This window comes from Mustela erminea, chromosome 4 (assembly GCF_009829155.1).
Source record: "Mustela erminea isolate mMusErm1 chromosome 4, mMusErm1.Pri, whole genome shotgun sequence".
NCBI classification, from domain to species: domain Eukaryota; kingdom Metazoa; phylum Chordata; class Mammalia; order Carnivora; family Mustelidae; genus Mustela; species Mustela erminea.
In genome coordinates this window covers 148,738,247-148,881,102 of record NC_045617.1, presented here as the reverse complement: position 1 = coordinate 148,881,102, position 142,856 = coordinate 148,738,247, and the positions used below count along the sequence as shown (strand labels likewise).

The following is a 142,856-nucleotide window of genomic DNA, read 5'->3' as shown; positions in this document are numbered from 1 at the left end:
AATTTGGTTTTGGAACTTGTGAAGCATGGGAAAGCCCCACAAAATACAAGTGGACAAAGAACACATCTGTCCGGTGTCAAGACAAGACAGAAGAGCATCCTCGGCCTCCCAGTACCCCCAACTCCATCCCCTTCCAACCACAGCTGTCGTCCCTGCCCCAGGGAACCGCCATCCCGCTAATACCGGAGACTGGTTTCACCTGTGCTGGATCTCTGCCCACACGACAGGCTTGTGCGACCAGCTTTTTAGACTCAGACTGTGTGTGCTTGGCTCGTCCACGCCGTCACAAGGAGCCGTGACTGTCGCACAATTTATCCGTTCTACTACGGGTGTACCAACTGGATCATTTCCTCTTCGAGGCAGCTGGGACTAACACCACCGTGGGCAGCCCTGCCGTCTCGTGTCACCTTGCACCCGCCTGCGTCGCGTACACGGGATGAAGTTAGGGTGTCGGGTACGCGGGGAAGACACGCGCTAGACTTCACTGCCGCTCCCCGACCACCACCACCCGGACTGGAGGCTTTCCCCGGCTCCCTGTCTTTGCCAACATTTTCGTGGGTTTTTACTTCACTCTCAGGGCCGAGGGCTGCTTCAGGACCTCGGACACGCAGGACAGAGATCGCGTGTGTGCAGGACGTGCAAGCCCGGGGGAGGCGGCCGGGGAGTCCACCCTGCGGCTTTACAGCCCACTGAGGCACCCAAGGGTGTGGCTGTGGCCGGGTGACAGATGAGGAAGAGTTACAAGGACTGAGCTCTCAAAGTGCCACTGGCAGAAATCAGAGGAGGGGATCCCCGCGAGAGGCAGGCGGCCTGGGAGGCGGGAACATGAGCGGTTGAAGAACGAGAAGACGACAGACGCGGACTCCTGGGAGACCGCACCGCGTGAAGGCTGAGCCCTGCCCTTCAGATCTGGCAGGGACAAGACCAGGGTCACCCTGAAGAGCAGCCCTGGGGGACTGCGGACCGGAAACCTGACGGGAGGGCGTAAATGTGAGAATAGAAGGAAACAAGAGCAGGAGGCAAGTTTGGGCACTTGGGTCTCGCTAGAATGAGAAAAAATTGGGGTAGTTGCTACAAGAGGATGATGAGTGGATGACTTTTTTTTTTTTTTAGATTTTATTTATTTGGCAGAGACAGACACAGCAGGAGAGGGAGAAGCATGAGCAGGGAGCCTGACGTGGGGCGCTATCCCAGGACCCCGAGATCCGACCCGAGCCACAGGCAGCCGCCTCCCTGTCGGAGCGAGCTGCTGACTCCAGCAGGAGACCGGCCCGCGAGCTCGAGCGCGCTCAAGCCTGGCCGCGGAGAGGGAAGCACCGCCCGGCCAGAGAGCTGGGGAGACACCGGGACGTCTGGAGCGGAGGGGATGCAGGAGCTCCGGGCCCACGAGGGCGGGACAGGCGGTAGCGCGGGCTCACTGGGGAGGAAAGATGTGGAAGTTCCCCTTCCCTGCTGCTGTTTATCTGCGGAAACAAGTCGTGAGCGGAGGTGGAAGAGCGGGGGACGCACTGTCGGAGCTGCAGGAGAGGACACGGCGCGGAACAGGGACCTCTGTCAGAGCAGGAGAGTGACGATGGGAAGGCGACAGGCCCTTCGAGGAATCAGGTGGAGGATTTCCAAGGAGACCTGTCACTGTCTGTGCTTCCTCTGGGGATGTTCCGCTGCACCGGGGACGGGATAGGATAAGCTGAAAACTGGGTTTATCTGGGATTTTTCTAGGCGACCGTGGCCCAAGAGAGGTTGGAGAGAGCAAAGCTGCGCGGAAGCGACAGAGGACAGTGATGAGCTGTGGCATTTACGCGGGGAGTGGAGGAACGCAAACACATCCTCGGGTCTCGCTGTTTCCGGTTCTGCTGAGGTTGAAGACCAATCCCAGCACCCGAGGGAGGAAGTAGAAAAGGTGGAAGGTGGTCAGCAAGCAGGCGGCTCACAGCGGAGGGGGGGGAGGGGGGGGTGGGGGGGTGGGGGGGTGCGGAGGTGGAGGGGAGGACGTGGGGACCCAGGCTGGGCAGTTCGGGGACTGACTACTGGAGTATTAAAATCACCACGAACACTGGCCTAAGCAGCAAGGGAAGAGTGAGCTCTGATCTCCAGGGGGCAAGGCAGTGACTTGGTACCAGCAGACACTTCAAGAAGGGGTGGTGTGTCGTCTGGCTTGACGGCGGATGTCTTAGGGGGGCCGGGGGTTCCAAGGAGCCAGAAACAGTGCCCTATAAGTGGCAATGAGGAGCAGGGACACCCACCTCTCCTCCAAGGCCTGTTAAGTCCGAAATGCGCGAGGGAGGAAGAGCTGGAAGGCGGAGGGGATGTTGTAAAGGAAGTGTCAGAATGACCTGAAGACTGGTTGGCATTTTCCTCCGAATCCTCTCACTGTGACAAATGCACATAAGACAGTGACTGGTGATCTGGGAACACCTGAATCAAGACCAAGCAGGGACCACAGGAGGGAGGAAGGAGAAAGGCCCTGGGAGCGGGCACCCGCCCCGGGCCCACCACGTCAGAGGGGGTTACTCAGTTCCTGTCTGTAACTCGGGAACTGGTGGAAAGTCAAGTAGGGCAAATGCATTACAAGCGAGGAGAGGGGTCAGTATTCATCACAATGATCCTATTTTTGGAGGGAAAGTACCCATGGGCCAAGTCCCTAGGTCGGTCAGAGCCTCCAGGCTGGAGAGAACTGGAAGTGTAACTGGGACAGGCCCTAGGAAGGAAACAAAGGGACAAGGGGCCCCCGAAGGAAAGGCACGTAGAGATGTTGGGGAGACCTGGGAGGGCCGGAGGCTGATGGGACAGTGCGGGGTGATCGGTGTTCTCCAGGAGCCGCAGGTGACAGATCTGGGGTGCACTGGCCCATGTGCAGATGCCCCTACATTCTGGCCATGCCCGGCCCCACATTCTGGGGACCACAGCAACAGTTAGTACCGTCACTACCGTGGATTAGAAAGCAGCATTCCAGGCCACGTAACGTGCATTATCCCCTTTCTTTAAAAGGCCGAGACCCTAGTGTGTGTTGCTAAACCTGCCTTTACAGGTGATAAAACTGTACCTGAACTGGTAACTAACATTTCTGTCGATCGCACAGTGAGGGAATGAGCCTCGGAATTCTATCCCGGCTTGCTTCCAGGTCCTTCTCTCCCCACCTCCTCACGATGCCTGCCAGTAGTCACCAAAGGGAAGCCCTCCCGGAGTGCTGAGCCCAGCAGTTTCTTCCAGTGAGAGGCAGAGCCGTGCACCTCTTTCAGTCTCCACTGTAGTCTTATGGACTCAGCGTTCCAGCTCCGTGACATTCTCCCTGTCAAACGCTTCCCCAAACACAGGAGTCGTCTTTAAAAAATAAATAACAACCATAGCACCTAGGGGGCTCTGCTGGTGAAGTATCTGCCTTCAGCTAGATCATGACCCGGGGGTCCTGGGGTGGAGCCCTGCATCGGGTTTCCAGAGGGGGGCCTGCTTCTCAGCCCCTCTCCTGCTTGTACTCTAATAAATAAATAAATTCAATAAATAAAATATAAAAAAATTTTTTAAAAGCTTTGATGAAGCTCCTTATCAAAAGCTTTTGAAAATCTAAATCACAACATCATCAAGGCAAACTTCACTACCTTGATGTACCAGAGGACTGCCAGGCTACCCTCAATTAAAAAAAAAGATCAATACTTTTTAAATGAATGTCCATACTGTAGTGATCATGAAGCAATGGACAGAAAATACCGCTACCATTTAGCCCAGAAATTAAATATCATAACCAAACACAGAACTACAGGTTTTTAACCCGTCTACACATCAGAGAGCAACAGCATTATGAAGTGGGTACCATTTGGGTGCCTGAGTCACTTCTCACTACCCTTCACCAGAGCTTTCCTCCTGCGGAATCAGGCCAATTCATTCAAAATCAGTTTGTCATAAGTGAATTAGACAGAAATCAATGTGTGACCAATTTGGTGAAAAATCAATCTATTTTACAAAAAAAAATTATATAAAGTTGCAGTTGGATCAAGTGGGAAAAGAACTAGGCCATGATGAAAGTCAAAATGTTGGATACATGAGTTCTAGTATTTTTTAAGATTCCTGTAAAATTTTAGCTGGGCAATTCTCATTTTTCTAGCATACAAAAATGAAATGAAATGAAAAAAATCAGCTTGGAGAAATAAAGATTATAAAGTAGTCATATCTTCTAATTGGTTATGCAAGAAAAACTAGACTCCGAAACCCAAACCCTCAGCGAGGATTGGTAGTACTCTGACAGATGTCGATCACGGATTTTCGGAAGAGCCAGCGAGGGCTGGGCTTCTCAGACTTTAAAGTACAGGAATCACTGGGGAGCTTCTTACTCCTCCAGGAGGCCGGGGAAAGGTGTCTGAGTTTCCCAAGAGCTGCTGACCCATGCAGTCCATTCTAAGTTCTAAATTCTACGGTGCTCTCTTCAGTATGAAACAGCCACGCTCCTGCTATGAACTCGAAAAACAAACTGAGAGCTACTCTGCCATTTACAGCACGGAGGGACCAACGGCAACATTTTCTAGAGATCAACTTTCAAAAACACAGAAGAACTCAAAAGTAGCCCCTCAGATCCCATCACCCACAGACTGTTAAAATTTATCAATCTGGTTGCTACAAATATGAAATCCGAGGAAGGGAGTGACTGCTGCAAGTGACTGAGGGAGAGGGGTCCTTGTGGCTTCTGCTTGGCAAGCCCTATGTCGCCGATCAATCTTTCCCTGGTTGCAAACACTATTTTCCAAAAATGGCCATAGCAGTACTTCAGGTCCTACACATTCTTCCAGAAGGCCTCTCCTCCCAACTCAACCTCCCCACCTGGGTGGGACGGTCACTGCCTCCTTGAGCAGCATCAGCAGAAGTGACTTGGCTTCCAGCTCTAGGTCGTGAAAGGCGAGAAGACCCCTCACCGCCCAGCTTCTCCTTCCAACCCAGAAACTGCCTCTTCATCCCCACCCGATCCTTTGTAACACGCACTGCAAGCATGGACGTCCCCTTCCCCTTCCAGAATATGGAGGTTTGGAGAAGAGTTCTTTGACAAATTATACTGGATCTTCATTACTGTTTTCTCTCTACAATCCAAGCAACTGAGAAAGAGGATTGTCTAAACCCCAGACAGCAAGTGGAGCTCAGAATCCTCCCCTAATCAGCTCCTGACCCTCTGCCTCCCCATTGGATCATACACTCTCACCCTACTGAGCGTGAGCTCTGTCCTGGAAGGTTCTCGACCCTTCATGCAGAAACCACCAGCAATTAAGGGTCTTTTGTTTTTGATTACTGGCTTTGGGCAGCTTTCAAGCCCCCCCACCCCTGCCCCACTGTCTGCCCGGTGTTTGGCCCAGTCCTGGTTCTTCCTCCTTGGACGTCCTAGGTGGGCTCCATCCAGCCCACACAATCGCGGCTCACATGTGGGAATTCTCATCCCAGCCCCCCATCCACCATAAAACCCCACGCTAGGAACCCCTCCACACTGCTCTCTGACCACACGGGCAGCTCACTGGGCTCTCCCCAGAAAGTCTCACTTTCACACTGTCTTGGGGCCCGTGTGGGGTCATCAGTCTTGACCTCTGACCAACCGAGCCGCCACCTCTGCCTGCGTCCTTGCATGGACATAGCTCGGGTCTGAGCAGGCGAACTGCACGCCTCAGTGTTAGGAATCAAACCGCCTGCCTGCGAAAATTCCGGCTCTACAGCGAAGTCACGAAAACGAAGAGCATGCCTGTCTGCCGGGCGGGAACATGACAGCTGTCAAACCACGTGTGGCTCCTGTGCTCCCTGTGCTCCCATACGGCAGTCTGTCAGCTCTGAGAGCGCTGGCAGTTGCTGCAGGATGCAAAAATACGGCAGAACGAATCAGTGTTGAGGGAGAAAAAACCCCAACAGTCCATTACCCTTTCCCTCTGTGAACTGCCGTCATTCAATTTCAGGGGTGCTCAAGGGGAGGGCCGGGTTCCACTGTTTGCAGGGAGAGTCAAAGCGTCAATAAACATCTTTCAGGGGCGCCTGGGTGGCTCAGTGAGTTGGGCCTCTGCCTTCAGCTCAGGTCATGATGGCTCGGGTCATGATCTCAGGGTCCTCGGATGGAGCCCCACATCAGGCTCTTTGCTTGGCGGGGAGTCTGCTCCACCCCCCCCCCCCCCCCGCCTCTCTGCCTACTTGTGATCTATCTCTCTCTCTCTCTCTCTAATAAATAAATAAAAATCTTTTGAAAAAGCCAACCAAACAAAATAAAACATCTTTCAAGCTACTACAGGACCTCACTGCGGCAGCTGTCTGTCCCGGGGATCAGACAGGACAAAACAGGTGACAGCTTAGCACAGCACCTGCTTGGAGCACGGACGCCTGTGCCGTCTGACTTACCAGCTCAGACACCAGCCCGCGGCCTGTGGTTCTGCCTCCCATGGTGCCAGTTCCCAGGGGTCAACCCCTGTCCAGAGCAGATGGCCTTCCTTCAGGGGAACCAGCAGGTCAGTAGGAGCCTATGGCCACGTCACAATGCCTATGTCCTTCTCGTCACGTCCTCTCATCCAGGACAGTCCCTCATCCCTCACCACCACAAGAAGGGGGAGTGTGGCCCATTAAGATATTTGGAGAGAACTATCTTTTAGTTCCATACAACTGTTAAGTAAGGTAGTATCTGGTCTCCTCTAATGCTTGGGTCAGGCAGGCTTCACAGCAGCGTCTCCTGCTAAGCAGTGCAGTCTGAGTCAGATGGGGGCGGCTGCAGAGATCCAGAATGTGGGCCTTGTGACTTTTCATCCACCAGCTCTTGATCTCTGTCCTTGGTCCAACCCTAAGTCCTAGGAGGTAGACTTTTATCTTTGTACAGAAAGGGAGATTCCAAGAAACAGGTGGATAGTGGTTTTTTGTTTTTGCTTTTTTAAGAGAGCGTGCCTGGGACAGAGAGGGGAGGTTGGGGGGGGGGGCAGAAAGACAGTCTCAAGGAGCCAGATGGACGCCTGACCATCTGAGCCACCCAGGTGCCCCACGATGGTGATTTGTTTGCATGGGACTCCTAGGAGCTCCTGAATCAGATATTTGACCTTCTGGGGAGCACAGAGGAGGTGGAAAGGAATGCTTTGACCCACACAGGTCAGGAGTGGAGAGAAAGCTGGCAAAGCGGGCTCTCAGTCTGGGGTGTTTTCCTTACTGACCGGTACCAGGATCAGATACATATGGGGGAAAGATAACAGCAAATTCGAAGAGTAGGAAATGAAGATCAGAGGCAGAGGCGGGTTTAGGAAGCCCTTTGCAAAGCTATAGCTGAGGGCTTGTATGTGAACTGAGCCAGTGAGAGCAGCAAAAGTAGGATCAACAGGGCTGGGCTAAGTACAGGACAAGAGAAGAGCGGTAGATGTCACCATACTCTGAACCAAGATGCTGGGTTGGAAAGTGAGGTCATCACCCTAGTGGCCTTTGGAGGGGAACGCTTCCGCTGTGCCAGATTGCCGCAAGCGTCGTATGATGTTTCTCATCATGGACTCCTGCCCACTAAACTCAAGGAATACCCCCCAGTCACTGTGACCATGAAGGTGCCCTCTAACGGGCTGGGGACACCACTTGGCCCAGGAATCAGTCCAACAAGCAGGGTTGAAAATGAGGAGCTCCTATGCACACACATTGATCTTGGGCGCCAACACAAGAGTGGTCTGCAGACCCCTAGGAAACAGGCAGAAACGCAGGTCTTCCACTCGGGAGGAAGGCTGTGAGCTGAGATGCAGCCGCGACCTCCGAGTTAATGGTTTAAGCTGCACAGAAAGACGAGAGCCAGAGGAAAGATGCTGAAGACAGAACTTTGGAGAATGTGCAAAGTGAAGAAACAGAAGAGCCAGAGAAACAGAGAAAGCAAGTCCGAGTACTAGGAGGGGGACAAAGCTCTGACAAGTGAAATGAGGAAATTCCAGGGTAAGACTGTGTATGGCAATTAGGAGCTCATGAAATCCACAGAAAATGCAGGTTTTTGAGTAGCTAAAAATAGTCACATGGCTCAAAAATCACAAAGGTATTAAAAAAAAATACATTAAACTTGTCTGTCACTCCTACCTCTGCCCTGCACCTGTCCAGAAGTCCCCTTCAAGGAGCCACTTTAATTAATTTGTGTGCCCTTCCAGAATTGTGGTGCAGATAAAAGCAAATATAAATTCATATTCTTGTTTTAATTCTTTAACACCAGATATGTCACAGAAAATGTTATTCACCTGTTTTTTTTTTCACTCATAAATATATTCTGGAGCTCTTTCTACAACACAGTATCTTTGTTTTGTTTTTATAGGGGTATAGTGTGTCACTACAGAGAAACAGAACCTATACAGATGACATGCAGATTCTGATACAGAAAGATGGAAATTAATTATTAAAAATTGGCTCATGCAAACGTGGGAGCCAACAAGTCCCAAATTCCCAGGGCAAGCCAGCAGGCTGGACAGGGCAGGATCTCCGCATCACGATCTTGAGGAGGGATTCCTTCTGCTCTGGGCAACCTCAGTTTTTGTCTTAAGGCCTACAAGTGACTGAATGAGGCCCACCCACATTACAGAGGGTTCTCAACTTTACTCAATGGTCAACATCTACAAAATACCTTCACAAAAACATCTAGGGTTTTGACCAAACAACTCAGCACATAGCCCAGCCAAACTGACACACAAAATTAACCATCACAAGATGCACAGTATTTCACAGGATGGATGGGCAGAATTTATTCGACCAATTCTATGATGGAGGACATTTAGCTTATTAACAATTTTTTTGCTACTAAAACTAGTCAGTGAACTACCTCAGATATATGTCACCTTAAGTATGTGCAGATACGTGCGATCGTCACACACTGCCAAACTCCCCCTTCACGGGGTTGCTCCTCCTACCAGCGATGCAGGAGACTGACTCTTTTCCCACAGCCTTGACAACAACAATGCTGTCAAACCTGGGGATTTTTGCCAGTTTGACTGATGAAAATAACAGCCCCATGCAGTTCTAGTTCTCCATTCTCTGTGAGCAGACACAGCTGAGTTTCAAGGGGACTGGTCAAATGTCAGGGGCCAAGGAACACGTGGATGATGGTATGGTGTAGAACTGAAGAAGCAGGTAGTCTAAAGGGATAGAAATCTGGCAATTATTAGGAGAGAATTTGCTCGGTGGCTAGAGCAGCATGTGGGTTTAGTGAAGATATCTTCAAATAGAAGAGATCTATTAGACTTGTTTAAAGTGATAATGAGTCACCAGAACCAGAGAGACTGAAAATCGAGGAGTGTGAGAGCAAAGTCAGAAAGGAGACATAAAGACTGGATCGCCAACAAAGTTGGGATGGGTAGGAGCTAAGCGGTGGGTGTAGCAAGTGTGGAGGACAGAAGCTGGTGGGTGGGGAGCAGATGGCAGGCACCTTCTAAAGGCAGAGGAGGAGGAGAACTTTTGGAACAAGAATTAAAAAGGGAAGGATTGGATTCAGCGGTGGGAAAGGAAAAGCGTAAGGCGCAGATGCTACACAGGCCCCAGGCAAGGGGCTTCCTACCGCAAGACCCCAGGGTTCCAGACAGAAGGCAGAATGTTTGCTGGATGATTCATCCATGTGGACACGAACATTCAACAAATAATTACTGAACATTTACCCTGTGAGCCACACTGATGTCAGTCAGAATGAAATGCGACCAGGAAATCGAGCAGAAGTATGTAAGCCAGATGCCAAGGTCACGTATGTCTGAGACCGGGAGGAGAGAGAGTCAGGGAGCATGAAGCTAGAAGGCATGTTCTGGGATAAGCTGAGATTTACCTTAGCCTCAGAGGTACTGTGGAAAATCTACTAACAAGATGGGTCCTAGGAAAAGGAATCACTAGCATCACAGAGAGGACTGGAGGAGAAAATTCTTCATTTGGTCAGCGGTGAAAGGACGTTTTGAACATGAGGCAGGAAGGAATTAGTGGACCTCACTGTTCCACAAGGAATGCTGGTGCACATAAAAATCACTACAAAAAAGTTCAAATACACAGGATAGTATAGTGAACTCCAATGTATCCCTCACTCAGCTTCAATAATCAATATTTTGCCGGTCTTGTTTAGTGATCACCCCCTCATTCCCCACTTTTAGTTATTCCTGGAGTATTTATCAGTAAGACCCAGATATAGGAGTTGTATCTCTTAAACCATAAAGGACTTATTCTTTCATTTAAAACATAACCATAATGCCATTTTCACAACTAACAAGAGTAATAATTTTGTAAAGTTGTTTTGGTAGTAAGTGACCGAAGCATTTGCTAAGGGTGCAAAATAAACACAGTGGTGTTTAGAAAGCCTGGAAAGAAAAGCTGGTGCAGGGACAGGTCTTTGACAGTAGTATTAGAAGCTACAACGCAAAGCATTAACATGGGGAAGTTCAGGATGATGTATACACACTGTTACTGGTATAACCCGTTATGCGGAAACACAGATACCCGTCTCTCTCCATACTCAGCGTATGTAGGAGACTCAGAGTATGTACAGACAGACATGATCGGGGAGGAACGGAGGCTGAAAGCACAAGTACTAGCCTCTGCCCAAGGGGAGAAGCACCTTGGCTCTTCAGCCAGTGTGGCGGGGCTGGGGGGAAGGACTGCGGCCCCTGTGATGGGCTGAATGCACACCCGGGGGAGGGTCTCCTGCTCCATCCTAACCCCCACCCACCCCTTGGCCACACGTCAGAAACGCGGATCACAGCGAGCAGGCGTGGCAAGGACACGGTCAGCCAACCAGACAGAACAAATAAGCCTTCACTCGGCCTTATCACGTCTTAGAAAAGGCAGCGACAGACCCAGCGCCCGCCGCCCGCCCCAAACAGGACCCACCCGCACCCCCACAGCATCCCACCAGCAGCTACCCACCCCACGCCCCGCAGGCGCTTCAATGGGGAGTGACGTCACACAGGGCTCCCAGTGTGGGCGGGGCTTGTCCCCAAGAATTCTGGGAAATGGAGTCTGGGAGCTGGGACGGCTGGGGGCCTTCGGGGAAGTGTAGTTCTCCCGGGTGGGTTCGGAGCCGGGCGCGGAGGGTGCGGGGTTGCTCCGAGCACGGTGGCAGGGTCCAGAGGCCACCTCCACGGTGGGGGAGGAGCGCGAGGCTCCGCACACCCTTGCCGGCCATGAAAGGCGGTGAAGGCTGTGGAGAGCCGGGTGCCGCACAGGAAGGCAAGCCCTGGTACCCGAAGTTCCTGCGGGAGGCGGTCTGCACTCGGGCTCGGAGCGGCTGTCAGCCGGCCCACTGTCGGGGCAGCGGGGCAGGGACGGCGGGACTGGGCGGCTGAGCCCGCCGCGGGCCTGCGACTCTGGGAAAAACCAACCTGACCTACAGCTTTCCAGCCCGAGATCTTGGGAAGAAGAGCCGCGTTAAGGAGTAGATCCTAACTGCTGCTGGGGGTGGGGGGTGGGGTGTGTGTGTGTGTGTGTGTGTGTGTGTGTGTGTGTGTTGAAACCGCCAAATCCCCCGCTGGGTTGTTTCACAGCCTCAAAGGAGGACAGGGAGAACAGCAAGATGAGATTCAAGATTAGACAAAATCAATCTCCAAAGGGTGAAAAGGTGAGAAACACGTCTGGGAAGAGAACTCTGGAAAAGGCGCCTGGGGAGAGAACGTCTGTCCTCGGTGTGATGTCGCTTGTATCAGGTCCAGAAGACCACCTGTCTCCCTCCAGCACTGACGCCTCTGCCCCTAAGGTCTATGCCCTCCGGAAAACAAGTGCTTGCTTTGCCTCCCATAGTTCAGGGGAGGGAACAATGCAATTACCGAGTCCCCTGAGCCTGCTTTCCAGAAGCTACTTCCTTGTAGGGAGGCATGGTAGCATAGAATGTGCTCCCCAGCCCCAGACTCCCTAAGTTCAAACCCTGGCTCTGGGACCCCAATGAAATTACTACCCTGCCTCACCATCCTCATGTTTAAAACATGGATAACAACATGGATGTCTTTGTTAGGGATCAATAGATTCAATAAATTTCTGCAAAGCTTGACAACAGTGGCTCACAGATAAGCCCTCAACATCAGTCATCACTTTGTTACGAGTTATTAAAATAAGATCTGTGCATTTTGCTCTTTGCACTGCTATGTTTTAAATTTCTTAGTAGTTTTGTGGGATAAGTGGAAATGAGGAGGAAACACTGAATGGCTGCCTTATGTTCAGGGAGTAAGTAGCATCTTTGGGGCCAGAAGCCGAATCTAATGGACCATTCTTTCGATCACCACACCGTGATGTCCTCACATTCCTCCAGCTCGTAGCTATGAAGCTAACAAAGCCGCAGAGAGAGAGAGTCAAGTAACAGGTCGGGCGTTCGGGCAATCCTCAGTTTATACAGAGAAACTGACCTCTGGATGGCCTAGAAAGAAATTTCTCAGCCCTAAGATGATTTTTGCATGTTTCAAAACATCTTAGGAGAAAGCTCATCATTATGATTTGTTCTTATGTATACAGTATGAGATTAAAGACAGCGCTATGGAAAAGCGAACTGTTAGCAAATCAAATTGCTAGGCGGCACACCAGATGGAGCCTCATTCCAGATCCTGACTGATTTTAGAAGGCAGCCCTGACTACACGGACAAGAAAGTTCTGGTTTCCCATGCCCGGAACTCAGAATCCATTTTTCCCACATTGTTACAGTGGTTTGTGAGACAGGCACATCCCGGGTATTCATTGTGTAAGCTTTTAAGCTCGACCTAGCTCCCTAAACACCAAGCATTATTTCCTTGGAAAATGGTTTCTAAGTTGCTGGTCTTGGGGATTTGACTTGTAGGTAAGAGGGAAGTTCCTACAGTTTTTCATTTTGGTGTGGCTGTCACTAAGGCTTAGAGACATTCATTTATTTATTCGATCAGGTATTTCTTGAATATCTCCTGTGTGCTAAACACTGTTTCGTGCTTTGTGGGTACAAAGGTGGACAAAAAAAAATTATCTGCCTTCATGCTGGATTTGGTTAGGAAGACAGACTTTAACCAAATAATCCTATAAGCTAGAAATTGTGAAGGAGCTGTGAGAGTAAAATGACCTAGTCTGGGACTCTGGGAGTCCCCTGAAGTGACACACAAGTTGAGAGTTCGTGGGTAAGGAAGACTTAACAGGTTGTATTAACCATAACATTATTTTTTTTCCTTGGGATGCTCTGATATTTGGAACCTCACAAACCTGAGAGGGATTGTCCCTTCCCAGAATTAGCCTAGTCCTAGAGGGAGCCAACAATTTGCCTGTCCCCCAGCACATCTTTCATTTGCAAACTAACCAATCCAGGGGCCCACCACGCCCCTCCCCGCCTCCCCTTTGGCTCCTACTCTCCGCTATTCCCCTGTCCTAATCACCCCAAGTCTCTACACTCCCCACTGAAATAATTCAAGGTAGCCAGTTCTAAACCTGCCTACCCTCATTCCCGTCCTTCTCCATACAGAAACCATAGTAAAGGCTTCTGCCCACATTTTCCATCTCTTCAGCCTCCTGACCAACCCCGGTGCTCCCCCCTACGTGGCTCTGCTTGGTGTGGCATGCGTGTGCCTCAGGAACAGAGAGTGACAGGGTCTCTGGTCAGTGGCGATCATCTCCTGATGTCACCACACCTGAATAATAAATAAAACCTACATTTTAAAACCGAGGCAAAGAAAACAAGGTAGGGTTGTCAGGCAGAAGGCCTAAGACAGGTGAGCGCTTGGCATCTCTGAGAAGCCAGAAGAAGGCCAGAGTAGCAGGAGCACAGGGGTCTGAGAGGACAGGAAGAGGCTGAAGGGGTTCACAAGGCCTCAGCAGACCCGGTAGGCTGAGTTTGGAATGCCCGTCTTTGAGGCTCTTGGTTCCTGAAGCCCTAATGTCCCCCTCCCACCATAACCTGGAGGAGACTGGGGTAGAAGGGAATATAAATGATAGCCGGATCATAATGCCCCACCAAGAATCTCCCAATTATCTTGATGTTAATGCCTGACCTAAGGACGACATTGATCAAGCCATAAGGGCAAGGACTCCCCCCGGCACCTTGTAGGCCCTCCCTAGCATGTGAGAACTCTGTCGAAATCTCCCGTTCCTTCACCACCTCCCCCCAACCGTGGGGTATATAACATGCCCACCCTCACAACCCGGGGCAGCAGCTCTTCCTGCCCACGGGTCCTGTCCCCGTGCTCTAATAAACCACCATTTTGCACCAATGACGTCTTAAGAATTCTTTCTTTAGTCGTCGGCTCCGAACCTCCTCACCCCACCGAACCTGACTTAGGTTCTGGGACTTCATCACCAGGACTGGCTTCTGACTTCTCCAGAGCTGGCCATGACTTCCTCTTGGCTGACCTCCAGGCATCTTGTTAGAACCTAACTAACTCGCTCTAGTAAGCTGAACTGGCATCCAAATAAGATTATATATTATGACTTTTTTTTTTAAGATTTTATTTATTCATTCGACAGAGAGAAATCACAAGTAGGCATAGAAGCAGGCAGAGAGAGTGAGGTGGAATTAGGCTCCCTGCTGAGCAGAGAGGCCAGTGCGGGGCTCGATCCCAGGACCCTGAAATCATGACCTGAGCCAAAGGCAGAGGCTTAACCCACTGAGCCATCCAGGCACCCCAAGTCTCGAGACTTTTTAATCTATACTGTCTTCTTCTGTGTTTTTTTTTCTTGCAACTTTTTAGTGAATTAGGTTGCTTGTCATAGTGTTTCCCATCATTGTACTGAATTTTGCTGGTGTCATTTAACAGATTTCCTTTGTCCCTTGTGCTTCCTATAAATCAACAGACCCAAGAGGCTTAACCAGATATATCTATATTTTTATATTTACATATAACTTACAGATATATTTAATTATGTCTATTTATATATCTCTATTTCTTTTGACAGGAAATGATGAGGGAACAGAAGGCTGGCTGAGGACAAAGCAAAAGGCTCATACCTTGCACTCTCCCCCTCACCCCCACTCCTGGGTGGGACATATCTGACATTCTTTAAGAATCTCCCAATTATCTTAATGTTAATGGCTTGCTAAAAGGGAAAAACAACCTTGACACTGGCAAAACCTCCAGTATCCAGTATCTTGTAGGTCCTCTTTAGCATATGAAAGTTCTATTGAAACCTCCCTTGCCCTTACCTTCCCCAACCCCATGGTACCTAACTTGCCGCCCCTCACAACCCCGGAGCAGCAGCTCTTCCTGCCCACGGGTCCCCTCCCCATGCTTTAATAAATCACCTTTTTGCATCAGAGACGTCTTAAGAATTCTTTCTTAGCTATAGGCTCTGTACCTCACCTAGATTCTAGAACTTCATCAGAAGCACACCCCATGGGGGGTGGTTTTTACATACATCTATTAGAGGTGCATAATGGCAATAATGTCAGCCACTGGGGATCATTGCCTCAATTAATTATCTCTTCATTTATTTCTGATTTTAAATATTTTTCTCCCTTATTTCTCTTGATATATTATTTCTGTTTACTTGCTCTTCTGTTCCTTGTAGTCTTTATATCTGAAATTATTTTTCTTTTTTTTTTTATTCAATTCTTTCTTTTCCAAACCTCTATGTTTCTGGCTGTGGTATTATACTATGCTAAGAAATATATATCTGGTCTCGTCCCAGGTCCTGAGTTCCTAAAACCCTGGCATTTTCCTAAGTAACAAAAGCAACAGAAGCATCATCTGTTGTATTTGGTTTCTGTCCCCAGCTCTGGAAACAGCTCCAGAATGATAAAGACGAAAGAGCATCCTTTGTTATTCATAAAAGCCCCTTCCAACCACCCAGAGTTTATGTTAATGAGGCGGATTTTGGAAAGCCCCTAAGTATGGGGGTGCTGGTTACCAGGGGAACCAACTGCATTCATTCTGCATTGGAGAGTTGAAACTCCCGGCCCCACTCCCAGAAGGGGAGACGGGCTGGAAGGTGAGTGAATCACTAATGGCCAGTGATTTAACCCATCAGTCCCAATGTAATGGAGCCTCCATTAAAATCCCTAACCTTAGCGGTTCTGAGGGCTTCCAGGTCCGTGACTACATCGCAGTACCAGGAGAGGGCGTGGCAGCTCTGGGCCCCTTCCCCTATACCTTGCCCTCCACATCTCTTCCATTCACGAACTGCATCATTTTATCTAGTAAGTATACAGCAGGATGGCGTTACCTACTTCTAAGGCCTCCAAACCTCTTTCCTTAAAATAGCTCTGCTAAATCAATACTCCTGGGATTAAAAATATATCAAGTAATCTGTTCCGAAGTTACCCTCAGCTCTGCCCGAAGAGCTCACAAAGAGGAATAAATGTGTAAGGTAGTAATTATACTATTTAGGTGGTCTTTGGTGCCTAAGACTGTCCTAGGAAAGTTAAATGCACATAAAGTGGTCTTTGAGTAGCTACTACTATTTTATTTGAACAGTGGAGAGGTTTCTGATATATTTTAATTGTTTTGCAAAATGATAAATGTGGAGGCTGAGAAAAATCAAGGCCATCCCACCTCAGGTTTAGCCTTAGCTTAAGTACAGCCATTTCAGACCCCTGTGCCCAAGGGATGAAGTTTCCCCATCCTACTTTAGTTCTAGGAAGCCCCACCCTGCCTTGGTTCCAGAGACCCCCCCCACCCTGCTTTTGATGAAGTCCCAGAACCTAAGTCAGGTTCGGTGGGGTGAGGTTCGGAGCTGACAACTAAAGAAAGAATTCTTAAGACATCTTTGGTGCAAAATGGTGGTTTATTAGAGCACGGGGACAGGACCCGTGGGCAGGAAGAGCTGCTGCCCCGGGTTGTGAGGAGTGGCTGGTTATATACACAGGAGTTGGGTAGGTGAGGACAAAGGGGTGTTCAGAAGGGCTATTGGGGCAAAGAATACATCAGGATAGTGAAGGCCTGGTTACTATCAAGTAAAGACAATTGGGAGTCTCCTGGTGGAATGTTACATTCCTGCTATCAAGCATCCTTGTTAATGAGATTTAGGTTTAGAAGAAATTTAACTTTATTTACTTTTCCTTCTACCTCCGTCTCCTTCGGTTTTTTATGGAGGGGAGGGTGACATTAGGGCTTGAGGAACTGAGTTCTGTGTCTTTGGAAATTGGGCTATTGATAAGGTAACTTCTTTGTTGTAAATCTCAAGGACATTTGCAAACCAAGGGACACTCCTGCCTTGCAGGACTGTGATCTCTGCAAGTTAACTATTTATCGTTTTATGGCGGTCAGGGGTGCCTGAGGAATGCTACACATATGGAGGGGAGCGGATGAAGAGGGGGTGCAAGGCACCAGCTTTTGCTTTGTCCTCAGCCAGCCTCCTGCTCCCTCATCACTTTGGTAACAGGAACCCATAAATACCCCTGCCTTAACTAAGCTCGGTGTCCAAGTTCCTACTCCACTGTGTCGGGTATACTTGGGCCCAAGCTAAAGCTTGTCGAATAAGCCATCGTGTGATTGCATCAGTGCTTGGCTCCTTGGTGGTCTCTTGGACGTGAAAACTCGGGCACAACAATAAATATGACAGTTTTCTTTTCACATTAGTTTGCCCCCCTCCCCCCAGTTACATACTATCTTTTATTTATTTTGAAAAATTCTCGGATGTAATAACTCCAAAAAATTCTTTTGGTCCTTTTGATATGGGAAACAAAGACAGAAGAAAAATTATTAAATTTCCTTACTTCCTACACCCCACAGACAAGTCCTTGAAACAGGCAGAGTGACATTTCCCTAGGGACTCAACTGCCTTGATGTTGACACTTTGCAAAGGGCAAAAGCAATCCTAGCCTGACCCTAATAATGAGGGAATGGAAGGCATACTGAAGACAAAGCAGAAGCTGGCACCCTACACCTGCCCCCCACCCTTGTGACATCTGTGACATTCCTCAGGTACTCCTGGGTGCCCTAAAGGAAGAACAAACCTAACTTGTAGAGATCACAATCCTGCAGAACAGGAGTCACCCTGCATTTACAAATGTCCTAGTGATTTACAAGGAAGAGGTTATCTTACCAACAGCCTAACTTCCAGAGACCCATGACTCAGTTCCTGAAGCCCTAACACCATCTTCCCCTCCCTAAAATTGAGGAAGACTGAGGCAGAAGGCAATGTAAATAAGGTTAAATTTCTTCTAAACCTAAAGCTCACTGACAAGGACATGTGACAGCAGGACTGTGATGTTCCCCCAGGAAGCTCCCAACTGTCTGTTAATGCCTTACTGAAAGTAAAAACAACCTGAACTTGACAAAGAGCAAAGCCTCTGGTATCCTGTGTGTCTTCTTCAATACATGAAAGTTCTTTCGAAACATCCCTTTTCCTCACCTCCCCCAACCCCATAGTCTGTAATCACCACCCCCACAACCCTGGGGCAGCAACTTTTTCTGCCCACGCACCTGCCCCCTCGTTTCAATAGAGCACTATTTTGCACCAGAGGCTTCTGTCTTAGGAATTCTCTTCACCGTCCTCAGCTACAGACCCCACCCCCACCGACCCTCAGTTACATTCTAAAACATCATTCAGCGCCCGAACATGGGGCTTTGAGTCTTTACATCTGGACTCTGAGCTTCGGTGCAAAACTGGTCAGTACTTTTGATGAGGGAGCACGAGGCTGGCTGAAGACAAAACAAAAGCTGGCGCCTTGTACCCCCCTCCCCCATCCACTCCCCCTCAGTCCTATGTGTAGCATCCCTCAGGCAGCCCTGACTGCCATGAACAATAAGCAAATAGGTAACTTGCAGAGCTCACAATCCTGCTAGACAGGAGTCTCCCTTAGCTTAGAAATGTCCTAAATCTCACTAACAAAGATGATTGATAGCAGGATTGTGACATCCCACCAAAAAGTCTCCCAACTATCTTAATGTTAATGGCTGGTCTAAAGACAACATTGATCCAGCTGCAAAGGCAAGGCCTCCGGTAGGCCTGGGACATCCTGGCACCTTGTAGGCCCTCTTTAGCCTATGAAAACTCCATTGAAACCTCCCTTCCCCTCACCTTCCCCCAACCGCAGGGTACGTAACCTGCCATCCCTCACAACCCGGGGCAGCAGCTCTTCCTGCCCACAGATCCTGTCCCCATGTTTTAATAAACCACCATTTTGCACCAAAGATGTCTCAAGAATTCTTTCTTGGTCATCCGCTCTGGACCTCAGCCCACCGAACCTCACCTAGGTTCTAGAACTTCATCACTTTCTCTCCTCTTTCCTTACTCTCATTTCGGGGCCCTTCAAGGAGTGCGGTCTTATTGGAACACTTGCATGTTGATTGCTCAGATTGAAGTCCTCTAGCCCATGGCTGCTCTACAGGGAGGAGAGCGTCTGCCTTTTGGCTGGAAGTGTGTACCCGGCCAGAATGGCAATAAGACCCAGAAACTTGATGGCCTCTCTTTGTTCCTGTTCTTATATAAAGTTGTCTGTCTTGGGCACAGACAGCCACCTAAGCCACCAGGACAGCTGCCAGTCTTAAGACTCCCATGTGAGGTTTCCTCCTGATTGATCTAATGTGATCCCCTCCACATCCCTGGTCTAGCTGCTTCTGGCCATGGGACCTCCATTGGGAGCCGGCCGAAACCAGTACCCAACTGAATTAAAACCCAATCAGTGACTGTTTCCTAGGGAAGGTGGCTGTAGGGATTATGTGTGTTGGAATTCTGCTTAGACCGTGATGGATTGCAATCTTTATTGTTTCTTTTCCGTGTCCTCTACTAACCACTTAAAGCTATAAAACAGGGTAATTTCCCCGGGTGGCTCAGTGGGTTAAGCCGCTGCCTTCGGCTCATGTCATGATCTCAGGGTCCTGGGATCGAGTCCCGCATCGGGCTCTCTGCTCAGCAGGGAGCCTGCTTCCTCCTCTCTCTCTCTCTCTCTGCCTGCCTCTCTGCCTACTTGTGATCTCTCTCTGCCAAATAAATAAATAAAAAAAAAATCTTTAAAAAAAAAATAGAATAAAAACATTTAAAACAAACAAACAAACAAACAAAAAAAAACCTTTCTAGTATTTCCCATGGGATCAAAATGGCAGGGCAGTAACACGACTTCTAGGGTACAGGACAGCACAGTATCTTCGTCCTCCACCAGGCACCCATCGGTAGCCTAGGATGCGATGGGGAAGAGGAGGGACGCCGGCACCCCTCCAGGCCCTTTACAGCAGGGACGCCTTCCCAGGAAGGCGGGATTGTGCTCAGGAGCGAGCTCTTGTGTGAGGGACACCTCTGGTCGCTTTTGACACCTGGAACCTCTAACGTATCCTGCATGGGACACCACCCAGGAGTCAGGGGGGACTGTGATAATGGACCTTCTTGACTTTTCTAGGAACATGGGATCCTCTTCTTCTGTTCCCAAGGACTCTCCCTTGGGATGCCTTTTAACCCATTGGAATAAACTCAGACTGCAAGATTTAAGGAAGAAAAAAATGATCTGTAATGCTGAATGGCATCAGTACACCTTAGGAGATGAGGAGAAGCAGCCCGTAAGTGGAACATTAAATTTCAATTCAATCTATCAGACCTCTTTTGCAAGGAGAAAGGCAACTGGACTGAAGTCCCATACGTCCAAGCCTTTATGGCCCTAGATCGGGATCCAGACCTGCGGGCCTCTTGTAGAGTGAGTCTCACCCTCAGCCCGGCTAACAGAACACCCCCCCCCCCCCCCCCCCCCCGCCCCGCGCCCAAGACATACTGCATGGTGACTGTCTAAACAGGCCGATTGCTCTCAACAAACCCAGGATGTTGGAGGAATGGCCGGCCAGTCCAAAGAAAGAGGACACTGGCGCTGCCGCTCTCCCTCCTCCTCACAAACCCCAAGACCCCTCCGCTCCCAGCCCCACTGGAAAGACCAGGAGCGGGACTCCCTGTCTTCCCGGAGCTCTGGCTGAGGGTGGGCGCGTCCTCTTAGGGAAGTTGCTAATGGAGAAGCGCGCACAGTGAGGGCCCACATCCCTCTGGATTTATTGTGGGCTTTCAGGGAAGTATCTATAATGTCTGATTTGACCTGGCAGGATATATATACATCATTTTAAGTTGTCGTTGCACCCTGAAGAAAAGAAACAAATCTGGGAGGGAGCAAAAGAGTTTGCTGAAGAGCTTGCAATGAGAGATGGAATGTCCAGACAAGGCCTCTCCACGAGGGCCATGTCCTGCCTGTAAAGAAACAGGACACTGGAAGGGAGACTGTCATCATCTCTAGAGAGAGGGAGACAAGAACTCCCTTCCCCAGCGGAGAGTTGGAGCTGGAGAACTGGCTGGTCCGGCTCCCTCGGACATCAAGACAGCTGAGCCCCGGGTTACCCTGGATGCGGAAGGTGAGTTTATCAATTTTCTTATTGATACTGGAGCCCCTTACTCTGTTCTTACTCAGCACTCCAGCCCTACCTGTCTTTCTAACCTTGTAATTGTTGGCACAGAAGGGGAAACTGAAACATGCCGGCAGACAAGGCCCTTAGACTGTAAATACAGAAGTCAAATGGTCACTTGTGTTTTTCTAGTCCTCCCGTCTTGTCCCACCCCATTACTCGGACGAGACTAAGTGTCTAAATTGGGTGGCCGATCTACTCTTAGAAGTAACTAATTTTATTGCGAGAGATTATTCCTAGATTTGGCCTTCCTCTTTCTCTCAGAGTGACAACGATCCTTCTTTTACTGCTCAAATAACTCAACAAATAGCCCAAGCCTTAAAAATTAAATATTTCCCAAATTCAGCCCTGCATCCACAATCCTCCAGGAAAGTAGAAAAGGCTAATCATACTTTAAAACGCCATCTTGCTAAGCTTAGTCTAGAAACCCAGGAAAACTGGGTCACTCTCTTGCCAAGAGGACTTCTCAGGATAAGAACTGCTTCAAAACAACCTCTAGGACTCAGTCCGTTTTAGTTATTGCATCGGAAACCATTTCTTTCTGCAGATCTGTTATTAGATGAAGATTATAATGCTTTATTATATTATTTTCTGGAACCTGGTTTAATTCACAGATGCTAAATGAATACATTAATCATATACTCCCAAAACCTGATTTACCTATAACTGAAAACCCACCCCATGTAAGTCACGGAGACATGGTTTATTTAAAACATTGGAGGTCGGAAGTGCCTGGGTTAAACCTCTGCCCTCAGTTTAGGTCATGATCTCAGGGTCCTGGGATCGAGCCCCGCAATGAGCCCCACATGGGGGGGGGTCCTCTGCTCAGCAGGGAGCCTGCTTCCCCCGTCCCCCATCTGTGTCTCTGCCTGTCAAATAAATAAATAAATAAAATTTAAAAAAAAATTGGAAGTCGGATACAGCAGAGAACTTCAATCCAAAATGGAAAGGTCGATATTGGGTCATACTATGTACTCCCTCTGTGGTAAATCTAGAAGGACATTCTTCATGGGCTCGTATATCTAGAATAAAACCTGTACCTCCTTCACAGGAACCCAGTGAACAAACCAGTGTGCCTTCTTACTCCTGTGTACCCACAGGAGACCTCAAACTCCTCTTCAAACGAAAATGAAGGCTGTGTATTTTCTCTTTATGTTCCTTTCACCTCTCTTAACTGACAATTCCTTTCTACGGTGGGCACAGCATTATGCTGAACTACAAAATCAAACGGGTTGTTGGATATGGGGGATTCTGCCCATGTCAAGAACATCTGGTTTACCCTGGTGGGTCTCTCCTTTACAGGGCACTGACTGGTGCTCTCTACATGATAATATTTCAGAAATAATATGTGGAGATAGTAGGTATCAGGATAAATCTGTCACTAATCAAAATGTTTCTTCCTGCCCGTGATCAGTGATACATGGAACTCACCAGGACATGACCGAACTTTTTCATACCCTCAAACTATTAAAATCTTCTCTGACCTTACAAACCACAAATTAACACCTACCTACCAGGGCCTAAGTTACAAAACCCTACTTATTAACCGTGGTCCTGAGGAGGGCATGTATCAAATTTGGGATACATACTGGTGGCTCACACCCACCATCGGACAGCTCAGCCAAAAGGCAGTTTTATGCTGGGAGCAAAGACATCCATATGATACTTGGGCAAATAACACACACGTCTGGGATGGCTATCGTTAGAAACATGTTCCCAGGGGCGCCTGGGTGGCTCAGCGGGTTAAGCCTCTGCCTTCGGCTCAGGTCATGATCTTGGGGTCCTGGGATCAAGCCCCACATTGGGCTCTCTGCTCAGCGGGGAGCCTGCTCTCTGCCTGCTTGTGATCTCTGTCAAATAAATAAATAAAATCTTAAAAAAAAAAAGAAAAAAAGAAAGAAACATGTTCCCACATAATAGTACTCTGGGCAACCAACTGGTTTGCTACAGATTGGGGGAGGTGACTTGGCATCAGACAGCCAGCTCCAAATGGAACCCACTGGATCTGTGGAACTACCTGTGGCATCGGCTTTCTCTGGGGTGAGGATAGGTCGCTGCTCCTTAGGTTTTTCCAGGATTCACGGATGTATTACTACAACCAACACTACTGCAGCTAATCTCCCCAATTTAAAGCAAAGACGGACACGATCTGTTTTTAAATGATATGATCACTTCACATGCTTTTTGCTCCATCTGTAGGGCAAGAGGACGTCCTCTGGCAGATAGAAGCCCTTCATAACTACACAGTGAAAGCACTCAGTGACTCACTAAATAGCACCTCCTTACTCAATACTGAAGTCACACAGACGCACATGGTGGTCCCACAGAATGGGACAGGCTTCGCTGTCTTAACAGCGGCGCAGGGCAGGCAGGTGCAATTATCAAAACAGAATGTTGTGTGTGATGAGGGAGCAGGAGGCTGGCTGAAGACAAAGCAAAAGCTGGCGCCTTGCACCCCCTCTCCACCTGCTCCCCTCCGTATTATGTGTAGTATTCCTCAGGCACCCCTGACTGCCACAAAACGATAAATAGTTAACTTGCAGAGATCACAATCCTGCAGAACAGGAATCTCTCTTGCTCTACAGATGTCCTAGAGATCTAAACAGGGAGGTTACCTTATCAATAGCACAAATTTCCAGAGGCAAATAACTCAGAGTTCCTGAAGCCCTAATGTCTCCCTCCCCACCATAAACTGGAGGCGGCTGAGGTAGAAGGGAATGTAAATGATAGCCGGATCATAACACCCCACCAAGAATCTCCCAACTATCTTGATGTTAATGCCTGACCTAAAGATGACATTGATCAAGCCATAAGGGCAAGGCCTCCTCCAGGCACCTTGTAGGCCCTCTTTAACATAGGAAAACTCCGTGAAACCTCCCTTCCCCTCACCTTCCCCCAAACGCAGGGTACATAACCTGCCATCCCTCACAACCCGGGGCAGCAGCTCTTCTTGCCAATGGGTCCTGTCCCCGTGCTTTTAATAAACCACCATTTTGCACCAAAGAGGTCTCAAGAATTCTTTCTTGGTCATCGGCTCCAGACCTCAGCCCACCGAACCTCACCTAGGTTCTAGAACTTCATCACTTACATGTTGCCCTGGAAACCAGAAGTCTCTACTGTATGCTATGGAGTTTCAGTGCTATGAGAACAGAACTTCTCCTGAGTTTTCCCTCAGAAATCTCTGATGCTGTGAAAGACGTGTGCTGAGTGAAGATACTTCCACATGTGACATCTTGATACGACTTCTAATACTTATTCTTTGATGGGAAGAGACGAAACAAAACCAAAAAGATTTCCTCCGCTGACTACTGTTTTTAACCTGCATGTGAGAGTGAGATACTGAGAGAGAAGTTATGCTTTATTGGGGAGCAAGAATCCCCTGTCCCCTTCACGATCCTTCTAACTGGACTAAGAATCAAACTGACATGAGAAAGATTAACAGGAGAAAATCAAATTTAACAGCATATGTGGGGAAATCCACGCAGACATGGAAACTGCACAGTCGAGCAAAATTAAGTACAAATGTCCTCCTAAACTAAGGAGAAGAGGGTAGAGGCCTGGGACTCAAAGGGAAGGAATGCAGTTCTCAGCAAGAATGAGAGAGAGTAACTATTTGGTAAACAAATGTTTCCTGGGCCACCCGGAAACAACAGGACACAGAGAAGACTTCGCTCAAACCAGCCTTGCTAGGTTCTTCCCTGTCCACTGTCCCCAGTCATACTTTAACATAGTTACCCCAGGTGACAACTCCTTTCCTGGAGCAGGACCTGCATCTAAATTCTTTTTAGGCAGTTGTGGGGGAGGTACAGAGCTTCTCCAGTGTCTACTGGGTCTGGTTTTTAATTCAAAATGGTCTTCATGCCAAAGTGGCCTATCTTGGGGCCCTAGAACTTAAAGGTCTCCTCCTCTTTACAATAGTTGTGTGGTTTTTTCCCAATGTCAAAGGTTGACGTTTGATAAAGTGTGCAGAACTGAAGACCTTCCCATAGTTATTTTATTTGTTCAGCTTTTCTCCAGCAAGAACTATATTATAGGCTGAATAAGCTGTACAAATTGGTTTGAAAGAGTTCACCTATTCACTCCTGTTAGACAAGATGTGAACTGAGACTAAAAGTGTTCTTATATTTACTGAATTTATATGGTTTCTCCCCAGTAGTTCCGATAAAGTAAGGGAGTGTCACTCTCGCCAGCGAGAACAACCAGGAGACACGGAGTGACAAGCTTGCGAATCTTTATTGTTCTCTCTCTACCAGGATGTTTACCCCTATTTATACCCCCTCTCCTCCAATCAGCAGGCTGTACACGTGAAAGGAAGCATGATCAACACTTAGCATGATAAAAGGCACGCAGTGTCCACGGGCTTCCTGTTCTGGGCATAGCCAATCATCTTTCAGGTGGTGCGCAGGTCCTCTGCCTGGCCGCAGGCGCAAGCGCCATGTTGTCTGCTATGTACATAGCTGCCCCCGACAAGGGAGAAAGGAGGGAGAAGGAGAGATGGGCAGAGAGAGGGGCAGGGCAAGGCGGAGATGCTGAGGGACAGAGAAAGGCAGAGAAGATCCCTGTCAAAAACTGTACCCATATCCCCTGAATATAACTGAATTCTACCTTGCACAGGAAGGGAAGTACTTCAAGGAAATGCCTTTTCCCATTCAGTGCATTTTTTTTTTCTCCATACAGAGCATTTTTAAGACCTCATCCCATGGGCATTATTTGACATTGGCTCAAGACAGCATGCAGAGTAAAGGATTTGCCACATTCAATACATGTATGAGACCTGTGTTCTTTCGGCTTCTCTGATAACTAGGGGTTACAAATTCTTTAATTTTTCTTGAATAAGATTGGAATGATGACGCAAGTCTTTCCCAGAATTGTTACAACTGTACATTTTCTCTCTAGTAAAAATAATCTGATGTTTTACTGGCTTTGAATTCCATGTGAAGCTCTTCTCATATATACTATAATTTATGAGTTGTTATCAGTTGAATTGATGAGAGTTACTCTCTGCTGTTCAGTGACTACTGTCTTAGCTTTTGCTGAACCTATTACATTCATGATTTGGCTGCACAGTGGGGTTTTTTGGTAAGTAGTATTTTTCATGAAGCCCCTTTCTTCAGAAAGACATTTCTAGTGAGTATTCCTATGCAATTTCTCCTAAGCTTTGCTACTCTCACCCACACAAGATTCTTCATACAAAGGGTGCTGAGGAAGGTTTTCAAAGTGTCCCTCTGCTTGGATGGGGTCTGGTACTGCTCATTCTGTAATGCTCTGCTCTGAAATCATGGACTTTGTCTAAGTCCTCATCCCTGAATCTAAAGTAAACAAAAAGACAAAAATCAGCTTTTCTCTATGTTCATGCTTCTAGTGCTTACTCTTTCCAATAATGAGAATAGAGCGGTAAATAAAAGAAACATCCCCCCTCTCACGAAGCTTGCATTCTACTGACAGGATGGATGATAAAAACGTAAAAAAGTAAAGTAGCATGTATATGCCATAGGTAAAAATAAAACAGGACGGGAGGTAGAGAATGCATTTTAAATAGGGTGACAAGAAACAACTTCATCGAGAAGATGGCACAGGAGGTGAGAAAGGGGGCCACGTGGATCCGGGCAGAAGAAAGAGCACATGTGAAAGGCCTGTGGCCAGAGAGGCCTGGAGGGTTTATGTACAACTAGAAGGCCAGAGTGAACAAAAGAACAAGCATGACAAGGAGAGAAACAGGAGGCTAGAGTTAAGAGGTCAGAAAGAGCCAGATGAGAAGCCACCAAACAGTTCTAAGCAGGGGTGACAGGGTTTAACAAATATTGGAAAAGGATCCCTCTTCGTTCTGTGTTGAAGACAGACAGGGAAATAGTTTGACTCCAGAACCATTCTGAAGTAGGGCCAACAGGATTTGCTGTTGGGTTGGATATAAGCTGTGTTTTTAAGTTTGGTTGCCAGATTTTCATTGCTAAGAGTCCTTTAAGACTATCAAGTTATAAGATGGAAGATGCCTATCGGAGAAGACGGAAAGTGAGGAAAAATATTAGACGATGGTTCTCAAGGACTTAAGTCTTTAGCTCCCCAGACATCAGTTTTGTTTTTTAAGATTTTATTTATTTGAGAGAACAGGGCGAGGAGCAGAGGGAGAGGGGAGAGCAGACTCTGATCCCAGGACCCTGAGATCCCAGGACGCCTAGAGCTGAACCAAGAGCCTGCCGCCCAACTGACTGAGCCACCCAGGCACCCAGAGGCGCAAAATGTTCTGAGAAAATGAACAGGCTCGGTTACAGCAGTTCCACTCTAGGGTCTTGGAGTTAGGATAAAAGGTGAGCATCACAAGGAAGAAATGTTCCGTCTCAACCCTTAAACTTAGCATGGATCCACATCCAGAGCCAGGCTACCGCAGTTCCTCTGTACTTGCCAAAACAGAATATGTAGCTCAGGTTTATTTCATCTACAAAATGAAGGGTATCCTAGGAATTACTCTTAGTTTTGTTAGGTCTGATAGTAGCATTGTGGTAACACAGGAAATGGCCCCTGGTTTTTAGAAATGCATAAAGAAACAGAGAGGGATGAAATTACATGATGTTTCAATTTCATTTAAAATATCTCAGCAAAATACAACTTAACACACCAAAAACAAATAATTTATCCAATTAAAAAATGGGCAGAAGAAATAAACAGACATTTCTCCAAAGAAGACAACCAGATGGCTGACAGACATGAAAAGATGCTCAACATTACTCATCACCAGGGAAATGAAAATCAAATTTACAGTGAGATTACCTCACACCTGTCAGAATGGCTAAAATTAACAACTCAGGGGGCACGTAGGTGGCTCAGTGAGTGAAGCATCTGCCTTTGGCTCAGGTCATGATTTCAGAGTCTTGGAATCAAACCCCACATCAGGCTCCCTCCTCAGTGGAGAGCCTGCTTCTCCCTCTCCCTCTGCGGATCGCCTCCTTGTGAGCTCGTGCTCTCTAATAAATAAATAAATAAATAAATAAACAAACAAAAAAAAACCTTGGGCGCCTGGGTGGCTCAGTGAGCTAAGCCTCTGCCTTAGGCTCAGGTCATGGTCTCAGGGTCCTGGCATCGAAGCCCGAGTCAGGGTCTTGCTCAGCAAGGAGCCTGCTTCCCCCTCTCTCTCTGCCTGCCTCTCTGCCTACTTGTGACCTCTGTCAAATAGATAAATAAAATCCTTTTTTTTTTTAAGATTTTATTTGTTTATTTGACAGACACAGATCACAGTAGACAGAGAGGCAGGCAGAGAGAGAGAGAGGAGGAAGCAGGCTCCCTGCTGAGCAGAAAGCCCGATGCGGGACTCGATCCCAGCACCCTGAGATCATGACCCAAGCCGAAGGCTGCGGCTTAACCCACTGAGCCACCCAGGCGCCCCGATAAATAAAATCTTAAAAAAAAAAAACCAAACTCAGCTACAATAGATGTTGGCAAGGATGGGGAGAAAGGGGAATGTCCTTCCACTGTTGGTGGAAATGCAAGCTGATGCAGCCATTCTGGAAAACAGTATGGAGGCTCCTCAAAAAGTATAGAAGGGTGCCTGGGTGGCTCAGTAAGTTAAACACCTGTCTTCAGCTCTAGTCACAATCCTGGAGTCCCAGGATCTAGCTCCCTATCAGGCTCCCCCCTCAGTGGGGTGTCTGCTTCTCCCTATCCCTCCCCCACTCGTGCTCTCTCTCAATTAATAAAATCTTTAAAAAAAAAAAAAGTTAAGTATAGAACTACTCTATGATCCAGTAACCACAGTACTATTTACCCCAAATATTCACTAATTTAAGGGGATAAAGGTACCCTTATGTTTATAGCAGCATTATCTACAATAACCAAATTACAGAAGCAGCCCAAGTGTCCACGGACAGATGAATGGATAAAGCTGCGCTGTGTATATACACAATGGGATGTTACTCAGCCATTAAAGAGAATGAGATCTTGCCATTTGCCACAACATGGATGGAACTGGCGGGTATTATGCTAAGTGAAATAAATTAGAGAAAGACAAATACCATAGTATTTCATTCACATGGGGAATTTAAGAAAAAAAAAAAAACGAGCAAAGGGGGATAAAGAGAGACAAATGAAGAAACAGATTCTTAACTCTAGAGAATACACTGATGGTTACCAGAGGGGAGGTGGGGAGGTGGGGGGGAAACAGGTGATGGGGATTAAGAAGGGCACTTATCATGAGCACCAGGTGTAGTATGAAACTGCGGAATCACTGTACTGCACACCTGAAACGAATACAACAATTTAACTGTGGGTTAAATATACTGGAATTTAAATTAAGAAAATTTTTGAAGTCAGCAAAATAAAATAAAGATGGACAAATAAACCAAAATTGTGGCAAAATTTCAGTACTTTTTTTAGAAGTGAATATTATGTTTTACCAGGTTAATTATTTCCTAGAGAACAAGTTTAAAGTGGATTTGACTGGTTTTATGAACTTTGAGATAAAAATTCAAAGCAATCATAGAAGGTACAGATTTGGAGTCTTGATTCCCCTCTAAGCCCTTTTCCTAAATCTCTCTCGAGGACTGCCTTCCTTTCCACCTCCTTCATTTCCTTTCATAGCCACACATGAAAAGCATCAGGTGTTGGGAGAGAAAAGGCAAAAGGTGATATGACGAGAAAAACATGGCTTTGATGAGATGTGAAAGTTAAACTGATCAGCAGCTGTGGCCTCCATGTCCCAAAACTCTGCACAAGGAGCCCTCAACTAGGAATTAGGGCAAAGACTATTCCTCCGCAACTTCAAAGTCCGTCCCTTTTTCTCTGTTTAAAAAGATGAAAATGCAAAACCTTCTGATTAGTTTGCAAGAACAAGTTAACACATACGAGGAAAGCCAGAAAACCACCAGCACCATTTCAACACAGAACTGCGCATAAGAACGGGACCGAAAATCAGGTATATTAATTCAACAACCATGGTCAACAATGCACTTTCTTCGTAAAAACTCTGTATCAAAATAGAATGTAGAGTCAGATCCCGCATCCCTGTAGCAAAAAGCATTAGAATAACGTAGACAACAATGAACGTCGAGGTCAAGTGTTTTGTGCCCCTCGGCCGGTGCCTCATGGGACGCCGCGCCCTCCCGCCACTCTGGCCGGCCGGGCTCCGCCGCGCCCACCTGACGCGGGTGCGTGGGCTTTAGGGCAGCGGCGGCGTCGCGCCTATGTCGGCGCACAGTCGCGCGCCTCGGCCGCCGCCTGCCTACGGGGGCCGGGAAGGGCCGGGGCGCGTCGGCCCTCAGAGCGCGCATGCTCCCACCCTCGCGCCCCGCCCGGGCCAGCGAGCGACCGCACCGGAAGGACGCGAGGCCCCCGCCGCACGTGCACGTGCGCGTCCGGACGTAAGGCGCACTGCGCCAGACACGTGTGTCCGCGGCCGCCGAGCGCAGCGATGTGCGAGGAGGCCCCCCGCTCGCGCGCGCAGAAAGGCGGACGTCTCCCCATCACGCACCCCTCTGGCTCGACTTTCCCAGGGGAAATCCAAACGCTTCTGGGGCCACAGTGACTGAGAAGACGCAAGATAATCTTATCAGTGGACATTTGTGTTACCCCCTGAGTGCATGTCCGAAGCTCCTCCCTGATGGTGCAGGTCACTCACAGGAGAATTAACCACAGCAATTAAGGAATGTAGCCTCTGGCCCTCCCCTCCCTTGCCCGAATCTGGGCACCACTTCTTCATCCACCCGCGGCTCTTCGATTCCCAATACCCCCATCCTAAGACCAGCTTCTCACCTGGCTTCTGCCTACTCTCTCTCTCTCTCGTCTCCAAGCCGTCCTGACTCCTCTCCCAGATTACTCTCTCTCCCTGAAACCACACTTAATCACCATCATCAGTCACCTCCTGTGACTCCCTTGTTAACCCCAAACACGATCTCGGACTGGAGGTGGCCATCCCCAAGTTAACCCAATTCCGAGTCCGCCTTCTCATTCTTGACTTCACTGAACTCCCTGCCACAGTCCAGTTCATGTACTGGAACAAACAGGGCTTTTCCCCTCCTCTCCACCTTTACTCACGGTCTTTCTTTTCCAGACCTTGCCACAGTCCACCGTAAGAGGTCCAGTACTGGGTGCCTGGAGAGCTCAGTTAGTTAAGCAGCTGCCTTCACCTCAGGTCATGATCCTGGAACCCTGGGATCAAGTCCCACAGCAGGCTTCCTGCTCAATGGGGAGTCTGCTTCTCCCTCTGACCCTCCCCATTCTTGTACTCCCTTTCTCAAATAAATAAAATCTTAAGAGGTCCAATACTGGTCAGCAGAACTGGGGTCAAATGTGATTTTTTAAAGTTATTTCACATCCAAAACACCAGCTTTTTCATCCCATGAGATAGAAATTAAATGACTCAAGTGAGTGAAAAGAGCTTTTCTTAGAGCACCCAGTTATCACGCAGTTATCTACTCTATGCCCTGCTCCTTCAGACCCCACTCCACGCCAAGAACAATCTTCACCCCTTCCTTTCTGAGCTGTCCACTATGAACTAAATATTTGTTCACTGGAGAACCTACATATGCTAGGTGTTGTGGAGAATACATTATTCTTTAATTTTTGCTATCAAATGCATTGTAAAATTACATGCAGACAAATGAAAAAATTCATCATTCATCTTAAATCTAAGTATTAGGAAAGCTTTTGGACAAGATCTATGAAGAGGCTGGCTGTGCAGGGAGAGAAAGGGCTCCCAGCAGTTAGCCAGCAGACGGGGAGGACTAAGGCTCTCTCGGAAGAAAAATGAGGTGGGGGCAGGGAGCAGAGACTTGGTCCCACGGAAGCAGCATGGGCCAGGCAGGCCAGCAGCACTGAGTAGCCATGAATGGGTTTTAAGCTGGGTGTAGTGTGGTCATTAGAATGTTAGAGGATCCGTCTGGCCTCAGTGCCTTCCCAGGGCTGAGCCAACTTGGGAAGAAAAGAACTCCTTGCTTTATCATGCAACACAGCAAGGATGAATTCTTGCCCTGCTGCAGCTTTGGGGAGGTCAGGGGAGACTGGCGAGGGGGACGGGTGCCACACCCATTATGCAGATGTTCGCAGACTGCGATAAGATCCTGGCTGTGATGGCTGAACTGGATAGAGAACGCCAGCTCTGTCTGTACCACTTAGGGCTTCCCAGGAGAGGGGTCCCAGCCTGCAGACCAGTAGGAACCCCCACCAGGGAGACATGCCAGGAGGCAGGGCTGGGGCTGAAGGGGTTTCAGAGAAACACAGAGACGGAACAGCATCTGCAAAGGCCCAGTCAGGAAAGAGCACAGTGTGCCTGGGATACCCCTGACTCAGAACCTGAGTAGAAAGAACTTGACGTCCACCTGCCCATCTATCACTGTCCCTCTCTGGGGCGGCTAAGGTGCCAGTGAGGAGCAGAGAGAGGCCCTGGGTTTGGGTGTACAGGGTGGTTGCAGGAGGTGGCTGGTGGAGAAGGGGCAGGGAAGGCCACATCAAAGGTCAGGCTGTCATGTGGGGCTGGGGAGTGGGGGGATTAGTTGGGGGACGGAGCTGAGAGGTTGAAAATGGAGAATGAACCCTGTGCTTATCTCTGCTTCCTCTGGACACTTCGTCACAATGATGGCAAAGAATTAAAAAAGGCATAAACAAGAGAAGAGATGACCACACTTGAGTATTTAAAAAAAAGGAAAGAAAGCTTTCCTTGAAGAATGGGCATTTTTTTTTCTTTCCAAATACAAAGTAACCAAATGACCATCCCCCTTCGGTTACCAGAATGCTCAGTTTATACCTCTATCTGGGTAACTACAGCATACCATACTTGTCCTCATGTTGGTCTTCTGGTCCATCCCCTTTCTCTAATGCTGACTTTTTAAAAAGATTTTATTGATTTATTTATCTGAGAGAGAGAGAGAGAGAGAGCACACAAGCAGGGGAAGGGCAGAGGGAGAGGGAGCAGACTCCCCACTGAGCAGGGAGCCTGACTCGGGGCTCGATCCCAGGACCCTGAGATCATGACCTGAGTAGAAGGCAGATGCTTCACCAACCAAGCCACCCAGGCGCCACCAAATGCTGATTCTTATGTGTTTTGGTTTTCCATTTTATCCTATCTTGTAAGCTATCTTGAGTCCCTTTGACACATGATACGTGCCAGACATACAGATGGATGGCTATCGCCTGTTGCCACAGTTAGCATAAACATCTTCTAACCTAATGGATGGTAACCCTAGTTTTCCACTGCTGGTAATGGACTTACAGACCCTGCAGGGGAGGAAATGAAAGGCTGTGGGCTGATGTGCAGCAGAATCATTACAATGAGCATTTACTGAGCACTCACTGTTTTCATCACTTTACACGAATAAACGCACTTATTCCTTACAACGGTCTCATGAAATGGAAAGCCAAGAGGCCAGCATCCCAGGAGCTCTAATGGAGAATTAGTCCCAAGAGTGAATTTACATAATATTTATGAGGCTCTTCCTCCATTCAAAAGACTAAGAGATTACAAGATTCAATTAAACCCTCCCTGTTTAGATTAAAACTAGAGTCTAGACCTGCATTATACCACGCCTTAGATGGGGCTTCTGAGAGATTTAAGGTAATGTCTAACTTCAAAAGCTTATGGGAAAAAGCACCTGAGCTAATCAGAAAACAGAACAGGAACATTTGTAATGCAGGAAAATCAAGGCAAACCACCACTGCACAGGACTTCTAAGGTGGGAGACCCCAGGTGTCAGAGGAGGCAGGACCTGACAAGGCCTTTCATAACGTGCGGATGAGATTTCTGGAGACACAGGGGGAATGCCGGACATGTAAAAGGGGGCCACACACAGTGTGGAAAGAAGCCAAGTGTGAGAAGAGGGTATAACAGACACCAAGGACAGGCCTCGCTGCAGGTACTGGAGAGTAATGGAAAATAAGTAAATAGACCTAAGTGTGGAAGGCCCTGGAGTGAGAGAGTTTGATCTTTGTCCTGGGAACCGTGAACTCTTTGGACAAGATGGTCGTTTAGTCAGGCTGCTAAAGGCAGGGAGACAAGGGAAGCCCTGCTGACTCTCATAATCTGAGCCCCGACTACCGAGCACCAAGCAGCAGCATTAGGAATAGGGCAAGAAATCAACTTGTAAACCATTTCAGATGAAATCTAGCAGGCCAGTTACCTGGGATAAAGTAGGCAGTAATTACAGGGCATTTAGTGACCATTCTGCACTTTGCATGTTTCACAGGGATCTAAAAGAACTTGTCTTCAGGAAGTTTACAATCTAATTGAGCGACCTCAAGTATTACAGCCCAATAAAATGAGATCACTCCAGTTTAACTCTTGCCCAAAGTTATACAGCTGATCACTGTTAATCAGAGAGTGCCATGAGGTAGGAAAAGTATGGATCAGCACAGAATTGGGGATGCCAGAAGAAGCTCAAGTTTTAAGGCATAAGAGTGGCCAAAAGAGTCAATTCTGCAAATGTCAAGTGGGGAAAAAAGACTAAGAAACAGTCACGGAATTTGTCCTTGAGAGATGAGCTTTATAGGAATGGTGAGAGTTAGGGCCAGAGGGTGTAAGTTTCATGAACCCTCCAACAGAAGAAAATTAAAAACTAGGGAAGCAATTTTTTTTTAATCATAGAAGAACTCAATATAAGTTTTAGGTCATTCTTGATGAGGATAATATAAAAAAATACTAGGATTAGTTAGGCACATGGTTTATACTTTGAAGAAAACACGCTACAACAAAAAGGTTTAACAGAAAAATCTGTTCGTATAAAATCAGAAACTGGATTTGCCTCAACACCATTATCAGCAAACTGGTGGGAAGATTTTTGTCCTGTTCTGAAGCCAGCTCCTTGTCTTCTGGTACTGGAGCCAGCGTCACACTCACACACACTCACACTCTGTCACTCAGGACTTCCTCTCGAAGTAAAGGGGCTTCTGTGGTCGGGGAACATGGTCCACTGACTGCACAGGGATCGGAGCCCCAGGGAACAGACAGGTGAGCAGATACAAGATGTCAGGTCTACACTCTAAGGGGAGTCCTTCGGGGAGGAGAGGGAGTATGTTCGGTTCCTAGACTCACCCCCTTGTACTGATCACTCACTGCAGCATCTAGTTTACAAAACGGAAGGAAGGCTACCTTGACACTGGCTTACAGCTAGCTAGTAGAGAAGAAAACTCCACAGACGAATCTGTTTCTCCTTGCAGCAACAGGATGCGAGTGCTGTGTGCTCTTACGTGCACATTAAGGAAAAAGCTCGACTGTTACTCTTTAGCGTGAAGTCGCTGGTGTCGGATGAGGGTTGAACTCTGGCTGAAGGCTTTCCCACAGTCATTACACTTGTACGGCTTCTCTCCGGTGTGAGTTCTCTGGTGAATGATAAGCGATGAGCTCCGCCCGAAGCCCTTCCCACATTCTCCGCACTCGTGGGGCTTCTCCCCGGTGTGGCTCCTCTGATGCTCAGCGAGGGAAGAGCTGCGACTGAACACTTTCCCACAGTCGCCGCATTCGTAGGGCTTCTCGCCCGTGTGTGTTCTCTGGTGCTCGATGAGAGAGGAGACCCAGCTGAAAGCCTTCCTGCATTCACTGCACTCATAGGGATTCTCGCCGGTGTGTATTCGTTGATGCTGAATTATGGTCGAGCGGTCGCTGAAGGCTTTCCCACACTCGGTACACTTGTAAGGTTTCTCCTGAGTGTGAGTTCGCTGGTGCTGGCTGAGGTTCGTGCTCCGGCTGAAGGCTTTCCCGCACTCACCACACTCATAGGGCTTCTCTCCTGTGTGGACCCTCTGGTGAAGGCTCAGGTGAGTGCTCCGGCTAAAAGCTTTTCCACACTCGCTGCATTCGTACGGCTTCTCTCCAGTGTGAGTTCTCTGATGCTCAATAAGATGTGTACTTCGGCTAAAAGTCTTTCCACATTCATTGCATTCAAAAGGCTTTTCTCCACCATGAGTTCTCCTGTGGACAATAAGGTCTGATTGGTAACTGAAGGCTTTCCCACATTCATTGCATTTACAAGGTTTCTTTTGTGGGAAGATTTTTTGGTGTTTAATGAAGTCCAAATTATCTTTGGAGTTCTTCCTAGATATGGGGTATCTAGCTCCCTTTGGAATGTTCTGCTGTGTATTAACTTTAGAGCTTAGACTAAATTCACTAGATTCAGGAACTCTCTCCCTAGTAAAAATTTCCTTAAGGGTCATGGACACGTTCCTGATCGATGTTTTCTCAAAAGATGTCTTCCGGGCAGGACATTTTGTCTGCCTTGATAACCGGCCCTCACCTTTACAGGCCTCTTCATTCGTAGGACCTTGGGCAGTACTCCCTCTGAGACTTTCCATGGCTGACCCTGAAAACTCTGGTTCTTCAGAAATAGCCTGATTGGTGTTGCTGCTTTGGCTCAGTTCACAGCTCCCTATCTGAAAGAGATTTAAAGTGCAAATGTCACCTGCATCTAGTATAGAGAGAAAGAAAAATAAACCAGTAGGAAAAAAAAAAAGAAAAGAAAAGCAAATTTGCTATTCACGCACACTAGCAACTTTATATGGGAAAAAAACAAAAAGGGACAGTCGAAGGCAAGGGAATGGGAGCAGAAGAGACAACAGACAGAGTTTTTATAACAGGCATGGGGAGCACAGAGACATCAAGAACTCTGGGAAGGGTGACGGGACTCAGCCAAAAAAATGGAATGAGCAGATATACCAGCCAATGAACAGAGAGTAGGGGAGTAGAAAGTAAAGTGAGCTCTTAGTTACTAGAGCCAGTGAGCAGTGGTAAGAGGGAGGAAGGAAAGGGATGAGAAGAGCAGACTCTTAAGTGTAGAAAAGACACCCTCTAAAAATAGCAAACACTAAGGGTGATTCTGTCAAGCTTGGATACAGTCATTTTCTTGGGATTCAGAAAGAACAGAATTTCAGAAATGCTGTCTACAACACTGCAACTGGACATGCTCCCCGACCCTCCTTCCAACTAATCTAGGTGTTCTAAACAAGTCTACTCTCGGAGTCACCGAGGCCCGCTCACTTACTTGACAAATAGCAAGCAGACTAACTTAAGTCGTCCGCTGAATTCCAAGAGCTTAGACTGGAACTTGTGTCTCCTAAATAGCGAATTGCTGGTCTTTTCATGATATCACTCACCCAGACAGGTATTTTCCGCTCACTTCCCTCTTCAGGGCCTGAAGATCCAGCGTCCTCAGCTGTCCTCCCTCCGACCGAATGACAATGTCCAAGTCACATGCTGGGATTCCAGCTGATGGGAAAGGATTTAACACAAGGCTTGGGTGGTGGAGACACAGGGCTATTCAGAGCTCAATCTTAAAGCCTTCATCTATAGAAAAGATGGTGTGAACTTTCAGAAGCTGTGGGAGGATGGCCTGGCGAAAATGGCTTTCTGAAAGGGGTCAAAATTGGGTTCCAGAAGGTTATACACATTCACATCAGAATCCCCCATGGGACTTATTAGTTGAGATACCTGAGCCTTGCTTCAGACCCAGCAGGTATGACACGGGCCCAGGCATTTGTATCTAATAACTTCATATAACCTGACGAGTAGAACTGTCCACAAAGAACCCTAGAAACATACTCTAGATCGCCTGAAAAACCTTCCTCGGAGCAGGAAGGTCTCAAATACACACTCAGCTTCCCCTAGCCCGGCGGCTTCTCCCTTCTGCCAACACTTCCAAGGCTCCCAAGATTCCCAGGAAGTAGGCAGCCAACTTCCTCAGACATGCCCACTACACAGCCAGCACCCCACACTCAGGCTGCCTGGCCCCAAGTGGTCCATTTAGCTCCCCACTGACGGGCTTGTTCTTACACTTGCCCTTGAGGAGGAGCAGCAGGCCATCTCCTGGAAAATTGACCAGCACAGCGTCCCTCTACAGCGGCCTTTCTGCTTGGGAGAATGGGAGGATATGGGAATCTGTGCCTTTCCTCGCCCATCTCTGGACTCTAACTTTCCCCACGAAAGCTTTTTTCTTTAAGCCATCTCTTAAGGCTTCATCTGAGCCCCTGTGCTTGACAGTCAGCTACAAACTATATACCACTTTCCCTAATGCTTCTGCTCACAGCCCAATTTGGGATCCACTGGGTTAGGACATGATCTGGTTTCAGAGGTATTTCCTTTCTTGTAGACCAGTACCCTCCCACATGTACAGGTGCGCCGTGGAGGACATCCACCAAGAAGTCATGCATGGAGAAGACCCTCAAAGGCAATGGGATGATGATGTCTGTATCCAGCTTTGCCAAAAATATGCCTTCCGACTGGAAACAGGGAACACATAAGACCTACCACTAGACTAAGAGTCTGATTTATTTAGAACGTCTCTGTACAATCCGGTTGTATACTTCACGGCGCCCTCATCCCTTAGCGGGAATTTGCCATATTGCTGGACTGGCTGGCCTGCATTCTTGCAGCACAGACCCTGCCAACTACACCATCATGATTTTGTTGACAGCTCACTGTTATTTCTTTTGTGATAGTACTTCTCAAGGCAGCAGTACTACCTCCCAGGGAGAGGTCTGGGAAATGGTAAGGGGTTTTTCTGGACTGTAATGTTGATTAGATGGTGCTACTGGAATTTAGTGTGGATCAGGAATAATGGGCATTCCTGCAAAACAAAAAAATGTTCCTGATCTTGCGTGACTTTTTTTTTTTTTTAAGATTTTATTAATTTATTTGACAGACAGAGATCACAAGTAGGCAGAGAGGCAGTCAGAGACAGAGAGGAGGAAGCAGGCTCCCCACTGAGCAGAGAGCCCGATGCGGGGCTCGATCCCAGGACCCTGAGATCATGACCTGAGCCGAAGGCAGAGGCTTTAACCCATGTGCCCCCTGTGTGACTTTCAAAAAGTTGTTAATAAATGTAGTGAACCGAAGGGGCACCCCAAATGTAACAATAGCCAAACTATGGGAAAAGCCTGGATGTCCATCAACAAATGAATGGATAAAGAAGATATGGTATATATACAATGGAATACTATGAAGCCATCAAGAGAAATGAAATCTTGCCATCTGCAACGATGTGGACTGAACTACAGGGCATTACACTGAGCAAAGTAAGTCAACAGAGAAAGACAATTATCACATGATCTCTCTGACATGAGGAATTTGAGAGGCAGGGCGGGGAGTCGTAGGGGGTGGGAGGGAAAAAATGAAACAAGATGGGACCAGGGAGGGAGAAAAACCATAAGAGACTCTTAATCTCACAAAACAAACTGAGGGTTGCTGGTGGGTTCTGGGCAAGGGAAAGGGTAGCTGGATCATGGACATTGGGGAGGGTACGGGCTATAGTGAATGCTGTGAATTGTGTAAGCCTGATGATTCACAGACCTGTACCCCTGGGGCAAATAATATATAATATGTTAATTTTTTTAAAAAAGGCTGTTAAAGTTTTTTAAAAAGGTTGTTAATGTGGCAATAGTTGCAGCTGGGTGGCTTAGTTGGCTGAAGCGTCCAACTCTTGATTTCGGCTCAGGTCGTGATCTCAGAGTCCTGGGATCGAGCCCTGCACTGGGCTCCATGCTGGGCATGGAACCTGCTTGAGATTCTCTCCCTCTCTCCTCTCTCTGCCCCTCCCCCCACTCTAAAAAAAAAAAGTTAATAGTTGCCTAAGGCTAGAACCTAACACTACTTTACATAGAGATTCAAAATATTTTGCACAGCTTTGATATATACTGGAAAATTAGGGAAATAAACTTCTCTTTCTTTGGATGCTATTAGGACTTGCTCACCATTTCAGGAAAATCAAACCACTTACAGTACTAGATTCACAAACATGACATTCATCTATCAGGCCATATTTCTAACTGTTGCATTCACAGTGATTCTGTGAACAGGTGCAGATATCCATTTCATCCAAACTGTACACACTGAACTATACACACTATTCTAATATAAATTACTTTCCTTTATATCAGAGTTAGGTAAGACATTGATATTTTGGAAATTGTATGTACAAGTAATTAATACTATCTGTCAGTTTTACTACAGGATGGTAAGTTGGACTTTGGTTCCCAGTAGAATGTTACTACATTATTTCACATTATATCCCATCCTGGGGAAGAGATATTGTTACGAGGATGTTTAAGTTTATGGGGTTTAGGTTTTCCCCTTAACCAGAAAGATCCGAAATTTGAAGATCTTTGTAAATTGTCTTCTTAGATCCATGAAAACTTAGGCTCCCTAAAAGTATGCAGAATATCCTGAACAGAGAAAGAACGAGAACAGATTCAAAGACAGACGGACAGTTTGAGGTGGAGGGTCCTCCTCATGCTCATTAATATCCTGGGAATTGGTAATCTAAGCCAATGTGATATCAGTTGATCTACAGAATTCAATTCGTGTATATACTGTGTAGTACAAGTGTCCTAAAATGTAGTTATTTTGTCATTACAGAGAAGTTCATTACATGTATAACTGTATCATGCATTTTCTGTTTGTATATGTGACACATGATAGAGACATAGAAACCCCACTGGGGAGAGCTTCTACATTAAAACAAAGGAAGCTAACTTGGGAGATTCTTTAGGTCTTTTGCATCTGTCTTTTATAAGCGTTTCATGAGTATTGAGTCCTTTATGCCTCACAACAGTGAGAGGGGTACTACTGTTATCCCCTCGATACAAATGAAGAACTTGAGGTACAGAAAGGTGAAGTAATTTGGCCCCAAGCCAAGCAATAAATCCTGGACTCAGACTCACTAGGGAATAAAACCTGAGTTGCACTTTCCACTCCTGTGGCCCTAAATGGCCAAGAAAATAACCCCACTGATCCCAGGATACCAGCATGACCTTAACGGCAGAGTGCCATGGAGCTTTAGAGAGTGCCTGCCTCTGAAAGGTGACCGTCCTGAGAGGCTGTGCTAAGTCCCGCTCATGCGACAGCCCGATCTATGCCAGCTGAATGTGGAATGTTCCAGACACCCCAGCGCGGCTGGTGTCCTCAGCACAAATCAGTGGACATCACATAGAGGCCCTGTGATGTAAGCATTTACCAGATAATCTGGATTTTTAAAAGCTTTATTTATTGGGCACCTGGGTGGCTCAGTCGTTAAGCATCTGCCTTCGGATCAGGTCATGATCCCAAGGTCCTAGGATCGAGCTCCGCATCGGGCTCCCTGCTGGATGGGAAGCCTGCTTCTCCCTCTTCTACTCCCCCTGCTTGTGTTCCCTCTCTTGCTGTGTCTCTGTCAAATAAATAAATAAAATATTTTTTAAAAAGATTTATTTATTTGTTTGACAGGGGAGGGGCGGGAGGAGAGGTAGGGATTCTCAAGCAGACTCTACTCTGAGAGAGGAGCCCCACATGGGGCTCTATCTCGAGACCTGAGATCATCACCTGAGCCGAAACCAAGAGTCAGATGCTCCACTGACTGTACCACCCATGCACCCCAGTAATCTGGATTTTGATTATAGTGATATAATGATACAATGATAACTATATAAAACCCAGGGGAAAATAACCAATTTCGTTTTTATGTCTCCTCATCTGTCAAATGAAGATTTTGGACTTGATTGGTACAAAGCTCTCTGATTCAGGGAGTTTAAGTCCCAAACGCTAAGGCACGTACCTGTCTGCCTACACTAAGGGCATTAGACTAATATGATCCTAGTCTTTTTCAAATCATCAGAGACATGTGAAAGCCTAAGGTCCATGTTTCAGATGAAGCCATTCAGGCCAGTAAGATGTTCTTCAATCACCAAATGATGAAATAGAGAAAGGAGTGTTGAGGAAGACATTACGAGCAATCGGCAGCCAAGCAACGAATAGTCCCATCCTGGGCAAAATTTGGCAGACTCGCCTAAGGGAAGTTCTGTGAGAAGAAAAATAAATGTATGCCCTGTTTGGTGCTATGACCCATTCAGAAAAAGAGGAAGAATCCTTAACTTTCATGGGACATACTCTTCTAGTGAGATAGCCAGTTGCCCTTCCCTCGTCTACCTCCTCTTAGCTTTCTTTTTGGTCAAAGGCAAAGCTGGCAAAGATCTTATTCTAGGCAGCCAGGATCACTGGTCTGGTAATGTCACATCTGAATGCACATCTGAATGCAATGTTACGTTGAATGCACCCTTAAAGGTCGAGGTAAAACAAATGCCTAAAAGCAATCCTACCTCTTCCCAGATGCAGAGAAAAGGACAACAGACACTGATGTCTCTCCTGAAGTCCCTAGTTCCTTAGTGATAAACGGTACAAGGGATGGATCTGGGCCATGTCTAGACCCTCCCTGAACTCTCTAGGTGATCTGAGGCATAAAATCCAGGCTCTTGGTCAATTTTCCCACATGGGACAGGAGTTCAAATGGACTTTGACAGCAGTCTCTTCATTCCTCCTGACGATCCAAACAGAAGGCTGCCAAAGCAGCTCTGGCACCATAGGGCGGTGCAACCCTGGGCCAGTCACTCACCTCTCTGAGAGTTTGGTCCCACACTGTAAAATGGCACAGCTAGGACTTGCGTGTCTTTTCTCACAAAGCTTCTGTCAGAGCTACAAGTGAAAAAAACAGCAAAGCGTTTACAATAAAGAATAGTCACATACAACGTAAACAGATACAATTGCTGGGCGTACCTCAAATGAATTCAGTTTAACAGTGTGAGGGTGTACCTGTAAAGCAGATGCTCCGAGACTGTGAGGCTGCCTTCAGCAGCTGCTGCTTCAGAGCGGGGACAGAGGAGCTCTTATTCCTGGTCTTGAAGGACGCGCTGGAAGGCAAACCCTCCAACAGATTTCAGAGAGGCTGCGAGCCATTCCCTTGCTCAGGCTCCCACGGAGGACTCCTGCACCATGGTGCGGCAAGTCCTTTCCTCTCTTCCTCCTTCCTACCTCATGCTTCAGCTACTTGGAGCACTTTACTGCTACAACCATACTGCATCCTACCCAGTCATTGTTCTCCCAAGTCCAGTGGTCATAAGGGCTGCAGCCCCCCAAACCTATCTGCTTTTATGGGACCAACTTCCCAGCGACACGCACCTCCTGTGACCCTAACCATCTGAAATTTTTTGGACCATGTCACCGCCTCTTCCAGCAAGAATTCAGGAAGAATTCTCCTGTCTTTCTACCGCCTTAAGCATTAAGAATTTATCTCGGTCAGAAGGAAGCAGGTTCGGAAGGGTCTGGAATAGCTCTTCTCCGGGTGCTTGCTTTCAGGCCCGGGTTGGCCCGCTGGAGCCTCTGCTGGTGGACAAAGCAATCAGCACGAGGGCTCGGCAGCCCCAGTTCGACCCCAGAGCAGAGACGACCAAGTCCCGAGACGTCCTGAAAGGTGGTCTTCAGGCAACAGTGTGGGCAGGAACTGGCTCAGAATAACACAGAAAACTGATCCGCAGAACTGGCCGGCGGCTCCACCAACAGGTAAACACGTACTGTCCATGCCAGTCCCGAGCGTCCTCCTCGGAGGCAGAAGCGAGCGGCTGCTACTCACGAGCTGTGTAACTCCCGGGAAGGCGCTTCATCTCCGCGCGCCTCAGTGTCCTCGCCGGCGACATGGGGAGGGTAACGCGCATGTCACGGGGAGCCTGCGAGGGTAAGAGGGGTCAGTCCGGGTACAGAGTCGTGGAGCGGCGACGCGCACAGCCGGCTCCAGAAGCCCTCCCGCGCCTGGCTGCAGGTCGGCCACGCACCCCCGGGGACCACCGCCCGCCCCCCGCGCAGCCCCGGGACCCGGCGGAGCCGCCCACAGGCGCAGCCGGCGACCCCGCCGCCCCGCCCGGGGTCGCGGCGCTACGCCGCATGACCTGTCCCCGAGCCCGCAGGCCCACCCGCCCAGGCCCGGCCCTGCGCGCTGCGCGCTCCACTCACCGGCCGCCTCAGCGGCGCACCCGGGTACACCTGGGGCCGGGCCCGCGCTGCGACGGAACGCGAGTGCACGGCGCTCGAGGCAGCCGGAAGGATTAGCTGGGAGCCCCGGCGACCCCCGCGGTTCGCAGACGCGCGGTAGGAGCACCGAGCGGCGCTGACGGGGGGTGAGGGCGAGGGCGGTGGCGCGGCTCTGCGCCTGCGCCCGAGAGCTGGGGCTCCGCGGCGCTCGTTCTGAGGAGCCCCTGCCGCGGTGGGTGCCGGGGAGTCGGCGACGGAGAGCCGCGGTCCACGGAGGACCGCGCCGACCCGTGTGGTTGTGGATAGCGTCCCAGGAAAACTGGGTAAAACAGAGTCTCGGGGTCGCCGCCCTGGTCTGAGGAGGGTCGCGGGAACGCGGCGCTGCCGACCGGGATCCCGGGGCAGGCTGTCCCCGACCTCACTGCGGGGCTTCACGCAGTCAGCCGCGGGAGCTGGGGGCTCAGTCGGGAAGCACCTGCCTTTGGCGGGCTGGGGTCCTGCGATCGCGCCCCGCATCGGGCTCCTGCTTCTCGCTCTGCTCCGCCCCCTGCCTGTGTGCTCTCTCTCTCTCAAATTAATTAATTAAGAACAAAACAAAACATCCATCAAGAGCTGTAGAGATGTATAAAATCAGTATCGATTTGGTGGGGAGGGCGCTTTTCTACACAATTTTAACAGGATTGTGTCATCGCACCGAAATCCGTAAGTTTGTTCTGGAGCTCGGAAGGGAGAGCCTGCGGGATGAGGGCCGTGAGCCCGGTTTGGCTCTTAGGAGATACCACGGAGAGCACAGCAGAGGGCAACGCCGGGAAGAACCGACGAGCCCGACGACCGGACCGCGTGTGTAAAGCGGCGGCCTGGGCGTGTGACTGGGCGTGTGACGGCTGCGCGCGGGCCTGGCGTAATCCAGGAGAATCGGGAGCCAAACCGTGAAGCTGCAAGGGACCGGGAGACCGTCTAGGTTCATCCCTTTCATTATATTTTTAATTGAAATTCAAATCGTACTAAAATATGCAGACCACAGAGTTCCCATTTTAACTACTTGAAAGTGCACGAGAAAGTTTTTAGTGTTTTCGTAATGTTGTGCGAACACCACCACCGTCTGATTTCAGAGCATTTCCTCACCCCAAAAGAAACCTTGAACACACTGAGCAGCCACTCACTCCTCATCACCCCCCTCCCCAGTCCCTAGGAACTTCCATTCCACTTCCTGTCTCTATGAATTTACGCAATCTAGACGACACGTATAAGTCAAATCCTACATTTATCTTTTAGCGTATATATATATATATTTTAAATTAGCGTGATGTTTTCAAGGCCAATCCACGGTATAGCATGTATCGGGTTCATCCTGTCCCGGGTTCACCCATATTATAGCACCATCCATTCATCTCTTCTTCAACACTTGGGGTGTTTGCGAATAGTGTGAATGCTGTGACTTTTGACCGTTGTGAAGAGTGCTGCTATGAACATAGATTATAAGCACCTGAATCCCTAACTTCAGCTCCTGTTTTAATTCCTGTTGGGATTTTGATTGGGGTTGTATTAAATAAATGTATCCCTCTGGAAAGAGTTGCTATCTAGACAATATTCAGTCTTCACTTTATGAACATGATATATTTCTCAATTTATTTACATTTTCTTTACTTTTCTGAGCAATCTATTTACTTCTCAGTTTAAAGATCATATATGTGTTTTGTTAAATTAACCCTAAATACTTTATGGTTTTTATACCATTAGAAATGGAATTATTTGGGAGCACCTGGGTGATTTAGTCCATTAAGTGTCTGTTTTTGGCTCAGGTCATGATCCCAGGGTCCTGGGAGCAAGTCTGTATGGGGCTCCCTGCTCCATGAGGATCCTGCTTCTCCCTCTCCCTCTCCCCCTGCTCATGCTCTCTCTCAAATAAATAAATATATATTTTTAAAAAAGAAATGGACTTATTTGCCTTTTATTTTCTGGTTGTTTGTTACTAACATTTAGAGAGATGATGATTTTTTTAAGGATTTTATTTATTATTTTAGAAAGAGAGAGAGAGAGCACATGCTCAAGTAGGGGAGGGGCAGAGGGAAGAAGAAGGAATCTTGCTCGACTGCACTGAGCATGGAGCCTGATGCAAAGGCTCCATCTCATGACCCTGAGGTCATGACCTCAGCTGAACTCAAGAGTTGGGACACTTAACTGACTGAGCTACCTGGGTGCCCCAGCAATTGATTTTTTTATACTGATGTTAAACTCTTGGGGCACCTGGGTGGCTCAGTGGGTTAAAAACTCTGCCTTCGGCTCAGGTCATGATCTCAGGGTCCTGGGATCAAGCCCCACATCGGGCTCTGCTCAGCAAGGAGACTGCTTCCCCTTATCTCTCTGCCTGCCTCTCTGCCTACTTGTGATCTCTGTCAAATAAATAAATAAAATCTTAAAAAAAAAAATAAATAAACTCTGTCACCCTGTTATGTTTACTTATTTCAGTGATTGTTTTGTAGGTTTCTTGGGATTTTTCCATGTAAATAATAATGCTGACTGTGAATAGCATTAATCTTTAGGCCTTCTATTTTTTTAATTACTTTTATTATATCTTCTATTATTTATTTTCTGTTTATTCCTCATATGTGTTTATTACTTTTATTTCACCAGCTAGGACCTCCAGTACAATGCTGAAGAGACCTGATGACAGCAGATGTCTTTGTTCTGTTTCCAGTCTTGTAAGTAGAAACTAATATTTCCTCATTAAATATATTAGTTGTATCAGATTGTAGAATTTTGTTTCTATTCATAGTTTGCTAAAAGTTCTTTTTCTAAAAGGGTATTGAATTTTGCCACACTTTTTTTTGCATCTATTTAAAAGATCATGTAAGATCATTTATCATTTATTTTGTTAATGTGGTGAATTACATTGATTATTCAAATGTTTTGTATACCTTATATTTCAGGCATAAACCTCACTTGATTCTGACATATTATTTTGTTTAAATATGGATGGATTCTTGATCTTGGAGCTGTGAGATCAAGCCCCATGTCAGGCTCTGCACTCAGCATGGAATCTGCTTGAGGGTCTCTCTCTCTCTGCCCTTCTCCCCCCACTCTTTCTTTCTAAAATAAAAATAAATAAAATTAAAAAAAAATAAAAAACAGTTTGATAATACACTTTTTTAAAAAAGATATTTATTTATTTATTTGACAGATCACAAGTAGGCAGAGAGGCAGGCTAGGGTTGGGGGGGAGAGCAGGCTCCCTGCTGAGCAGAGAGCCTGATTTGGGGCTTGATCCCAGGACCCTAAGATCATGACCTGAGCTGAAGGCAGAGGCTTAACCCACTGAGTCACCCAGGCGCCCCTGATAATATACATTTAAGAATTGTCGCATCTATGTTCATGAAGGATATTGATCTATAATTTTATCGTAATAACTTTGTCAACCTGGGAACCGTTCCCTTCCTTTACATTATCTGAAAGATTTAGGGGAAGTATAGTATTATTTCTTCATTATGTGTTTAATGGAATTTACCGTATAGGCCTAGAAGGTTTTTTTTTTTGTTGTTGTTGTTGTTTTGTTTTGTAGAATTCAATTTAATAATGCATTCAATTTCTTTAACAAGCACAGGGCTATTTATTCATATTTTCTACTTCTCCTTGTGCTAGTTTTATTGCATTCTTCATAGAATTTGTCCATTTCTGGGTTTAGTGGCAGGAATCTGCTCATACTATACCCTAATTATTTTTGATGTCTGTGGAATCTGTGATATCTCCTGTCCATTCCTCATATTGATAAGTTGTGTACTCCCTTTTTTTCTTGATTAGTTTTTCTAGGAAGTACCAATTTTACCAATATTTTTAAAGAACCTTTTTCTGTTGATTTTCTCAAACCTTGTTTTCTACTTCATTTTCTTCTAGTCTTTAACAGCCATTTGCTTATGTGGGGTTTAATATGTTCTTTTTCTGGCTTCTCAAGCCAGACACTTAGATAACATTTTAAACCTTCTTTTATAGTATAAACATTTAAAGGAACAAACTTCCCTCTAACAGACTGTTCAGCTAGATCTCACACATTTTGCTAAATTACACTTTTGAGATTGTTTAATTTGAAATATTTTCTGATTTCCCTGGTGATTTTTCCTGTGACTCACTAGTCACATAGAAACGTGTGTTTTTAATTTCTAAATGTCTTGGGCTTTTCTGGATACTATACTGTTACTGATTACCAATTTAGTTTTGCTGGTCAGAATATTTTCTGTGTAAGATTTCAATTCTTTGATATTTATTGCAACTTAGGCATATAGTGGGTCTTCTTTGAAAGGTAAAATCAGGGGCATCTGGGTGGCACAGTCAGTTAATTGTCCGACTCTTGCTTTCAGCTCAGGATGTGATCTCAAGATCCTGAGTTCAAGCCCGATGCTGGGCTGCATGGTTTGCGTGGAGTCTGTTTGAGATTTTTTCTCTCTCTCTTCCCTCTCCCTCTGTTCCTCCTGATCATCCTCTCTGTCTAAAATAACTAAGTAAATCTTTTTTTTTAAAAAAAGGTAAAGTCAGCTAAGTAACTGGCTGATATATAATCAACCATCAGATAGACAAAGCTGTCAGAAAAAATATGAGTTAAGGAAAGGCAAGGAAGACATCCAGATGGCCAAGAGACACATGGAAAAATGTTCAACATCACTTGGCATCAGGGAAATACAAATCAAAACCACAATGAGATACCACCTCATGGCAGTCAGAATGGCTAACATTAAGTCAGGAAATGACAGATGCTGGCGAGGATGCGGAGAAAGGGGAACCCTCCTACACTCTTGGTAGGAATGCAAGCTGGTGCAGCCACTCTGGAAAACAGCATGGAGGTTCCTCACAACGTTGAAACTAGAGCTACCCTATAACCCAGCAATCGCACTCCTGGGTATGTACCGCAAAGATACAAATGTAGTGATCTGAAGGGGCACTTGCACCCCAATGTTTATAGCAGCCATGTCCACAGTAGCCACACTATGGAAGAAGCTGAGATGTCCATCAACAGATGAACAGATAAAGAAGATGTGGTATGTATCTACAATGGAATACTATGCAGCCATCAAAAATTTGAAATCTTGCCATCTGCAGGATGGAACTATAGGGTTATTATGCTAAGTGAAATAGGTCAGTCAGAGAGAGACAACTACCATATGATTTCAATGATATGTGGAATTTAAGGAAAAAACAGAGGATCAAAGGGGAAGAGAGGAAAAAATAAAACAAGGCAAAGTCAGAGAAGGACAAGCTATAAGAGACTCTTAATCACAGGAAACAACAGAGGGTTGTTGGAGGGGAGGTGGGTGGAGGGATGGGGTGATGGGGGGATGGGCATAAAGGAGGGCGTGTGATGTGATGAGCACGGGGTTTTATATAAGGTGGATGAATCACTGACCTCGACCTGTGAAACCAATCGTACATTATGTTAATTAACTGAATTTAAATAAAAAATAAATAAGCTTAAGAAAATAATGGAAAGGCAATCATCCATTCATTTATGTGTTTAGTATGTGCTCCTGTTTACTAGGTCCTATTCAGTGTACACAGTTGAACAGAAATGTGTGTTCCCGTGGACTACGCAACAGAAGGGAAAAGAGAAGAGTCAGCAAAATAAGTAGACAACATATTAAGAGCCAGTTCTGCCACCAGACTGATGGGATTCTCAGTCCTTCTTGAAGCTTCTGTTTGTTTGTTTTTCCTCCCAAACAGAGCCCTCAAGGTCACCCCTCAGACCCCGAGATGCCTTGCACTATCCAGTTCTCACCTCCTGGATAAATTAGAAGTTTTTTCTCACTTTACTCTCACTTTAAAGGCCTCTTACTTCTTTTTTTTAAAAAAAGATTTTACTTACTTATTTGAGAGAAAGAGAACACATCAGGGGGAGGGACAGAAGGAGCAGACTCACCACTGAGCAAGGTGCCTGATTTGGGGATGTGGGACTCGATTCCAGGACCCTGGGATCATGACCTGTGGCGAAGGCAGATGCTTAACCAACTGAGCCACCCAGGCACCCCAGCCAGAGTTCCAATATTGCCAAACATGAGAAAAAATACTGGATAGAGACCCTATGAATGTAGCTTGTGTGGGAAAGCCTTCAGCCAGAGTTGACACCCTATGACACATCAGACAACCTATACCAGAGAAAAACCATACCAAAGTGGTGAATGTGGCAAAATCTTAACCTAGAGCACAAGTCTGACCAAAAATCAGAAGATCGCCCACTGCAGAAAGACCTTACAGACATAATCAGTCTTTAAAAGCTAGCATACAATCCTTTTTTAAATAAAGACTTATTTATTTTAGAAAGAGAGAGAAGGAACAACAGAGAGAGAGAGAGAGACTCTCAAGCAGACTTCACGCTGGGCACAGAGCCAGATGTGGCCTGATCCTTGGACCCTGACATCATGAGCTGAAACCAAGAGTGACCACACGACCCCGGCACGCTGTAGTGAGTACGAACCTTTAATAAATAAAGTGTAATAAATAAATGAATAAATAAATAATATATAGTAAGTGCAAACCCCTACTAAATGAAAAACAGGAACAAATTGCAAACTAACCACATAGCAAGTAAGCCTAGACCATATGCGTGTAGTGATAAGATTAGCGCGGAGTAAAAAGTTGTAAATATTTTTAACTTATGCGAAATATCGTAGACCAAAACATGTTTTCAACATGTGTGTGTTTGTAGTGTGTAAGCATGAGAAAAATAAGTGATGTAATGTGCTTATGAAGGAGACTTAGCACAGTATATAAAGAGGCATCAGGTTGGACTGAGGCGAAGCGAGTTCCCTGTCGCGAGAACATCATCGCCGGTGCTACCGACGCCCCGACAGTTTCGTTGCCGACCACTCGCTGGTTCTCAGTCTCAACTTCTGCGGTGACCTCTCTGTCTAGATTGTGAGGTGACATCTCCTTCTCCGTGACAACATCAGTGGACCGTGACCCGACCACGATAGTGGTGCGGACCTCGTCCCAATAAAGATCAAGTGAGTTACATCATATCCATCTCTCTATCTCTTCTTTACACGTTGCGACCTCCTGGCGGGACGCAGGGGTTTTGCTCGCGTCACACCCCCAGAGTAGAATCCTTTTCAGCATTGGATAACTCACACTCCCTAGAAATTCTGTGAATGTGATAAATGTATTGACTTCAGGTAAACATCAGTCATCCCCTGAGATCAAAGGCTTCACTCGAATACAAGGAAAGTTTAAGACTTGACATGACACTTGACATGAAAAGCCAGCAAGCTAATGCTGTGCGCAAGACACTACCAAGTAAGTTTTGTAAGATACATGAGGACAGATATTGTGTGGTTCTGATATTTCAACTTTTTGTCAGTGTTTCTTACAGATACTTCATGTAATGCTTCTATCTTTCATTAACACATTTTTGGTCAGTCTTTTTATGTCCTCATCTTCAGAAGCTTCCTGAAACCTTAAAAAACAGGAATTCCCCTATAAAACCAGTAAGTCATGGAGATAAAAAGTCCAACACAGGGAATATAGTAAAAAATACTGTACTAATGTCGTATGGTGACAGCTGGCAACCTCTCTTAAGGTAGTGAGCACTGTGTGATATATAGAATTATTGAATTACTATGTTGTATCCCTGAGACTAATAAAACCTTGAATGTCAGCTATACTTTAATAATGAAAATTTAAAAAAGAATAGTGCCTCAAATGGAAATAGAACCTCCCAAATAAGGATGGAGAAAATGTTTTCATTGGAAGACCACCCCAAATTCTATATCCACAAGTTCTACACAGAGAAGCTAAGAATCCAAGTATCTATCACGTAAGCCCTCTCGGCGGTGACAGAGAGGATTCCAGAGGACCGATAGAAGCAAAGGGACACCTTTGAAATAACTGAACCCTTCAACAGAGCTGTTCACTTCCTCACTAGGCTTCTCTTCACTTCCTCATCCCCAACAGCACAAGACTTTTTCCAAGGGGGAAAGACAGATGGGAGGAGAACGATTTTCAAGAATGTGTTTCATAAGAATACATTTCTACAGGATATAGACATGTACTTTTTGAAGTTTATTTTCTCGCCTCTGAACATACCAATGAAGAAGTAGAGGATCCGGAAAGACATGCAGATACTATACCTCTGAGCCTATTCCTTATTACTTGGCACTTGGTTTTAAAAGCACCATGCTGGAGCACATGGGTGGCTCAGTCGGCTGGGCATCTGCCTTCGAAGTGGATGGTGATTTCGGGGTCCTGGGATCGAGCCCCACATCAGGCTCCCTGCCCACTGGGAAGTCTGTTTTTCCCACTCCAGCTGACCCTCGCCCCCACAACTTGTGCACATGCATCCTCTCTCTATTAAATAAATACAATCTTTTTAAAAGAGCACTATGTTATCATGCTTCATGAGTGAACCTAATTATCCATATTAAATGAGGTCACCTCACTTTAGTAGATTGGGCTTAGGTCAGAAAATAAGATGATAGTAAATCCAAGTTCCCTTGAGAAATCCCACAGCAGAGGAGGAAGAAACCAGAAATGACCAAAACGCGATGAAACTGTGAAACTTGATTCCTCTCCCCGCAAATTCACTTTTATCTAGTTTGAGTTGGCTGTTAATCAGTGTAAGTTCAAATACAATTTAAAATATACTCTAAATTGTATGGCAACAGTTACAATACAACCGAACATCGAGATCAGAAATAGTGGCAGTGTACAGAAGTTACTTGTCTAAATCTTTAAGTCAGTATTTAGTAAGATTATATGGAAAACACAGGTTTAAACTTCCATTAACTTCCATTTAATCTGTCCATTGATGGGTTAATGAAATGAGGGTGATCTTGGTACTATGCTAACTACTGGCCCCTGGGGCAGGTTGAGTACCTAAAAGTCAATAAGGCTATTTTTTGTTTGCAAAATCAAGCAAAGTAAGTTAACCAATGCCAAGAGACATAACTTCAAACAAAGTAGTATGTAAATTTTTATTATAGAATTAACGATTCAAATATGTTTTTAATAAAAAAATTTCTGGTTTCATCTACTTAATGGGAAATAATTAAAATGTTGTACACAGGGATACTGCCTGCAAGGGAGCACAGGGGAACTTTCTGCGGGGGGCAGACATGTTCTGTATCATGACTGGGGCTGTGGTTACTCAAGTGTCTACAGTTGTCAGTCATTCACCTGTATACTTAAAATACTTTCAAAAAATATTTGAAAAAATGTTATGCAAATAGACCATTAATTTCTATTATTTCTCTTTAAGGTCATATATTTTTTCTTTACAGTATGTATACATTCCTGAGAAGTTTGTAATCCTAGCTCTCTATTTAGATTTGCGAATCTACAGGATCCACATTCAAGCTCAGACGCATCTATTTCTCTCTGCAAACTCATCATACACCCCATATATGTATATATTTCCCTGTCTTGCTGCATCATTGAAGATCATGGACTTTAATCTTTCCCAGCTTATTTTGACAATGATTTTCTAGTTTTTAATTTTTCCAGATAGAATTGCCTGTCTTTTTCCAATTTTACTTTATTTGAATCTTTGTGGCAGTTTTTCATTGAGGAGCATTAATGTTCTACATGTTTAATTCTGAGTTCTGTTTGACTTGCTCGTAACTGTTCCCAATTTCTTTGAGAGGCTCCCTGTGTCATTTGCCAGGCTGGGTTCTTAGCAGCATCACATCAATAACACATTTCATCTTCCTAACAACCTATGGAAGGAACCACAGAGGAATCATCTCGGAAATGCACCAAAGGAGAATGCCGAGTTCTGCCCATTGGTAACCAAAGGGTTGTGAGAGGCTTGCTTAGATATAAGGATAGAAGTCTCAGGAAGTGTGGAGAGACAATCAGACAAATCCACTGATGTTGCTTCTCAGGTTGTCTATTTAGGAAGGAACAAGAGCCGAGGACATTGTCGGAGATGTAGACCATAAGCACTCAATTCAGCACCAGGCACTGCACTTTTCTGCTCAGTACTGACTTCTTCCAACTACCAATGTGCTTCTCAGAGCTAGGCCCCTTCCCTCACATTTGTCACTGTCAGAATGAACAACTAGCATCAAGGCCATACCTTACCAAGGGATGCAATCTGACAGTTTCCATCTGAAATATGACTGTATTTGGAACTCAGAGATATTGTCATTGGTAAATAACTGAAGCTATAAAAGGTCAGGTAGATGAGCTAGAATCTACATCTCTCTCTCTCTCTCTCTCTCTCACACACACACACACACACACAGACACATACACACATACATACATACACAAATACCACAGTAGGTAGCGTAGGAAAATAACTGGACTGGGATTAGACACAGACTCTAATCCTAGTTTTGCCATTTGCTAGTTGTGAAACTTGAAGCGTGCCCTATCTTGGGCAAGTAGTAGGGCCCATAGCACAACAATGGAGCCACCCAGGAGCCCCAGCAGGTCTGAATTAAAAAGTAGTCTCAGGGTCCTGATCTGTCTTTGAAATCTCAAGGTTACTATAAATGGGACACGTTGTGTGTGAAAATGCTGTACATGAAGCTCTACAACTAGCTGGGAAGAGAGATTGTTTCCGTTGAAGATGGCTCTGATCCTCCCAAGAGTGGGACATTTACTTATCCTCACAATGATGTCAGACAGTTTCTGACAGTCTCTGATTTTAGCAAAGATTTCTCTTTAAAAAAAAATTTTTTTTTGTAAGTGGGAGTAGCAAGGCAAAGATAGCATTGATAAGAAAGCAGTAATTATTCAAAGAGGATGCTGGTTAAACTTTACAGCTGCAGTATGATTTTGGGAGAACGATTTGCTGTTAACTTTGCAGCAGGCTCTATCTGTGTCATATGAGTCTGGTCTATGGCCCAACCGAGTTTTGCTTTTGCAAATGGAATAATACATGGAAGGTGCTTAGCAGAGGTGCCTAGCACCCTCTACGTGTTTAACAGTCACTGTCTTTCGCTCTCCGGAAATAAAGGAGTTTGATTTTCCTGTGGCTCTCCGATCTTTCATTAGTGTTTGAACTTATGACGAGAAAAGATGGCAGGAACCTGCCTTTCTCCTTTGCTGGCTAGAGAAGTCAGTGCTGCAACACCAAGGCCCTTCCGCAGACGCTGCGGCGGCGTCCTAGAGCCCAAGACCAACCAAGCCCCGAAGCCCCGCCCAGCTGGAGTCACGTGGACCACCCTAGCCCCGCCCCTCCCCTAGTCGGCCTTGCCGCAGAAGTTGCTGGAAATGTCCCCGCGGAAGCCGGTCCCACCCGGCCAAGAGCCTCCGGGATTGGGATCGGGACCGGGTAGTTAGTGACCCAGCGCAGGGCCGGTGGGTCAGGCCTCGCAGGTCCCGAAGTTTCGCAGGGCCTTACTCTGTCGGAAGGGGCGAAGGGTCACATTCTCAGGGGCGGCTGCTATTGTCCTCGAGCAGTGCGGGGGTCGGGGTGCGGACGCCCCTGCAGGCCGCGGGTCTGCGGTGCGTCTCGGAGGATGCTCGGCCTCGGAGCCCGGCGCTCGGCGTTTCCCGGAGCGTGACGGGGTCCGGCCTGGGGTCCAGAGGCCGCATGGAGGCGGGTGTCCGCAGGGAAGGCCACTAGGGGAGCCGACAGCGGTGGCGCCGCTGCGGAGCCCGCGGGATGGCCCGGCAGCCGCAGCACCCCGCGGTGGCGGCGACGACTTTGCAGGGAGAGAGAGGTGAGACAGTGACCCGGTGGGACGCGGGGGTGTTCTGCACACAGATGGGAGCACTAGAAAGCAGTGAAGGAGGGTAAGACAGTTACATCGGATCGGGTCCTCGCACGTGCAGCTGCATCGGCCAGGGAAGCCCGGTGGACACGGCCGGCCTGCGGTCCTGACTGAGGCCTGGACGAAGCGTCCCTCCCTCGGCGGAGACTTCGACTCACCGTCACCATAGGGGCCACATTCACAGGGTGAGTGACGGGGTCTGAAGTGAAACATTTGTTCGCCGACGTGCAGTTTGCAGCGAGCTGCCTTTCCAGGTTCTCATGTTTCTGAGTCATCAAGGAGCCCGGCTGTGTGTCTGCCCCCACTCCTGGATGCCGCCCTGCAGGGCCGGCCTCCCTGGAGCAGGAGGGGACGCGAGCCAAGATTTGTAGCTCTTGGTGTTCGGAGCAGAAGGGCCAGTTCCGACCTGGAGGCCAGATCATGTAACTCCCAAGGTTATTCACACAGCCCGAATCTCACAAACCGCATTCTTGAGCCTTCCTGTGTACCTGCAAGTCCAGGAGGTCGGTTCTATGAGACAAACCACAAAAACATTTCTGTGTACAGAACAGGGGCCGAGGTGCAGCCGGGCTGTGAGGACGCGCAGCTTTCCCTTCCCTCCAGAGCGCGCAGGGAGGGACATTTGTAGGAGCAGGTGGGAGGAAGGCCCCCTGGCCTGTGGGTCTGTAGGGAGCACAGACGGAACTGGGAACTGGGAGGAGAGCCGCTCCTGTGTCACTCACTGTGACCCCTTCTCCCACGCCAGCCTTTTATCCATCGTGGCTTAATGAAAAGGGCCTGGTCTGTTTAGTTTCAAAGGTGTCAGACAGTAAAACTGGTAGGAGAGGGGTGTACAGTTCTAAACTGTAGAGAATAGGCAACCACCGCCACAACCAGGAGGCAGAGCTGTTTCGTTGACTCCAGAAACCGGCCTCCTGCTCTTCTATTATTATATTCACACCTTTCTCCCACTCTTAACCGCGGACAGCCACGGACTGGTTCCATCTCTCTAGTTTGTCTTTTCCGGGTTGTCATATACACGGAAATTTACACGTATAACATTTTGGGACTGGCAACTGTCGCTCAGCACCATGCCTTGGAGATTGCTTTGTTTTGTGTGAGTTCCTTATTGCTCAGTAACATTCCCCTAAACAGATATGCCACTCTTGGTGTTGTTTTAATCTGTTCACCCATTAAAGAACATTTGGATCGTTTTTCCAGTTTGGGGTCATTATGAGTTGTTCTGCTCCAAATGCTCATGTATAGGTTTTCCCGTGAACGTAAGTTTTCATTCAGCCGGGTTTTGAAAAGCAAACTGGTTTGAACTTAAGTGCTGGTTTGAGATTTATTCTGTGATGAGCTCAGACCAGTTAGTTATTTAAAAAAAAAAAAAAAAAAGGTTTTATGTATTGGGTACTGCAGAGGGAGAGAGACACACAGGGAGCCCAACCCAGGACTCGATCCCAGAATCCTAGGATCGTGACCCGAGCTGAAGGCAGACCTTAACCAACTGAGCCACCCAGGTGCACATTTTATTTTCATTTTTGAGAGGTATTTCCTCTCTATAAAATTCTGAGGTGACATTTTTTTTCTTTCTATAAGTGCTTTAAAGAGGTTGCTCCAGTCTTCTAGATTGCTTGGTTTCTGATGTGTTGTCTGTGTTCTTCTATTTGTAATGGGTCATTTTCCTCTTTGGCGGATTTTAAGATTTTGCCACTAGTTCAGACTGATTTGATTATTACATACATTGATTCCGTTTTCTCCAGGTTTCTGTGCTTAGAATTTTTTGGGCTTCTTGGGTTTGTAGGTCTAGAGTTTTCATCAAACTTTTAGTTTTTAAGTACTATTTCTTCAAGTGTTTTTTCCCTGCTCCATTCCCCCAATCTGTATATTTCAACTGCACAAATATTTGCGCCCAACTCACTGATAACTCATTCTTTTGAAAAGATTAGATTTTTGTTTTTGTTTTGGTTTTCAAGTTCACCAATCTTTACTTTGCAATGTCTGATTTGCCATTAACCCACTATGAAGGTCCGTGATCAAAGGAATGAGACTGATATAAAGCAAAAATCAAACAACTTTATTTCACGCCAAGCATCAAATTTCACTGACCGGTCGGTCACAGCTGTCTCTTACGAAAAATGACGGTGACCCTGACAAAGCCACTCCCATGGCACCCGCTCCTGACGAGGCTGCTCTGTAGAGGAGGCCACTCCCCCTGGTCCAAGTTGCTCCCAAGAGGCCACTCCAGAGGAAGCTGCTCCCAGAAGGAGGCCGCTCGCCGACAGCGCCGCTCCCCGGAATCACACCGCTACAACGAGGCCCCTCACAGGGAGGGGGCGGCACAGTTCTGGGTGGCGAGACCGCTCAGAGCGGGGCCAAGGCTCAGGCCAGCTAGGCCCCTCGAAGCACTGGCGGCGGGGCCGCTCCTCTGTGGTGGCGAGGCTGCTGGCGGCTAGGCCGTTCCCCACAGCGCTGCTGCCCAGGGCCCGGTTCCCGGCATCAGGGCCGTCAGCGGTTCTTAAAGCTCTGAGAAGAGCAACAGCAGCTCTTACGAGAGCTCTAACAGTTCAGCTTCCGCAGACTCTCCTCCTCCTGCTTCCTCTTCTGCTCCCGCCGACTCTCCTTCTTCCTCCTTCTTCCTCTGACAGCTCTCCTTCTGCCCCCGACAGCCTCGCAGACCAACCTTTATGGGGGTGGTTGAGCCTCACCCACACACAGGTGGCCAATTGAATTTCAATTCACCCTAGTGGCTATACGCGCGCCCCACTGATTGGATGTCTTCATCTGGCCTACCCCGCCCCTACATCCGGGGTTTACAAGTAAGTTCCTCTGGGAGGGGCAGGCCCTTACACCCACCAGTGCCTTTTCCATCTTGATCATTTTAGTCTTTATCTCTGAGTTCATTTTGAGCCTTTTTTAAAAATTTTGCCCGCTATTCTCTACTTATTTTGGACATGTGGAATGTAACTCTATCGATTATAATTCTCACGTGCTTTTTCAGATTGGTTCTTATTGACTGATTCTTTTTCAGTCTTTTTTTCTTTTTTTCCCCCCAGTAATCTTTGGATGCCAGACAGCACGAATTTTATCTTTTTGGGTGCTAGGTATTTTTGTGTTCCTAAAAATATTTATGAGCTTTTATCTGGGATGCAATTAAGTTTCTTGGAAACACTTGCTTTTAAGATTTGTTAAGTGGGGGACGCCTGGGTGGCTCAATTGGTTAAGCGGCTGCCTTCGGCTCAGGTCATGATCCTGGGATCGTCCTGGGATGAGTCCCACATCAGGCTCCCTGCTGAGCAAGGAGCCTGCTTCTCCCTCTGCCTCTAGCCTGCCACTCTGTCTGCCTGTGCTTGTGCGCTCTCTCTCTCTCTAACAAATAAATAAAATCTTAAAAAAAAAATTTGTTAAGTGGGACCAAAGCAGTTCTCAGCCAGGAGCTATTTATCCCTTCATATAACATGACTGTTCTGTGATTTCTACCCAGTGTTTCATGTAACATGCAGTTTTCTAGTATGACTGTCAGAATGGGCCGTGTTTGAGCTCTAAGCACTGTTACCACTAATATACTGGTAAGTAGTTCTTTTCCTGGCCTTGAGTAGTTTCCTCATAGGCATGTGGTGATCTGTGTCTTGCTAACAAGGGGAACCCTCTGCAGATCTCCAGAGTTCTCTCTACATGTGTCTCCTTTCTTAGTACTCTGTTCTGCAAACTCCAGCCACATGATCCCCATCCGATCAGTTCTTATGTACGGATTCCCTAACTCTGTGCCACTGCCTGGAAACTCTCAAGGCAGTCTGTTGGATGTTGGATGTCTTAGTTATCCATTGCTATGTAATGAATCGCCCCGAAAACTTAGCAGGCTTAAAACAACACGAATTTATTACCCCAGGGCCAGGAATCTGAACACGGCTTAACTGGATCCTCTATCTCAGGGTCTTTTGCAAAAGGCTGTGCAGTCAAGGTATCAGCCGGGTCTGTGATCATATCTGAAGGCTCAAGCAGGGGAGGATTCACTTCCAAACTTCCTTCTGTGGTTGTTTCTGGATTCGGTTTGTTGAGTTATTGGACCGCGGGACTTAGCTCGGACACTGATTCCTATCTTTTTAAATTTACTGAAAATTGTTTTGGCCTAACATCTGGTCTGTCCTGGGGACTGTGCCATGTGGACATAGAGAATTGTGAATCCAGCAGTTGGATGTCGTATACTAAGTATCAGACAGGTCAAGGTGTTCGAGAGTGTAATTCGGATCTTCTGTTTTTACTGTTTTTTTTTTTTTAACTGCCATTGGTCAATTGCTGAGAGATGGCTGTTGAAAATTAAAAAATGTCCTTCTTCAGCTCTGATAATATTCTGTCTTGAAATCTACAGTGTACATGGTAAACCTGTCTCTAACCATTTACCCTTGTCCCGTGTCTTCATATATGAAATATGTCTCTTGTGAAAGCATAGAGTTTGTCTTATCTATTCTAATGATCTCTGCCTTTTAATCAGGGGCTTAGATGAGGATTGGACTGTTTTTTCTTTAAGAGCCAAATGGGAAATATTTCAGACTTCACGGGCCATTTAGTTTGTAAAGAGTTGTAAAAAGAGTAACGAGAGGGAAAGCAGCAGTCGACAGTACATAAATGAACGGGTGCAGCTATGATCCAGTAAGACCTTATTTTCTAAAACAGGCATTGGGCCAGATTGACCCTGGGCGCCATAAATTGTTGGCCACTGGTTTAGACTGAATTACATTAGTAATTACTGATATGTTTGGATTTGTCTCACCGTTTTATTATTTGCTTTGTGTTTGTCGCCTTGTTTTCCACTGATTTTCTTTTCCTTCTGTTTCACAGACTACTTAAATACTTTTAAATATTTGTTTTAAATTTTCCTATTAGCTTTTAGCTGTGCTCCTTTCCATTATTATTTTTAGTAGTTCCTGTAGGGATTACAGTATCTTCACAGGCTTCTGTGATGTCCCTTCACATTAAAGTATGAAACCTTAGGGGCACCTGGGGGGCTCAGTTAGTCGAGCGTTCAACTCTTGGTTTGGGCTCAGGTCATGATCTTAGAGTCATGAGCCTAAGTGCTGCATGGGGTTCTGGGCTCTGCTTGAGATTCTCCCTCTCTCTCTGCCCCTCCCACTTGCGCTCTCTCTCTCTAAAATACATAAATAAATCTTTTTTTTAAAATTTTTATTTTTTTAAGATTATTTATTTATTTATTTGCCAGTGATAGAGGGAGAGAGAGCGAGCAAGCACAGGCAGACAGAGAGGCAGGCAGAGGCAGAGGGAGAAGCAGGCTCCCTGCTGAGCAAGGAGCCCGATGTGGGACTCTATCCCAGGACCCTAGGATCATGACCTGAGCCGAAGGCAGCCGCCCAACCAACTGAGCCACCCAGGCGTCCCAATACATAAATAAATCTTAAATAAATAAATACAAATTTGAAAACTTACAACCATATAGTTTCCATTACCACACCCCATTCTTTTTTTCTAGTTGTTTCCTGTATTACTTGTACATATGTTTTTAATTGTACAAGGCAATTGGGTTATGATTTTTCCTTTAAATGGTCACATATATGATAAATTAAATTAAAAAAATAAAAACAAACTCCTAAAAATACATTTTAATTTACCCAGATATTTACTGTTTCTAAGACTCTTAAGTTCTTTTGGGGGACCAGAATTTCCATCCAGTATCATTTCCCTTCATCCTGGAGAATTTAATCACATAAAAAAACCCAGAGAGGGGCGCCTGGGTGGCTCAGTGGGTTAAAGCCTCTGCCTTTGGCTCAAGTCATGATCCTAGGGTCCTGGGATCGAGCCCCACATAGGGCTCTCTGCTCAGTGGGGAGCCTGCTTCCCCCTCTCTCTCTCTGCTTGCCTCTCTGCCTACTTGTGATTTCTGTCTGTCAAATAAATAAAATCTTTAAAAAAACAAAAAACAAGCATGTTTAGGATATCTCTGTTTTAAGTAAATGACTGAATGACTGAATTAATGAACTTTTATTCTTTCTACATATATTGACTGAACACTGTGCTAAACACTGACAATACAGTGCTGAGCAGCAGTACTGGCCAACTCAGTCCTGTTTGTGATGAGTGTTGCAGCCCAGGAAAAGATTTTTTCCTGTGATACAAACTGGTAATGGCAGTCTCTTCGGACAGTAGAGACACATAGGATGTAGGTCCAACTTCATTTAACAAACACACTCCTGGTTTTCTCCCAACTCTCACACGACCCACCCACGACAGTTCTGACACAAATGTGGGGGATTTTTTTACCTACACCAAGCACTTTTCTTTGATGCCAACTGAGCATTTTAAAATTCACTTCAGTTTTGACACTAATCGGAGTTATCAAAGACTCTGCAGGGTAAGTGCTCAGTCTCCACAAGACGGCCCCTAGCCCAGATGCCAATCACAAGTATGTGATCGCCCACAACCTCTATCTGATTTGGCAACAAATTGGAGGGTCCTATGACCTCCCCCCTTGGATTCCATCATTTGCTAGAACAGCTCTCAGGACCCAGGGAAACACATATGTTGGCAGGTTTAGTGTAATTTCAAGGATGTGATAAAGATTACAGATGAACAGACAGATGAAGACATACGTAGGACAATGTTCACAAGTGTCTGTTCTTAAACTTTTTTTCTTTTCAGTCTTTATGCTCTTTGCTTTTCAGTTTCCGAAAGTTCTAGTGATGTATCCTCTTGGAGAGGAGACTGTGTCCCATCTACTAATGAGTTCATCAGAGGCATTCTTCATTCCTGTTACAGTTTTTTTTAAATCTCTAGGGGGCGCCTGGGTGGCCCATTTGGTTGAGCGTCTGACTCTTGATTTCGGCTCTTGGTTTTCAGTCTTGAGATCAAGCCTCGCATCCAACTCCCCGCTGAATGCCAAGTCTGCTTGAGAGTCTCTCCCTCTGCTCCTCCCCTTGCTCATGCTCTGTCTCTCAAATAAATAAATAAACCTTAAAAATAAATCTCTAGCTTTTTTTTTTTTTGATTCTCCTTACGTTGGCCACCTATTCTTGCATGTTGTCTACTTCATCCGTGAGCGTGCTTGCCACAGTGATCGTAGGAGCTGTAAATCCCCAGTGTCCTAAATCCAGCATCCCTGCCCTATCTGTGCTCTATAATTTGTGTTTGTCTCTCACTACTGTACTGTAAATATGCTTATAAAGGACATTACTCCTTTCCTTCAAGAAGAATCTGATGGCCTTTCCTTAACCCCCTTTTATCTTCTCAGAAAAAATCGATAGAATTCGCTGTCCTTCATGAAGCCATCTTCTCAGGCTGTGCGTGACAGTGCGAAGCTCTGATTCAGCTAATTTTCTGACTACTCCACGGGTTCCTTTCATGGTTTCCTGTCGCTCTCGCCAGCAAGAACGACCCGCAAACGTGATGAGGAGCAAACTTTTTTATTAGGGTTTTTATTAGCGTCTCTACTACTACTACTACTACTACTTCTACTTCTACTTTTACTTTTACTACTCTCTCAAGCAAGTTCTGGCAATATATACATGTAGGCGGTCCAGCCCAACTATCCAATCATTGCCCCGTGCACGCAGTCTCCTCGTGAACCCTTATGTAACCACAGAGGGCTCTATTGTTCTCAAGCAGTAATCATGCATTTCTCTCTTGGCTCCTGGTGCTGTTCATGCATCAGCCACGAGCGCACCCATACCCTACCTAGCCAATCATTCTCACTTCCTCAATCTTTAGGCATTTTCGTCTACGTGACTCCTTGCATCTGCTGGATGGCTCTCCACAGCTCCCCCTTTTTTATTTGTTTACATGGCAGGGATCGTGTCTGTCTTAGGTTGCCAATCCTCAGCACACATGCTTACCCATCATCGGGTACTCTCCCGGGTCGAAGAGCCCCTGTCTTAGGTTGCTATGGTGTGGGATCAGTCTTACCCGTCTTTGACTACCGATCCAGCATACTAAGCCATATTTGGGGGGAGGTCCCGACCTCCAGAGCCATCATGGCTTAGACCAAAGCCCGTTGCTATAGCTGCTGTTGTCGCGCAATTCTACAGATGCATTTTAGAAGGAGTACTTGAGCCAGAATCATCAACATGATTAGGGCTCTTATGCCTGCCCAGGTTTTGAGGAATGAGACTGATTGTTATGACATACTAACCCAATTGCTGACGGAGCCAAGAGATACTTGAGTGGCATTCAAGGTGGTACTTTGAGCCTATTGCGAGTGATTAACTGGTGGTTACGTACAATAGCTTTTACCTTATAAACTTCTGCGAGTATATTTTTAAGTGCACAAGGTAAGAGGTACATGAAAAGAACAATTACCACTAGTACCCCTACAATTGTTACTACAACATACCATGCGTGCGTCAGGGAAGTGAGAGAATAAAGAGCTCACAAAGCTTTAAGCGTCAGTAACAAACATGAGTTAGGGTGAGAAGATTGCACTCTATGCTGAGCCATTTGAAGAAGGGCTTGAAGCTGGGCAGTCTCTTGTTCTCGACCACAGTTGAACCGGCTCCGCCTTCATGGGAACAGGCTGCAGGACATTCATCGTTGCTATCATTACCATCACCAGCACCCTCCATAGGTTCCACTCCAGCACCCAGAGTGGAGCAGGCGCATCCTGTGGGAAAACACAAAGGGAACCTCGGTGCCATCTAAGCATCGGGTCGGGTTTGGATAATTGGCCTTGCAAGTCTCCTGCTTCTCTCAGAGTCTTCCAAGCCCTGAGGGTCGCCGTGGCTATTTGTTGATACACCGCAGGGGGGTATGTACTCTGCATTTGGGCCCCGAGGTATGGCCTCGTGCCCGTCAGCATTTCCAAATTCCATTGCGGGTTACCTGCGGCTGTATTTCTCCGTGCCGTGTCCAGACAATTGTCCTGATTTTGGATTTTTTATTTTAGATATTGTCCTTCACTTAATATCGCCCTGGTCAAGTTGGCTCAATCCTCGGGAGCGAGGTAGAGTGCTCCCAGCGACTCCACAAGGGAGACCGTAAAGGCTGCCTGGGGCCCATAGCCGCTAACTGTCTCCTTCAGCTGCTTCACCAACTTAAAATCTAGTGGCTGGTGGTACCTCTGATGATTCTGATCTTCTAACATTGGAAAAAAACCTTTTCCCGGGCCAAGGACCTCTCTTTAATTCTCCGCGGCGCAGCCCGAACAATAGTACGTCTTGGTGCAGCTGGGCTTATAAGGCGGGGGCCACTCATGGGGTGGCGCTGTGGAGCTAAAATGCGGAAGCGGCGTAACTTTCGTTTTTAATTTCGATTGCGCCACAACTGCGGCTTCCGCCCCTGCTCTCAGCTGCGCCATTACTTCTCCCTGCACTCTTAACTCTCCTAATACCTTTTGCAATTTCGCCTCTTTATCCTCAAGTCGTTGCCTCATGGCTTCCAAGTCTGTCTGGAGACCGGGAGATTCCTCCTTCTTGTTGTTTGCCTCTATCTTTCCTAGCTCCTGCAATTCGCTTTCTGACATCCCTTTTGAGCTTTCGCTTTTGGAGTCAGAGTCTCGGGAGGAGCCCTTATGGGATTCTTCTTTTACTTGCAAAAAAACTTCCCCTCCCTGTAGTACTGCTCGCTGCAGGGGCTCTCGGGGGGATTGCAAACATACTTTCACCAGGGACCACACGGCGAGAGTCCCCGGGGATGTAGAGGGGCAGCGTTTTAAATCCTCGCTCAGGTGTTTCCATTGTGGCAAATTTAGGAGCCCTTCTTCTATAAACCAGGGGGCAATCTCTGCTACTTCTTTTAAAAAGGCTCGGGCCGTTTTTGCCTTTAAGGGGGTACCGTTCATCTTGAGAACGTCTTTTAGGGGATCTTCCATTCTACGTCTACTAAGATCGTTCCCCATCCCGAGGAAACTTTTATTTGTATCGTCCCTGCCGAGGGAACTTTTACTTGTATCGTCCCTGCCGAGGGAACTTTAATTTGTATCGTCCCTGCCGAGGGAACTTTCACTTGTATCGTCCTAATCCTAGGAACTTTCCCTGTCACTCACTAGACAGAAATAGGTGCACTCCTTACCTTATCGTTGCTCTATCTCAATCTCCGTTTTGCGATGCGGACAGTTTCCCGGGTTTCGGCACCAGTTGTCGCTCTCGCCAGCAAGAACGACCCGCAAACGTGATGAGGAGCAAACTTCTTTATTAGGGTTTCTATTAGCGTCTCTACTACTACTACTACTACTACTTCTACTTCTACTTCTACTTCTACTACTCTCTCAAGCAAGTTCTGGCAATATATACATGTAGGCGGTCCAGCCCAACTATCCAATCATTGCCCCGTGCACGCAGTCTCCTCGTGAACCCTTATGTAACCACAGAGGGCTCTATTGTTCTCAAGCAGTAATCATGCATTTCTCTCTTGGCTCCTGGTGCTGTTCATGCATCAGCCACGAGCGCACCCATACCCTACCTAGCCAATCATTCTCACTTCCTCAATCTTTAGGCATTTTCGTCTACGTGACTCCTTGCATCTGCTGGATGGCTCTCCACAGTTTCCGTTTGTGCCTCTTAGTAATAGGTATCTGTGAAGAATTGTCTCCTCAGGGGTTGTTTTGGTTTACAGGTTGAATATCCCTCTTAGCTTTTATGCCTGTAATTATTTGAAAAGTAGATACTATCACTTACTGTTCTAAATATTAGAGTGGTGGCTTTATCTCACCTTTTTTCTTTAAGCAATTTCCAGGGTTTAGTTGAAAAAAAAAAAACTGGGGTGCCTGGGTGGCTCAGTGGGTCAAGCCTCTGCCTTCGGCTCAGGTCATGATCTCACGGTCCTGGGATTGAGCCCCACATTGGGCTCTCTGCTTGGCAGGGAGCCTGCTTCCCCATCTCTCTCTGCCTGCCTCTCTGCCTACTTGTGATCTCTCTCTGTCAAATAAACAAATAAACTCTTAAAAAAAAAAAAAAAAAAACACTGGCCAGACTAATCTTCAAAAACTCCTGTCAGGGCACCTGGGTGGCTCAGTCAGTTGGGCATTGGACTCTTGGTTTCAGCTCAGGTTGTGATCTCTTGGGTCATGGGATTGAGCCCTATGTTGGGCTCTGTACTCAGTGGGGAACCTGCGTGAAGATTCTCTCCCTCTGCCCCTCCCTCTACTCTCTCTCTTTTTCTCTCTCTAAAATAAATGAATAAATCTTTAAAAAAAATTTTTAAAAAACCCCTGCTGTCATTGTGGCATTCTCATAAGAAAACCACCAGCATCTGTCCACTCACCAGACATTCATCAGGCATATTCTGTGCGTGAGATACTGTGCCAGGAGTTGAGGGCTCAGAGGTTAAAGACTTTAGTCTCTAATTTCCAGAAGGTCAGAGGTTAGTAAAGACACTGGTGAGTGCTGTGATGGGTAAATGCAGACACAGCATGGGAGCAGTGGTGAAGAGGGGCTCTGAGGCTGGGTTTAATCCTGGCTCTGTCACATACTGGCTCTGCAGCCTTGCACGAATGTCTTAATCTCTTGAAGCCAGCACTGACCAGTAGAAATAAAATCCAACCCTCATGTGTAATTTTAAATTTTCTGGTAGTCAAGCTTAAGAAAACTAATGAAAAAGAGGTACAATTAATTTTAAGAATATCTTTGATTGACTCTCAGATGCCTAAAACATTTTAATGATTAATCAATATAAAACCTATTACTGATATATTTGCCCTTTCTTTCTTGACTCTTCAAAATCTGGTGTGTATTTTACACTCGCAGCACACCTCAGTTTGGTGTAGGCATATTTCTAGTGCGCAGCAGCCGCATGGGGCTGGAGGTTACCGCATGGGACTGTACAATTTTATGTCCCTCTTCCTCACTCATAAAATGAAGATAATAATAGCTTCTACCTGCTGGAGTTCCAGTAGGGATTAGTGATTAAATATGTGTAAAGTACTTAGAACAGTGATGATTCTAAGCATGACAAGCATTTATTTAATATTAGCTGTTATTATTTATAGGAACAATTATTTTATTATTATAGAGGTGATGAGAATATAGATAAGGAGCTTAAAGTGGGTGATGTTCGAACTGAATCCTGAAGAGTGAGCAGGAATTAGCTCAGCTATCAGCAGGTGGTAGACGGGGAGTTCTAGATAAAAGGTCAGCATGTGCCGGGAGACATGAGAAGTGTGATAAATGACTAGGAAGTAAACCCGGTGTGGTGGGATGTAAGGCACGTGTAAGTGACAAACGGTGAGGCTGGGTAGGCATGGATCAAAACGTTAAGGACCTGTATCGGGAAAGTATGAGAACAAAATAAGTATTTGGGGGGGAAAATCGCGCTATAAGTGGTATTGAGGATTGGAAAGAGGCCAAATGGGGGGCTTCCCCTCATGTCACACAGATGGTCAGTCGAAGGCTGGTGATTAAAACTCGGGATTTTCTGTGTCTTTAATTGTTATCATCTGACCTTATTTTTCCCGGGCCAGTGGAGCTGAAGCCTGGACTCTGGAACTCCAGCTTGTAACTTGAGGCATGTGACTTCAACACCCTGAACCTCTCCCGAAATGAAGATTCTGTTTCCACCTCTGGGCTGTTAGGAGGATTAACCATGCCAATACGGTGAGTTGGCTTGGCATAAACTCACTAAGTATTAACCCCACACCCACATGAGTCATTCACGTTTCCTTCCTCCAAGACATGGAATGCCAACTCTGGAGACACACATAGGCACACATGACATAATGGGTAAACAGTGTAAGGCACTGCTTTTAAAGACTAGAATTAGAAGTTAAAACAGTACAGTAAATACTATGGGAGACCAGGAAAATGAGAGTTAGGAATGTCATGGGACTAGTGTAATTTTAGTGGGACTCTGAGATACGGTCAAGAATTAGAAGGGCATGGGGCACCTGGGTGGCTCAATGGTTTAAGCCTCTGCCTTCAGCTCAGGTCATGATCTCAGGGTCCTGGGATCGAGCCCCACGTCGGGCTCCCTGCTCAGTGGGGAGCCTGCTTCCCCCTCTCTCTCTGCCTGCCTCTCTGCCTACTTGTGATCTCTCTCTATCAAATAAATAAATAAAAATCTTTAAAAAAAAAGAATTAGAAGGGCAGAATAAGGAAGGCAAGAAAGGCTTTGGGGGCAGGAGAAGCAATAATAAACTAGTGAATGAGAAATGAATGTCGAATGTTAAAATTATTAATTCCTCGTGCTTAATGCTTGCTTATTTCATGCTATGATCTAGGGTTTGCACTGAAAACAAGTTTAAGCAAAAATTTGCTTCCTGAGGCACCCGGGGGGGCTCAGTCGATGAAGAGGCCGATTCTTGGTTTTGGCTCAGGTCATGATCTCAGGGTCATGAGATCGAGCCCCACATCAGGCTCTATGCGCAGCGTGGAGTCTGCTTGAGATCCTCTCTCCCTCTGGCCCTCCTCCTGCAGTGCTCACTCTAAATAAATAAATAAGTAAAATCTTTCAAAAAAATCTACTCATCCAGTTCTTCTTTTCAGTTAACTCGGAAGATGGGCAGTCAGGCTTCCACATCCCCACCCCCTCCTCCCTAAGTACAAGGTCTGAATATTTCATTTTGGGGAGACTAATCGGCCCCAAATAAAATGCTGTAGGTGCCAACATTTCAGGGTCATCTATTAAAACAGCCAGGTCCCTGCCCAGCAATCCTGCAGTGAAACCCATTGTGTATCATGTCCTTCCACCCGAACACTTAACTTTCAATCAGCATGTGAGTGACTCACTCTTAAGTATGAACCCATAGGGATGCCTACGTGGCTCAGTTGGTTGGGCGGCAGCCTTCGGCTCAGGTCATGATCCCAGCATCCTGGGATCGAGTCCCACATCTTGCTTGGCAGGGAGCCTGCTTCTCCCCCTGCCTCTGCCTGCCATTCTGTCTGCCTGTGGTCGCTCTCTCTCTCTCTCTCTTTGTCTGACAAGTAATAAGTAAATAAAAATCTTAAAAAAAAAAAAAAGTATGAACCCATAGTTAAAGACAACTTCCAGGTATGCTGATACATAAAAAGAAGGGTCATCTCTCCTTTGCCTGCCCTCTATGCTTAATGTTTCTTATCTTTTCTGTCCATGACTGAAAGTAAAAAAGAAACGTCATTGGAAAGCCATTAGAATTATTTTTCATTTAAAAAAAGTAATATTTTCCCTTTTCAACCTTTTCTTTTTTTTAGACCTAGTTTCTGCACTTCTTACATTAACTATAAAGCAACAAAATCAGCAGCAGTTATTCAACAAAGAGGAAGTTGGTAAACGTATTGCTTTGTGTAAGTCAAGAAACCAAATTTAAAAGAAAAGTTTGGGTCTCTTAAGATTTTATTTTTATATAATCTCTATGCCCAGTGTGGGGCTTGAATCACAACCCTGAGATCAAGAGTTGTACATTCCACTGACTGAGCTAGCCAGATACCCCCAAAAGAAAAGATTTTTTAAAGCTTTAGGATAATAGTTTAAATGTTGATGAAGTAAGTTTTCTCACAGAAGACTTCATGAAAGCCATTTCTCTTTGATAAAGGTTTTCCTTTCTAAATACCTGCTCATCTTCATGTTTTTCTCTTTTCTAATCTCTACAGTTAAGCCTTTTCCCAAATCACCTTCTCACCTGACAGTGTTTGTTCCATTCTCTTTGATTACTTTGTTTTAAATCAGACAGACCCTTTCACACCACGGGCATTTCCAGCTAACCCCTCCTTAGATTACTAGGTTACATTTATATCCCCAGTGTTGTATGTTCTCAGTATTTACAATTTCATTACCCCATTCCTCATAGAATGGTTTCTTTTCTTTCAGCATTGAACACATAGCAGATTTGTATTTTTATGTCTTTTAGATGGCACATCTGGACCTAAAGCCAAGAAATCAAAAGTAGAGCAGCAGGACATTTTCAAAGATGGCCCATCCCAAGGAGTAAACACAGAAGAACTTCTCTACTGGGAGATACCTGGAAGTCTAGACAACAGTGTAAGAATCAACACTTAAACCAGGAGAAGTATCTGGGACAAAATAAAAGTCACCTGTATGGAACCTGCCAAAGAAAGAGATACAGCATCTAATGAATTTGGAAGCATTTTCACTATACAGTCAGTAGTTTCAGAGCAGAGTGATCCTATAGAAGAGTGTTTTCATGAACCTAGTACACATGGAAAAATCTTCAAACAAAACTCAGACTTAATTATACAAAGGAAGTGTGATGGAAAGAAACCTTGCGGATGTGGTAGATGTGGGAAAACCTTCAGAGACCACACTGCTCTTGTTCAACATGAAAGAACTCACACTGGAGAGTGACCCTATAAATGTAATGTGTGTGGAAAGGGATTTAACCAGAGGTCCCACCTAACAAACCATCAGAAGACTCATACAGGAGAAAGGCCCTACGAGTGCAATGAATGTGGGAAGGCCTTCAGTTACTGCTCCATACTTGTTCAACATCAGAGGATTCACAGTGGGGACAGACTGTATGAATGTCCTGAATGTGACAACACATTCAGTCGTAGCACATACCTAACTCAGCACCAAAGAATTCACACTGGTGAGAAGCCTTATAAGTGTTTGGAATATGGAAAGGCTTTTAGCCAGAGCACCCGTCTTACTCTGCATCAGAGAATTCATACTGGAGAGAAGCCTTATGAATGCAGTGACTGTGGTAAAACCTTCAGTCAGAGTGCACATCATACCCAACATCAGAGAATTCATACAGGAGAAAAGCCCTATGAATGTAATGACTGTGGGAAAGCTTTCAGTTACTGCTCAGACCTCATTCAACATCAGAGAATGCATACTGGAGAGAAACGATACAAATGTGGTGAATGCGGGAAAGCCTTCAGTGATCAGTCAGCCCTTATTCAGCATCAGAGAACTCACATTGGAGAGAAGCCCTATGAGTGTAGTGAATGTGGAAAAGCCTTTAGAAATTATTCAGCTCGTATTCGACATCAGAGAACTCATACTGGAGAGACGCCCTATGAACGTAAGGATTGTGGAGAAGCCTTTAGTAGAGATGCATACCTTACTCAACATCAGAGAAGGCTTACAGGTGATGAACCATATAAATGTAAGGAATGTGAGAAAATTTTCACCCAGAGTTCATTCCTTACATGACACATGAGGATTCATACCAGAGAAAAACCCTACAAATGTAATGAATGTGAGAAAATGTTCAGGGGTCGCTCAGGGCATATTCAGCGCCAGAGAACTCACACGGGAGAGAAGCTGTATGACTGCAGTGATTGTGGGAAAGCTTTCGGTTTCTGTTTGTCTCTTATTCAAAATAAAAGAATTCATACAGGAGAGAAGCCCTATAAATGCAAGGACTGTGGAAAAGCCTTTAGTGATAGGTCAACACTTATTCAGCATCAGAGAACGCACACTGGAGAGAAGCCCTATGAATGTAACATGTGGAAAAGGCTTCAGAGTAGAAACCTTACAAATCACCAGAAAACTCATTCCAGTGAAAAATCCTACACATGCAGTGAATGTGGAAAAGCCTTTAGTTACTGCTTAGGCCTTATTTGACATCAAATCATTCATACTGGAGAGAAACCTTATGAGTGCAGTAAATGTGGGAGAGCCTTCAGCCAGAGGACAGACCTTAAAAAACATCAGAAAACGCATACCGAAGAGAAACTCCACAAACGTAATGAATGTGGAAAACCCTTCAGCCAGAGCATGTATCTTACAAAACACCAGAAAGTTCATAGTGGAGAGAAAGCAAATATACATACTGAGTGTAGGAAAACCTTTAGACAAAACTCCTCTATTCAACATGAAAAATCTTGCATCTTTCACCCTCTGAATGCCTTGAGGATCTGGTGACTGTGGAGACCCTCCCCAGGGAAACAGAAGGAGGATCATGAAAATTGTTCACTAGAGTGGCCACTTGATTTAGTGGGAAGAGCACATGTCTGGGGTTTAGAGGTCCTGGGTTCGAATCTCAGCTCTCTGACCAACCAGGTCTATTACTTGCTTTAGAGTAAGTCACTTTACCTCTTCTTGCCTTAATTCGCTCACCTGAAATATTGGGAGGCCTGATTCATTGATCGTTAAGATCCACCTTTATTTTATTTATTACCAGTGCAGGTTTTTATAGATGTGACTCTCAAATTGTGACTTAATTCTTCTACAACAGGTCTGATTTACAGTGTGAAGATGTAGTAGTCATTAGGAGTTCAGTAAAGATATAGACTACGTGCTATTTATTATCTTTGTATTGGTCCTCCAAGATTAAAGATACCATGAGTATTCAAGGAGATAAAGAGATAAAATAGTGTAAATTGTGCTAATTATTGCAGTAGGAAGGTTGGGGTCTTGATTAAGAATATGGTGTTTGATAAATCCTCAAAAAGAATGAATCAAACTGTTGGTAAAGGCTGGGTTACCTAGAAGGCACCCAAATTTAATGTTGCAGTGTACATCGTCTCTATTAAGTAGAACTGGTCTCTGTCATGTCTTGGGTGAAAAGGAACTAGAAAACAGTTGTAAAGTCTTGAGCCCCTTACCAAGAAAAGATGAAACTGGAAAATGGATTTGTTTCCATACCTTAAATGTGTAAAGACCATGTGAATGAGAGTAAATCTTGAGATTCCATACATCTAGAAAAGTCTCTTGGTCTCTTGTCTTTGTCCTGTGATTACAGAGATAATGGCCTGAAAATATGAAGATTTATCTCAGAAACCTGTGATTTTAAGTTGACCAGTTACTCTTTTCCAAATTTCCTGTGATGCCTCTGCATTGTTTTATAATCACTTACCCCTTTTCAAGCCAGTAGAAATGAAAAAACATCTCTTTCCCAGCAGGGGGGTACCTGGAAGTTTTGTGCATTATTTTACTCCCATCCCGTTAACCACAAATGGGTCATATGACCTCATGTGCTGGAGTTGGAAGCCTTTTTGAAAAGCATTTGATAACTAAACAAATTGAATGGTTTTGGAAAAGGAACGTACTTTAGTGTATTATGCAATGGATTTAAAACCAGGAACCCAGGGCACCTGGGTGGCTCAGTGGGTTAAAGCTTCTGCCTTCAGCTCAGGTCATGATCTCAGGGGCTCTCTGCTCAGCAGGGAACTTGCTTCCCTCTCTCTCTCTGCCTGTCTCTCTGCCTACTTGTGATCTCTGTCTGTCAAATAAATAAATAAAATCTTTTTAAAAAATGTTAAAATAAGGGCGCCTGGGTGGCTCAGTGGGTTAAGCCGCTGCCTTCGGCTCAGGTCATGATCTCAGGGTCCTGGGATCGAGGCCCGCATCGATCAGTGCTCAGTGGGGAGCCTGCTTCCCTCTCTCTCTCTGCCTGCCTCTCTGTCTACTTGTGAACTCTCTCTGTCAAATAAATAAATAAAATCTTAAAAAAAAAATGTTAAAAAAAAAAAACCTGGATCCCAAGTGTAAGAGCCTGTCATTGAGCTGCTACCTTATGACTTTGCTCGTGTTGCTTTCTCAGCCTGTTCACATGGACAGCAGACACCACGTGCCCTTTGAGATACATTTCAGCCAGCCGGTCGGTTCCCACGTTCTCGCCCGCTTCCCAACACTTTAACCATATGCTGACTCCAATCGGAATACCTTCCTACTTTCCTTCCTAATTCCTGCCTCTCAGACTCCATGTTCTGGTTTGGCACACACATAGCCTTGGCTGGTGGTGACGATTCGCCTTCATCAGCTGCTTTCAGCACTCATCTCTTTTTTCTTTGAATTTCTGTAGCATTTATTCACATGGAATTTTGTACTTAGTGGTTCCTTGATGTTCAATAATCACCTTAAAGGTAAGCTTCACCCTTGGACTTTTCTCACTTCGTGGAAGCTAAGCAGAAGGAGAAACAGAGTTCTTGCTCAGTAAACCTTCACTGACCAGGGAAGCGTGCTGTAGTAACAAGACCACGACGAACACAGGTGCTTTATCTTTGCAAGGTGACTCTTCCAACTCTCTGTTTTGTTCCAGCCATGGGTATATAACTTCCTTTTTAGAATGTATGTATTTAAAATGAATTTAAAATGTATAGTGATTATAGTGATACTGTATAGCAGTCCTATTTTTCTTCTTCATATAGCTATTTTCAAACAGGATATGGTTCCCCACAATAATTTCTAATGTCTGTACCGAACACCACTATCCTGGGAGTTTTTTAACTTGACATCCTCAATCTTCTCCAGCAACTAGACGCTGGATTTCAGTTTTGGATGCCGGACTTTCACACATAGTTATTCTGGCATTTTCTTCCTTAGCTTGCTTTGGAGATAACTGCTAACTTATTGAATCACTCATTCACTTCGGTCTCTGCTGAATATCAGTTTCCTGTCTCTGTTTACAACAGAAGCCCTGTTAGTTTTTATAAATGTAAGATCACTGCTACAGTTTTCTCTTTACCTGAGAGTTTTAACATACTGAGGTTAATTGTTATACATGATTGATTTTCTTTATGGACCTCTTTGCAGTCAGGTTCGACTCTGTATTCAAAGAGGTTGCTTCCATGACGATTATGAGTATCTCTTACAACAGGCCCAGATCAGTGGTTATCCAGACTGTGGACAGGAGCAGCCCAGGGTTACCTGGGCATGGGAACGCCAAGATGTCAGGCTCTCAATCATGTCACACAGGCTCTCAATCATGTCACTGCACAATCCTCGAAGCACGTTTCTGTCTGACATCCAGGCATCTTATCCCTTTTCAAGACAGCAGAAAGGAAAAGACAACTCTTTCCCAGTAGGGTTGTAACTTGGAAGTTTTGGGTATTATTTTATTCTTATCCCACTTACCATAAATGGGTCATATGATCTCATGTCCTGGAGACGGAAAAGGAGCAGTCGAACGTAGTTTGAAAGGGGAGAATGATAATGAACAGCCAGCAGATGTCACGTGATGGTGTCCGCCATCAGTTACATTGGCTTCATAAGCTCCTGGGCCATGAATCTGGTCTGGAAGGTGGGCTGGCAGGTTAGATGCCCCAGTAGGGTAGCACAATAACGGGAAGTAGAAAGCTGAGAGTGTAGGCCAGGAACACTCTCCAAAGGTGCGGGCCACGGTCAGCAAGTGTGAGCTTGCTCCCCTACCAAAATGGGGGAATTGAGCTTATTTCTTAATTCATTACCTTCAAGTAGGCCTTTCCTTCAAGTGATGTGCCCAGATCAGGGACATCCCCAAAGCAAACACATTACAAAGGAAATCTAAGTCTGGTTTCAAGCCAGGCGAAGGTTCGTTGCTGTCATGTGCTCATGTGTTCTCCACTCAAAGCTGTCCACGAAACTGGAACGTTGGTTTTAGTCCAGCTTACCTGGAAGCCAACACAACGATCCCCGTGGAAAAAGAACTGAGAGGTAGCCTAACTCCCTCCTCCACAAGGGATAAATAGGCCATCACAGATGAGAAGGAGAGGCATAGACGCAGTCTCACCAAAACCCCAGCTCTGGGGAGCAGACACACACAGAAGGAAGCTCACAGGCCTGGAGTTTCTCCGAGGAGAGAGGGGTTCGTGTCCCACCTCGGGACCCGCACTAGAGCATGGAGGCCCCCAAACATCTGGCTTTGGAAGCTAAAGGGGCTCTGTCCAGGGCCCCCAGGCTGACTCACTCCTCCTAGAGTTGGCAGGATTCTCTGTGATGGAGATTCATTTGCTAATCTTAAAGTGTCTGCTGGAGGATGGGAGCCCGCCGAATTCCTTCGGAGGTGGAGGTGAAGGCGAGTGCCATCTTTGCACGCTCCTCTGCCTGGCTAGTGTGGACGGAGGCACAGCCGACCCCGTCGCACCAAGGCCCGGTCCCCAGCCCTCTTCATCCCTGAGGCCCCGCCAGCCCCTCGCTCAAAGCTTCCTGGCAGCTTCACTACCGCAGGGGACCCAGCACATTCCACACAGGTCAAGTTAACTAAGTAGTCAGAGAAACACTGTGTGATTTCACTTCTCTGTGGCATCCAAAAAAAAGCAAATGAACAAACAAAACAAAACTCAGACACAGAGAACAGATTGGCAGTTGAGAGAGGGGAGGGGGTTGGAGGACGGGCGAAGGGTGTCAGTTGTGTCATGAGGCAAGATAACTAGACTTAGGATTGTGATAACTTGGTATGGTGCACAGATAATCAAATTATTATGCAGTGCACCTGAAACTAATGTTTTCTAAACTACTGTTTTCTAAAATCTAAGCAATTTTACCTCAAAACAAACAAACCAAAAAACAAACCACACTTCATTTAAAACCTTATCTGCTCAGGGGCACCTGGGTGGCTCAGTGGGTTAAGCCTCTGCCTTCAGCTCAGATCATGATCTCAGGGTCCTGGGATCAAGCCCCGCATTGGGCTCTCTGCTCGGCAGGGAGTCTGCTTCCCTCTCTCTCTGCCTGCCTCTCTGCCTACTTGTGATTTCTCTATCAAATAAATAAATAAAATTAAAAAAAAAACCTTAACTGCTCAGATAGTGCAGTGTTTGTGCAAAGACAGACAAATGGCTCAATGGGACAAGAAGGAGCACATTCTGTGCGTAATAACAGGAGGTAGATAGATAAGAGAAGAGTATGGAAAGGCAGGACTTTCCAATAAATTGTGCCGGCATAATTACATATCTACATGGAAAAAAAAATACCATACATAAAAACTAATTCCTGGGGGCGCCTGGGTGGCTCAGTGGGTTAAAGCCTCTGCTTTCGGCTCAGGTCATGATCCTAGGGTCCTGGGATCGAGCCCGAATCAGGCTCTCTACTCAGCAGGGAGCCTGCTTCTCCCTCTCTGCCTACTTGTGATCTCTCTCTCTGTTAAATAAATAAAGAAAATCTTAAAAAAAAAAAAAAAAGCACTATGAAAGGATGAATCTAAGTCACAAAATGGCAGAAGATATTTGCCACATACATAACCGACAGGACTAGCATGAGAATACGGAACATGGAATACAGAAAGAGCTTCTATGACTGTGATGTCTGTGAGGGAGGACAGGAGCCTGGCGGAGAACGGTTAGCCTGCGATGTCACCAGTGTCTCTTCTGTTCGCTCTGCTCTTCAGAAGCTGGTCACTGTGACCCTCAGGCAAGGAGAGGGTATTCGGACCACCTTCTGATGACAGGAGTGCCACAGAGTTTGTGGACCTATTTTATTATTTTTTGAAGATTTATTTATTTATTTGAGAGAGAGGGAGTGAGGATGAGCATGTGCTCCTGCGTGTGAGCTGGGGGAGGGGCACGGGGAGAGAATCTTCGGGCAGACTCCCTGTGGAGCGGGCATCCCATGAAATCATGACCTGAGTCAAAACCAACACCCAGGCGCCCCTGTGGACCTACTAGAAAACAACGACCTTGTCAGCAAGCAACCTTGTCAGAAATCAGGAAAACGCAAACTGATCCTATAATTAGATGCTATGGATCTTCCACCACAATTGCTGAAATTAAATAGACAAGTACTAATTTTTGGCAAGGATGTGAAGTGATGACTTTGATCACTATTCTTGAGAGTCTAAAGTGACACAGAGACTGTGGAAAACAACTGGGCTTTAGTAAGCCGAAGATGTGCATACCCTATTGTCCTAGATCTTTCCCCAAGAGAAATAAGTGCACGTGTACGGCAGGAAACTCGTAGGAGAATTTTCACGTAGTGTTTGTTGTCCATAGAGCCAACAACTGGGAACAACCGGAGTGAACATTTGTACTCACTCGGATAAACAGTGTCCAGTGCTATTCAGCAGCTGACAACAGGTCTGAGCTGCAGAAAATAATACGGATGAGCCTTACAAAGAGATTTTTGTGAAAGACACAAAGGAAGCATTTAAGATGATGATACTTATGTACGTTTCAAAAACCAGACAAAATTAGGTTATATTGTTGAGGGATATATGTGCACATGGTGAAATGTATTAAGAATGTAAAAAGTCAGGACTGAGTTTTTTCTGGGGGCATTGGGAGCACATGGAGGACAGAGGTTATAGGGAAGAGACACACACAACTTCTCGGTGTCAGCACACACCGATCACCATCGCAAGTGACAGTCAGATGTTCCTGGTTAAGCACAGATGTTGATTTTATTTACCTGTTATATTTCACACTAAAAATATAAAACAGCATGAAGAGAGACAAGGAAACTTCCTCTGAATGAACACGTAAAGATTTCCAACCTGTATTGTGAAGTACCAAAGGCAAGGCCCAGAACAAGTGAACAAAGTTACACGAATGTGGGTAAACTCCAGAAGGAGAGGTTGGAAGTGAAGAACAGCAGAACCTGTGGGGGCTGGGGGACAAAGTAGGAACAGGTAGGTAGGTAGGTGACACGGGAAACGTCACTGTGTAATCATTTTTTTTAAAATTTTTTTTTTTAAAGATTTTATTTATTTTTCAGAGACAGAGGGAGAGAGCGCGAGCGAGCACAGGGAGACAGAGAGGCAGGCAGAGGCAGAGGGAGAAGCAGGCTCCCTGCCGAGCAAGGAGCCCGATGCGGGACTCTATCCCAGGACCCTGGGATCATGACCTGAGCCGAAGGCAGCTGCTCAACCAACTGAGCCACCCAGGCGTTTTTAACTCTGGGAGTCCATTACTCTTCCCAAATACTAAACAACCAAATGAGTAAAATCTCTAAACGCAGCATTCGGAAGCCTCACAGGACATGTCGTCTTTCGAACAGTTTGCCACGCCTTGGGGCCTCATGCCTTATACCCTTACCCTTGGACACCAGGGGCTCAGAAGTCAGGGTTTATGCAGGCCCAGTCTGAAGGTTTGGGAAGGGGGTGAACTAATGAGTTAATGAGCCTGCAGCTCTGCAGATGGGACTAGGGATGTCAGGTGCTCAACCCTGCACGAGCGAGCGTTAACCCCTGCATGGGCACTGGCTAGCACATCGGACCCCGCGATTAGACAGAAGACCCACCGTTAGCCACCCAGGTTTATACACCAACCAGGAGCCCTATAAACAGAATCTGGAACGCTTTACCTATGAAAAGCCCATTTCTGTCCCCGTTCGGGGTTAAGCTCCTGAAATTTGCTTACACACTCTCCTGCAGAAGCCTCACTGGTCAAGTGTTTCCTATGTAAGTGACCGGCCATTCATTCAACCTTCACTCAACAAACTGTTAGCGAGTAGCTACATGTGTGCCTCTAGACACCAGAACGATAGCTGGGAACAAAATGGGCAAAAATCTCTGTCTTTGTGGAGTTTGCGTTCTTATCAGAAATTCAGACCAATGAATGAAAAATATATACGTCCTCATTAAAAATAAAGCAGGAAGATAATAGGGATGACTCCTTAAAAAGTGTTTTTAAATGTGTTGAGCAGGTTAAGATTTCCCTGAGAAGGTGATATTTGAGCAGAACTCTAAAACAGGAGGAAATGAGTAAGGCATATATTGGGAGGAGGGGTGGGGAGAGTTTCCAGGCAGGAGCACTCGTGGAGCACAGGCGAGTAGGAGCGGGAGGCTGTGCGGCAGGGGAAGGGGAGGAGAGGGCGGGCATGGCTGCCCAGGTCGCTGGAAGCACTTCAGCTTCCATCCTGGAATCGGAGCAGAGCCCTTGGAGAGTTTTCCATTCATTCTATGTTTAGAACAGACAGGAAAGGGGCAAGGGGAAATAGGAAGCCGGAGAGCAGCGGAGTCCATTGCCAAAATCTAGGCAAGAGGTGATGGTAGATTTCTCGTGTGATGGCAACAGGAGGAGGAAGCAAAGGTGGGGAAGTGGATACATCTTGAGGGTGGAGCTGGGAGCTGGACTCTAGGATCGGAGCCAAAGAGCGTCTTCAGCTGGAGAGGCTGCCTCTTGAGATGGGGCAGGTGGGGAAGGCCAGGAGTTCGGGTTTTGACAAGGTCAGGTATAAATTCCCAAGAAGAAGGCAGGTGCATAAGTGAATGTGGAGCTTGAGGGAGCAGCCCACGATGGAAAGAGACATTTGCTTCTACGTGGTGCTGAAGGACTGAGCCCTGAGCATGCTAACAGTCAGGGAGGGAACATACAAGAGTGATAATACGACACGCGATAAGTGCTATTCATCAAACTGAGACAATCTCAGGAATCCTGGGATATTCCAGGAGCTTCAAAAGCTGGTCTTGAGGAGGCAGCAAAAGCTTCTAGAAGGAGGTCATGGGTAACGTGGGAACTGAGATCCAAAGAACAAGTAGGGACTGGCAAACAGGAAAGGAGGCAGGAATTCGAGGGCAGCCAGCCCTGCCAACTGGGAAAGCAGGAGAGGACATGTGACAACAGGAATCTCACTGTCCCTGTGCGCTCCAGCTTCTCTGTCACACTCTCCATCAGAGGATTGGGGAAATGCACTGGAGAGATTTCAAATCCGGATTTGGTGGGCAGTATTTTACAGCCTCCAGTCAGGTGTGTGCATAGTGCTGCTCTCACGGGGCATGGGGCCATGCAATTCCTGGACCATTCTGGGGCCATATGGGCTTCAGGAAGCGGGTTCGGGATCTGCATCCTGGGTGGATCGGGAAGGCATGAACTTGGAGGAGCTGCTGGAACCACCTGCTTTTCAAGGGGACTGGGTTTCAAGAGGCTGAGGAAAGGGAGGAGGAATGATCGAGGAAGGACGAAGGAAAAAGACTCAGGGAAAGGAATGAAACCACTTTCACACTAGAAACACTAATCATGATACTGGAATCGCATGTTAGCGAGGATATACCTGCCTTGGGGTCTAGAGATCAACAAGTCAAAGCCGTCCTTGACCGTCAGTTTTATAAGCAACTTCTGCTGAACTCTATCCAAACAGTTTAACTAAATCTACTTCTAGATCTTTCCTATTTAATTAAACGGTGACAGAAAATTCACCTTCTGAGAATCAGTCTGCCAGGGAAGTACAGCTCTAAATCCCACATTCTCACTTTTCTCAGAAAAATCTCACCCTTCTGGTAAATTAAGACATTTCTGTAAACGAAGATTCATCTGACTGTGGCACATTGGCCTGGATTTGTGGAAACGCTGTCCTTGTGGATTTCCAATGTGGGAACAATTGGAAATCCTGAGTCAGACGCCTCCTTCAGCTGAGGTGGCCTCTTACGGAATTTCATTGTGGGGGCCGTAACTGGGGGAAAACAAATTCTACATTCACATCCACTACATCTTCCAGGAAAGAGGGTCTTCAAATTATCTATTACTTTGCACTACAGGTAGATGCAAATACAACCCAGTCCATAAGAAGTATTCTTTAAAGATTTGATGTATTTATTTGACAGAGATCACAAGTAGGCAGAGAGGCAGGCAGGGAGAGAGGAGGAAGCGGGCTCCCTGGCGAGGGGCTCAATCCCAAGACTCTGGCGATCATGACCTGAGCCAAAGGCAAAGGCTTTAACCCACTGAGCCACTCAGGTGCCACCATAAGAAGTATTCTTAACATAGATTTGGGGTCACAGGAAATAACGTCAGATTTCAATGTTTATACTTATATTGGATACCTAAAAGTATGGTAGGAATATCGAGAAAGACTAAATACAAAATGACGGTATTGAGATAAAAAAAATCTATGAGAGACACAGAATGGAAATACAAATTCAAGGAGATAAAGGATCAATGCAAAATCTTCCACAGAAGATTAAAGAAGGGGTCTCCCTCTCTGTCTCTATCTCCCTCCCTCTCTCTCAGTGGCTATTGCTAAGTATTAAATTACTGAGCTTTTTAGATTCCTTTGATACAAGTCACAATACCCTTCAGAAGAATTTGAACATGTGAAGAAAAGCACTACGTGTCCAGGGAAAATTGTAAGAGGGAATATTAAGTTGTAAAAATTCTCTTAGGGGTTCAGAACATCAGTGAAATGTGCAACATTGGGCCATTCATGGTCACCAGACATCTCCCTTCCTTTTTAATGTCTTGCTTTTTTCTTGCACCAAGAAAAAAATTGGTAGATGTTACCAAATTTGGCAGATTCTTACCATTGTTCTCCATTGGTTGCTTTCCATGTTTCTTCTCTTGTTTTTTATTATTCATTTATATTTTTGTTGTTTCTTTGTTCCTCTGTGTTTCCTTTTTGGTGTTTCTTGGTGCCCAGTAAATGAGAGCTGACAGATTTCACTATGTATTCCATAAATATTTATTGGGAGCCATCTGTTGGTTTCTTCTGTTTATTTTCCCTTTCTACAAGTACCCAAATAAGGGTTTTCTTTTTTTTTTTTTTTAATTTTATTTATTTATTTGACAGAGAGATCACAAGTAGACAGAGAGAGGGGGAAGAAGTCTCCCCGCTGAGCAGAGAGCCCGATGTGAGGCTTGATTCCAGGACCCTGAGATCATGACCTGAGCTGAAGGCAGAGACTCAACCCACTGAGCCACCCAGGTGCCCCAAGGATTGTTTTCTTGATGCCATTTACATTCCTTCTCTACCTACCTACAGAAAACATAAACAAGGGCTGGGTGCATTGACTATAGAGGTTAAACACCTGCTCAGGTGCCTTTCCTGAATGCAAGGATGAATCTGCCACACTATTAAGCTCGATCCTATTTATGTGCCTGGAAGAGAAACCCTTTCTGGAGCCTGGGTAGCTCAGTTGGCAGAGCATCAGACTTTTAATCTGAGGGTCCAGGGTTCAAGTCCCTGTCCAGGCACTGTGGTCCTTGCCTTCCCTGGATCAGAGGATTGTTAAGTTTTATCTTTCAAAAAAAGAAATTTGGGTTCCACTTTGACAACTTTTATCTGTTTAAAGTAAGAAAACACCAAAAAGCCAGTCACCTGCAACCTTAAGCCAAAGTAGCTGAGATCTGCTATGCTCTTCCAAGCAGAAAAGGACTTCAGTGCCTCTTGATAGAGATTTCCCCAGGAGCACAGTACAAAAGCTTACAGTCCAAGGAGTATAAGAAAGCTATCCCTCTAGATATCCCTCCAGGGTGTTTCTGAAAAGGATCTGGAAACGATATTTATTGAGTGAAGTGTTCACTGTGTCAAAACCTGGGACCTTTAGCTTTTCAGTCCTTCACACTCACAACTGAGCTTCTTGGCAGATGGGGAGATCTGTCTGCCAAGTCCTGGTGATGTCACATTCTAATATAAGACAAAGGGTACTGCGTTACTTGACAGACACTGTAGTAAGGTCTTAGGTGAAATACTCAGCATCCCCAGAAACACAGGGTCACGTTTCCGCAGTCTGGGCCAATTGTGAGTTGGTGGTGCAGACTGCTCAGTGGATTGTATTTTTCTCTAGAAACATACATTTGCCCTCCCTCTCCGGCTAAGGATTGTACTTCCCATTCCCTTTGAAGACGGTATGATGGTTTACATAGAAAATCCCAAGGAACCAAAAACAAACAAAATCCTCTTAGAACAATTATGTGTGTTCAGCAAAGTCACAGAACACAAGATCAAAATACAAAAATCAATTGTATTTCTGGACACCAGCAATAAACACGTGGGCACCAGAACTAAAATACAATTCCACAGACATCGCTTAAAAAAATAACTTAGAAGCAAATCTACTGGAACATGGACGTGCTGAAAAATACAAAACTACAAAAGGCTGATGAAAGAAATTGAGGACCTAAATAAATAGATATTCTGTGTCCACTGATTGAAGACTCAGATAGGTCAAGTCTTCTCAAAGTTAGATACAGGTTTAACAAAATTCCTATCAAAATCCAGGTGAGTTATTTTTGTAGATATGAACCTCACTATTCTAAAATCTATATGGAAAGGTAAATGAGTTAGAATAACTAAGACAAATTTTGAGAAAAAGAGAAAGTGGAAGAAATCACTCTTGTTATTTCAAGATGTTTGACAGACAGTAATAAAGACTGTACAATATTGACAGAAGGATAGACATACAGGTCAGTGAGACAGTACAGAGAACCCCAAAATCACCGAATACATTACAGCCAAGCTATTTCTGACAAAAGTACAAAAGTAATTTAGTAGAGGGAGGAAATCTTAGTCTTTTCAAAAAAATGGTGGTGGAGAAATTTTATATCCCTAGACAAAAAAGAAAAAAAGGCATTAATTTCAACTTAAACCTCACACTCTATTAAAAATTAACTGGAAATGATAGATTGAAAGTAAAACATAAATGTATACAACTTCTAGGGAAAAAATGAGAAAATTTGGAGGACCTCAGCTCGGAGAATTGTAGGCATGACACCAAAAACACACCCATAAAAGACAAATTTGACCAACTGAATCTCATTAAAATCAACAACTTTTGCTCTGCAAAGGACCCTCTTAAGAGGGTAAAAAGGTAAGTTACAGATGGGAGAAAATGTTTGTAAACCACACATCTGGCAAAAGACTCACAGTAGAATATACAATGAACTCTCAAAACTCAACATTAAAACAACAGTTGGAAAATGGACAAAAGACACGAAGAGACATTTCACCAAAGAGGATATACAAACAGCACATGAACAGATATGCAATAATACTACTCAGGTAGGAAATGCGAATTAAGACCATAATGAGGTATCACTGCACATCTGTTCGAAGAGGTAAAAGATCAATTTAAAAAAAATATTTTATTTATTATTTGACGGAGAGATAGAGAGCACAAGTAGACAGAGCAAGCAGGCAAAGGGAGAAGCAGACTCCCCACTGAGCAGGGAGCCCCAATATGGGGCTCAATCCTAGGACCCTAGGATCATGACCCAAGCTGAAGGCAGATGCTTAACCAACTGAGCCACCAGGCATCCAAATGAATAAGCCTTGTTTGACACTGCCTATGGCTGGATACGACAGAGTGACTCTGCATCTGTCGCCCATGGCTGATGGGAATGGGAGATGGTGCAACCACTCGGGAAAGCAGTTTGGCAGTTTCTTAAAGAAACTACACACAACACTCACTCTACGATCCAGCAATTCCACTGCCTGGCATCCATCCCAGAACAATGAAAACTTAGGCCACAGAAAAACCAGGCACTATTCTTCAGAGATACCTTATTTGTAATAGCCCAAACTCGAAACAACCAACAGGTCCCTCAGCGGGTGACTGCTTACACCAACTGTGGTATCTAGTCCATGAAATACAGCTCAGCAGTAAAAACCAGGAGTGAACCAGTGATATACACAACCATTTAGATGGATCTCAAGGGCCCTGTGCTAGACGAAAAAAGCCAATCTTAAAAGGTCACATACTTTTTGAGATTCGTGTATATATTTCAGTCTCAAAATGACATTCCAGAGAGGAAAAACAGATGGGTGGTGACCAGAAGGGAAGGATGGTAGGGAGCAGCGGGTGGGTGTCAGTATGGAGAGAGCATGAGAGAGATTATTTGTGGTAACACAGTGGTTTCGTATCTTGGTTGCAGTGGTGGTTACACAAATTTACGCTTACAACAAAGAGACAGAGTGATAGAATGACACATACACACAGAGTAATCAAAGATGAGAAGTACTCATCCTAGGGAAAGTGTGAGGGAAATTAATACACAAGCATCTTTAAGGTATTCACAGAAAATGGAGGGTGGGTGGCATCTATCCAAAGCCTTTGGGTTTATTGATCCCGCCATTTGCACAAAAGCTTGAAGAAGGCATGGAGGGGGTAAATCCTATAGATATATGAAGTAAGAATTCTCTAAGTAGAGGGAACCATGGATGCAAAAATCCTTCAGGAGATGAAGGGGAAAAGAAAGCACCGCACAAACGTAGGACAGAGGTGGAAAAAGCTAAACCAGAGAGGACTTCTTTAGAATGTGCAATATTCCTTCACCCACTGAGGAATAAACACACAGAGAGGCACACAGGGTATAGACTCTCAGAGAGTTAACACGGTTACTGTGTTATACCAAAAAGAAAAGCTGGTGGAAACCAAACTTTTCTTTAATTCTTTGACTGCTGGTCCCGCCCTCAGGAAAAGGTCACTGTCTTCCACTCCATTATCCCACCCCAGAGGGACAAGGCATTTCTGATACCATTATAAAGGCGACAGTGTTTTTCAGTCCTCAGAAGTGAATGAGTGTAAAGTCAATATTTTGGAAAAAGGTCAAGGCTGGTATTTTAATAAATGAAATAGAATACAATAGGAACAGGAAATATCAGAATGGACCCCATGTAGTAAAATGTTGCGTGGTGAAGTTTGGTTTCTCTCTCTAGATGGATGCAGTTAAATATACTCTCTATAGAGACACATACTTGTTTTCATACGGTATTAAGCTGTGATTTAAAATATATTTCTGACTCCGGGTTGCAGTCAGAAATATTGTAATAACTGCTTTTTGCGAGAATACAGCATCTTTTGAAGACGGCGGCATCTCCACGGGATGAGGTAGATCTTGGAGGGTAAAGGCCCGAGAGGAGGAATCACGTTTTGTCTTGGATCCCGAGTATCCCTGGGGGCTTAAGGGGAACAGGTTGCCCGCGGTCTGATTCCTGCCTCTGGGCTCCCTCCTTCTTCACGTGCAGTCTGGGGAAACAAACCTGAATTTCACATCACCCTCGTCCCCGTCTTGGCCTGAGGAAATCTGCGCCAACGGAAGCTCCGTCCCACCCGGACCGCGGTAAGAAGGCCCAAACGAGGGCCTCCCTGGAAGCCTGAAATGGGCCGATGTGACGAGCGATGTTTCTCCGTCTGTCTCCGCAAGGGGACGCTGGAGTCTGGGAGCTGCCCGGCTCCGGAGGCCGCGGCCGGAGTAGCAGGAGCGGGGCGCGCAAGAGAGCGGTGCGCGCCCCGGCTCTGCCCCGGGAACTGCGGTGCGCAACCTCCCCAGCCGACCCGCGACCCCCTGGGTTGTGCTGTGCGCGCCCCGGCTCTGCCCGGGAAAGGGCCGCGTGCGCCCCAGATCTGCCTGTAGAAAGGCCGCGTGCGCCCAGCTCCCTCCCGGGAAGGGCAGTGCGCACGTCCCCCACCCGCCTGCGCCCGCTGCGCTGTGCGGTGCGCGCCCCGGGAAAGGGCAGCGTGCGCCCCAGCTCTGCGCGGGGAAGGGCTTTGCGCGCGGCGGAGAATCCGGGCCGGATCGTCGCCTGGGCCCGCCGCTGCGCTCGCCACTCTTTCCCCGAGTAAAACGCCGCAGAGGCCGCTCCCTCACTGTAACTGCGGACGGGGAAACGGAGCGAAGGCAGACACCAGCGTGCACGCCACCGCCTAGCCGTGCGGCTGAGCGAGCTCCCCGACGCGCCGCATCCGCGAGTTGGCCTTGGTGAAGAGAAGAGGTTCACAGCGGTGCAGACCGGCCCTAGCACCGAGCGTCCTCACAGACGCAGGGACAAACGGGGGCTGGTGTTCGGAGACGTCCCAACGAGTTCTGTTCTCCCATAAAAGCCACAAGAGATGGAAGCCCCTATCTTTATTAGTCTCTTATTTTTTCTCTCTCTCTCTGTGTCACAACGCCTGCAAACGAGGTCCAACTGACATTGCGGCCACCATGTAATCACTGTAAGCTGGGTTCATTCCCTTTATTCCGGGCGCATCGTCCTTGTGGAAGTCTGCGGCCTTGCAAGCAAATACAAAACTTTTTTTTAAAGATCCAAACAATTGTCCTTGAGACTTTTGGAGAGGAAGCAAGCGCTGCGGTCAACACGATTCCTCTCTCATTGATGGTGGTTCAGGGTCGTCTCCGGCTGCTCGGATTCCGTCCCAAAAGGCTCTACCGGGTTTTTCTCGGCTCGCTCATCCTCTGCTCTCTGAGCAAAGAGCCGCTCCAGAAAGCTAATAAAATTAAAAGAAAAAAAAAAAAAAAAAGTTCCCGAGCTTGGACACTCTTTTGGCAGGTTGGAAAAGCGCAGCCCCCCCCTCCCCGGGCGGACGGCCCTTGGCCACCTGGTCCTGAGGGAGCGGTTCTTCCGCACGGGGAGAGGAGAGTGACCAAACCTATGAGAAGGGAAAGAGTTAGGGCAAGAGGATCATTTTCCCAACGTGGAAAACGTCATCCTCATCATTAATAAACAAAACAGGAAGCCAGATGAGACAAGCAGAGTGGCGCAGCGGAAGCGTGCTGGGCCCATAACCCAGAGGTCGATGGATCGAAACCATCCTCTGCTAGAAAGCTTTTATGCCTGCTTTCCTCATGCCAAGTTTTATTCATTAGGCTATGACAAAAGCATAAGCGAGTTCCTAGATCTTTCATTTCATCTTTGGATTCTCTTTCCCAGGTTTCCTTGAAATTATGCCGTCTCCCGGAAGACAATTTTCAAAAGTTTCTACCAACCTGAAGTTCTGGGAACTGTAAAATTCTTTCTATCCAGGGTGTCCAATAAAGGAACCGTTGGAGTATTCCTCCAGCTGAGGTGGTCTTACAGAGAAGGAGGTGACAAACTCTATATTTACTTCTGTTACATCTTCCAGTAAAAGGGTTTTCAAATTTATTATCTACTTGTGATTATTTTTTTAAGATTTTGTTTATTTATTTTGACAGAGAGATCACAAATAGGCAGGCAGAGAGGGGGGAGGGGAGCAGGCGACCCCAGGCCCATATGATTTAAATGTTATATTCTGAGACCTCCGGGGCCTCTTGAGAAATGGTGTGTTTTGCATAGGGAACAGACATAGATCCTTGGTGGCCAGAGGCCAGGCTCTGGAGGAAGCCTCCAAGATGACTGCCAATGATCTTTACCTCTTGATATTCATGCCCTTGCATAGCTCTCTAGGTCACTGTATCAGGGATGGTCTTTTGTGACCAAACTTATGTGATGGATCTGGCTCAATGGGAAGCCAGTTGCTAAGCCTGGAGCCGCCTATGGGGGGCAGAGGTCATGAGGAAGCGAGACTTCCTGCCAACACCTCCTGGAGCCCTGGGCCCAGGATCCTCTAGCCACCGTGAAACACTGAGATGACTAGAGCTCTAGCTGTCTTCTTGTTTGCAACCTCGTGAGAAACCATAAGCTGGAACTACCCAGATAAGACATTCCTCAATTTCTCACATCTAGACACCACTAGATAATGTTGTTTTTTCTAAACCGCTGAATTTGGAGTTGTTAGAGAAATGAGTAATACAAAGCTCAAACTACGTTTGGGACTTAGGGCTCCCTGAACTACTCAGGAAATGCATCCAGGATGCCCATCAACTCAGAGGTGCACTGTGGGGCTCTGGCTTCTAAGGACCGGAAATGTTTTCCATTTCTTTTACCCCACAGCTTTCCCAAGGGACCAGAGCATTTTCCCTGCAGTTCACTTGGAGTGAGGGTTGAGTTTTCTCTCTAGGTCATCATTAATCTGAGGACACACTGGGGGGACACATGGTGATAATATAGGTTGTTCTCCATTTTGAGGGGCTCCCAATGATGTCACTTTGCTTCAAGGTAGCAGCTGCCAAAACAGAAGTGCAATTTTGCCTCCCCGAGTAAGCGCTCTAGAGACATACCATGCTGAGCTGCTCTATGTTCTTTTCCTTCTAGGCTCTTTTTCTGTGTGTCCCTTGGGCCTCTTTAATGTTACTTATTGTCATTTTCTAACATGAATTCTTTTTTTTTCTTTTTAAATGTTATTTAAGTCATCTCTATACCCAACATGGGGCTCAAACTCATGACCCCAAGATGAAGAGTCACAGGTTCTTCCAACTAAGTCAACCAGGTGTCCTTCTAGCGTGAGCTCTTACAGAACTGATTAAGAGCATACATATTGATTTATAACACTCTCAAGCTTTTAAAGAGTGGATTTATTACTTTTTAAATCACACACATCATAAGAATGTAGGTCAATAAATTTCCACACAGAAAACCCACAAGTAAGCTCTATCTAGTTCAAGAAGTAAAATACTGCCAACACCTCAGAGACAACCACTGTCTACCTGTCAGTCCCTTTTCTCTGAAAAGGAACCATCACCCTAACTTCTTTTCGCTTTGTTGGGTAGGCCCCATGCATGGAGCCCAGTGCAGGGCTTGAATTCATAGACCCTGAATTTGATTTTACCACATGGTGACATTTTAAAAATTTTTACTACATTAGAATTTGTTATTGATGTAGTTTCTGTTGCTAGAACTTCTATGGACATTATATTGTATGTATTCATCTACAATGTGCTCTTTTATTCTTGATGAGACTTTCGTAGATTGACTCTAAAGGGATTAATAGTTTCCAAATTTTTATCCAGGGGTAATCAGGACTACTGTCTGCAGTCATAAGGATTCTACAACCATGCTCTCCTGCAATTAAAATTATTTTTATCAGTATTTTTTAGATGCAAGAGAAATCTCCATTGTAAGCAAGCAGAAATGATCACATATGAAATGGCACAGGTAGATCTGGAAACTCTATTATCATATTTAATCAACACCACGGCACACACAGTTGGGTAGCAAGATGAATGAAAACTAGTGATGTTCTCTGGCATCAGGTTTTTCTCATATACAGAGCCCATATGAATGGAAAGACCCGAGTTAGTCCCATAGAAGAAAACAAAGCATCTCACTAGCAAGAGGACAATACGGGCGGCTTTTTGTCTCTGGAAAAGACTGTGGAGAGAGGCTGGGACTGTGGATAAGCATGGCTGTCTTGTGATGCCTGAACAGGACAGTCGCCATACAGAAACTGGTCCAAATCATGAAGAACAAAAAGAAGAAATCATGCATAAACATGACACTTTGAGATAACACTGCATAATGGTATGTGAGTTGTCTTATTTCACAGACCATCAGAGAATACACAAGTCCAAGATCAGTGGAAGTGCCAGTAGCAGGAGAACTTAAAATCACCCACATGTTGATTAGCTATTGCTTATCCAGGAAATGAATGAACAAGGGCAGAATGTGTGTGAAGATTCTGGGCTTGAACCGTGCCCACCTGGAATGAGCGGGACTGATAATAATGGCCTGAGATGGACTTAGTAGCGAAGAAGTACAAATACAAGCCCTCCGTGTCACTGCTTTACAACCAATGTCCTCCAAAATATTTCTAATTCCAAAGGATGTCATCATATACGGGGTCCCTAACATCAGCCAAAGTTAGGTGAGTGAGAATCACATCTAATGACTTTTTCTGATAAGGCAGAATGAATAAAATGTACATATATATAATGAATGGCAGCAAGTTGCCCGTAAATCCAATGCCTGTTTGAAAGAGAACAAAAATTCCCCAAATTGCTTCAGTTGAAAATAAAACATTCGTGGCTTTTTCTGGAACTTGACACTGAAGCAGCATAGCTTAAAGAGTCCCATTAAGTATATTTCAAATATGAAACTTAGCCACTGAGGCCTCAGACCGAAGGTTCAAATGCTCAACTGTCCGAGGAATTCATAGCGCATCTGTGACACTTGCAGAGGCTGGACACCGCGTACTGTTGGAATGTCTGCAGGAGAGTCTAAGGCTATGAGCAGTGGAGCTCCATGTGCCTACTTTTACCATTGTTCTAGGCCATTTTCCAGGAAAATTTTGCATGTAAGAAAAAGCAAATTTTCTTCCAATTCTAATATTGTTTTTTAATTGTAAACTCCTAGTTTTAATTATTTTGTCCTTTTTATGGACAGCAATCCTTGTAACTCACAACAGCGGTACATGGAGAGAATCCCACTTTTCAGAAGGATAATTGCCACACACTGTTCTTTGACGAATCATAAAACATATTTAGACCACACTGTTAATAAGTACTGAATAGTTTCTGCTGTTAAAATGCTAATTTTGCTTGTTATAAAAAACATCCTTTGTTTAGGGAACATATTTAATATGTTCACAGATATAGTGAGGGTTAATCAGATGCCTTAAGGGGGTGTTAAGCAAATTTCCTCGAAATAAGATGAGAGGGAGACAATCCATAAGGGACTCTTAACTATAGGAAACAAACAGTGTTGCTGGAGGCAAAAGAGGCGGGGGGGGGGGGGGGGGGGGGGCGGGGAGGGAAGTGGGGTAACTGGGGGGATGGGCATTAAGGAGGGCACGTGATATACTGAGCACGGGGTGTTACATAAGACTGATGACTCACTGACCTCTACCTTTGAAACTAATAATACACTATATGCTAATTAACTGAATTTAAGTAAAATAAAATTAAAAAACAAAACAAATTTGCTTTCCAGTCAGGCCACAGGGATGACAAAGTCTCTATCATTTAATTAACAAACAGCCCTTCTCCAGACACTGAATTACCACCTAGCAATTCCATAACTATCCTTTTTTTTTTTGGTAGATTATTTATTTATTTATTTATTTGACAGAGAGAGAGAGAAAGAGAGGGAACACAGCAGGGGGAGTGGGAGAGGGAGAGGGAGAGGCCTGCTTCTTGAGCAGGGAGCCCTAATGGGATTGGGGGGGCCCTCGATCCCCTGGGATCCTGACCTAAGTCGAAGGCAGAAGCTTAATGACTGAGCCACCCAGGTGCCCTGTAACTATCCCTTTTTAAGGACAATGTATATGTAGAAATCTTAACTTAAAAAATTATGTCCTTTTTGGTTTTTTTTCATTCTCTTCTTTTAAAATCTATTCCTGCCTTTTCCATAAAATTCCTTCAATAGTAAGAGTTTTCCTAAATATCTATCGACCAGCACTTGTCTGATACTTTGTCCGACACTTCATTCACTCTTCCTCATAACCATGTGAAGTACACAGTTCCCACGGGTTCTGCCCTCCCTGCATGCTCTTTCCTAGCAATCCCATTTACTCCAATGATTTCAACTTCAACCTAAATATCCTCTATGCCCAGGGCTGCCTGGCAGTCTCAGCGTGTAACTCCTGATCTTGGGGCTCTGGGTTCAGGCACCACCTTGGGTGCAGAGATTATTCAAAATTAAAATCTTAAGAAAAAGTATCCTCAACATCTAAAGCAAGAGAAATTACATGTGAAGAGCCTTGAGTCTGGACAATCCCGTCATGTTTAGGAACTTGTAGTGACTCATTATTATCTGGTAATGGCTTCTACCCAACACTTTCCTCCTGAATTCTAGGACTACTGACCACAGACACACACTCGCAAACCTTTCCCAAACTCTGCTCATGAGTTCATAATCCAGATTTGTTTCTCCACTCTCAGGAATTAGCATTGAGTTTAGAGCCGAAAGTAGTAGTATTTTAAGATTTTAGGGGCACCTGGGTGGCTCAGTGGGTTAAAGCCTCTGCCTTCAGCTCAGGTCATGATCCCAGGGTCCTGGGATTGAGCCTCGTATCCGGCTCACCAGGGAGCCTGCTTCACTTCCTCTCTCTCTCTCTGTCTGTCTGCCTCTCTGCCTACTTGTGATCTCTGTCTGTCCAATAAATAAATAAAATCTTTAAACTGAAAATTTTTTCAAAAAAAGATTTTCTATAACTCCTACTTCTCCAGTCAAAGAAATGTCATACTGATTCTATTCCCCACATATAAGCACTATAGCCCTCCCTGGCTCATTCTTCCACATTTTTTTTTAAGATTTTATTTATTTATTTGAGACACAGAGACAGCATGAGTGGAGGGGAGAAGTAAAGTCCCCACTGAGCAGGAAGCCCGACATAGGCTCCACATGAGGCTCGATCCTGGGACCCTGAGGTCACGATCTGAGCCAAAGGCAGACCCTGAACCAGTTGAGCCCCCCAGGCGCCCCATCCCCATTTATTTTTTAACTCATGCCTTGAAAATCTCTTTTGTGGTACATTTATAATTAGTTCAATTTTCTTTTTTAAGATTTTATTTATTTATTTGAGAGAGAAACAGTGAGAGAGAACATGAGCGAGGAGAAGGTCAGAGGGAGAAGCAGACTCCCCATGGAGCTGGGAGCCCGATGTGGGACTCGATCCCGGGACCCCAGGATCATGACCTGAGCCAAAGGCAGTCGTCCAACCAACTGAGCCACCCAGGCACCCCAAATTAGTTCAATTTTCTTGCTCAACTTTGCCATTCAACTCTTTTACTATGTGGAAAATAATTGTGTTTGATTGTGTCACATCCTTGCTTAAAACTAATCCAGAATAAGGCCAAAAAGGGGTGGGCGGAGAGAAACAAATAACAAGGGGGACAAATAGAAAAACCACAAGATGGTAGCGTTATAGCCACCTAAATTACAAATTACATAAATCAAATGTAATTAGGCTAAGCATAACAATTAAAAGGTATAGGTTGTCCGACAAGACCAAAAAAAGAAAAAAAGCAAGAGTCAGTTACAATCCGCCTGCATGAAATGTGCTTTACAGATAAAGACACAGGAGGGGCATCATGGAAATGTCAGAGCTGGGGGCTCCAAGAATCACTCCCTCCCTGGGAGCAACCATGGCCAACCACTGGCAACAATGAACAGAACCAACATTTTTGGAAATCTGAAATCTAACAGAAAACTTGGAGGAACAAGGGGAGCGCTTAATGAGAAAAAGAGTGCTTGCTTTTCTAGGAAAGTATTATGGCCCTTCTGCCTACCCACCTACCATCCTGCCTTCCCCAGCTTCAACGCTCTCTGTACTGGGGTGGCTTGTTGAAATGAAGGGGGAGGCAATACAGACTGCATGGTAAAATACAATTTGTGGTTTTGCATTCTGACCTGTTTGGTGGTTCTCTGAGAGAATGGCACAGCGACCTTTGTTTGCAACGGTCCCCTCAAGATGGAGCATCATTCAGGGTGGCATTTGTTGAAAGTATTAAAAAATACACATTAGCTAAAGCTGCTCAGAGAAGGTGAATTATATATATATATATATATATATAGAGAGAGAGAGAGAGAGAGAGAGGGAGAAAATTTACAGAATTATTAGAAGTATGATTAAAATAAAACTAGAAATCTTGTTTAACACACAAGGATTAAAAAGTAATATAAAATATTTAATAAAGGATAAGCATACATAAAGAGGGAAAAGAAGAAATTAAGGAGGATGAGTGGAAAGAGGAGTAAAAATAAAGAAAGAGAAAATAAAAATGTAACATATAAATCCGTGAAGGAAAAGTGTAAAATAAGAAATAAACGCTATGGTAATGGGAGAAATGAAGCTCAAAGAAGATACAGTATGAGGAAAAAGGAGAATGCTAGAACATGAAGAATTCTGTGGAAAAAAAATTTTAAAGGCTATCGGAGAGAAGAAGAAGAAAAGTTCCACACATTTACTTGCGAAATCAGAGAAAAGCAGAAGCACTTATGGATGTTAGAGATCTAGTTACAGGAGACAGGAGGATGGCTCTGTCCACAAGTGGTTGTAAAAAGCATAAAGAGAATATGTAAAATATCTGGGAAGTATGCAAACCCTTAAATGAGAAATAAACGGAGGCAGAATAAAGATGAATAGAACGGGAAGCAGAGGGAAACAAGAGAAGTTATAACAGAAGGCAGGTGACCCAGCAAAGGAGATTGAGAATCAGATCTTTTAAGGAAGTCGTTTACTGTATCAAGTACAAAGAACAGCAGAAGAATAAAAAAAAATTAGAGGGATGTAATGAATGGAATTAAGTAAAGCTTGAGCAAAATGATAAATGCCAAAATAGATTTAAAATGTGAGAGGATGGGGCACCTGGCTGGCTCAGCGCGGGGAGCCTATAACTCTTGATCTCAGGATTATGAGTTCAAGCCTCACGCTGGGTGTCCAAATGACTTAAAATAAGAAGAAAATAACAAAACACAGAATATTATGTTTACAATAAATGAATAAAATAAAAAGTAAAATACAATGTGAGAGGAATCGTGAAAACAAATAATGTGAAAGTGTGGGACCAGAGGGACTGAGAAACCAGCCCGGAACCTCCCTGTTAATCCACAGCAGGAACGGAACTGACCCCAGGCAGGCAGCCTCTCACATCCATCCACTGCCGGCCACTGCAAGTAGCAAGCCAGTAGCAGAAAAGAAAAAGAGAAATAAAGGAAGGGAGAAAAAAAATAAAGCGAAACACAAAGAAAAAGAATCAGTGTGTGGTACACCCAAATTAATAAGAGCTAACACTGAAATAGCAGGAGAAAAACGTGAGGGTAAAGCACATTAATTTGGGAAAGGGAGAGATTGATGAAGGTTGTGCGGGCTAATAAACTGGCAGGTCTCAGCACAAGATGCAAACACAGGACCCCTCAGGGAAATGCATTAGGAATTTCAAGATGAGGACAGCAAAGCAATAAGCCAAACACAGGGCTGGACCCATGGGCCAACGCTAAATGGGAATAAGAAAAGCTTCCAGCAGCTGCAAGCCTCCCTCAAATTCTCAGAGCAGAAGGCTTTGGAGAACACTCACCAAAGGAGGCTTCTGCCCTCGCTGCAGATAGACAGACGCTTCCTCAAGCTGTGCAGGGCAGCCCAGACAGCTCAGCACACTCACAGACAAGGCTGGGCCTGGCTCGGACTTGTTATCCTTGGGGAACATGTCTCTGCGGAGTGGATTTGCCCCGATGTGTCCAGAGGAGCCACAGACTGCTTTCCAGACGCCACGTCTTCCTGGCAAATAGAATCATTAATTAAAATTGGAAGATTCACCCCTGGGCACACATGCTTTTTTCCAACACAAATGAGGCACGCCTTACTGTATCCCCCAGGGCTGCAGGACTCTGATCCGACTCAGCCACGAACTTCACTCAGCAGCTTAGGCGGGCCTCCCTGCAGTTTCCCAGGGAATTTTTATCCCTAGAAAACTGCTGTGACAGCAGAACATTTCGAGTGGGTTTATATTTCTGAAGTTGTATTAAAAAGCAAGCTGAAATGCTGTTTCTTTCCATGAGCTAACCCCCAAATGTTAATAGCATCCCTATTACCTGTATTAGTTGATATGTACAAGATGACCTACTTAGGACTGAAAATTTTTTATTGTATTTTAATTGCCTTCAGCAACATAAGATTTAATATGATGCAGTATATTTCACTGTGAAAATGGGAACGCCTACAACTACTCTCCCCTTCAACAACACACTGTATGAAAGAAGTCAAACGGACACACGGATTTGCATAACATGGCTTATAAAATCAAACACTGCCAGTGCCTCAGATATCGTCCTCTTCAATTTCATCTTTTCTTTGTACCCACAGGCATTACTATTTTAGGTCTCTCGTTCTTTTGCTGTTCTTTACAGACGTTCCACAGAGCTCTGCCTCACGAGATAGGTCCTTTGTGGGTTTCTGAACTTGACACTGATGGTGTTAACACTCCCGCAGTCTGCTTTGTGAAGCGGGAGCTGGGACTTCAAACCATCCTCCACTCCTCTTTCTTCCTTGGCTGTGCCCTGGTGACCTGGGGGAGGCTGGAAGCCTGGAAGTAGGGAGAAGGGAGAGCCTCCATCCTGCAGGTGCTCGGCATCCCCACACCACACACTCTGACACTAGTAGGTTCCAGCAGCAACGACTTCTTTGATGTCTGTGGTTGTTTCCCACACTCCCCAAACTAGCCTCATTATAAACCCTCAGGCTCACAGTGCAGCAGGCCAGCAACCTCTTCTGAGGACCTGGGTCCCTGCCTCCAATCTTTTATCTTCTCCGGCTGCTGGATAGGCCTCCTGCAGCTGTGTTCTCTCGGCTCTGTGCCACGCTGCCCTGCAGTTGCTCAGGTCCTTTTTGGTCATTCTAACACTGTGGCTCCCTAGAAGTACTATCCCAAGAGAGAAGTGGAAGCCACCACTTCTTCTGTCCTGAGTCCAGAAACTGGTTTTATTTTTACTTACTTTCCAAAACACATAAAAGGTTTTTTTTTTTTTTTTTCAAATGTATATAGCATCTTTCTATGCACAGAAACTGGCCCCTCTTTTAGAGGACTCTTTTGGTCAAGGTCAGAGCCTGAGGGCCCTGTGTCCCACCCCTGCCCCACTGTGGCTTTCTGCCTGGCCTCCCTCCATCTTATCCTACTCCAAATCTGCTTTACTCTCCAGCAACCCTGCCCTCCAAGGCCTTCCTCCTGCCCCACCCCCATCCTGGCTACCTTCAGCCTCCCTCCCCTCAGGTCTGCCTTCTGGGCTCTACCATCTTCTGTTCAGGAAGTGGCCTTGACTGACCATCTGTCCTCTTTCTAGGCAGCACCCCTCCCTGGTCTCTCTCCACACAGCCCACCCAGTACCTCCTCGACATCAATCTTGTGCCCCTGGAATTTTCCAGCCACTCTGCGGGTTATATCCATGTTCCTTACCCCCACTGCCTTGCCACCCAATAGTAGTGGACATGGTAACAGCACCCCTAGTTACTGGTTCTTTAAAACATATTTGCTGGGAGCTTCCTCAAAACTGATTTGAGTTCACAGTTCATCCCAAGGCGCTGGGCCTAGGTCCTGGGGAAGACTAAGTTATGCAAGAGGGCAGATGGGTAAATTAAGCTACGCTAAACTGCTTGTCAGTTTTGTGGACTAAAACTGTTTAAAAAAATTGCCATAATTTCTTGCATACCTGATAATGTGCTGAATGTGTGCATTACCTGCTTAAATAACAAAATAATTACATTCCTGGGATTTACATTTTATGGCACTATTTTACAAATCGCAAAGCAATTTGAAGAGGAGTGAGGCATGGAAGTCCAAACTCCAAGACAAGGAAAATTTATCTTAATTTTTTAAATTAGCAGATTTTATCTTTTAAGAACCGTTTTAGATTTACAGAAAAACTGAACAGAAAGTACGGAAACTTTCCATATACTTTCTCCTCCCGCCACTTCCACTCCTAGTTTCCCCTCTTAACAACATCTTGCACTGGTGTGGGGCATTTGTTAAAACTGATGAATCAACACTGATACATTATTAGTAACTAAAGTCCACAGTTTACATCAGGCTTCACTCTCCTGCTGTACACTCTATGGGTTTTGCCATTCATAACACCATGTATCCCCCATTATAGTTTCATAGAGAATAAAACTTTCTCTGATCCTTTTACTCTCTATAGGCTTGTGCATTCCAGAATGTCATGTAGTTGGAATCACACTGTAGGTAGCCTTCTTCAGATTGGTTTTGTTCAGGAAGCAATCAATATAGATTTGAGGCTCCTCCTTGTCTTTTCATGACTTGCTAGCTCATCTCTGCTCAGTGCTGAATAATATTCCATTGTATGACTGTGCCATGGTTTATCACGTTCCTCCACTGAAGTGTTTTCTGGTTGCTTCCAATTCCTGGCAATTATAGATAAAGCTTCTACAAACATTCATGTGCAGGTTTTTGTGTGAATAAAACTTTTCAGCTCATTTAGGTAAATACCTAGAAGTTTGATTGCCAGCGGGCATGGTAAGACTGTTTTATTTATTTATTATTCCAAACTGTCTTCCAAAGTGGCCGTACCATTTTGCATTCCCACCAGCAATGCGTGAGAGTTCCTGTTGCTCCACATCCTCACTAACATCTGGCGTCACCAGTGTCCTGGATTGCAGCCACTCTAACGTGGCTGTCCTGGTATCTCCCTGATGCTTGCCTTTGCGATTCTCTCCTGATCCTGATGTCCGAAGTCAGGCATCATTTCACAAGCATATTTGCCATCCATGTATCTTCCATGGTGACTTACCCGTTTCTAAACTAACTTTTAAAAAACTCATTGTGAATTTTGACAGGTTTATGTATATTTTGGATACCAGTTCTTTATCAGATAGGTTTTGCAAACATCTTCTCAGTCTGTGGCTTGTCTTTTCATTCTCTTAACAGCGTCTTTGGCTGAGTGGAAGTTTTTAATTTTAATGAAATCCAGTTGATCAATGTTTTCTTTCAACACCAAGATGTTTAATACTGTCTCCTTACGGGGCGGGGACCTCTAACTCAGTGCCACTATTGTCAAGCCATCATGCATCTTCTGTTCTTTCTTCTCAATCTCTCTGCACCCCCGCCAAGCGGTTGTCAAAGGATCAAAGACCACATCCCTACTTAGGCCTTTTTGCCTGGAATCCTGAATTCTTTCAACACCCTCCTTCTTATCTCCTGGCTCCAGATACTGAGTTCAATTACATCTTTGCAACTTTTTTTCCTTTTTAAACTTTCTCTTTAAAAATGGAAATAGTTTTTTTTTTTTTTTAATGAGATAGAATCTTGTAGAAAATATGACACAGTGCAGGAAAACCAAAAAGAATTCGTTGCAAATCAACTCCAGTACCACACCTGAGATAACTGCATGTTAGTACTTTGGTCAATATCCTCCCTTCTTTGCTGACCACATCTCTACTTAGAAATCTACAGCTACGTTTTCACACAAATAAAGCCTAGAATTTAAAATTATATGAGGTTAGGAAGAAGCCTTATGTATCATGGACATAGACAAACATTAATATATAAAGGTCTGCCTTATCTTTGTTATCCTATCTTACAGCTGTACTATAAGTTATTTAACTAGGTTCCGTTTGCCGACATTCTGGTTATTCCCCTGTTTTCTTTCTCTTAAAAGAATCCTCCCATGGACCCTCTCCTGTCCTATGCCCAAGATCTGCCCCTTGTCCTCTGCCCTCCCCAGGCCCATCACCTGCTCAGCTTGCCGCCTACACACTAATTCAGGGCCCAGTCTCAAGGTTTTCTCTGTGCTGCCCCTACCCTGAGTTCAACTCCCCGGAGGCTGATCTCCTGCTGCTGAATCCTACCCACCCTTCCCCCTCTCTCTCCTGGAAAGTGAGCAGGGAACTTCCCAGGTTAACTTTAATGGCTGCTCGGAGCCCTAGGGCTGACCCTGTGGTCACTTTATCTGTGAAAAATTGCTTCAGGATACTTTGGAGTCTAGAGAGGCTGACAGCGCAGAAACCCTCCGGGAAACCCGTCTGAAAGTCACGATCTGGAACCACCCAGGCCTCTGGGCGCCCAGCAGAGGTGGCGAGAGCAGTCTCGGGTCTTGACTCCTGGGAAGCAGAAGACTTCTACCCTTTCCTCTGCCCAGAAATCTCTGCCTCTCGGGTCTTCTATTCAGAACCTTGTACTTTTAACTGAATGGAGCAGGGAGGACTTTTCTTTCCCGAGGGCCCTGAAATCGCCGGCAGGGGAAATTCCAGGAGCAGATTCAACCACAGAAAGTCACGAAGGGCTCGAGAAGGGAAACTATTGCGCACCAGGGAAGAGTGTTCCCTCCAACCTGTCACTAGAGTCTCTCCGTCCCGACCCGCTGCTACCGGGGACTGACGGGAGCGCCCTGGCCTCGCGGCGCCACCGCCGCTGCGCCCGGAGCCACTGCCGCGCTCGGCCCCTCCCCACCCGCCTCCCGTCATCCCGCTGACAACTGAGGGGCGACCGGGATTCGGCCCGGGGGAGAAGAGCCGGGACGGGCCCGGGAGGTGGCGGCGTCAGGAGCTCGTCCTTCCGGCGGAGGCTGGCCCTGGAGGCGAAAAGGTAAGGGCAGCCGGAACGCAGAAGCGGGGGAAACGCCCGCCGAATCCCCCAAATCAGCGTCCCGGGCTGCTGGCGGCCGGGGGTCCCGGTCGGCTCCCCAGCCCTGCGCGCTCCGAGCGCCGCCCCCACCCACCCCGCGCGGCTTGCCCCGACTCCGGGGCCGCGCGCCTGGACCCCCGAGTGGCCGCAGCCAGAGCCTGGAGACCCGGCGCCCACTCGACCGCGGCTCCCGGACGGCGTTGCGGGCGCGGAGCCAGGTCTCACGGCCTCACGGTCCCAGCCGCGCGGTCCCGGATGGCGCTGCGGGCGCGGAGCCAGGCCGCGCGCTGCCCCCCGGCCCCTCTCCGGCGCGCGCCGCAGCCGCAGCCGAGAGCGCACAGGCCCCAGCGCCCCGCCGAAGCGTCCAAACCGCACCGTAAGTTCCTGGGGCTGCCGGGGCCCTTCTCCTCTGTTCCCACGGGGCGCCGACCTGTGGGTGCCGGGCCTGGGGGCTGCCGAGTGCCCCGAGACCCTCGCACTTTCCTCGCGCCAGGATCCCAACCGTCAGCGGAACACGGCGCGCTCCGACTCCGGCTGAGTCCGTCAGAAACCGGGGGAACCGACCCGCCTCGGCGCCCCGCATGGGCAGTTACCTGGGCAGGCCGGGGTCCCAGCCGTCGTCTCCCGCGCAGGCGCGCACGGACTCGACCGAGAGGCCGCGGAACCGCCGGCCGGCTCAGCCCCTTCGTCAAGTCCACCGGCTTCCGGCCGTCCACCGCGCCCACCCGGCCCTGCGGCACCGACCTGCGAGGAGGCAGCCAAAACGGGATCCTGCCAGTCCCATCGCGTGGGCGGTCCATGAGGCTTGGAGGCGCTTTCCCATGGAGAGGTCCCAGAATTCCATCGTGGGGCCTCTTCCCTCAGACTGGTGGGACAGTTACCTCCAGCGGACTCTCTGGTCTCTTCGGCACCCCAGGGCAGCAGGGAGCCCGGTGACCATCAAGATAGCTCCTCCTGAGCCGAGAGCGCTTCCCACTACTTCTCCCGCAGAGGACATGGACTCTGCAGAGTCTTCACCCTCTCAGAAGCCCCCAGACCCGTGTGCAAAGGAGACGGTGCTGAGGGCCCTCGGAGAGTGCCAGAAAGGGAGAGTGAGGTTTGATGAGCCACTGTTTCCCGAGGACTCACACAGTGAAATCAGGAGTCCAGACACCAGAGCATCCGCCTTTAGGCCCCTGGTGAAACACGGAGCTCTCACTTCTTTTGTGCCCAGGCCTGGGCCTCTGAAGAGAAACCTCAAGCCCTGGAGTTCGGATCGTAGCTTGACGGAGAGGCCCAGTTGCTCCTACCTGAGCTCCTTGGCCAGCACACACACAGGTGGCCTGCTCGGCTCCAGAAGAAATGCGATCGCAAGTTCTTACAGTTCTGCGAGAACTTTCTCTGAGCTCTGGAAGAGAAATGTTTCCAGAGTGTCCCTACAGACACCAGAATGGCCAGTAAAAAAGGCAGAAAAGGGTCATCGGTCTCACTCTCCAGTCTCACTGGAATCAGACGGGTCCCCAGAAGCATCTGGCAGCTCTGGGCTGCTCTCTAGTCCTGGGGACCTGCTGGCACCGACCCCACCTCCCCAGCTTCGTGATGCAGACCCTGGAGAGGAACTGGCGTTAGGGGAGAAAGGTGAACTCCAGGGGAGCAATAAAGCCGGAGAGCAGACAACCGATCTCACCACAGACTCTGTCCCTGAGACGTGCTCTGCTCTTCAGCCTTCCCTGCCTCTCGCCCTGCCTTCTGCAGGCCCTGCTCCAACCCAGAACCCAAATCCACAGCTGGAGAGCCTCACAGAAATGCGGGAGTCTCCCCTGGCCCTCCCACCAGCCACGGGAGAGGCAGTCTCCCTGAAGGAGGGCGGCCCGCTGTCGTCCCAGGGCTGCTCACGGTCAGAGCCCCTTTCAGGCACCTCTTCAGACTCCAGACCCATGTCAGCTTTCATCCTTCTGACCTCTGTTGCTCCCACATCACCGGCGACTGATGCCACATGGCCCCCTCCATCCTCTCAGGCCGAGGGGACTGCTGGCGGCCCTGTGGTGCTCCCGGGGCTGAGTCCTCTGTCCGGAATGAGCAGCCCAGCGCCCCATCTTCCTGCCTCTGCACCTCCTGAAGCCACAGCTTCTGCGGACCCCACGTCAAGCCCCATGTTGGGGCTCCCACCCAAGAGGGAGATTGGAGTCTCTTCATATTCCACAACTTCAGTGGCCACTACAACATCTTCAAGCATCCTGACTCCCCTGCCCACGATCGCTCCTTTCTCTTTCGAGCAGACCTCTCCTGCTTCAACCCACCTCCTCCATGGCCCAGTCAAGGCTCTCTCTGGCATCATGGCCACCCCCCCCAAAGACCGTTCTTTCGTGCCACCATTGGATTTGGCCATTGTGAATGTTACCGGTACCCCCGGCAGCACTTACTCCACCCCTTCGACCAGCCACTCCTTCCTTCTTGGGGCTACCTGTGCCTTCAGGGCCAGCTTCACCCCGACCACAAGCTTCATCTTCCCAGCACACCCGCGTACTACTGTTCCTACCGTGCACACGGTCACCATCTTTAGCCAGGTTCTTTCCAGCGCTGTGCAGATATCGCCTAGTAAAAGCACTGCCAGCTTGCAGGGTGTGGGCTGTCCTATGTCAGCCTCAGCCCTGGTAGCTTCGCCCCAACCCTCATTACCATCCAGCATCTCCGCTCCCATATCCACACTCGGGTATCCCTCAGGGGCTGGCTCAGGGCCACTCTTCCCGTTCTCCCCAGGAGCCACTCTCCAGCAGGCATTGGGGGCTACAGGTGGGCAGAAGCAAGGGGCCCAACCAGCCCTTGGCCCAAGCCTCAGTAGCCCTTTCATTTTTGGAAACTCAGCTGCGGCCTTCCCCACCCCAACCCCCGCTCCGGCTCAGCTGGCCTTAAGCAGTAATGCGAAGTCACCCTCTGGGGGTTTGTCTGCCTTGGCCTCCGCCTGTCCCCTCCCTGCCGGCATCTGGCCGAACTTTGGCAGCACTGCGGCAGGGGTTCCCTCTGGCCAAGTAAGTAAGACTGGTTTGGGGGTTGTGGCCCAGACGCACCAGAATGTGGCCTGTGGCTCTGTGTTTGGCAGCACAGCCCCACCCCCTTTTGCTTTTGGGGGATTAGTGACCCCTATGGACTGTGGGGACTCTGGGGTCAGTGGGCCTGGCCCGGACAGGAGCTCCAATCCTGGGACGTTCAGCACCGGAGGAGTGCCAAGTGGGACCCGTGGCGCCATCTCACCTTTTGGAAAGGGCTGGAGCCAGAACAGTCCAGGCCTGACCAACCAGAGGCCACCTTTTGTCTTGGGGAGGGCCAGCATTTCTGCAGGAAAATCTATGTTTGGGGGCCCCTGCGTGGCCCCCTTTGCTCAGAGCACCCCTGTCCCTGGGCCAGTAACAACAAGCAGCAGCTTCAACTTTGGGATGACCTCTCCACCTGCCCAGGGTTGTGCCGGGAGAGGAACTTTCAGATCACCAGCCTCTTCATTTTCCATTGGTGCAAAATCAAAAACCCCAAAGAACCGGGACCAAGGGCATTCCCGAAGGCATGCCCACAGGAAATAGCCTGTGTCCCCCTCCCCTGATCTGGACTTCAGGATTGTGAAGAGCCTTGTGGGTCTTCCAATTCTCTACAGCAAACGACTCCCAGATCTCAGGCTAGAACTTTACATATTCACCGTGTGGGTCCCAATCTGCAACCTTAGAAGAAGGTGAAGAGCCAAGGTATCTAGCAGTAACGGCAGAATGAAACCGAGTGGGACCGAACCTTCGCAACTAAAGAACTGTCCCTTCTCGCCCATTCCTCTCTCTGTCGGGGTGAGAGTGGTCAGGACACCGCCCCGCCTTTCTCCTCGGGAACAGACATGCCAGGAAGGCAGCAAGTACAGCCCGCACTCTTGCATCTTTCGGGGGGAGGAACAGATTCTCTCTAAAACTTAGCCTGCTCTCGTCTGGCCGGAAGAACTCATTCCCTTTCTCGTCCCACAGGGGTGCGCCCCCTCATCTCTCACTGCTTTTTCTTCAGTGAGCGCTTGGAGGAGCTTTGGATGTAATTTGACCTTGACTTGAATTCGATGAAATCTGGTGTAATTGTCCCTGACGGATCAACCCTTGAGGGCTGCACTTGCTGTCACTTCCTCCCACCGAAGCGGTTTTAATCTTTTCCTGGGAGAGGTGGTGCTCTGGCCCCTTCCTTTCCCTGCCAGTTTAGCTCCTCACAGACGGGAAAGTCCCGTCTGTCAGATCCCAGAGGTCACTCTGTGTTCCAGAAAAGGGAAGCTCTCGGCCAGTGTCCCTCCAGGCTTGGAGCAAGGCTCCTGGCCTTCTGCTGTCCACTCTCCAGTGTGTCTGTGAGACTTGCTCTCATCACTTTGTCAACACAACTGTGCCTTTTGTACTTTGAGCTGAGTCTGGAGGAGGAATGGCTTGGAGGAGTGATGTTACTCCCAGAGAGCAGAGCCCCTGTGAGAAGTTTCTGGGGCTGGGCTGATTGTCTAGGGCTAGCTAGACCACTTAATGGCTGCAAATATTGATTCCTGACCTCACAACAAGGTTTTGACTTCAAGGGTGGACTCCTCAAGAAGTAATAGGGCCTGGAGAGGGAAGGACATGTTCTTCTCTCTACATTATAGTCATGATCCTACAGTATGAGCCAGAAAGGCCCAATTAGGGAGCCAAAGTTTACACTTCATGTTTTCTTTGAATCTGTACCTCCACATTCACATCTCTCCCAGAGAGGACAGGCAGGGCAGGAAGCCTCTTAGACCTGAGAACATGGGAGAAAGGGAGACATGTCAGCAGACATCTGCTCTGGAACCAACAGGAAGTCTGTAAGTGAACTGTGACATATTCCTTAGCATTTCCTAGTGTGGGGGGAGGCAAGAATGACTCCCTGAACACATCTATCTCCTGTTTTATGGATATCTTGGAAGAGGTCCAATTGGAACAACAAGCAATCTTCTATTGGTTGATAAAATAAAAATAAATGTTGAAATAAGTACATGCTACAGGAATTACTGTTAAACTCGTATCAATAGAGAGGCAGAAAGACATTAAGAAACTTGCCCAAGCCCACCCTGTTAGTGAAGGCCGATATGGGGTTTTAAACTTCATGGTTCACAACAGAACTGATAGAAATGTATTGTTTTTATTGAAAATAGATTTCTATTTTATAAACAAATCACAATTCACCTATATAGTGCAAGGAAATGAGATGCCTGATCATGTCCATAGTTAGGAGAAACAACATCTGTTAAAGCCCCGCCAGCAGAGCGGCACAGCAGAAGCATGCTGGGCCCATACCCCAGAGACTGATGCGTCAAAACTCTCCACTGCTAGGATCCTTGCGTTTCTTCCCTCCCAGATCTCAGGCGGAATGGGCAAGTTGCAGAATCTAGTTTTCGTTTGACCCCTCCTACGATGCCTTACCACACTATCTAATTTCTACAGATGGTTAAGAAACAAATCTCTCTCCCTTCTTATTTGGGACGAGGTGACAAATTCACGTTTACTTTCCAATGGATCAGCATTATGTCTTTCAGAATACACACTTGTTTCTAGCTATGCTTTTTTTTTAAAAAAAAAGATTTTATGTGTTTATTTGACAAGAGAGATCACAAGTAGGCAGAGAGGCAGGCAGAAAGGGAGGAGGAAGCAGGCTGTCCTCAGAGCAGAGAGCCCGATGCAGGACTTGATCCCAAGACCTGATACCAAGACCTGAGCTGAAGGCATAGGCTCAACCCACTGAGCCACCCAGGTGCCCAATTTTATATTTCCTTCACACTTTAAAGAAAAATGTTCTTATTGGGGATTTTTGCCTGGTGACTCTATTACACTTCACTTGGGCACTAGTCTCCTGCTTCTTTCATTTCTTTACTCAGTCTGATGAGTGATTTATCAGATCAAGTTAACGGGAGTGCTTTGTGAATCCTTCCTAAAGCAAGACATGTTGCAGTAATCATGAAGACACCATTTGTAGGCACTTTATGGGCAAAACAGAAGCAAAGAAGTTAAATGGGAAATGGTAGAGAAAAATGCAAGGGATTTGTTAACAACAAAAGAAGTTTGTGCATCAGGGTCCCATGGACAGACTCAGAAAACAAAACAAAACAAAACACAGAAGTCTTAGCAAGACATTTGCAAAAATGTGTCTTTGAGAAAAGTTTTGTGAGTAAAGTACTCTGGAGTGAGTTTCTTATAAAAAGAAAATACAAATTCCTATAATAAGCACCTGAAATAAGAAAAATTGCTTTAAAAAATCACATGGAAAAATGGAAATAAAGTGGGTGGGGGGGGTGGAGGACCAGAGAAGGCCGGGGTGGGGGGTGCCGCGTTGATACCTCACGTTCATGGGTGCGCACTTCGACTCACAGTAGAATGTGCGAGAAGGCGGGAGCTGATATACCATCATCTAGTAAAGACTGGTTTTCAACACATGATAACTCCGAGGGGTAACTTTGCAGGGCCAAGGCCAGGCTGCCCCAAGATGGGCCACTTTGGTGTGAAGATTATTTTGAGTTAAAAAGCCATCCGAACCCAGCAGATTCAGGAAAAGCTTTTTATCTCCCCTACAAATGGCTAAAAAGAAATTTGGTAGAGAACCTGCTCCAGGAAGAGAGCTGTTACAGCAGAGAACTATGTTATACTGTGAAGTTGGTCTGAGAAGAATCTAGGAGGTCCTCTGTGTCCTGTTGTTTCTGAGTGGCCCAGCAAATATTTGTGTCCCAAACATTTGCTCTTTGTCATTTTCCAGAGAATTGCGTTTCATCCCTTCAAGTCTCAGACTACAGTCCAGTTCTTAGTTCAGAATGACATGTATACGTCATTTTGCTTGGCTGTCCTTGGAACTTCATGTCTGTGTGTGTTCCCTCTATGAACAAGGTTAAACTTTATTTTCTCCTGTGAATCTTTCTCATGTCAATTTGATTCTTTTTTTTTTTTTTTTTTTTTTTTTTTTTTGTCAATTTGATTCTTGAAGGAGCTTCAAGGGCAGAGGAAATTCTTCCTGCCTGGAGCAAGATACCTGTGTGGTCTTAAGATGTCTCCCCACAAACTGCCTATTCATCATCAAAGGGGAATGTCTACTCATGTGTGACCTTGACTGTGATCAGAATTAACCACATTAATGAGGGGCAATAAACATTGCATGCTTCTTGAGTTTTCTGCCCCGATAAAGACTTAGTACCACTTATGTGGTGTTGTGGTCGGGGATGCAAAACCTGGGCCTTATTATGAGGGGGAAAAAAATCCCACAAAGTGCAAATGAGAAGTATTATTTAAAAACAACAAGAACACAGAACACAAAGGGAGCAGTTACTGTACTATTTAAAAATGGCATTTCATAAAATACAAAAAGAGGCTGTGAAGATGTTTTAGATAAATGGAAACTAAAAGGATATGGACAACTGATGTTAACTACCTGGAATTTAAATAAAAACATTTTTTTAAAAAGGGATTTGGGGGGCACCTGGGTGGCTCAGTGGGTTAAAGCCTCTGGCTCTCTGCTCAGCAGGGAGCCTGCTTCCCTTCCTCTCTCTCTCTCTGCCTGCCTCTCTGCCTGCTTGTGATCTCTGTCTGTCAAATAAATAAATAAAATCGTAAAAAAAATTTATAAAGGGATATGGGCGACTGATAAAAAAGCTAATCTTTACCAGAGGGGAAATGCTATCCAGGGCATTACTGGATCAACAGACAACACTGAAATACAGACAAGAGATTTTAAAAATAACACCATTGTGAAATACACGAAACTGACACATACTTTCATTATATATAAAGAATATCCTTATTTTTAGGAAATATCTATTTAAATATTTGAGAACAAAAGGCCATGAAACATAGAATTTACTCTTACCCGGTTCTGAAAACAAATAGAGAAACACAAAGATGAAGATGGAGACTGAGTCGGAGAGGGAGGCGGACAGAGCAGGGCGAAGGGAGGGAGGGAGAGGAAGGGAATGGTTTCCAGTGTTAAGGGGTGAATCCCCCCAAAAAAGGTATACCGGTTGTTTTTGTACTATTCTTAGTCTTACTAGTTTTCTTCACGTTTGAAGGTACTTCCAAGTAAAATGTTTAAGATCCTTGTAATGGCAATTCGGAAAAGTGAAGAAAGAATAGTAACACAAACACCCAAGGTCCCGCCAAGCAGCGCGGACGGTCTGCAGTATTTTGCCGACGTCCTTCTCTGCCTCCACCACCGTCGAGCTGCATTTTGAAGCAAATCCAGGGCACAGTTCCCAGGGAGCACCTGTTCTCCGAGGGTGGCCGGCCTCGACCTCAGCTTGGGCTCCGCGCAGAGCCGCGGTGATCCGGACGAGGAACAGCGCCCGCGCGGATGTCTTACCCGAGGCCGCCGGTAGGGGTCCACCCGCCGGATGCGTGAGGTACAAAACGTGCACCCCCGCTGCTGAGAGAAACCCGCACCGGCCGACGAGGGTGGGATTCGAACCCACGCGTGCAGAGCACAATGGATTAGCAGTCCATCGCCTTAACCACTCGGCCACCTCGTCCCATAGGTACTTGCGGTTTTTGAAGACGCTCTTAATTCTCCCTTTTAGCAAAGCTTTGCACTTTGACCCTGAGGCGTGGCGTTGTTTTTCAAACTGCGGTTGTCCCAGAGAATTCTCACACCCGACCGCTCCTTCCACCTTCTCCCCGGGGAACCTGTCACACTTGGAAGCTCCTGCCACACCCGCCCGGGTCTCCCGCCTCGGCTGTCATCCCTCCTTCGTGCTCGCACTTGCCTTCCGGTCCCGAGAGATTCTCTCTATCCTCCCCCTCCCCCCCCCACCAAACTCCATAATCTCGTTTTCTACCCGCTGCACCCTCAGTCTCTGCTCTGCCTTCCGATCTCCTCTGAGGCCTGACAGCCCCCGGCCCCCCGTTTTCCTTACCGCCCTACTTGCTGCGGCTTTACCGTTGAAGACTCTTCGATAAAACGTTTTCCCTTGCAAATGTATTTTCATTGCATACCTGCTACAGAATTTTATCCTAATATGATGTATTTTAGTGCTCAAACATCCTTTCGTGCCACTGTGCAACAAACAGCATACACTGAAATCCAAACTTTAGGTATTTCCAGCGACGATGCATCTATTTAAGCACTTTCCTTCTGCCTTGAATAGCTGTCGCATTTAGCCGTGGCACACAGTAAAAGATGCACAGAGATAATTTTGTGCATAGGTCATTTATTATACATGTAAAGTAGAATTGCACTGGAAACGCGTTCTTCAGTGAAAGGGCTGGGAATATTTCCCCCCGAGTCATGTGTCCGCAGAGGAATAAGAAGAATTTAGTGGGAATTAACAGCAAAGAGACCACTAGTTTGTGCTTCTAAGTATGGGACATTTTACAAAAGGTGCTTTCATGGTTGTTTAAGGTGCATTCTCTTCGGTACATTTCCTCCATCTCAATTTAGTAAATAAACGGTAAATAGTTTATTTACTAAATTTACTAGTAAATAACAGGGATAGCGAAGAGGGGACTTGCAACCACCTAAGTATAGTTTCACCAAGTATGATTATCTATTTCCTTGGACAAAAGTCAAGGAGAATCGTTTTCTTAAGAGTCTGAATAAGTGTAGAAAAATTAAAACGCTAACTTGACGTGATACGTGCGTTCCCTTCCGCGTTAGTGTGCTGTCAGTCGGAAGGGGATGAGAAATTTGTCACCTCCTCCGCGAAGAAGCCCTTAAGAACATGCCGCTGAGACGCAGCCCTCGGTCTCATTTACAGACAATATATACAGAATATCGGAGACGCCAGCGTTTCCAACCAATTGTTCCTTCTTGGCAACAGGGAATATCGACCCCCCCCGACCCCCCCACCCCCCTTCGGCCCCCAGGTCGCAGGCCGCAGCAGCTAGCTGTCGCGTGCAAAGTAACACAACGGCAGGACTTGGCGAGGGGCTGGGAAGCGGAGAGGGTCGCGCCCCCCAGGAGCAGGTGCGTGCTGGCGCAGGTGCACTTTCGGGAAGTGTTTCGCTCTGTCCCGAGGGCTCCCGATCTCCAGCCTCTGCTGCCCGGCTTCTCTGACCCAGCTTCTCGGATCTCCACTAACACGAGCGCGGCTGTTTTCCCACCACATTTCCTTGCTCCTCGCCTCGCTCCGCGACGCTTTCCTCCTCTTTCCAAAACCAAACGAAAGAGCCTGTTTCCAAAAACAAACGTCCCCGGCAATATCCAGAGTGACTGCGCTTGTCCAATCCGCACAACGCGGTCCACGGGGGGAGGTGGGACGGCAAAAGGCCAGCTTCAGAGTAGGTTGGTAAACGTTTCAGTCGTTGTTTTACTGAGCCGGGGAGACAGCATTTCAGTCTGCTCTGAAGGAGTGGCCCAGCTTGTTGGCTCACAGGGGGTGGCAGGCAAGAATAAGTTTGGCCTTATTTGCATGGAAAGAAGAGCGATTTGCATGGAAAGAAGAGCATGGCTCTCAGAAAGGAGCTGAGTGTCCGAAATCCAGGGGGAAACCAGACAGAGGTCCCACCAAGACTTGAGCTTGGATCGCTGGCTTCAGAGTCCAGAGTGCTGGCCATTACACCATGGGACCCAACCCCCTGGTGGTGACCCTAAAGGCTTTGTTGACCTTGTCCTTCCTTAGATCCAGTGGCTTGAAAAGTGGGAGCATTCTGCTTTCCGTCCTGTAGGATTAAGTGATGGGCTGCTACCTGTCACACACCATCTAAACCAGAGTCTTAATAGAAAACATCGACTTCCAAACGTCAGACATCCTCCCCTGCGTCCCCGAATCTCCTCCTGCACTATTCGGAGCTGGGTGCTCCGGAAAGGGGGCAGGCAAGGCCGTGACGGAGACCGAGCCCTTCCCGAGGTGCAGGCTCCGTGACAGGTGTTTCGGCTGCCCTGTGGGATGGGGTGCCCTGTCCCTGTTTCAGGGGTGAGGAAGCTGAGGCAGAGCCCTGAGGTCCCTCCCTTCGTTATCAGGTCTTATTCGCGCTCTGGAAAGGTTTCACGGCACGACGGGGGAGCCGCTGGCGCCTCCGCAGAAGTCCACGTGCCTGCGCTGCGAGGCTGGACTTCGAGGCTGGACGAGGCTCCCAGGGCGCCCGGAGCACCTCGGGGTGGGGAAGCAGACGGGAGGAGGGACGGATCGCAACCGCCGTCCTCCCCTTGCTCAGTGCTCAGGACCCGCCACGTGAGCAGGAGAGACCCCCAAAGAGACGCCAGGGCGAACCGCCCCCCGCCCACCCACCAGCCTCCCCTCCCCTCCCCTTCCGGGGCGCTGAGGCTGAAGCACAAACAGGCCCCGCTATTTGTAAGAGCTTTCACACTCTACATCATCATCGCCGTACTTTTTCTCTCTCCTAAAGAAGTTTCTGTACCTGTGCTCTGTGGCCCTGGGCCCGTCACCTGTTGTCTGCCCTCCCAAGGCTGACCCCTGAGCCCTCACACAGATGCCCAGCTCCTAGGACTTCCTGCTGGACCTCTGGGTCGACCTGTCTGTCCCTCCCTGGCTGCTGCTGGGTCCTCCTGCAGGTGGAACTTTGACCCCTGGGTCCCACCCTTGTTTCTTTTGTGAGAGGCTGGAAAGCCCCAAGACTGACATTTTACACCCTTCGGCTGTAGAAAATTGTGTCTGGCCCACATATTGAAGTCTGGGGAGGCTGCCAGAGGTGCTGGAAGTTAATTCTGTGAACTTGACCTCAGACAAGGTTTAACAAATTGTGAGAGGGGTTTCCTTTCCCTCTAGACTCTTCCCTCTCTAGTGTCATTGCTTTGTCCCCCAGCCTGCTTAGTGGAGCTGGGGAACTCATCTCTTAGATGTCTTCCTGGCTCCCCCTCTCCTGGGATCCTGATCCCCCCTCTCCAATTCAGTCCCTACCGTGACCCTATCTGCCCTGCCAGACTGTAGATTGTAATGGCCAGGGTAGGTCAGGAAGGGGGTCCTCCTTGTGTTCAAGGCTGAGAGGGGGCAGGCTGGTGAGAACTTCAGTTGTTAGGGGCGTGAGGTGATAGGAAAGAGCGAGAGAGAAGTGAGCAGCTGCCATGGATCTTGCTGGGCCCAGGGCTTCCAACCCGCTCCTGCCCAGCTCTGGAAAATAGTTGTGAGCCAGCCCTTGTCTGTGTTGGGGAGCAAGTAACTCTGTCCTCATCGAGGTCGTTCTTGCTGGAATAAGAATCGGATTGACATGAGACAAATTAACAGAAAAAAAATCCCATTTAACAGGAGGAATCCACAGAGATACAGGATTCCAAAGAGAGTCTAACTGAGGTATATATGTCATCCTGACTAAGGAAGGGGGGGGTGGGTAGGGGCTTCAGGGCAACTCCAGGGCAATGAGAGGCAGAGAAGATGCTCAGTAATTAGATGTTCGTTCTGTCCTGTAGATGGGTCACCCAGATAAAATGCGTCTCTGACAATGACCTTTACTTTGGAATAGATTTCCAATTTAGAATCGTCTATGCAGTGAAGGAAGGAGCAAAAGTTTCTCTTGAGCCCACAAAGTGTCAGTTGCCTTCAGCTCAGGATAATCTTCATGCCACAGTGGTCCATCTTTGGGCTATCTGCCCTCCGCCCCTACAGCTGATGTCCTGAATATGACTTCTTTATGTCCATTCATAGAACATTTCTTATATAGATTTATTTCGAAAATGAATCTTCATATTACTTTCATTGGATGAAATATAATTAGTTATTTGCATCAAGAATAACCTGAAAGGTAAATAAAATTAGAAAAAATCCATGTTATTTCAGAAAAGGTCACTGATTTACAAAATGAGATGCCCGAAATGATTCTCAGTGAAGGAAGTTTTCTGAACATGTAGTAAAAATGGTAAATCAGATTATCTCTGGATACACTTTAAAATAAGAAAATCAGCTACTTGAAATAAAGCTTGAACATAAAACTTCTCAACTGTATAAGATTTTAGGACAACCAAGATCATCCATTTTTTAAAGAGGGAAGATAAGGGCGGGTGGAGGGGGGAGAGGGAGAGGGAGAAGCAGGCTTCCTGCTGAGCAGGGAGACCAATGTGATCCTAGGGCCCTGGGATCATGAGACCTGAGGGACCTGGGGAGAGGCTGAAAAACTACCTGAGCTTATGAGAGGTTGCTGAGATCCAGGAGACTAAGACAGCTGGAGTTGGCAGGACAGAGAGCTGTGATGAGAGAAAGTTCTAGAAGGAATTCCCCACTGAGGGGAATAATGAGCAGCATGTTCAGGCAGGGCGGTAACTATACACAGCTGGGAATGGACCATCCACAAAGATCAGAGGTAACTGTGATATTTGCTTGTCCTTTCAGGTCAGGAGAAATGATACAAGGTATATGTCTATTGATTTCAAGAATCTAGGTTCAACTCCTGTTCAGAAGACAAGACAAGGAAAGGAAAGGAAAGAAAAGAAAGAGAGGGAGGGAGAGAGGGAGAGGGGGGAGGGAGGGAGGGGAAGAAAGAAGGAAAAGAAAAAAGGAAAGAAAGAAAAGGAAGGAAGGAAGAAAGAAGGGAAAAAAGGAAAAGGAAGAAAAGAAAAGAAATGAAAGAGGGAGGGAGGGAGGAAGAAGAAAAAGAAAAAAGGAAAGGAAGGAAGAAAGAAAGAAAAGGAAGGAAGAAAGAAAAGGAAAAGAAATGAAAAGAAGAAAGAAGGGAGGAAGCCTGTTTTTTGTTCAAAGTGATACAGAAGTAGAGAGAAGGGCTGTCCTGAATTAGCCCTCCACCTGCAGCCAATCTCAGCTGTCAGTGAAATTTTAGTTTGGAAACATCGAAATAACAGCCTTTTAAGAATTTCTCTTTACTTTGTGTATCTCTTGATGTTTTCAGAAAAAGGAGGTTGGTTGGGAAACAACTTTGGAAAGACAATTTAAAACCGAACAAACAAGCAAGGAGGAAGGAAGGCAGAGGCCTGTGTCTCTTTTCCACTACTTGTGCCCCTTGAGCAGCCGCGCAGTCATGGGAGTACAGAGAAAGCACCAAGTTCAAACTTAGATGCACCCGGGAGCTGAATCGAGTTAGGAGTGGATTAAAGGAAACTGATGTTGAGGGACTGAGAACTTCGTAGACCGTTGTGCATTACGCCCTGCTTTTGGCACACCAAGAAGGGGGTTTTTCAGAAATTAAGCATCTGTCTTTGAAGAGGGGAAAACCGGAAAAACAGAAACAAAAACTTAAAGTGAGTGGCCTGTACAGGGATCAAACCCACAACCTTGGCGTTATTAGCACCATGCGCTAACCAACGGAGCTAATCAGCCACTGCTTGAGGGGGGTGTGTAGGGGGGTAGATTTTCTGTCTTCCTTCCCCTACTTTTATTTTTTAAGTGCTAAATTCAGAGTAATTGTTGCTGTTTTTTATCTTCAGATATTCTCTTCGCCACTTCACGCTGTATCTCCTGTCATGATGCCGCCCACACATACAGAAAATATGTCAAAGAATTTGTGCACTGACAATTTCGACAGACACTGTCCCACTGTGCTTAAGGGCAGAGCCCAGTGTGTGTGTGTGTGTGTGTGTGTGTGTGTGTGTGTGTGTGTTTAACTCTAACTGAGGACACATAAATGGGGTCCTGGTCACATTTCCTGCTCTCCTTTCTGAATTCCCTGCTGCATGCTACAGGTCTGAAGCAAAACTAGACAGCCAAGATGTAGGGGAATTTACAGGGGGTGCATGTTGAGTTCAGAAATATTATCTTCTCTCAGGTACGTGAGACTTTGGGGGTGCACTCAGTGGTTTGACAAAGAGAATGTGGTAGAAGCAGATGGGACAGGAAGGGGCTGGGTGAGAGCCGGGAGAACGGGTCCACAGGGGCTTCCGTTTTCACACCTCAGAAAGGACCTCGTGGGCAAAAACTCCGAGGAGAGCGGGGCTACCACGCGGGCCAGGGTGTCTGGAGGTCAAGACTGGTGGGGAGAGTAGGATACCAGACAGAGGGGAGAGGACATGTCGATGACACAGGACCCTCTAGTAGAATCCAACGTCTAAATCTGGGTACTTTTGTTGGTAAAGGGGGTGCGGACAGTAATTACCAGGCGTTCGCTAATCCACATCAAGTATAAACTAAGGAGTTGGATCACTCTTTATAGGCAGAGTTAAGGATTTTTTAATGGATCCTAATAGTAGTAGGAATCCATGGGGCGATTTTAGGCAGAGAAGTCATATGAACAGATTTGTGGTTTAAAAAGATCGCCCAGTTTCACGTGCTTAGGAAGCATTAGGGAACGAAGGACAAGGACACGCTATCACCACCAGCAACAAGGTTTTTACCCTTCTAGGGAGGAAAACAGAAATAAATACTAGCACAACATGAAAATGACAGAATGTATAAGAAAATTACAGGGGATTGAGAGAATGGAGGGGGCTGTGGTGTTAGAAGTAGGTTGGAATTCTAAATTGAGTTGTTGGTGCAGACTTTGCAGCATCGTTGTAGTAGCATTTGACCGGACGAAGGTGCTGAGGAATTACAGGCAGAGAGCACCCCCGGGAACAGAGCTCAAGGTGGGTACTTGCGCAAAGTGCTTGAGGAATGGCAACAAGACCCATGTGGCCAGAGCACAAGCAAGGAGACCAGGGATGAGACAGGGAGCAGTGGACAGTTAGAAACTGCCAGACCTTGTAGGAGATCTTAGGAACTTGGCTTTCCTTTGAGTATAATGCGAAGGTATTAAATAATTCTGATTCTAAGAGAGACTATAGTTGCAATTACTCTTTTTTTTTTTTCTTCACGATTTTACTTATTTGAGAGAGAGGGCACATATGAGGCAGGGGCAGAGGGAGAAGCAGACGCCCCACTGAGCAGAGACCCCCACCCCCACCCGCCCCCGGCAGGGCTGGATCCCAGGACATCTGCGATCATAACTTGAGCGAAAAGCAGATGCTTTATGGACTGAGCCACGCAGACACCCCCGCAAAGACTCTTCAGGGTTGTCGTGAATGGAAGCAAAAGAGTGGAGTTGTCCGCACTCAGAGACCTTCTTTTAAATGCGTCTGCTCCCGGAGAGGGTGAGTAACCTTAGAACCCTCAGCTTCCTTTAGCTGAGAGCATGGCTGGGGGAGCTCAGCTCCAGCTCGAAGCAAACAGCACTCCAGCCTGTGAGAAGAATGAATGCCTTGCGAGGGGGGTGGTTCTAGGCTAACACTCACCTTACCCCGCCCACACATGGTGCCACTGAGAGCCACTGCCTTCATGTAGGGAATTCAGGTTGTCTGGGAATAGCTTCTCTAGGACTCTGGCTGCTCACTTCTCCTGGGTAATTAGTAAGAAGCAAGGGGCTTCCTGGTCTCCTCCAGAGAGGAGCTGTGTCAAGGAGTCCACACTGATCTCTCTGACCGATCGGCCAAACAATTAGTCACTGTACAGGAGTTCACGTCTACTCTGGTATCTGAATGCAATGGATGCCCAGGTCCGCCAGCCACAGACCTGCCCATTCGGAGGCATGCCCCCTCACTGCCGGCTTCTCGAAGTATTCCAGGGCGGCACGTGCAGCGTTAGCTGGATGCCTGGTAGAGCTATTACTGAGAGTCGTTGCAGAACCTACTTAAGACTCACAACTGAGATACTTTATTTGCAGGCTTGAAACCCAAAGGGCCAGTTTCACGTCTAAGAGGCAGAAAAATAAACAAGTAACCTGAAGATGTTTCCCGATGTTTTACATCAATTCATAGTCTTACTAAGTCCAGCTCATGCTGCAGCAAAACAAAATTTCTTGTTGAGTCAAACACGACTTAAACACGAACATTGGCTCAAAGCCCACATAAGGGCGTTGAACCTCCACCAACCAGCCAGTTGAAAAGAAAGACCAGTGTGCAGGGTTGGTATTGAGTAAAATGAGACTAACACGCACAACCGAGTTACTATTAAATCTTCCCCACTCTCCTTCCTCACTTCCCAAAATGCAGCAAATGGCCCCACTTATTTAGAGCGTGTGGATTCCCTCCTCCCACGGGGAATGGTCTTGGGCTCTTCCAGAGCCCCCCACCCGCGCCCAGCCGCTCGCGGAGTATCTGCAGTATCGAGGTTCTTAGCGAGGACCCCAGTCCAGTGCACATACATGCAAAGAAACACCCTAACTCCATCTTAAATGAGCCAGGAGAGTCTTGGACCTAAGTGGAACACGTTTTGATCCCACTGAAGGTAGATAAGTGAACTTCCAGAGTGTTGGGCAGAGTGAGGGCCCCTGGGGGCCTTGGCCTGGAGGGGCGGATATGGCCTTAAGGACAGGACTGGGAAGGAGTGGAGACACATCACCCAGGAGGGGAACCTCCTTCCACTTGACCACGTGCTAGGTGTATCAGGTGAGGGGTCCCCACTCACTCCCCCTAAGGTAATGGTGCCATTCCCAACACATCCACTGCAAGGCTCTAGAGAGACTTCAAAAGCATTATACTCCCTAAAGGAGTCATGGTGTTTCCGCCCGGTTTCGAACCGGGGACCTTTCGCGTGTTAGGCGAACGTGATAACCACTACACTACGGAAACCCCTCCAAGGCACCTTTTTCTCTTCGCTAATACAGAACAGACTTTTCGGGCTGTCCCAGGTCCCCTAACACTGAATTGATCTTTCTTCCAAGAAATATCAAGGTTACTGCAGTTTTCTACTTATTCAAATCAATAATATCGGAGTCAATGACTCACACCAAGTAAACTCTCCCTGGGGAAGAAGTCCTTTTCTACAGCAGGGAAGAAATTTTAGGCAGCCTCAGGGGATGGGAGATTTCAGAAAAGTTCCTTGAAGTGGTCCTATTTGGTTTTATCTAACTTTAGACGGTCCTGTGGTCTCCACCTTTCGGGAGCTGCTGGACTGAACTCTGGAAAGCACCCATACTGGGTGAGGCCAGGCGGGACCCATGGAAGTTGAGGACTAAGGCAGGGGGGGGGGGGATGTGCCCACTTGTGTGCAAGGCAGAGTGAGGACTGAAATGGGAAGGAGACTGTCGGACTGTCCCGGGCTGGACTCGCGCGCATGAGTCGAGCCCAGTGTGTCTATGACTGTCACGTGGCCTACGTGAGATGCAGAGAGGAGGCCCAGTTTCCCCTCTGCAACATCCCACGATGTTGTTACAACACCAGGAGGGCCAATGTCCTAAACAAAGGCCCACCTCGGCTCAGGAGCTCGCCAGTGACCTTTCCAGTGGGGACTGGAGCCACAATTCCAAACCTCAGCAGGGCCCAGAGCTCCAAGGAGAACCCCTCCCATACCTGTGAGCACAGAATGATACCTTCCTGGGATTTTCATTTGCATTTTCCTAATGAAGGAAGGCTTTGTCACGTGACTAGCCATTGTCCCCGCACTCCTTGCTGAAGAGACTATCCTTGGCCACGTGTGGGTGGCGTGACTTCTCCACCCTGCTCTGTTCCGTGGATTTGTACGGCTGCTCTGTTGGCCACTCTTCCACTGTGGGTTACTGCGTCATCGCAGAGGGTGTTCAAATCAAGAACAATATATCCTCCAACTTGGGTCCTTTTCTTTCTTTTTTTCAAAATTATGTTTCCTTCCTCGGTCTTTTGCATTTCCATGTGGATTTTAAGATTAGCTTTTCGGTGGTTGGCGGGGAGTGGGGAAAGATTTGCTGAGATTTTGATCAAACCGCAGGATTTGAGAAAGACTAAATTTCCTCCTGAGATTTATTTGTGCTAGCAGATGGACTTTTTTCTCTCAGTGTTTTTGTTCATGTGAAGTTGGGTGGAATGAGAAAAGGAAGAAAATGTCCAGTTTTCCACGAAGAGCTGCTGCAGGACACAGGGCTTTAAAATTGAAGGGGAGCACATGGAAATTGGTGGGCCGGTTAGCTCAGCTGGTTAGAGCGTGGTGCTAATAACGCCAAGGTTGCGGGTTTGAGCCCCGTACTGGCCATCTTGCCTTTGTTTTCGGATCCTTTTGACTTCAGGGCTGCCTACCGGATTTTCTTATGCTTCCTAAGGCTGACACTTGAGGTTCCTTCTAAACCACTGCTGCTATCAGGGTGCCCTACTGGCTCAGTGGGAAGTACAAGCGACTCTGATCGCTGACTTCCTGAGTTCCAGCTCCACCCACCTTGGCCAGAGAGCTTGCTTTCACACGAGAAATCAACCAGATTTCACATAACTTAAAAAACTCTGGAGTTCCTTCATTATTTGATTGGGGAACCAGGATGTTAGTCGTTCTATTATTTTATAATCAATTCGCCAATTCGCCAAAAATCTTTCCCTTCAACTTACCCATCCTCAGTCTTTACAAATATTTTCTGCCTGGAAGTAGCCTTTTCAACTTCTGAAATTTCCAAGATACTCATTTTATTCATACTTACTTGCTAGAAAGCGCTTCATTGCCCTCATTTTCGTGGTAAGTTACACCTGGAATTTGCAAGCGAGCACGAAGGGGTATTGTGGAAAATTTTTGTGCACACATTTCTGGTTGTCGTCACAATGTGGCCAGTTCTTCTGGCATTTAGTAAGTGAGGTCAGGCGTCCTTGTCATCCGAAAATATGCTGGCTAGTCCACAGATTGTCCTCAGCTCCACTGGACTCCCAAACGTCCTTCTGGACCTTCTTGGAAGTAAAAGTGCTTTAATGACCTGAGCCTAAACCTGACCTCTCTTTGTGTATAAATGCAAACATTTCACATGGCTTCAGTGTCTCCCCAGTTCATATGCTGAGGGTTGGTTGACTTGTGTTTGACTGCTGAGCGGAGCTTATTTAGAATGGGGCGTCCTTGAGAGCAGGAGCATTTAGGTCGGAGCCATCAGTGAAACATGAGTCTCTCATGACTCTGAGCCTGGATCCAGGTGTGCGGCGGGTCATGTCAGGGCCAGGGACAGAGCAGGTGATCCGCAGACATTTACTGAATGAGTGAATCCTCCCTAACAGACAATGCTGCCAAAGCTTTCCTTCTGCCAGCCTGGTAGTGAAAAGAGATCCTGCATAGTTTAATTATTTGCATTTCTCTGACAATGAGTATGTCAAGTATCTGGTCAAATCTATAAAAGACATTTTATTTCTTTTTCTGTGAACTGTGTGTTGATATCTTTCCATTAAGATTGTTAGTTTTGTCTTGATGATTTGTAGGATCTCTTTAAATTTGAAGGCTGTGAGTCATTTGTCTATGAGGTGTAACTGAAATATTCTAATTTGTCATTTGCCTTTGGACTTCTCCGACCCAAATGCTCTTGCTCTCAAGGATCAATTGTGCCTTGCAAAAATATGGTCATTATTTTGTAGTTATAATTATCAAATTATTCGGGTTTTTAGTTCTGTTTATCCACTTTACTGTCATAAAAACTTTTATCTATGTTTTCCTTTGGAATTTTCACATTCTATGTTACATTTATATCTGTGACCCATTGGAAATGGGTCCTTTTTCCCATGTGCTGTGTGAGTCCTGCACAGTGACTCTCCTTGGTCCCCGCTGTGGAGCTACTCAGCTCCCCCCAGCTGTTCTTTCTCCCACTGATCTGAAACACTGCCTTGATCCTACAGAAATCGTTGCTCATTTCCATATTTTAAGTAGTGCTGATCTAGTTCCTTTGAGAGTAAACAACCACAGAACCCAGATCTCTATAAATTTGGTCTGAAGTCCGTATTTTTCCTTTTACTCTCTCAATATTCTCCTTTATGAAATTCAAATACTCCCTAACTCACATCTGTGCATGAAAGATAACAACTGGTTAGCATGTAGAAATCCATTTTCCCTGTAGGAGAAATCACTCTTTTCTTTTATGACCTCTATTTGACAACTTTCTTGTCCTCATTCAGTAGCATCTTCACGCTTCTTTGATATTTTCAACACCCGTTTAGGATCCGCTGAAAGTACATCATAGCTTCTCATTGGCACACAGAGGAACCAGACGCCTGCCTTCGGTATCCTCAACCAGAGCAGTGGATGTTATCTCCCGGCTCTCGGCTGTACGACCTCAGACAAGCAACTGCCGCATCCTGGGGATACAAGAGGTGTCTCTTCATTCAGCAGATTCTGAATCTGAAGATCTTTCTTAAGTTCAGAAACTGGACATGGGATTGCGACTTTTATTGGCATAACTACCCTCCGTAGGTAGATAACGACCCTCCTGATCATTCATCCTTGTTTTCCTCGATTCTCGATGAGTCAGGTTTTCCTGGCTGCTGCAGCTTCGCGGCTTATTATATTTCATATAAACGGGAGGCTCCTGACAGGGAAACGTGACTACTGGCTTCCGTGGCTCTGATGTCCTCTCAGCCCTAGTGTTAGCAGAGTCTAGCTTTGCAATTTCTCTACAGTCAACAGCAGTGGCCTACAGAAAAGAACTAATAACTTTTTAAAAAAATGGTTGTAGCTTTTTATGTCATGCTCTAAATTTTTTTTTTGTCTATGATAATGTCGTGAAGATAGTCTCCCCTATTTTTTATCCAAAGGTTTATCATTTTACCTTTGATATTTGCATCCAGAGCTGTCATCCCCATAATTATGGTGTGTAGAAGGACTTAAAGTTCATTCCCCCACACCACAGCTAACCAACAGTTCCAACACTATCATTTCTGTGTTTTCTCCTGTTGATCTCTTTGTCAATTCGGGAAGGAAAACCAACTCAGGTAATTCTTATGACTTTATATATCTTGATATCTTGTGTCAGTCCTCCAAATTTGTCCTTACTAGTCAAGATTTCTTGATTTTTCTTGATGTAGGTTTTAGAAGGCAAAGATTTGTGAATATAAAAAAAAAAAGCTGTTGGAATTTAGATTAGATTGATCTGAATGTAAAGAACAGTTTGGGGCAAATGGGTATATTAATAATGTGGATGATGTCTGTTTACGTTTATTTTGTTTTAAAAAATGTCCCTCCACACGAGAGTGGATATAAAACTGCAGTGTATTCATTCACACAAAGGCAAACTCTCAGCTACTGTTAGAAGTAACAGCTTGAATGAATCTTAGAGGCAGGATGCTGAGTATTTACACAGAAGAGTAAATACTGTATGATTCCACTTCTGTGAACTTATAGGGCAGGCAAAACTAATTTGAAAAATAAGTCAAAACAGTCGTTTTGTCTACAGGGCTGGGTGGAGGTGGTTGGGAAAGGACCAGAGGGAGCTTTTGGGGAGACAGAAATGGTCCGTTTATAATAATAGAGATGTGTGTTACATGACTGTATCCATTTTTCAAGATTGTAGTAGAGATTTATACATTTTGAAACATGTACTTTCTACCCATAAAAAGAACTATAAAATAATAATAATAATAATAAAAAACCCAGTCGAGACTGAGGAATGGATGAAGGTAAAGATAAAAGTGGGAGAATATTAAAGGTCGTTGTAACAGGGTGATAGACACATGGTGATCTCATATTGCTCCGTTTCTTTTGTCCAGACTGAGAGTTCTCATCATAAACGGTAAGTTTCTGCGGGTGATGGGTCCCAGCTCTGCAAATTAGACGATGAGCTACTCCGTATGAGCCTCAGCTCTTCATCTCAAAATGGGGATAACATTTACCCTGTTTGACCGCAGTAAGTATTCACATATTTGTTCCCTGAACATTTATTGAGTGTGTTAGGCATGCAACAGGGTTTCACTGATGAACAAGACCACCCTCTTGGAAATGATATTCTCGGCGGGGAGACGGACACGGAGCAAGTTATCGCACAGATTAATACAAACTTTGCAACCAAAGGGACATAGTCCTAAGAGAAATATGAAGATTTATTTAAAAGGTTGTGGGGAAGTTTTTTCTAAAGGAGTGGTGATTGAGCTCAAGTATGAAGGTTGAGGAGACTTTGACTAGGTAAAGAAAAGCACTTCAGGAAGAACAAATAGTAAGTCCACAAATCCTTCGGTGGGGAGTAAGAGGGATTGGTGTGGCAGGAGGGAAAGGGGCAGTGAAGTGTGAAATGAGGCTGAAGACATAGGAACCCCCTCCACCTCCCCGCCAAGGAGAGGATTTCAGGCCATAATCTTAAGGGTTACATGATTAAAAAAAAAAAAAAGCCATAAAATATGTAGGCGAAAGTCCATACTTCTAGAAACAGTAGTTTCTGCCTCTTTGTCCTCGCAAAGCTCGCACAGCATTTGATCTGGTCTTTATGAATATAACTGAAACCCAGCTAAATTTCCCCAAACAATCTGAAAAGTCCTAAGAATCTGGATCCTGGAAATCCCCTTAGTCCCCTGGGGACAAACCCAGTGGCCTCGGTTGAGAGCCCAGCAAACTCAACCCTCCTCCCCACCCCGGCTAGAATTCCAGTTCTCAGCGGTCCGCCGGTATCTCCAGCAGCTAAGACCTCGGGGTGTCATCTCTCCGAGTGTGGTCGCCCCCACTGAAATAAAACATCCGTCACGAAAACAAACACCCCATCAACGCAACATGCCACGATGCCATTTCCTCCTCTCCTTCCTCCCTCCAGAGAAATCCCGCACACCGCGCCGCAAAGTCCAGGAGCTGAGCTGGGTCTCGCGACCGCGGCGACGTCCCTCAGGAGCGGGTGCCACGACGCGGACCGTCCCGGTTCCCAAGTCCGTGTACGTCTGTCCCGCAGACTCTTCTCCATCCTACGCCCCAGGAAACCGTCCTAGCCCCTCTCGGTTCCCAGCCGGGACCGCCCCGTGCCTCGCGGGAGCGGACGGTGGAGCCCACTTCCAGCTGGTGCCGCCCCCTCCCCCCAGGAAAGCCCAGGCCGCGGGGTGCCGTGCTGCTCCGGAAGGTTCGACGACGTGGATCCCGCGGCGGACCGGGTGCCTGAGGTATACAGGTGGCGGCACGAGGGTCCAGCAGGGCAGGAGAAAAAGGAAAGAAGGCTGGGGGTAAGCAACCCTCTCCGCCCGCCGGGGTCTCCGCGCCTTCCCTGCGCCCCCAGGTGGGTTCCAGCCCGCCCGCTGCACCCGCTGCACCCGCTGCACCCGCGAAGCCTATACCGCGGGTTTTGGGAAATACTGCTGGCAAGGGGGGAAAAATGTCGGAAATGCATGGCACCCGGTAGGTGTCACCCTGTTTTCCGTTTGGGCGGCCTTCTGGTTGGCTTGGCCGCGGGGACTCCTGTGGGCTGCGGCCCCCTGGCTGTGCTGCGCGCGGGGCGGAGCGGGAGAAAACAGGAAAGCCGACTGGAGAGGCCGGGGAGAGCCTGCCTGCCTGCGGGGAAGGCCGGTAATTCGTGCCCAGGACGTGCCCTAAGCATGGCGGGAAGGGAGATGCTCCGACTTTCCGAAAAACACAACGCAGATCTCCGAAGGCCGTCGGGAGACCGGAGACACCAGCCACAGGCTGGAAGGAAATACTCTGCAGGAGTGCTGGGAAAGGGCTTCGATCCCGACGCCATAAAGAACCCTTAGAGCACCGCAGGGTAGAAGAAAGGGTCTACTTTAGTGTTAGCCGGGTGGATTTCGAGGAAGGTCCAATTCTCTGACGGCCTCTGTCGGAGGCAAAGGTCCAAGTGCCCAGGCGGGCGGGCCAGGTGAGGGCAACCTGGGAAATCCGTATTTTCTCAGGTGGGCTCCCCTGGGGTAGGGCGCGTGGGCAAAGACAGGCATTTAGGATATTTTAAGATGGCATTCCCTCCGCAAAGTGACAAAACTGCAAGCGGATGGCTGTTTCCGCCCGGTTTCGAACCGGGGACCTTTCGCGTGTTAGGCGAACGTGATAACCACTACACTACGGAAACCCCTCCGCGGGCCACTTCTCTCCTAACACAGGATAGAAACTTTCTGGCTGTCCCAGGACCGCCGGAAACTTTTTTTTTTTTTTTTTTTTTTTTTTTTTTTTTTTTTTTTTAAGTTACGTGAAATCTAGTTTCTCTCTCGTGTGAAAGCAAGCTCTCTGGCCAAGGTGGTGGGGCTGGAACTCAGGAAGCCCGTGAGCAGAGTCGCCTGCGCTACCCACTGAGCCAGTAAGGTACCCTGATAACATCAATGGTTTAGAAGGAACCTCAGGTGCTCGCCTTCCGTAGGAAAGTATAAGTAAATCCGTGTAGGTAGCACTGGAAAGTGCCCATTCTGGGCGGGGCAGGACCCATAGAAGTTGAGGACTAAGTGGGGGATGTGCCCAACTGTGTGCCAGGCAGAGTGAGGACTGAAATGGGGAGGAGACTGTCGGACTGTCCCGGGCTGGACTCGGTGCGCATGAGTCGAGCCTAGTGTGTCTGCGGATGTCACATGGCCTACGTGAGATGCAGGCAGGAGGCTGTTTCCCCTCTGCAATATTCCATGATGTTGTTACAACACCAGGAGGGCCAATGTCCTAAACCGAAAGGCCCACCACAGCTCGCTAGTGACCTTTCTAATGGGGACTGGAGCCACAATTCCAAACTTCTGCAGGGCCCAGAGTTCCAAGGAGAACCCTTCCCATACCTGTGAGCACAGAATGATACCTTCCTGGGATTTTCATTTGCATTTTCCTAATGAAGGAAGGCTTTGTCACGTGACTAGCCATTGTCCCCGCACTCCTTGCTGAAGAGACTATCCTTGGCCACGTGTGGGTGGCGTGACTTCTCCACCCTGCTCTGTTCCGTGGATTTGTACGGCTGCTCCGTTGGCCACTCTTCCACTGTGGGTTACTGCGTCATCGCAGAGGGTGTTCAAATCAAGAACAATATATCCTCCAACTTGGGTCCTTTTCTTTCTTTTCCTTTCTTTTCTTTCTTTCAAATTATGTTTGCTTCCTCGGTCTTTCGAATTTCCATGTGGATTTTAAGATTAGCTTTTTGGTGGTTGGTGGGGAGTGGGGAAAGATTTGCTGAGATTTTGATCAAACGGCAGGATTTGAGAAAGAGGAAATTTCCTCGTGAGGTTTATTTGTGCTAGCAGATGGACTTTCTTCTTTCAGTGTTTGTGTTCATGTGAGCTTGGGTGGAATGAGGAAAGGAAGAAAATGTCTAGTTTCCACGAAGAGCTGCTGCAGGACACAGGGCTTTAAAATTTGGAGGGGAATACCCCACAGTAGGTGGGCCGGTTAGCTCAGCTGGTTAGAGCGTGGTGCTAATAACGCCAAGGTCGCGGGTTCGAACCCCGTACTGGCCATCTTGCCTTTGTTTTCGGATCCTTTTGACTTCAGGGCTGCCTACCGGATTTTCTTATGCTTCCTAAGGCTAACACTTGAGGTTCCTTCTCAACCATTGCTGCTATCAGGGTGCCCTACTGGCTCAGTGGGTAATACAAGTGACTCTGATCACGGACTTCCTGAGTTCCAGCCCCACCCACCTTGGCCAGAGGGTTTGCTTTCACACAAGAAATCAACCAGATTTCACGTGACTTAAAAAACAAACAAAAACCTCAGGAGTTCCTTCATTATTTGATTGGGGAACCTATCTTGTCCGGGATGTTAGTCGTTCTATCATTTTACAATCAACTGTTTGACCAAAAATCTTTCCCTTCAACTTAACCATTCTCAGTCTTTACAAACACTTTCTGTCTCGGGGTACGTGGGTGGCTCAGTGGGTTAAGCCTCTGCCTTTGGCTCAGGTCATGATCTCAGGGTCCAGGAGTCAAGCCCCAGATGGGGCTCGCTATTCAGCAGGGAGCCTGTTTCCCCCTCTGTCACTGTCTACTTATCATCTTGTCTGTCAAATAAATAAATAATTAATTTAAAAAATATTATCTGCCTGGAAGTAGCCTTTTCAACTTTCGAAATTTCCAAGATACTCATTTTATTCATACTTACTTGCTAGAAAGCATTTCATTGCCCCCATTTTCGTGGTAAGTTACACCTGGAATTTGCAAGCGAGCACGAAGGGGTATTGTGGAAATTTTTTGTGCACACATTTCTGGTTGTCGTCACAATGTGGCCAGTTCTTCTGGCATTTAGTAAGTGAGGTCAGGCATCCTTCTCATCCGAAAATATGCTGGCTAGTCCCCAGATTGTCCTCAGCTCCACTGGACTCCCAAACGTCCTTCTGGACCTTCTTGGAAGTAAAAGTGCTTTAATGACCTGAGCCTAAACCTGACCTCTCTTTGTGTATAAATGCAAACATTTCACATGGCTTCAGTGTCTCCCCAGTTCATATGCTGAGGGTCGGTTGACTTGTGTTTGACTGCTGAGCGGAGCTTATTTTAGAATGGGGCGTCCTTGAGAGCAGGAACATTTGGGTCGGAGCCATCAGTGAAACACGAGTCTCTCATGACTCTGAGCCTGGATCCAGGTGTGCGGCGGGTCATGTCAGGGCCAGGGACAGAGCAGGTGATCCGCAGACATTTACTGAATGAGTGAATCCTCCCTAACAGACAATGCTGCCAAAGCTTTCCTTCTGCCAGCCTGGTAGTGAAAAGAGATCCTCCATAGTTTAATTATTTGCATTTCTCTGATAATGAGTATGTCAAGTATCTGGTCAAATCTATAAAAGACATTTTATTTCTTTTTCTGTGAACTGTGTGTTGATGTTCATTTTATAAGGTTATTAGATTGGAAACACCTGAGCCGAGGTAGACACATATTTCATCAGAAGACTGATTTAAGAGAGGAGACACTAGCCACAGCCTGGAAGAAAATATTCTAACAGATATGCTGGAAAAGTTCTTGATTCCAGACGACATAAAGTGCAATCCATGAGAAGAAAGGATTTTAATGGTAACCGGGTGGATTTCCAGGACGGGCCTATTCTCAGAGGTCGGGCTCCAAGGTGTGCCCCGCCCCGCAGGTAAGGGTGTAAGTCTCAGCGTTGCTGGAATCCGGGTAACTTGGAAACCCCGTGTTTTTTCATGTTGGGCCAGCCCCGGGGGTGTGGGTGTCACAAAGAGTTAGGCACTTATAAGATGGCATTTCCTCGAAAGTGAAAGAAAATTCTCGGAAATGGTTGTTCCCGCCCGGTTTCAAACCAGGGACCTTTCACGTGTTAGGTAAACGTGATAACCACTACACCACGGAAACCCCCCTTGATACCTACCTCTCCGCGCGTGCAGGCATTTTTACACGCGTCTCCTGGGTGCTCCCAAACCTAATGATTTCGAGTGATTTTTCTTTTAGTGTATCTTCACTCACGGTGTATTTATTTCCCCTTACACTTTTTGTTTGTTAATATAACAACACAGAAACGCTATAATCACCACCAAAGGTACTGGAGACCAGAGTCCAGATTCCTTCCCAGACTCCAGGCAGGGTCACCTGAGGCTCTCAGGGCTGCAGTGTCCACCTCTCTTCTAACCTTGAGAAGCAGGAACCACCAGAGCCAGCTGGAGATGCCCCCAAACTTCCGCGAGGGCCCAGCTGGTCTGGGGATCTCTGCTGCATTGGGGATGGGGGGCTGTGCCCAGCTCACTGTGGGGGGGGAGGTGACAAAGAGGTGTCATGATGATTCCGTGTCCCTCCCACAGCTCTGCAACGCCAGGGCTCAGGGATCGGTGTCAATTTGCTTAACAGGCAGTGCCCTTGCCTACTTGTTATTTTTCTCTTCATTTAAACTGTCATTCCTCCCCAGCGTTTCCAGAGGGGTTTGGAAGGTGCTCACTGCCAAATGATCTTTCCTCAAATCCTGTGTGGGTGTACCCTCGCCTCCTGCAAATGGCAACGTGGAAAACACTCTTTCTTCACCCAAAACTGGTCTGGTCGCAACGTTGCAGGAAACAGAAGAGAAGCAGTATTTCCTAGATGGCAAGATCGCCAGTCTTATTTTTTCCTTCTGGCATCAACTCAATAGCATAAATAATAGCTCATTTTGCAGTAAGTTGCTAAGCATTTACTTTAAAAGAATTAATGAGTAGCTCACAATGTGCCCAATGCTGACCTAGGCTCTGGAGGTACCAGATGTCCTGAAAAATTGGACAGGCTGGGGTAGTAAACGGCACATGCGCTGATTATTATAATATGATTGAACAAAATAGGGTAATGATTTTAAAATTGCCAAAAGAAACCACAGAGATAAATACTCATGCATTTTCACAGAAGCATAGGAACGGGGCAATTTTCCAACTCCTAGTGATTAGGAAAGGCTTTCGAAAGAAGTGATCACTGATCTGAGATTGGATAGATGAAGAAATACATCAGTGGAGGAGAGGTGGAGAGAAGCAGGGGATCTGGCATTAGGGGCAGCATGGTTGGTCATGGGTTGGGGAGATGTCATGGGACCTAGGAATGATGAGGATACATTCACTTTAGTCGGTGGAGAAATAGGATTTCAGTTAAAGACAAGACACTTTCATAAAGACGTATCGGTGAATTTCCAGATCCCATTTGGGATCAATTTGTAGAGAACAAACATTCTCCAGTGACTATATTTAAGCACTCACCTCTCCCAGCAGTGTTTCATATCACTGTTTATCACCCTTATTTCTTATAGTAGCCAGCATCCCATGACAAGAGAGCTATAATATTAGTCTTCTGACAGATAACATTCCTCCCAGATGGCCCACAAAAGGAGAAATCAACCTGTAACACAACTATAGGGAGAAGCAAGAAACTAACTGAAATGAAACCCATTGTTTGAGAGATGTTGTGCACCATGAGTAGGGTGGAGAGCATTTAGGGCATATGACAAATACTTGAAAAGTATTTCTTGGAATGTCGAAAAAATAGAGCACATAAACAAGAAAGTCTCAGGTCTCAGGGTTCAAAGTATTTTTCCAGGTCTATTATTTTTTAGAGTTATCTAATAAATGCGCTAAGTGTTTTCAGGTTTATACTTTTATTTCTAATTGCCTCAAGCATTTTTTTAAAGGAATGTTGTGTGCTTTGCTGTTAGTTCTTTTTTATCCTCTCCTCTTTAAGAAACAAATCGTATGGGGTGCCTGGGTGGCTCAGTGGGTTGGTCAGGTCATGATCTCAGAGCCCTGGGATCAAGCCCCACTGCCTCTCTGCTCAGTGGGGAGCCTGCTTCCCCCTATTTCTTTCCCTGCCTCTCTGCCTACTTGTGATCTCTGTCAAATAAATAAATAAAATCTTTAATTTTAAGAAAAGGTACAAATCATATTACCCCTCCTTCCAAAATTTCTGGTGTATCTTAGAGTCCCATATCACATGAAAAGGAGAAAACAGTTATAACACTACTTGATTTACACTGAATTATATTAGAATTTTTACGTGGTTCTTTTCTTTCATTTCTTTTGAACTGGATTTGACAAAAACCAAATGAGTAAACACAACTCCAGGCTTACTAATGGGTTTGGAAAATGGCCACAAGCATATAAAAGAATAGAACTCAGAACCACAACTATTGAGGTGGTGGGAAAACTGGACAGCCACAAGCACAAGAATGAAACTAGACCACAATTACACCAACCACAAAAATTAACTAAAAATGAATTAAAGACTTGAATGTAAGTCTTCAAGTCATAAAATCCCTGGGAGAAAATATAGGCGGTAAATTCCTGGACATCAGTTTTAGCAATATGTTCCTGGATCTGACCCCAAATGCACGGGGAAACAAAAGCAAAAATAAAGGGGACTACATCAAACCATAGAGCTTTTGCACAACAAAGGAAACCGCCCATCAAAATGAAAAGACAACTACGGAATGGAAAGGGACATTCTGGTGGTGATCACTCTGTTGTGCATACAGATGTCTAATTATAATATGCACTTAGAAGGTATATAATATTACATGCCAACTTTACCTCCCCCCCCCAAAAAAAAATCACAACCACTGAAACTAGATCACTAAGTCACTAACCCTTCCACAAAGAAGAGGGTCCATATAACAGCAGCATAAATATCACTCACCAGGGAGATTGTCTGAAGGCTGACATTCAGGCCCTATCAGAGGTGTAGGGAACTAAATTTTTCATCTTAATGGACCACCAAGTAATTCATGTGCTCACTAAACTTTGAGAACCATGGCTCTGCTTCAATGCACTATTCAGTGGGCCAAAAAGTTATTGGTGCAAACTGGGGATGGAGGAGGGGGAAATGGCCATTCAAGGAGCCATTCAAGAAAAACAAATGTGGACAATGTTCTAGTTGGTAAAGAGTCAGGAGGCAATATAATTAAGACAGCTGCAGATATCACATAAAACCTAAGTAATGAGTGTCTTTACCATTTGATCTAAAATGGTAAAAGACCAAGGAAACAAACCCTACTTATTTTAGGCCATTCCAGTACTCAAATCCTAACAGTAGAACTAGTTCTCTGAGTTTTTCAGTTCTCAGCAGATATTTTGGTTTTTCTATCGCTGTACTATTGGGACAGATTTCTTTTTTCTTTTTGGCTGTTGTAATTTTGTTAAATAAGATTCTTCAACTGATGCTGTCTCTTCCCCTTCTGGGGCTTTAGGGATGTAAATTTCAAATTATCTCCAATTCTCCAATGCCAAATTACAAAAGCTCACACTAGAAGGCCCCGCTGGGAGTCGAACCCAGGATCTCCTGTTTACTAGACAGGCGCTTTGACCAGCTAAGCCACAGAGCCCTTGCTATAGGGTGGCTTGCTTGCATAGAATTTGAGGGTGACTTTGCTGTTTGCTCTGCTGCTGTGGTTCCCAAGAATTTTTGACCAACAGAAGGGCATCCAGATTCATTATCAGGATTATTAGCGTTTTTTTGTTTTTTTTTTTTTTTAAGTCTCAGGATTTTGATAGAGTTTTCTTACTGTATCGTGAAAGGTGCCCAGCACTTTACACTGTGTGGGGAAGAGAGACTTCCGCAGCCCCTGGGCCCCTTCCACTAGGGCAGCTAGACCATCTCCCCTCCAGGAGCCTTTACAACTCCACCCGAAGGTGGATTCAGCTTCGAATCTGCAACAGGGAGACGATGGGGCTTCTTGGCTGCACAGGCTCGAGCAATGAGTATTGCCCTGGGGCTTTCCTGGGATGACGCAGAAATCACTTGGCAAAAGGCTGGCGCTCTGACACAGGCAGTTTTCTTCTCTTTGTGGCTAAGCGGTTGCCTTTTAATCCCTTGTAAAACTGACCATTTTCTGTATTTGCTGAGACTGGTAATTTGCTGTAGCAAAGGGGAATGCATTAAAAATACATGGAGTTTCTTAAATTTGACACTGGAAACTAATATGATACTGTCTCTTAACTACCTGGAATTTAAATACAGACTTGGAAAAAAGTTGTTTAAAAGAGAAATTATATATAAATATCAAAACAGTGGAAGACTTCACTGGTATGTTAATTTCCTTACCTTTTCCCACCAAGTGATATTGGATAGACCTCTTCTTACTCTCACCTTTTTCCTGATGTTGATATTAAAACTAATAATGATTCCTTTCTTTCTGAGAAACAAATACTGAAAATGACCTGGAAAAGGCACACGTTCTCATTCCAAGAGGTTGGAACTGGACAAATCCTTTAGATCATCTGGCCTATCCTTGAGACAAACACTGGAGGAATATATTGTAACACACACCAATCAGACACACGTATCTATAATAAAATTGCACAAACTTCTATCAAAAATACACAGCGTTTTCTTGTGAGCAGCCTTGCTAAGACATCACTGCTTGGTGCTCCCCTCCACCAGGCCTCCCCCGTACCTCTCCACCCTCTTCATCACCCCCCTCCCATCCTGACCCCCAAGCCAGTGTTGCTGAAGGGGGCAGGCGGGTGGAGAGAGCCCAAAAGATAGGTAAGGGCAACTTCCAGTACGAGTCCTGCAAAGATGAAGCTAAGCTGAAAAATTTGCAGCCCGTCCTGAGGGAGAAAATTGCTAATAAAATGGAAAAGAGTGTCTCGAGAGAAACAGAGCAAAGTGACTAATCAAGAAACCAAGAGTTGAGACTTAAAATCAGGAAGGTCCAGAGTCAAACGAAGCAAGAAAGGGACAAGACGAATCTGATTACCCCCGACCCACAGGGAGTCTCAGCACTGCTCCCTGTTACCGGGCTGCTTGCAGAGTGCGCACCGCTCGCAAATGTAAGGAACAGCCTATAAATACGAAAATAATAACCAGGAAGTTCCACCACCTCCCTCTCTGCCTCATATGTAGATAAATGTAAATGCTTTTGACACAGGTGAAATCAAGTGCTCCTCTCTTGTGGATTTGGGGGTTAAGAGAGGCTTTGTCTTGTGTGTGAACCTGACATCCCATTGTTCTTTGGGGTCGGCATGGGGAGAGATGAGGGAATAGTTCAGGCAGTTCCTCTCCAAGTTATTTCCTGATCACTCAAAATTATTTAGGAAGAAAGATATTTTTTAAAAGGACAAGAGCAAGCCAGTCAGTTGTTGAATCTGGAAAGTTTGGGTTGACCTTTTAGAAGACATGCCCACTGTGTCACTGATCCTCATGTAGGAAAAGCCTTCTTTTTCATTAGAAACCATCTGTCGCATTCAGGAAGTGATTGGTTTCGAGACAGACGCAGAAGGGGATGCTCAAATGTGTGATTCCAAGGCTCAGAGCAATTTGCTTTATGCTGTTTCCAATATCCACATTCATTTATTTCTTTCATAACAAAAACCAATCTGTGTGGGGCACCTGGATGACTCAGTGGGTTAAAGCCTCTGCCTTTGGCTCAGGTCAGGATCCCAGTGGCCTGGTCAGCGGGGAGTCTGCTCCCCACCCCCAACTTGTGAGCTTTGTCTGTCAAATAAACAAAATCTTAAAACAACAACAACAACTGCATTATCCTTTAGAACATTTTTATGTGCAATAGAATGGATGTGGTTCTGTGAAGGTCTTTTTGCTTGTGTATATACTTTGCTGTTTGTCTACTTCTGAGCTTGGGAAATACTATTTTGCAGTTGCTTGATCTCTGTACTTCCACCTGAATTTTGTCTCTCATATTCCTGAGAATGTGGAGGAATCCTTAGTTAAGACTTACAGTTTTTAATTCCTAATGGTAACTCCTAAGTAGACTTTTTTATTTTGTTGGTATTCTATTAATTTAAACAGATCAAACACTGCAAAAAGATAGCACCTATGTTATTCCAACTATCATTCAGGAAATTAACCAAGAAATTAATCTAGCATGCAAAAAACTGTAGCAGAGGAAAGAATTAGCCTATTTTCGGTGGAGTCTGACGTGTGGGAGAAAATGTGTTTTTCAATATGGTAAGTTAATTCAATATCATGGTGTTCTATCCTATGTGTTTATCTCTAAAATTCTACTGCAAACAGAGAAGCCATGCCAATTGCATTAGTATCCTTCCCTCACTGCATTTCTGCATATAGTAGGCACCAAAGACATTCAAATATTTACAGGTGGTGAATAACATCTAAAATTTTTAGACGCACAGAAAAGATAAATAAGAACCCTCAATAGAAACTTTCAACATGGGGTGCCTGGGTGGCTCAGTGGGTTGAAGCCTCTGCCTTCAGCTCAGGTCATGATCCCAGGGTCCTGGGATCAAGGGTCCTGGGATCGAGGATCCTGGGATCGAGCCCCGCATTGGGCTCTCTGCTCAGCAGGGAGTCTGCTCCCTGCCCCCTCTCTGCCTACTTGGATCTCTGTCTGTCAAATAAATAAAATCTTTAAAAAAGAAAAGAAAAGAAACTTTCAACATTCCAGCCTACCCTGAAAGTAGTTATATTTAATTTTTTTTCCAGAAGTTTCTTAAACTATAGGTCTCACTTGAACAGAATTGCCTTGACTGACTGAAATTAAGTACTCACGTTATAATAATGATAATAGCAAGTAGAGAAACTGCTTCTAATAAAAATACACAAGGGAAAGAATTCCTACATAAAGGAAACACATCAAGGAAAAATGCAGCTGTTCGAGAGATCCTAATATTATTCTACACAAAAAGAAAAGAATTTGAACAAGGAGGTGAAGCCCTTGATAAATTATGTTCACTCCTGAATATTATTGCAGTGACCCAATGGAAAAAGATTGGCAGGAGGTGTAGGTATGAGTGTATTTTCACTATTTGAAATTCAGTGATGTTTTACAAATATTCCATCCTCCTTGGAGTACTGAAATAAGGCACTGTAGTTTCTTCTGTAACCCATTTTTACAAATTATGCTATCTTTTGGGGAATGTGGGAACTCTATGATATTAGGGGTGTTCTTGGTCTGGGCCTCTGTTGAGGCTACAGGCAACCCTGTTCTTCCAGAATTCATCTTTCTCATGACAGCATCTGAAGTTCAAGTGGCCTCCGCTTTGGAAGTTGTTAGTCCAGCACATTGATTAAAGCCTCTGCAGTCTTTCCTGGATTTTCACTCTAAAAGACTAACTTTCCTCTTCCAGTGCAAAGTGCCCTGCTGACTCACCCCTCTCCACAATTTAACTTAATTTTTATAATACAGGATGTCTGAAAGAAAGCACATTTTGGAACATGAGATATACCTGTAAGGACTCCGTCCTGTCTCTGGCTACTGTTATTGTACAAAAAAACATTATTTTACAAAAAAGAAAAATGCTTGCCACTATTTTAAAACAGTGTGTCAGATGAAGGCATGAAAGAGGAAAAAAAAGGGACGCCTGGGTGGCTCAGTTGGTTGAGCAGCTGCCTTCGGCTCGGGTCATGATCCCAGCGTCCTGGGATCGAGTCCTGCATCGGGCTCCTTGCTCGGTGGGGAGCCTGCTTCTCCCTCTGCCTCTGCCTGCCTCTTTGTCTGCCTGTGCTTGCTCGCTCTCTCTCCCTCTGTCTCTGGCAAATAAATAAATAAAATCTTAAAAAAAAAAAAAGAGGAAAAAAAAAAAGGTAAGAATTCAGCAAGTTCCACCTGAGTTATTTCGCTTATTATAATACCCTCTGGGTCCATCCATGTTGCAAATGGTGGTATTTCACACATTTTCATGACCGAATAATGCTCTAGAGTGTGTGTGTGTGTGTGTGTGTGTGTAATATCTTCTTTATCCATTCATCCATCAATGGAATAATGCTCTAGAGTGTGTGTGTGTGTGTGTGTGTGTGTAATATCTTCTTTATCCATTCATCCATCAATGGACACTTGGGTTGTTTCCATATCTTAGCTATTGTAAATGAGCCGCAATAAACATAGGGGTACATGTATCTTTTCAAATCACTGTGTTCATTCATTTGGGTAACTATGTAGCAGTGGGATTACTGGATCATAGGGTAGATCTATTTTTAATTTGTTGAGGAACTGTCCTACTGTTTGCCACAGTGGCAGCACTGATTTAAATTCCCACCAACGGTGCGCGAGGGCTCTCTTTCCTCACATTTTCACCAACACTTGTTATTTCTTATCTTTTGGATACTAGCCATTCTGACTGGTGTGAGGGGATAATATCTCACTATGGTTTTGATTTCCATTTCCCTGATGACTACTGATGTTAGGCATCTTTTCATCTGTCTGTTGGCCATCTGTATGTCTTCTTTGGAAAAGTGTCTATTCAGGTTGTAGGGGATTTCCTACATAAAAAATCACATTATTTGTGAATAAAGATGGCTTTATTTCTTCTGTTTCAATCTGCACATTTTGTTTTAATGTAGTAGCTAAGACCTCTAAGTCCTTCCTTGATCAGGAAAAGTGAGAAAAATTTGCCTTGATTTAAATCTTAGAAGGAAGCATTCAGTCTTTCACCATTAAGTATGATGTTGTTTGTACTTTTTTTTTTTTTTGTAGAAAGCCTTTATTTGATTAGGTAAGCAAAGCTCCCTTCTATCCCTAGTTTGCTGTGAATTTTTATCATGAATGGATGTGGAATTTTACTAAATGCTTTGTCTGCCTCTATTGATATGATCATATTGGTTTTTTTTTTTTGTATTTACTTAGCCTATTAATATGGTGAATTACAAAATTGTGGTGAATTTCCCTGATTGATTTTTGAATGTTAAAACAGGCTGGGATAAATTTCATGTAGTAATAAAGTATTATCTTTTTAAATATTTCTGAGTTTGAGTTGCCAATATTTTTTAAGAAATTTTAGGCCTATGTTTAAGAGAGATGTTGTGCTAAGTTTTCTTTTATAGCTTTGTCTCATTTTGGTATGCATATTTTAATATATATCCTAGATGTCAATAAAAGTTTCTATCTGAGACCATTGGAGAGTTAACCGAATATAATGGTTCAACACTAAGTGGAAATTTCCCACAGAGACAGAGAGTGTATCTATCACTCATTAGGTCGTGGCTGAACAGGTGTGGACACGTGATGTGTAATGGCTGTGTCTTCATCGCAGAGTGGATAATCTAATTCTGTCTCTTCTGTGTCAATCCGCTATTACTGCATAAGAAATCACCTGGAGTATCACCAACATAAAGCATAGTTATCTATTCCCAAGTGGCTCTGGGTCTCTTGATATAGGCTGGACTCAGGCAGCTAGATCTGATCTCACCTGGGTTTGCCGAAGCTTCTGAGCATCAGTTGATGAAGACTCAGAGTGGGGGAGGGGGAGAGTGGACTCTGTTCCATATGAGTCTCCTCCTCCTCCTCACGGAGTTAGCAGACTGGCTAAGTCATGTTCTTCTGCCTGTGGGATCCCAAAGAAACAAGCCCAAATGCACATTTGGCTATGCCAAGGCCGCTAACTTTCTGTTAGTTAAGGCAAGTCATATAGACAACCTCAGGACTCTTTCAAGAGGTCTGCAAGTTCTAAACTAATTTCATAGTAATACTAGATATTTATGATGGGCTTGACAGTGATCTTAATGAATGCATTTTTCAATCTTGTGAATTGAAATGCACAGTAGTTTCAGGACAAGGGGCAAAGGAGGAGTTAATGTGGACTGTTGCTAAATTCAAGATTAGTTTCCAGAAAACAGAAATGCACTTTTTTAGTGACTAGTACCACAATGTCATCTTAAGAAGGGATTTTTTTTTTTTTGTAACCTTTGTATGTACTGCTGTATCCCAGAACCTTGAAAAGTATCTGGAGCATAGTAAGCTCTCAATAAATATGGGTAGAAAAACAATAAATGTCGGCCAGACTAAGTGTTCCAGGAGAGTCGAACTCTACTCATTAAGAGTGGACCAGAGAGTGGAACAGTACTCATTAAGACTTTCAAGCTTGTGGGGGCGCCTGGTGGCTCAGTTGGTTAAGCTGCTGTCTTCAGCTCAGGTCATGATCTGAGGGTCCTGGGAGCTTGTTTCCCTTCTCTCTCTGCCTGCTTGTGATCTCTCTGTCAAATAAATGAATAAAGTCTTAAAAAAAAAAAAAAAAGACTTTTAAGCTTGTGTATGTGAGATGCAGAGAGCACACTTGTCTTACATGTCCCCCTGGGCCAAGTTGACAGGAGTTAATTCTCAGTCATAATTAGAACCTATATCTAATTTTGGTCTTCTTTTCTCACCTGATTCTAATAAGAGCTCTTTGAAACCCCCATTGTCTTCAGGTTCCATGGTGTAGTGGTTAGCACATCTGCCTTACACACAGAAGATCCTGGGTTCAATTCCCAGTGGAACCAAAAGTCTACCTTTGGCTTCCATTCAAAAGAAATTTGGGAATTCTCCTTTTCCCTCCAGAAGCTGAGATAACCAAGGGCCCAGTGGGTTGCGTCCTCAGTTTCCCTTTCTGGACACTCACTTGATTGGGCACGCAGGCTTGTACTATCAGAGGAGTTCTCTGCATTTCATGATGGCCAGGGAGAAAACAGTTACAAGCAACGCCTGATCAATAACAAATGTGGAATACTTTAAAATAGTACACAGTCAGAGGCTGATTGAAAAGATTATTCTAATTCTGTAATAGTTACAATATTAAAGATTTATAATTGCAGAAACAAGCATCTATTTTAGCAAGTTGAAGCAGTAAAGGTGGAGAAATGTACTTAAAGGAAACCCCAAGTCTTTGGTCCCGGAAACTGGAAGTCTCTAGTTTTCATGTAATTAGATGTGTGTGGTTTCCCACAGAATGAGATTTTAAGGAGGGTAGATGAGACATTTTTTTGTGGTTTTGAAAGGAAACACAAACATTCACATGCTTGTGGACAGAAAAGTTGCTACACTACCAATGTGAGAAAATTTGACACTGTTAAATAAAATGGAAAGCACACTTGAAAAAAAGCACTATGTAATTTTTAAATGTCTCATAATTTGGGTAGTGATTTAAAACCTGAGGATAGTAATAATCACTCAGATCTTAATTTTCTAACATATTAAAACACACGCACACAGCAATAAAACCATACCTTCTCCCTGACCGGAAGAGAGAACACTACAAACTTCAAGTTACTTGTAAGGAGAACTATAAACAGCCAATCCTAGCAGACCTACCTTTCAGGAGCTCCCAAAGGTAAGTCTCTGCAGGGAATGAAAGGAGGTCCAGAAATCTATCTAGAGGTAAGAAAATCGGAACAGAGAGGCTAAGAATCAGCTAAAATTCCCTCCCCTCAAATAGAAATTCCACTCTGAGTGAGGAAACACTGAAAAGGGCTCCTGGTAGATCAAAGCACTGTCTACTGGGACGGAATGTGGAGGTCAGCTAGAAATAAGGCAGTAGCGGCACAAACGAAAAGAAAACAAGAGGGAGTAGCTCCAGCTCCCTTTGGAGACTGGATGGTAAAAGAAAAATGAAGAAGTGGATTCAAAATCCTGCGAGACCGAAGGAGACAAAAATCTGAAGACACAGAAATTTTTCCTCGTGGACCCCCACCCCCTCTCCCAAAGACATCTATTAAAGTCACTGTATTGTTATGTAGGGATAGAAGCAGTTGGTCTTGAACTAGGAGTTGTGTAAATTATCCCAAATCTCTTCACACAATATCTGAATAAACTTTATACAAAACAACTACAAGAAAACAAAATCAAAATATTGTAGCTATTGAAAATTCTTCCAAAAATGAAAAAGCAGAAGAAAAATTTAACACAGCTCTCATCTGAAGGAAACAGTTTCCTTTTTTCTGCATTTCAAAAGGAATTTTAATGAAAACAAATTTACAAACTTACATCATGACATTATTGAGTATTAATAACTATAATTTTATACTGAAGAGAATAATCTGCTAAAATTAACACAGTTAATGTTATGAAAATCAGTTTATGTTCTGAAAATCTAAAACCACTTGTGCATAAATAAATAATAATATAAAAAAGTATATTCTGGAAGTGTAACCTAGTTTAAAAGTATTGTTAAAGTATTTTAAATAAAAGTTAAAATATTAGTTTAAAAGTATTTAAATAAAAGTATTTAAAACTAGTTAATCTAGGGGCAGCTGGGTGGCTCAGTGGGTTAAAGCCTCTGCCTTTGGCTCAGGTCATGATCCCAGGGTCCTGGGATCAAGCCCCGCATCAGCTCTCTGCTCAGTGGGGAGCCTGCTTCTCTCTCTCTCTCTCTCTCTGCCTAACTTTCTGCCTACTCATGATCTCTCTCTGTCAAATAAATAAATAAAATCTTTAAGAAAAAAAAAAAAGAGAGACAACTATTATAAAAAAACTAGTTAATCTAGTTTCAAATTGTAGTGTTTCTCAGGGACAAATCCATTTTGATTGTACTATTTTCATATCTATATTATTTTCCAATAATGTGAAGTGGCTATTAGTCCTAATCATATTGAATAACGTGCCATTTTAACTTAAACCATTATTTTCATATAAGAAATATTCATGACATACAATAATTTCCTTTTTTAACACTTAAAGAAAATTTTACATTATCACTTTAAGACTTCATAGAATCTCATTTACTGAAGGAAAAGATAAGTGCACCAATAAACTAAAGTGAACATTAAGAACATTATGTACTTGCTAAATATCTGCTGCATTTAATAATTAAGAAAATCTCATTTTTTGATCCTTTTATTTATTTCATTTTTTCCCTCTTTCTGATTTTTTTTAAAAGATTTTATTTATGTATTTGACAGACAGAGATCACAATTAGGTAGAGAGAGGCAGAGAGGGAGAGAGACAGAGAGGGAAGCGGGCTCCCTGCAGGGCAGGGAACCTGACTTGGGGCTCAATCCCAGGACTCTGGGATCATGACCTGAGCCAAAGGCAGAGGCTTAACCCACTGAGCCACCCAGGTGCCCCTTCTTTGATTTTTTAAATTTAAATTCAATTAATTAACATATAGCATATTACTTTGAGGTAGAGTTCAGCGATTCATCAGTCTTATATAACACCCAGTGCTCATTATATCACGTGCCCTCCTTAATGCCCATCACCCAGTTACCCCATCCCCTGGCCTCTTTCCCATCCAGCAACCCTCAGTTTGTTTCCTGTGATTAAGTCTCTTATGGTTTGTCTCCTCTGATTTTGTCTTGTTTTATTTTCCCCTCCCCTCCCCTATGCTCCTCTGTTTTATTTCTTAAATTCCACATATGAGTGAGATTATATGACAACTGTCTTTCTCTGACTGACTTATTTCACTTAGTATAACACCCTCCAGTTCCATCCATGTTGTTGCAAGAGACATTTTCAAACAAACATTTTTGGATTAAAAAAAATCACGTTAAGTCAGAAATTTAAAAAACTAAAACATGCACAAAATTGGGAAGAAATGAAAGTTGGTTGAACATAGGAAAAAATGCAAGAAAAAAAGAAAAATCGGGGCACCTGGGTGGCTCAGTGGGTTAAAGCTGCTGCCTTTGGCTCGGGTCATGATCCCAGGGTACTGGGATCAAGCCCTGCATCAGGTTCTCTGCTCAGCAGGGAGCCTGCTTCCTCCTCTCTCTCTGCCTGCCTCTCTGCCTACTTGTGATCTCTGTCTGTCAAATAAATAAATAAAATCTTAAAAAAAAAAAGAAAAGAAAAAGTAAAATCACA

The 142,856-nt window shown here is 46.0% G+C and overlaps 2 protein-coding genes, 1 long non-coding RNA gene, 10 other non-coding genes and 2 pseudogenes across 16 annotated transcripts; 8 read left to right on the top strand and 7 right to left on the bottom strand.

Moving 5' to 3' along the window:
• Positions 1-33,168: 33,168 nt before the first annotated feature.
• On the bottom strand, positions 33,169-44,090 carry ZNF391 (zinc finger protein 391). 4 transcript variants are annotated; one of them, XM_032338202.1, is made up of 5 exons: positions 43,942-44,090; positions 42,748-43,658; positions 42,551-42,630; positions 37,175-37,539; positions 33,169-36,566 (listed from the first exon to the last, which is right to left on the bottom strand). In XM_032338202.1, exon 5 carries the CDS (start codon positions 36,486-36,488, stop codon positions 35,415-35,417), a length of 1,074 nt encoding a protein of 357 aa, XP_032194093.1. In that variant the 5' UTR covers positions 36,489-36,566; positions 37,175-37,539; positions 42,551-42,630; positions 42,748-43,658; positions 43,942-44,090; the 3' UTR covers positions 33,169-35,414. The 4 variants fall into 4 exon arrangements, with proteins under 4 accessions (XP_032194093.1, XP_032194094.1, XP_032194095.1 ...); XM_032338203.1 differs by having other exon boundaries at positions 37,175-37,476; XM_032338204.1 differs by having other exon boundaries at positions 37,175-37,398.
• A 38-nt stretch (positions 44,091-44,128) lies between these two features.
• Positions 44,129-48,634, top strand: LOC116587682. Its single transcript, XR_004284563.1, has 3 exons — positions 44,129-44,282; positions 46,594-46,661; positions 48,476-48,634. It is a non-coding gene; the product is annotated as an uncharacterized LOC116587682 (long non-coding RNA).
• A 6,508-nt stretch (positions 48,635-55,142) lies between these two features.
• On the top strand, positions 55,143-72,891 carry LOC116587592 (annotated as a pseudogene).
• Positions 72,892-82,985: 10,094 nt separating this feature from the next.
• Positions 82,986-83,058, top strand: TRNAK-UUU. The gene has a single exon. It is a non-coding gene; the product is annotated as a tRNA-Lys (tRNA).
• A 5,276-nt stretch (positions 83,059-88,334) lies between these two features.
• TRNAM-CAU lies at positions 88,335-88,406 on the top strand. The gene has a single exon. It is a non-coding gene; the product is annotated as a tRNA-Met (tRNA).
• Positions 88,407-90,489: 2,083 nt separating this feature from the next.
• On the bottom strand, positions 90,490-91,060 carry LOC116589454 (annotated as a pseudogene).
• Positions 91,061-101,831: 10,771 nt separating this feature from the next.
• Positions 101,832-106,496, top strand: POM121L2 (POM121 transmembrane nucleoporin like 2). The gene has a single exon (XM_032338154.1). It carries the CDS (start codon positions 102,096-102,098, stop codon positions 105,066-105,068), a length of 2,973 nt encoding a protein of 990 aa, XP_032194045.1. The 5' UTR covers positions 101,832-102,095; the 3' UTR covers positions 105,069-106,496.
• A 3,433-nt stretch (positions 106,497-109,929) lies between these two features.
• On the bottom strand, positions 109,930-110,011 carry TRNAS-GCU. The gene has a single exon. It is a non-coding gene; the product is annotated as a tRNA-Ser (tRNA).
• An 8,839-nt stretch (positions 110,012-118,850) lies between these two features.
• TRNAV-AAC lies at positions 118,851-118,923 on the bottom strand. The gene has a single exon. It is a non-coding gene; the product is annotated as a tRNA-Val (tRNA).
• A 1,301-nt stretch (positions 118,924-120,224) lies between these two features.
• Positions 120,225-120,298, top strand: TRNAI-AAU. Its single transcript has one exon. It is a non-coding gene; the product is annotated as a tRNA-Ile (tRNA).
• Positions 120,299-125,971: 5,673 nt separating this feature from the next.
• TRNAV-AAC lies at positions 125,972-126,044 on the bottom strand. Its single transcript has one exon. It is a non-coding gene; the product is annotated as a tRNA-Val (tRNA).
• A 1,280-nt stretch (positions 126,045-127,324) lies between these two features.
• On the top strand, positions 127,325-127,398 carry TRNAI-AAU. Its single transcript has one exon. It is a non-coding gene; the product is annotated as a tRNA-Ile (tRNA).
• A 1,770-nt stretch (positions 127,399-129,168) lies between these two features.
• On the bottom strand, positions 129,169-129,241 carry TRNAV-AAC. Its single transcript has one exon. It is a non-coding gene; the product is annotated as a tRNA-Val (tRNA).
• A 3,395-nt stretch (positions 129,242-132,636) lies between these two features.
• On the bottom strand, positions 132,637-132,710 carry TRNAT-AGU. The gene has a single exon. It is a non-coding gene; the product is annotated as a tRNA-Thr (tRNA).
• Positions 132,711-139,488: 6,778 nt separating this feature from the next.
• On the top strand, positions 139,489-139,561 carry TRNAV-UAC. Its single transcript has one exon. It is a non-coding gene; the product is annotated as a tRNA-Val (tRNA).
• The last annotated feature ends 3,295 nt before the right edge of the window (positions 139,562-142,856 follow it).

Bases quoted from the DNA above. Each gene is read 5' to 3' on its own strand.
- ZNF391 (XM_032338202.1), bottom strand. From the start codon at position 36,488: ATGGAAAGTCTCAGAGGGAGTACTGCCCAAGGTCCTACGAATGAAGAG.
- POM121L2 (XM_032338154.1), top strand. From the start codon at position 102,096: ATGGGCAGTTACCTGGGCAGGCCGGGGTCCCAGCCGTCGTCTCCCGCG.